Source organism: Aquarana catesbeiana, linkage group LG08 (assembly GCF_042186555.1).
Source record: "Aquarana catesbeiana isolate 2022-GZ linkage group LG08, ASM4218655v1, whole genome shotgun sequence".
NCBI classification, from domain to species: Eukaryota; Metazoa; Chordata; class Amphibia; order Anura; family Ranidae; genus Aquarana; species Aquarana catesbeiana.
This window is the reverse complement of record NC_133331.1, coordinates 268,892,136-269,036,314: the sequence shown is the minus strand read 5'-3', so window position 1 is coordinate 269,036,314 and position 144,179 is coordinate 268,892,136. Positions and strand designations below refer to the sequence as shown.

The 144,179-nt window shown below is 44.3% G+C and overlaps 1 protein-coding gene across 1 annotated transcript; it reads left to right on the top strand.

Moving 5' to 3' along the window:
* The first annotated feature begins 64,967 nt into the window (after positions 1–64,967).
* On the top strand, positions 64,968–118,399 carry LOC141106434 (pulmonary surfactant-associated protein D-like). Its single transcript, XM_073597214.1, has 5 exons — positions 64,968–65,110; positions 70,360–70,534; positions 70,828–70,890; positions 113,935–113,997; positions 117,017–118,399. Exons 2-5 carry the CDS (start codon positions 70,378–70,380, stop codon positions 117,412–117,414), a joined length of 681 nt encoding a protein of 226 aa, XP_073453315.1. The 5' UTR covers positions 64,968–65,110; positions 70,360–70,377; the 3' UTR covers positions 117,415–118,399.
* The last annotated feature ends 25,780 nt before the right edge of the window (positions 118,400–144,179 follow it).

Genomic DNA, 144,179 nt, shown 5'->3' with positions numbered 1-144,179 from the left:
GGTGTTTCGTTTTAAGTCACCAATGATCAGTGAGCTGAGGATTTCCTATATGAATCCAAACTGAGAGCGCTACCTGATTGTGGAACCTTTTGTTTAAGAACATTGGTGGTGTGGACTTTCCTACAGGATTTTTAGCCTCCATTAATATTTTGTGATTCATATCTTTTATCAAATTTTATCATTCGGATTTAACAACTGCACTTTTTATGTTCACATTTTGAAGCAATGTTATTCAGTATTTATCATTAGTAGATGCGGAGCAATTACATCTTCCGTTTGACACTGATATTTAGTATATGTTGATATATGTCACTTTATGTATTGTTTCACACAGCGCAGCTTATTTTTTTAGATTTGATTTATTGTGTGTATCTCACATTTAAGTTGCAGCAGTACCTAATACACACCATACTACATTTTAGTAGAATGGCTTACTAGACAGTGCAGTAATTTCACTTTTTGACATTTAGTTATAAATGGCTGGAACTGCAGGTGACAGCAGAGGCAGGAGCAGGTCAGCGACCTGATGAGCTGATAGGTGCAGAATCAGCAGCAAGCTGGAGCTGGGTGAGACAAGCCGGGTCAACACAGGAAATACACAGAGCAAGGCAGCAGGCAGTAGCAGGGTCAGACAGGCCAAGTCAGAATAGGCAATCAGGCAGGTTGATGCAGAAGGCTGAAGCAGAGTCAGGTAAACAGGCAGAGGTCAGCAGCAGGTAAACAAGCAGGAGGTATGAGCAGGGTCAGACAACCCAAGGTCGGGATTGGAGATAGCGGGTAGGTCAACAGAGCTGGGTCGGTACAAATGATCAGCTGGCAGGATATAGGTTACAAGGCACAGAGCTGCAGATCAAACAGCACTGCACAAGTGCAGCTGCTGTTCTTTAGAAAGCCTGTTGGTGCCAAGAAGCGCTTAGCGTGCACGCACGCGCACCTGAGGCGCATGCCGGCGCACATGCGCATTCAGGCGCCGCTGTCCAGTCTGACCAGGAACGCGTGTGCACATGTGCACACGCACATACTCCTGTTCCATCCTGGCAGTTCCCTGACATTGCCCCCTCCCAAAGGGCAGCCTCCGGATGCCTAACCGGTCTCTCTTTTCAGGATGGGCAAGGAAAAAAGGCAGGGATTAACCTCTTAGCATGGATGTTTCTGTTGGGTTCCCAGGAGTTGTCCTCTGGACTGTACCCCTTTCATTTGATTAGAAATCGTATTTGCCCTCACTGTTTCCTTCAATCGAGAATGGCCTCCACCTTGTATTCTTCACTTCCGTCAACTAAAACAGGTTCTGGTGGTCTGGCTTCTCTGTCAGGAAAGGGATCAGGTACTGCAGGTTTCAACAATGAGACATGAAAAACTGGGTGAATCTTTAGAGAGTCGGGTAAGGATAACTCGTAAGATACGTCATTAATTTTTCTTCTTACTGGAAAAGGTCCCATGAACTTGGGTGCAAATTTTCTTGAAGGGCAAGCCAACCTGAGATTATTTGTAGAAAGCCATACCTGATCGCCTAGCTGGAGGTCCAATTCCGCTTCTCTCTTCCGGTCGAAGGCTCTTTTGCTGTCCGCCTGGGCCTTGGACACTGCCTCCTGCAACATCCAGTTATTGCGACTGAGGAAATCCACTGTCCTCTGTACTGCCAGAACTGGAGACTCTGGAAAAAAGTCAAGCCTAAATCAGCTCGGCCGCTGTAGAGGGAAACAGTTAATAACTAGTAGAATGAAACAATGAACATAAGGCTGTGAGGGAGGATTTATGATGTGAGTTTGGGCCATTTTAGATCCGGAGTTATTCTGTGGCTGGTAACTATTGGTCCCCTGGTTGCAGTGGGATTGTGGAGGTTTCCATTGTGGTAAAGGTGGGTAACTTCTTTGGGGGGTTCCAAAATGATCCCCCATTCATGTAGGAGTCGCATGCCTTTCTGAAGGTAGCCAATGGTGACGAGCAGAGTCACTGGATATCGCCACTTGTACAGAATTTTATGATTGTGGGGGCCTTTGGTGACAGGGTTCAGGTTTCTCTCTTAGCATGGATGTTTCTGTTGGGTTCCCAGGAGTTGTCCTCTGGACTGTACCCCTTCCATTTGATTAGAAATCGTATTTGCCCTCACTGTTTCCTTCAATCAAGAATGGCCTCCACCTTGTATTCTTCACTTCCGTCAACTAAAACAGGTTCTGGTGGTCTGGCTTCTCTGTCAGGAAAGGGATCAGGTACTGCAGGTTTCAACAATGAGACATGAAAAACTGGGTGAATCTTTAGAGAGTCGGGTAAGGTAAGATACGTCATTAATTTTTCTTCTTACTGAAAAAGGTCCCATGAACTTGGGTGCAAATTTTCTTGAAGGGCAAGCCAACCTGAGATTATTTGTAGAAAGCCATACCTGATCGCCTAGCTGGAGGTCCAATTCCGCTTCTCTCTTCCGGTTGAAGGCTCTTTTGCTGTCCGCCTGGGCCTTGGACACTGCCTCCTGCAACATCCAGTTATTGCGACTGAGAAAATCCACTGTCCTCTGTACTGCCAGAACTGGAGACTCTGGAAAAAAGTCAGGTAAGAATGATAAGTGAAAGCCATAATTAGCAAAAAAGGGGGATTGCCTTGTGGCCGAATGGCTGGCATTATTGTAGGCGAATTCTGCTAGAGGCACCTAGTCATCTTGTACAAAGGGCATGAAACATCTGATATACTGTTCTAGAGTCTGGTTAGTCCTTTCTGTTTGCCCATTAGTTTGGGGGTGATAGGCTGATAGGCTGAGGACAAGGCTAGTTCGATCTTCAAAATCTCACACAAGGCACTCCAAAAACGTGAAGTAAACTGCACCCCCCTATCTGATACGATGTTTGCAGGAACTCCATGTAATCTAACAATTTCTTTGATAAGTACACGGGCAGTTTCCATAGCAGATGGGGTGCCTTTTAGAGGCAAAAAATGGGCCATCTTAGACAGTCGGTCTACGACCACGAAGATTGCTGTACACCCGTCGGAACATGGAAGCTCTACTATAAAGTCCATGGCGATCTTCCGTGGTCTATCAGGTACAGGTAAGGGTTTTAGTAGTCCCCAGGCCCGATTTCTTGTTGTCTTGTATTGGGTGCAGGCAGGGCATGAACTCAAATATTTTTTGCAGAACTCCTCCAGACCAGGCCACCAGAATGTGCGCCACACCAGCTCAAGAGTAGGGATGAGCTTCGAGTTCGAGTCGAACTCATGTTCGACTCGAACATTGGCTGTTCGCAAGTTCACCGAACAGCGAACAATTTGGGGTGTTCGCGGCAAATTCGAATGCCGCGGAACACCCTTTAAAAGTCTATGGGAGAAATCAAAAGTGCTAATTTTAAAGGCTAATATGCAAGTTATTGTCATAAAAAGTGTTTGGGGACCTGGGTCCTGCCCCAGGGGACATGGATCAATGCAAAAAAAAAGTTTTAAAACGGCCGTTTTTTCAGGAGCAGTGATTTTAATAATGCTTAAAGTCAATCAATAAAAGTGTAATATCCCTTTAAATTTCGTACCTGGGGGGTGTCTATAGTGTGTCTGTAAAGGGGCGCATGTTTCCTGTGTTTAGAACAGTCTGACAGCAAAATGACATTTTGAAGGAAAAAACTCATTTAAAATTACCCGCGGCTATTGCATTGCCGACAATACACATAGAAGTTCATTGATAAAAACGGCATGGGAATTCCCCAAAGGGGAACCCCGAACCAAAATTTAAAAAAAAAAATGACGTGGGAGTCCCTCTAAATTCCATACCAGGCCCTTCAGGTCTGGTATGGATATTAAGGGGAACCCCGGCCAAAATTAAAAAAAAAAAATGACGTGGGGTTCCCCCTAAATTCCATACCAGACCCTTCAGGTCTGGTATGGATTTTAAGGGGAACACCGCGCCAAAAAAAAAAAAAAAAAAAACGGCGTGGGGTCCCCCCAAAAGTCCATACCAGACCCTTATCCGAGCACGCAACCTGGCAGGCCGCAGGAAAAGAGGGGGGGACGAGAGTGCGGCCCCCCCTCCCTCCTGAACCGTACCAGGCCACATGCCCTCAACATTGGGAGGGTGCTTTGGGGTAGCCCCCCAAAACACCTTGTCCCCATGTTGATGAGGACAAGGGCCTCATCCCCACAACCCTGGCCGGTGGTTGTGGGGGTCTGCGGGCGGGGGGCTTATCGGAATCTGGAAGCCCCCTTTAACAAGGTGACCCCCAGATCCCGGCCCCCCCGTGTGAAATGGTAAGGGGGTACATAAGTACCCCTACCATTTCACGAAAAAAGTGTCAAAAATGTTAAAAATGACAAGAGACAGTTTTTGACAATTCCTTTATTTAAATGCTTCTTCTTTCTTCTATCTTCCTTCATCTTCTGGTTCTTCTGGTTCTTCTGGCTCTTCTGGTTCTTCCTCCGGCGTTCTCGTCCAGCATCTCCTCCGCGGCGTCTTCTATCTTCTTCTCCTCGGGCCGCTCCGCACCCATGGCATAGGGGGGAGGCTCCCGCTCTTCTCTTCTTCTTTTCTTCTCTTCTGTTCTTCTTCATTTTCTTCTCCGGGCCGCTCCGCAATCCATGCTGGCATGGAGGGAGGCTCCCGCTGTGTGACGGCGCTCCTCGTCTGACAGTTCTTAAATAACGGGGGGCGGGGCCACCCGGTGACCCCGCCCCCCTCTGACGCACGGTGACTTGACGGGACTTCCCTGTGGCATTCCCCGTGACGTCACAGGGAAGTCCCGTCAAGTCACCGTGCGTCAGAGGGGGGCGGGGTTCACCGGGTGGCCCCGCCCACCCGGTTATTTAAGAACTGTCAGACGAGGAGCGCCGTCACACAGCGGGAGCCTCCCTCCATGCCAGCATGGATTGCGGAGCGGCCCGGAGAAGAAAATGAAGAAGAACAGAAGAGAAGAAAAGAAGAAGAGAAGAGCGGGAGCCTCCCCCCTATGCCATGGGTGCGGAGCGGCCCGAGGAGAAGAAGATAGAAGACGCCGCGGAGGAGATGCTGGACGAGAACGCCGGAGGAAGAACCAGAAGAGCCAGAAGAACCAGAAGATGAAGGAAGATAGAAGAAAGAAGAAGCATTTAAATAAAGGAATTGTCAAAAACTGTCTCTTGTCATTTTTAACATTTTTGACACTTTTTTCGTGAAATGGTAGCTTACCATTTCACACAGGGGGGGGGGCCGGGATCTGGGGGTCACCTTGTTAAAGGGGGCTTCCAGATTCCGATAAGCCCCCCGCCCGCAGACCCCCACAACCACCGGCCAGGGTTGTGGGGATGAGGCCCTTGTCCTCATCAACATGGGGACAAGGTGTTTTGGGGGGCTACCCCAAAGCACCCTCCCAATGTTGAGGGCATGTGGCCTGGTACGGTTCAGGAGGGAGGGGGGGCCGCACTCTCGTCCCCCCTCTTTTCCTGCGGCCTGCCAGGTTGCGTGCTCGGATAAGGGTCTGGTATGGATTTTTGGGGGGACCCCACGCCGTTTTTTTTTTTTTTTTTGGCGCGGGGTTCCCCTTAAAATCCATACCAGACCTGAAGGGTCTGGTATGGAATTTAGGGGGAACCCCACGTCATTTTTTTTTTTAAATTTTGGCCGGGGTTCCCCTTAATATCCATACCAGACCTGAAGGGCCTGGTATGGAATTTAGGAGGACTCCCACGTCATATTTTTTTTTTAATTTTGGTTCGGGGTTCCCCTTTGGGGAATTCCCATGCCGTTTTTATCAATGAACTTCTATGTGTATTGTCGGCAATGCAATAGCCGCGGGTAGTTTTAAATGAGTTTTTTCCTTCAAAATGTCATTTTGCTGTCAGACTGTTCTAAACACAGGAAACATGCGCCCCTTTACAGGCATACTATAGACACCCACCAGGTACGAAATTTAAAGGGATATTACACTTTTATTGTTTGACTTTAAGCATTATTAAAATCACTGCTCCTGAAAAAACGGCCGTTTTTAAAACTTTTTTTTGCATTGATCCATGTCCCCTGGGGCAGGACCCAGGTCCCCAAACACTTTTTATGACAATAACTTGCATATTAGCCTTTAAAATTAGCACTTTTGATTATTCATGTTCGTGTCCCATAGACTTTAACGGTGTTCGCATGTTCGAACGAACTTTTTTCCTGTTCGCATGTTCTGGTGCGAACCGAACAGGGGGGTGTTCGGCTCATCCCTACTCAAGAGTCTTGCGGACCTGCCAGCGGATGATCATGAAGTAGTTTTAATACTCTGACTCGGATGTTTCCTGGAACAAAGATTTGGCTCCCCCTCCATAATAGACCCTCTCTGGATGTCAATGTGATTCCAGGGGGTTTAGAAGAGTCCGTGGATGCTTCCTTAATCTGGGAGAGGAGGTCTGTCTGTAGGAGCAGAAAGTTGCCTGCGGGCAAGATGGTGTCAGGAACAGATAGGTCCTTGGGGTTATCGTACATGCGCGATAACACATCTGGTTTAATGCTTTTTGATCCGGGCCAATAAGTGATGTGGAAGCAGAAGCATGAGAAAAATAGAGCCCAATGAGCTTGCCGAGGTTTCAGCTGCCAAGCAGATCTTAGATATTCTAAGTTTTTGTGATCGGTGTATATCAATACTGGATGGACAGCACCCTCCAATAAGTATCCACCTTCTTCCAAGGCTACTTTAATGGCGAGCAACTCTCGATCACCAACATCATAATTTCTCTCCGCAGGGGAGAGCTTCCGAGAGAAATTCCCCACAGGGTGCATCAGGTCTTTACTACCTTGATGCTGGGAAATGACTGCCCCTACTGCTACTTCAGATGCATCCACTTCGAGGATGTAAAGGCAGTGATGGATCAGGATGGCTGAGGATTGGGGCTGAGGTAAAGAGTCTCTTGAGTGTCTCGAAGGCATCTTGGGCCTCTGGGTTCCAATGAAAACGTAAGTTTTGCTTGGTCAGCTGCGTGATGGGTGTGATTATTGCAAAGAATCCCTTAATGAATTTTCTGTAGAAGTTTGCGAAACCCACAACACGTTGCACTCCCTTCTTATCCAAGGGTACAGGCCAGTCTACTATGGCAGACACCTTTTGGGGGTCCATTTTGATTCCTGTTGGAGAGATCACCAACCCCAGAAACGGGATGCTCTACTGCTCAAACTCGCATTTTTCTGCCTTTGCATACAGTCCGTGTTGGCAAAGACGGCACAAGACCCTGCAGACATGTTCCCGATGTCAAGTGATCCAGAGAAGATTAGGCTATCATCCAAATAAACAATTACAAAGATGTCTAAAAAGTCTTTAAATACATCATTGATGAAATGCTGAAAGGTAGCAGGGGCATTGCAGAGCCCAATATTTGTAGTGACCGATTCGGGTGCGGAAGGTCATCTTCCATTCATCCCCGGCCTGAATGCGGACCAGGATGTATGCCCCCCTCAAATCCAACTTGGTGAAGATAACGGCAGATCTTAATTTCTGAAAGAGCTCAGGTATCAGGGGCAAAGGATAGCGTTTTTTTTTTTTTTCCATAAAGTTTTTATTGATTGAACAGAAAATCAAAAACAATGTAACCGTGTCATAGTCCTGTAGATACAGTAGTAGTACAATGATGATATCTTACAATTTACATAAGAACATTACTCTTGATATGGCAACAGTATGTTGTCAAGTATAACAGAAATCGGGGGGCGTGGCCGACCGGAGAAGAAGATGGACGCTTAAGCCTGCAGCTCGTCAGCCAGGGGACACAATCCGCCACAACAGGCCGCCATCACGACCCACATCCGCATCATCCTTGCTCCATCCACCCACCAGAGCAAGATGCAAGCCTCCAGAAAGAGAATTACGGAGCATATACCTCAAAAACTCACAGAGTTTGCCTACAAGCCGGCGCACACCGGATCGCAAGATGGCGCCGACCAGGCCGCGCCGCGAGTCTCCTATACCGACCTCCCGGATGCCACCGCAGACGAACAACCACCTCCAGGTACCGCTGCTGAGCCCCACTATACCCCTGAGGGTGACCCTCTTCCTCCCAGCCCAGCCAAAGCTAAAATGCGGTTGGACGCGCCGCAGCACTGGACGCAGTGTCCACAAATTGAGGCCCAGGCTCTTACTCCTCTCTCCATGGATCAGGCCTTGCACTCATCCATGGCTGCATTCCCCACCTCAGGGCAGCCAGTTATGGACACAACATTAAAAGATATGCTCCTCTCTCTGCAATCATCCCTAATGACAGACCTCTCATCCATGTTTCACAAAATCACCTCTGACATCCGCACACTGGACGACAGGGTGACTAACACTGAACAGGGCCTACATGCCTGTACCACTACAGTGAATGTCATCATTGATACCTATGATGAAGTCAAAGAAGAGCAAGCATGGATGCGCGCCAAGCTGGCCGATTTAGAAGATAGGTCTCGCAGGAACAATGTTAAACTGAGAGGAATTCCTGAGAGTGTACCACCCGCAGACCTCCCGCGTTATGCAAAAGAATTGATGCACATTGTCACCCCCGAAGCATCTCCACGAGATGTGATTATCGATAGAATACACAGAATCGCTAAACCGTCTCACCTTGCAGCCTCAGTCCCCAGAGACGTGCTGATGAGGATCCACTTTTACCACATAAAGGAAAAACTCCTCATGGGAGTAAAAGCTAAAACACCTTTACCAGCTCCCTACACTGAAATTCAATTCTTCCCAGATCTGTCTAAGTACACTCTCCAAATGAGAAGACAGATGAACCCGATCACCAAATGTCTACAAAATCACAAAATACCATATAAATGGCGATACCCAGCCACCATACTCTTAGTGCGCAATGGTCAAAACCATACCATCGGAAATCTTGACAAAGGCCTAAAACTCCTCCACTCCTGGGGAATAATTCCAGAACTGCCAAAAGAAACCCCTCCAGACAGAGGCCCCAATGCACCCCGTAGGCATCTGGAGCACACTTTCCACTGAAGGATGATCCTTTCAATGCTACCCACGGCCACCGATCGTCATTACAACTCCCCTGAGCGCTGACAGCTTGTTACCCCTGATCTCTTCTTCCCGTGTCATTAACTTTGTGCACCCCATTTAGAGGAAATCACGGTGTTCAACACCCCCTCTTAGTCACCATTTGCTATACCCATAGCGAAAAGATACACCGAATCACTCACCAGCAGAGTATCCCACTGATACTGTTTCCTGTTGTTATTTTATCTCTGGTTATTCTATTTCTTTTTTTTTTTCTTCTCTCTATTTTTGAACCTGATGTTCTCCTATTGAATTCTACTACTGTGCTCCTTAACATATTGCTCTATTCGCAGTCTTACAGTCCACCCTCCATACAGCTAACCAGGCAACCACAGGCCTGCAACTAAATCTCGCCTTCAAACCACTGCAGGGCCACGTCGCATCACCCTTCTACTAGCCTAAACGACTTCCGAATCTAGGACCCCAGCTCATCTTCACCTGACTTCCGCCTCCAGATCTCCTTTGAACCTCAAGACCATCTAACCGTAAGTGCCATCTGCATCGCTCAACACCCATACCACCACAAGATGCCGCTCACTATTCTATCATTAAACACCAATGGGTTAAACCACCCCGCCAAACGTCACTCACTTTGGAAAACTGCCGCAGAACTCCATTGTGACATTCTGTGTGTCCAGGAAACACACCTGATACCACACCATTCTTCCCTCTGTAAAAACCATCCATATTTTTCACGCATCACACTCCCTGAAAACCAGAGGAGTCATGATCGCAATTAAGAACACTGTTGACTTCCACCTATTAGATGTACTCACTGATCCTGAGGGTCGCTATATCATTCTAATATGCATCATTAACAAAGTGACTTACTCTATCATAAATGTCTATGCCCCAAACTTTCGCCAAATGAAATTTCTCCGTAAAGTTCTTAAAGCAGCCAGACCTATCCAAAAGGGTCACATGATTCTATGTGGAGACTTCAATCAAGTCCCAGATGCAACCATGGACTCCACGTCAGCAACAAAAAGAAGGGAATCACCTCTGAAAGCATTTTTACCCTCCCACGACCTATATGATGTTTGGCGATGCCATCATGGCTCAGAACGGGACTTCACTTTTTTTTCTCCCAGACACAATTCGTATTCGAGAATTGACCTTTTTCTCACTGATAAATGTATTCTACAAAAAATATCCAGCTCTGTGATCCACACCACGACATGGTCGGACCATGCCCCTATCTCAATTACAATCCAAGACTCCAACCTACAACACAACACTTTTTTATGGCGAGTAAACAACTTTATTATTCAACATGACAAATATGCCCCAGAAATATCTGAACAAATCACTGATTTTTTTACACTAAACAAGGGCTCAGTGCCCGACCCTGCCGTGGTGTGGAGCACGCATAAGGCGTATATGAGGGGGATGCTAATTAAACTGAGCTCCCATCATAAGAGGAAGAGGACGCAGCGCATAGACGAACTAACAGCTCAAATAACAGCCCTAGAATCAAGACATAAAAAAACCCCTGCACTCATATGAATTCCTTTTAAGGAAAGTTAAAGCATCTACCTATTCCACCTCAAATAAAGCAGGAAAGAAATTAGCACAACGCATCAAAGGTAGACGCACAAAATCTAAAATTGATCAATTGATCCACCCACACACGAAAATCTCCCTAAGTAATCCCCAAGATATAGCTGATGCCTTTAGCACATATTATGGAGATTTATATAACCTAAAAAGAGACCCTCATACCCCACAACCCACACTAACTGAAATAGACGCATTCCTCGACAAAATAAATCTACCCAGACTGACTATGGACCAACTATCCGCCCTTAACGCACCCTTCACTGAACATGAAATTAAAAATGCCATAACCTCGCTACCCAGTGGAAAAGCACCAGGACCAGACGGATTGAGCGGGGAATACTATAAACAATTCGCCCCACAGTTAACACCTCACCTAACCGACCTTTTCAACAACGCTGCCTCCTCTTCCAATTTCTCCAATGAATATTTAAAAGCTTTGATTATAACGCTACCGAAACCAGGGAAGCAGCCGAACACCCCACAAAATTTCCGCCCAATCTCATTGTTAAACCTAGACCTAAAAATTTACGCTAAAACAATTGCAACAAGACTAATTGCAATCATGCCCACCCTTATCTACCGAGACCAAACCGGGTTCACGAAAGGCAGACAGACTTCTGATGCCACTAGACGGATGATTAACCTCATCCACCATATAGAATGCACTGGAACGCCTTCTCTGCTTCTATCTCTAGATGCAGAGAAGGCGTTCGATAGAGTCCATTGGTCCTACTTGAGGGCGGTTCTACAGAAGTTTGGGTTCCAGGGCACTATTCTGAGCGCCATCATGGCACTCTACTCCACACCTGAGGCCCAGGTATATGTAGAGGGCATGCTTTCACGCCCATTCTCCATTACTAATGGTACCCGACAGGGGTGCCCCCTGTCCCCCCTCATATTCAATATGCTAATGGAACCACTTGCGGAACATGTCCGCTCCCACCCACAAATCTCAGGCCTAAAAATTGGCGGCTCCCACCATAAAATCAGTCTCTTCGCCGACTATGTGATTTTCATCCTTTCCAACCCGACTGCTTCCCTGGGTGAAGTGCAAAAACTGCTAGAATGGTTCAGCTCGGTATCGTACTATAAAGTGAATACGACTAAGTCCTTTATACTAGACATTAATATTGACGCTACCACGAAAAACCTTTTACAGCTACAATACCCATTTGCGTGGGCCGACACTGACATTACCTACTTAGGCATCCAACTACCACGGAAAACCAAACACATATACCAATACAACTTCTTACCCCTTCTCCAAAACATTCAAGCGACATCACAACAAATATCAAAACACGAAATTTCATGGACAGGTAGACTTGCAGCGTTCAAGATGATATGCCTCCCCCAAATCTTGTACCACTTCAGAGCTCTACCCATCCCTCTACCTGTCTCCTTCTTTAGAACTCTTCGTACAATCTTTAACAAATATCTATGGAAAGACAAAAACCCACGGTGTGCCCACTCCACTCTGACTAAACACAAACTAGCGGGAGGTACGGGTTCCATAGATTTTGAGGATTATCACTTGGCAACCATCCTAGCCCAACTTCCCTCCTGGTTTCAAACCCATCCGTCAACACAATGGGGACAAATAGAGAAGGCTTCACTCACCCACTCTAACCTAACAACATGGATACTTAGCATACTGCTAGGCACCACAATCCCAACTGCTATATCACCAACTATGAAGGCCACAGGTCAAGCGTGGAAGAAACTGTCAACCCTCTCGCCATCTACCCCCACAATGATGCAATCCCATATTCCCTTAAGCGCCTTGCTACACCTAATGCCTGAACTCTCATTATCAACATGGAACCTCAATGGCATCCATTATCTACACGAATTATTACATGACAACCACATCAAACCATTCCCCCAACTACAATCAGAATACGATCTGCCTTCGATTGAATACTATACCTACCTCCGCATACGCCACTGTTTGAAAACTATCCCCATCCCTCTATATTGTATCCAATCTAAAACCTGGGACTACCTCACCAACCCTACCACGAAAACGACAGGAATCTCTTACTTTTACAACATCCTACACCAAAAATGCATCTTCTCAAAACTGAAACCACATCACAGGTGGGACATTGATCTTGCGTACACCTACTCAAGTGATCAATGGCAACATGCCCTCAAGTCCATATATACAGCCACCAAATGCGCGGCCCTCTGGGAACTGACCCAGAAGATATCCCTGCGCTGGTACATGACACCAGCTAAAATAACATCCTTTAACCCAAAAATTCCCAACACTTGTTGGAGATGCAAATCCTCCTCAGGTGACCTATTTCATGTATTCTGGGCATGTTCTGCCCTTAAGAAATACTGGGAAAATATTTTCCATCTAATATCACAAGTAACCCACACCAGGATCCATCCACAACCGGTGCTTGCAATCTTAAACTTAAATATAGAAGAAATACACCCTACATCCAGACTAATAATCACACATATTCTACTGGCGGCCAGACTCAATATTGCTAGACAATGGAAGTCTGACAATCCCCCGACATTAACCCAAGTTGTAGACACCGTGGCCCTGCACTGCAGCTATGAAATAACAACTGCAGAATACACAGGCCATGCAGCACGAGCACACAAAAACTGGCAACCATGGACTGATTGGACTAAAACTGCACACCCCACATAGTAGCACAACACCTTAGATCTCACTTTCTTGACCGAGCAATATGTGCAACCCTACTGGGAGACATTTCTATTCAAATCACAAAGTTCATAATAGACAAATATGGTGAACATGTTTAGATGTGCGGAAAGACCTCTCCGCTTCAGGGGCACTAAAGATCCCACATGGGGTGCCCCTCCAGCGGAATGGCCTAAATGTACTCAATAACACTCTCACCAATACATGTTTACTACTGGTTACATTTAAACACTGTTTGTGGACTTATGTTTATATGCTTATATCACATATGTTTAATCAAACGTCGTTGCACGACGTACAATCTCGAAATTGTACTCTGTATTTCCTTTATAAAATCAATAAAAAATGATAAACGAAAAAAAAATAATGAAGAAATAGGCCCAAACACCATTCCTGGTAATTGCCCATTTACGATCTTGTATAAACCTATAAACCTACTCTCTATCTTTTAAGGTCCATTAGTTCCAACTACTGACCAGTTTTTTTTTCTTTCAGTTCTGTAGTCTCTTATATGTTCAAGGTCTAACAATTTCTAGCCTTAATATATACAATATAAGGGTTCACACTTCAAAAAAAAAAAAAAAAAAAAAAAATATAACAGAAATCGACGGATTATGTATCTATTTTGCATAGATATAGACATTCAATTTTCAATGTGTTAGATGTAAGAGAAAGAATAATGTGTGTGTGGGGGGGGGAGAAATATATGTACCATGAAGTATAAACTATTGAAACCTTTTTGTAAACTTACGTGTAATTATTTCAATTTGTTGTATAATTACTGCTTTATAGGCTGGGGAGTTTTTGAATTCAAGCCAGTTGTACCATATCGATCTGAATTTGGTTATTTTTTCCTGTGATATGCTAATGAGTTCTTCTATTTTTTCAATGTTGTTTATTCTACGAAACCAATCTTTTTTTGTTGGAGTGACATTTGACCGCCAGTGGTAGGAATTGCAATGTCTTGCAGCATTTATCATGAACATTGCTAGTGACTTTAGATATTGATTTTTAGGTATCGAATTGTGGTGTAGTAAGTACTGTGCTGGATCGAGCCTAAGGTTTACTGAGGTTATTGAGATAGTGGTATCATGTACCATTATCCAGAAAGTCTGGATGAATGGGCAGGACCACCATATATGTAACATCGAGCCTTCCTCTTGTTTGCATCTCCAACATCTATTGGATATTTGAGGTGAAAATTTATGAAGCAGGGTGGGAGTTCTGTACCATCTTGTAATGATTTTGAAGCCACATTCTTGGGTGGCTACATTCAGAGAACCTTTGTGAGCAAGCATATAGATTGTCTCCCAGTCTGTTTGTGTTAAGTTTATGTTAAGATCCTGTTCCCATGCTTGACATGCCGTATTGGAGAAGTCTGATTTACCCTCAAATAGAGAGTTGTATAGGGTGGAGATGATATATGTCTTTGTGGGGTTATTTTTGAGCATAACTCCTCTTGGGTTGTAGGTGTCCTTGTCCAGGATTGTGCAGATTCTCTTCTGGTCAAGAAATGTTTAATTTGCATGTAGTTCCATTTTGTGATTGTATGTGGGTTGATTTCTTTGTTTAGTTCATCTCTAGATAGAAGTGATCCTCTTTTAAAGAAATGTTTGGTCAAGATATCTTTGTGGGGCCAGATAGTAGCAAGGAAATTTTGTTCTGTTTCTGGGGGGAAATCTGGATTGTTTCTTAGAGGGGTGAGTGGACCAAGCCATGGAGAGGGGTTGTTCGCTTTAAAGGTATTTCGAAAGATCTCTAGATTGGGACCAATGAGAGGGTGAGATTTGGCAGCTATTGGGTGATGTTTTGGGTGTATCCATGGGAGAGATCTAACAAGGTGGGAAAGTTGTATGTGTTCTAGGGATACCCAGTCTTTAACTGCATAATGAATGTTCCAGTCCACTATTCTTGCTAATAAGGCTGCCTGATGATATTAGCATAGGTCAGGGAGCGCAACTCCTCCTTTATTTTTGGTAGAATTAGTCTGGTAGATTTAATTCTGGGGGGTTCACTTCTCCAAATGAAAGTTGAGCATGCTTGATGAAAAGATGTAAAGAAAGATGAAGGTAGTCGAATGGGTATTGTTTGCATGACATAGAGAAAGCGGGGTAGGATTGTCATCTTGATTAATGAGGCTCTACCAAACCATGACACGTTTAAGGAGTTCCACCTCTTTTAGATCATCCTTTGATTCTTTTAGGATTGGTGTGTAATTAAGTTTAAAGTTATCATTCAGATTAGTAGGGATTTCTATTCCTAGGTATGTTATGGACTGGTTGGCCCATGAGAAGAGGAAGTTTTTTTTGCATAGTTCTACTGAACATGGGGGTAGTGTGATGTTAAGGGCATTGGATTTCGAATGGTTAATTTTTAAGTTTGATATTAATTGGAATTGTTCTAGGTCTTGAATAAGGTTTGGTATGGAAATATAAGGTTCTGAAAGAAAGAGAAGCATGTCGTCCGCAAAAGCTGCGACTTTATATGTTTGGTGATGGATCTGTATTCCCTTGATGTCTGGATTAGTTCTGATTCTGTTTAATAGCGGTTCCAGTGTAAGGATGAACAAGAGAGGGGATAGGGGGCAACCCTGTCTTGTGCCATTGCGCAAGTTGAAGGTGTTCGACAGGTGACCATTGACACAAACTTTTGCTGTTGGGTTAGAGTATAGAGCTCTGATATATGCTCTCATTAGAGGTGGGATGCCAATATGGTTTAAAACAGCGTCAATATAGTCTCAGGCCACTCTGTCGAACGCCTTCTCAGCGTCAAGGGAGAGAAAAAAAGCCTTGTTTTTTTTTTTAGATGAAAGTCAGTGGTTTATGATTATTGCTTTGATCGTATTGTCGTGACCTTCTCTGCCTGGGATAAATCCCACTTGATCAAGGGATATAAGGGAAGTTAACAGAGGGAGAAGTCTATTTGCTAATATCTTGGCGTATATCTTTACATCAACATTGATCAGGGAGATTGGTCTATAATTTGAAACCTGATAGGGAACCTTACCTTTTCTGGGAATTACAGAAATGTGTGCTTCTAATAATTGTTTTGGTGGATGTTGTTCAGATTGGAGTGAATGAAAGGATTTCAGGAATCTAGGCTTAAGTATATTGGTGAAAGTTTTGTAATATTGTAGGGGTAATCCATCTGGATCTGGGGCTTTACCTATTTTCATGTCCTTGATAGCTTTATCAAATTCTGGGCCCGAAATGGGGGATTCGAGTTCTTGGGCCGTGTTTGCTGCTATTTGGGGTGGGCTATATTTCTGTAGGAATTCTTGTATGAACTTTGTTCTTTTTTCTGTGTTATGAGGGCATTTAGGGTTGTATGGAATATTGTAGAGGGTCTGGTAATAAATAAATAATAAACTGTTTTGCTATCTCTTCATTAGATGAGTGTAATGTGCCTTGATTATCTCTTATTTGATGTATTGTGGATGCAACTTTTTTGTTCTGAACTGCTTTCGCTAAAATTTTTCCGCTTTTATTACCCTGTTCATAATATATCTTATGTCGTAGAATGTACTGTCTTTTCATTTTCATGCTTAGTTCTTCTGATAGAGTTGCTCTAGCATTTGTTATGTTGTCTAGTGTCTCAAGCGCGACAGTACGTTTGTGTGCTATTTCCAGTCGGTGGATTTGATCAAAGATTTTATTCTTGATTGATGTTATTTTTTCTGTCAGGCTAGTTTGCCAATGAATTCTCCCCTTATGACACATTTGTGTGCTTCCCACTGTGCAAGTAGTGATGTTTTGTCATTTTCGTTTTGTGCGAAATAATCTTTTAGTGTGTCATTGAAGTGTTGAACGTTTATGGGGTCTTTCAGGATGGATGTGTTGAGTCTCCATGATTTAGTCTTAGTAATCTTTTCTGGGAAAGTCAGTGTCATAGAAAATGGGTGGTGATCAGATAAGGTCATGACTTCAATTGTTGAGTTTTTCAGTAGTTTGAGGTCAGACTGGGAATGGATATGAAGAAGTAGTCGATTCTAGAATATTTTTGATGGACAGAAGAGAAAAATGCTACTTGTTTTGTGTTAGGGGCGTATAATGTTTGCTATGGTTATGGGATGTGATCCTATCTTTCCTTTGAGGAATATGTATCTCCCTCCAGGATCTAGCATAGAGTCTATTACCTTGAATGACGTCTGTTTAGATATTAGTATTGAAACTCCTTTTGTTTTCTCTTCTGGATTGGTTGCGTGGTATGCTAGTGGAAATCTTTTATCTTGGAGTTTTGGAACCTTATCAGCTTTAAAATGAGTTTTCTGAATGCAAATGACGTTAGCTTCTTGTTTATGGAATTCATTAAGAAATGTAGTTATTTTTCAGGAATGTTAAGGCCTTTTGCATTTATTGAAAATAATTTTATTGATAATGGAGTGGAAAGATGATTGTGGTTGGGCATGTTAGTTATTGTTTTTTTCTCTCTTTTTTTTTCTCCTTCTTTTCTCCCTTCCCTCCCTTCTCCTTCAAAGCTGGGTGTTAATTAATGAACTTTTAAACCAACAGTTTCCAAGGTGGTGTGTTTATTGCATTTGTTTTTTAGAAACTTGGTGTATTTTATTTGTTCGATTCCAAAAAAAAAATAGTAGAAGTGAGGGTGGGGGTGGGGGTGGGGGGGTTTGAAGTAATCCGGTTGGTTCAAAGGGTGAGAAAAAATTCCACCCTTTGTGTGGGTTCGAGGTCTAAATAATTCCAGATGGAATCCTATTGTATTTATATTGATCACTCCTTCTCTCTATGTCTCTAAAAATAAAGACAAAGAAAGATAAAGAACATTTTTTTTCTTCTTCTTTTTTGTATCTACCAGCACAACAGAGCAGCTAGCTTACTTTATTTTCAAAAGGTTAAGGATTCAGGTGAATGAAATGAGATTAGGGAGAGATAACATAATAGTTGGCCAATAAGTGTTTTATTATATGATATAGGGTATAGAAAATATGAGATTCTATACTCAAATGTGTATGTGTATTAAGCCATGCCATAGAGGGATAAATCCTGTTTTCTGGACAATGTAAATCTATTCTATATAATAGAAATTGGTAGTTATGTAAATCGGTCACTAGAGGGAGCTATTGTATAAGAAGATTTAAACTTCATGTAAGATAGGAGATCTTAATGCATAGCTATTAGTAAATTTAAATTCAGGTAAACAGTACCATAGTCTTAGTACAACTATTTAAACTTATGACGAACATACAAATTAATTATAAATCCTTACAATGATATTTTCTCCAGCAGTAGCTGGTGTATATGTAAGGCATCATGGCTTTTCTAGTATAATTATGCGTCACCCAATTGGAGTGTATGTAGGGAGAATTGTAAAGATTTGTACTGTATTACTTTATATGTTGGTTATTAAACTGTAATTATTATGATCCACCAGTATGCCTTTCACTTATGGCTGTTTTAGGTAAAATATGTATTAACGGTATAAAACAACAACTGATATTCTTTTGTCTTTGGTTATAACTGAGCGTTACAAATATGTCCACATCTTGGAATTGTGAACTTTTCTAATGAACAGTAAAAGTTTTTGCTCTTTTGGCTATAGTAAGAAGTTTGTGTAGTATACCTCAAGTCCTACTCTGTTGTAAGTCTGCTTATCTGAAAAGAAGTCTTAAGTACCCCTTGTTCTGCATCCAGATATCTGGTATATATGTCATAAAGAATATGTGAGTACTGAAGGTATTATAGTTTGTGGTGCCAAGGGCATAGTTAGTTCTGAGTAAGTATGATTATGAGATTTATGCTCATATCATCTTAGTTCACTGCGTGTTTGAAAGTGCAGTTCAAGTGTGGTACTTACAGGCGTTCTACCTTAGTTCCAGGGGTATTTATCATACTATTGCGATGGTGATGGTTTCCAGATATCCTGTCGATAGTCAGGATTCAGGAATACTTGGGAGTGATAGAGTTGCCTTGCTTGGTGTAAGCAACATAGCTGTAAATAGAGAAAGAGTAAAAACAGGAAGAAGGGTAAAAACAAACAGTTAACCTTGAAAACAGAACTTTTAGCTCAGTGGTTGGATAAGAGCCTGTTAGATATCTTGTTAATGTCTCAACTGATGTTTTTAAGAATGAATGCTGTATATCAGTTGGTTATGAGAGAAGGTTTACCGAATGGCAACCGTTGAAAGAGAATCTGTGAGATTTCAGGTGTCCATTTGATCAGGGCGATCCATGCAGTCTCTGCATCTAGGTGGTGAGATTCTGGGGCTTCCTTGAAGAACTCCTCTTCTGTTGTGTTGAACTGATGGTGATCTGCAACGTCGATCTCTGTTTCTTTGAGCTCTTGGTGTATAGTTGTTGGTTACTTTGATCCATGTGTCATTTAACATGAATAAGTTATACCATTCTGGGACTTCAATTGTAGGGTTGTTCAATGTTTTGCAAAGAGATTGAAGATCATCAGGCGTACGTAGCAATGCTGTGTGGCCTCTCCATGTGGCTGAGAGACAGAATGGAAACTTCCATCTGTATGGAATGCCTCTGGTACGCAATTGATCTAGAATTGGGCGTAAGGCCAGGGCCGGTACAAGGCAGGGGCGGAAGGGGCGGACACCCTGGGCGGTACGATTTTCTATAGGTGGGGGGAAACGCAGGTGAAGTGCCGGAAATGTGCTTCACACCTGTGTCATTATACACACTAGCCAGTGCCGCTGTACCCGAAAAATTGTCTGTCAGTGTGTCGAGTGCGCTCCTGCATCCGGCACAACAAGCCCTGGCTTCACCTCCCTTCCCTGTCAGCTTCACTGTTCACTCCCCCTATGGAGCAGCCTCATAGTCCCGGCCGGCGGTGTGAGGTCACTCGCGGCCGGAGGCAGGGTGGGAGGACTCAGAGGAGCGCAGACAGCTGTGGCGGCGCTGCAACCTAGAGGAGCCTGGCTCTAGCTGGAAGCTGGAAGTGGAATGCAGTGTGGGTGGGAGGCAGGCATCTCCGAGCCGGGATCCCGGTCCCCTTCAGCAGCGGTATCTCTCCCGCTAGCTGCCGCACAGGCAAGTTTAGAAATTGGCTCCTCCTCAGCTCTGACAGGACAACATGAGGAGGAACTTCAGAAGATGGGCATCACAGAGCGATGTGCTGCACTGTATCTGAGGTCTGTGTGTGTGTGAGGAAAGCTGCTGCCAAGCTGAGGAAAGGGAGAGCTGCACTGAGGACAGAAGGGGAGGAATGAGACTGAATGATTACTTCTAGGTGGGATTGATATGAGGGGATGTATTTGTGCTGTTGTGCCAGGAAGGGAATTCTGGGGGGGTTCTTCTGGGATGGGGAATTTGAGGGGTGCCAGGATAAGATTTTTTTTCTAGTAGGGGTATTTGAGGCGGAGGGGGTTGTGCTGGAAGAGGTGATTGGGGGATTTGTGCTAGGATAGGAAATATTGAGGCTGCTAGAAATGGGGATGGGGGGGGGGATTTATGCTAGAAGGGATGATTATTATTTAAGGTACTTATACAGCGCCGTCAATTTACGCAGCACTTTACATATACATTGTACATTGACATCAGTCCCTACCCTCAAGGAGCTTACAATCTAAGGTCCCTAACTCACATTCATATACTAGGGCCAATTTAGACAGAAGCCAATTAACCTACCAGCATGTCTTTGGAGTGTGGGAGGAAACCAGAGTACTTAGAGGAAACCCACACGGGCAGAACATGCAAACTCCAGGCAGGTAGTGTCATGGTTGGGATTTGAACCAGTGACCCTTTTTACTGCTAGGCAAGAGTGGAACCCACTACACCACTGTGCCGGGGGTATTTGTGCTAGAGGGGACATTTGGAGGGGAGGATTTGTGCTAGGAGGGGGATTTTGGGGGGTGACAGGGGTAAGATCTGTGCTGGGAGGATGAGGATTTGTGCTAGGTGGGGGGATATGTGCTGGAAGGATGAGGATTTTTGCCGGGGGGGGGGTTTGTTCTGTGGGGGTGGGGTGGGGGAAAGAGAATTTGTGTCAGGAGAGAGGATTTGTGCTGTGGTGATGGCGGAAGAGGATTTGTGCTAGGAGGGGGATTGGGGGGGGGGATTTGTGCTAGGATAGGAAATATTGGAACCGTTAGAAATGGGGATGGGGGGGGGAGAGAATTTATGCTAGTAAGGATGATGGGGGGTATTATTTGTGCTTAGGGCTAAGTGTGCCGATTAGTACTTTAGCCGGGTGCTTTACAGGCCCAGAACTGCAGGATCCCCCTATTCGTAGGGGGCCCCAGTCTCTGACGGTTTTTTCAAACGGAGCCCACCATGAGAGGTGAAGATTGGGTCTGTGTAAACTGAACCCTGCGGCTGGATAAGGTAAGAGGAGATTCCACAGAATTTTCTAATTCTAGTAGGTTTCTCCTTTAAGGTAAATGCATGCTATGCCTATTGTGACCACCGGGGGCTGCCAAGAGCACAAACCTTCACATGCTGACGTCTGTCTCAAAGTGTTCATGCTGCACAAGTTTCACAGCGTCTCCGGCCGGCTCACGGTAGGATGGGGGGATTTCTCATGATTGAATGTTCCCCCCAGGCTAGAGGGAGGCCACAGGGGTCTAGAAAGCAGTTATACCGCTCTGACACCGCTGCCTCAGCCGCCATTACTGCCATTGCCATTTTTTAGGCAGGCTCTTCACTACCAGCCTCTCTCCCTCCTCCCCCTCCCCCAGCCTTCCTCCATAGTATTTCAGGAGAGTCGGCCAGTGCGGGAAGCGCTCGTTTTTTCGAAATTCGAGGGGGGGGGCGGTAGAGGGGGGAGCGGGACATCAGCACAGGTGCTTAGACTCCCGCTCAGGCCAGCTGCAGGCTATTAAAGGCACTCTGTACAGGTGCACACAGCCTTTGGAGGGACACAGAGCTGACAGTCGCATGTAAGGTGGGACACAGGCATTCTCCTAGGCAGCATTTACTGAAGTAACACAAGACTGAGCAGTGGGTAGCAAGGCTTTTAGCCAGACTACATCGCTCAGCAGTCAGTGTTCATTTTGAATACCTCACACCTTGTTGCTTTGCACTATGGGTAGAAGAGGTTCAAGCACCCCAAGAACCAGAGACACTAGGGGATCTCGTTCAGGTTCTGAGGGCCCCCTGTCAGCAGCATCCTCCCCCCCTGAAGGGCCAGGGATGGCTAACCAGGGAGAGCCGTCGGGGTCAGGGGCTACACCTGCTTCTGGCACTTGAGCCCCTGTATATATTACACAAGAGGTTTTTTTCCTCAACCATTAATGGTTTAGAGGAAAGATTATTGGCCGTGATTACAGCTTCACTCAGTGGAAGAAAACGTACTAGGCCTTCCTCTGTTCCCCAAGACCCTCAGGAAGAGGAGCTCTGGGATAAAGGAGATGAATCCCTTTCAGAGGATCGGGATGGGATGAATTATTCCTCTTCGGAGGCATCAGGTGGAGAGGGACCCTCTGCGACTTCCCAAGAGGAGAAAGTCTTAGTGCAGATCCTTACTGGGTTGGTCCGCTCCACATTTAAGTTGCCCGTACCTGAAACTGTTAAAGAATCCTCTTCTGCTTTGGGGTCACTGAAACCTTTCCAAGCAGCACAGGCTTTTCCTGTTCATAATTTACTTGAAAAGCTAATTTATTCTGAGTGGGATCACCCAGACAAACGTTTTTTTCCGCCGAGAAAGTTTTCAACACTTTATCCGATGGAAGAAAAGTTTATTAAAATGTGGGGAATACCGGCCATTGATGCCGCCATTTCCTCCGTAAATAATAGTCTGACTTGTCCTGTAGACAATGCTCAGATGCTCAGGGATCCTGTAGATAAAAAGATGGAATCCCTATTGAAGGATGTTTTTTCCTTAGCAGGTTCAGTGGCTCAACCTGTAGTAGCAGCGATTGGAGTCTGTCAATACTTAAGAGACCATGTTAAGCAGGTCATCAAAGTATTACCTGAACAGCAGGCCCAGGGGTTTGCTAACCTTCCAGCGGCCTTATGCTTTGTGGTTGACACCATTAGAGATTCTGACGCCATTAGAGATTCTATCGTGCAAACCTCCCGTCTTTCACTGGGGTTGGTGCACATACGTAGAATCCTATGGTTGAAAAATTGGTCAGCCGAAGCACCATGTAAGAAGCTCCTGGCGGGGTTTCCATTTCGTGGTGAAAGGTTGTTTGGAGAGGACTTGGATAACTATATCAAGAGAATCTCTTGTGGCAAAAGCACTCTCTTACCTGTTAAGAAGAAGAGTAAGCGTCCCTCTTTCAAACGGACTCTTTCCCCAGCGCTGGGGGCTTCAGTCTCCAGGCAGTCTCGACGGCCGCCTCCATCTGGGTCCAGAGACAAGAGTCAACCCCAGGGACAAAAGAAGTCCTGGGGGAAGAAGCCTACTAGGCAAAACACTAAGACCTCTGCATGAGGGGGCGCCCCCGCTCACTCGAGTGGGGGGAAGACTGCGACAGTTCTCAGGGCGCTGGCAGGAGGATTTCCAGGACAGATGGGTAATCTCCACGGTAACCTTAGGGTACAAGCTGAAGTTTCAGGAATTTCCCTCTCCTTGGTTCCTCAGATCAAGTGTCTCCAGAGATCCAGAGAAGAAGCAGTCGCTCCTTCAAGCGTTAGAGCAACTTTTGTCGCAGGAGGTCATTATGATGGTTCCCGCAAAGGACCAGGGATTGGGCTTCTATTCCAACCTTTTTACGGTCCAAAAACCAAATGGGGATGTCAGACCCATTCTGGATTTAAGGGATCTGAACCGATTCCTAAGGATTCAGTCCTTCCGCATGGAATCAGTCCGGACAGTAGTCTCTACCCTGCAGGGAGGAGAATTTCTGGCATCGATAGACATCAGAGATGCATATCTGCATGTGCCCATTTTTCCTGCTCATCAGAAGTTTCTGCGCTTCGAGGTAGGAGGGCGCCATTTCCAGTTTGTGGCTCTGCCTTTTGGGATAGCCACTGCACCTCAGGTGTTCACAAAGGTCTTGGCCCCTCCTCTGGCCAGACTAAGAGCTCAGGATATAGCTGTCATAGCATACCTAGACGACCTGCTATTGATAGACCGGTCGGTAGCCTCCTTGAACGGGAACTTGAGATCCACAGTCAAGTATCTGGAACACCTAGGTTGGATACTCAACCTAGAAAAATCTTTCCTAAAACCAGTAAGAAGACTGGAGTATTTAGGTCTGATTATAGATACAAGCCAGGAGAAGGTATTTCTACCTCAGGCAAAGATCACTGCTTTAAGGGAGCTGATTCTGGCAGTCAGGACCAAGAAGGGTCCTTCTGTCCGCCTTTGTATTAGGCTGCTAGGGAAGATGGTGTCTTTATTCGAAGCAGTTCCCTATGCTCAGTTTCATTCAAGAATGCTGCAACACAGTATTCTGTCAACCTGGAACAAGAAGGTTCAGGCATTAGACTTTCCGATGCACCTGTCTCATGCGGTGCGTCAGAGCCTCAATTGGTGGCTCATACCCGAAAACCTGCAGAAGGGGAAATCCTTTCTATCGGTTACCTGGACAGTGGTAACAACAGATGCCAGTCTGTCAGGTTGGGGAGCAGTTCTGGAACAGTCTGCGGTTCAGGGGATATGGTCCAAGACAGAGAGGACCTTACCCATCAACATTCTGGAGATCCGGGCGATATATATCTAGCCCTAAAAGCCTGGACTCTCAGGTTACAGGGGTGCCCGGTCAGGATCCAGTCCGACAATGCCACAGCAGTGGCTTATGTCAATCATCAGGGAGGCACCCGGAGCCGAGCTGCTCAAAAGGAGGTGAACCAGATCTTAGTCTGGGCAGAAATGCATGTGCCATGCATATCGGCAGTTTTTATTCCAGGGATAGAGAACTGGCAGGCGGACTATCTAAGTAGCCAGCAGTTACTCCCAGGGGAATGGTCTCTACACCCCGACGTCTTTTGGGCCATATGCCAAAGATGGGGGGTCCCAGATGTAGATCTCTTTGCATCCCGATTCAACAAAAAAGATAGACAGATTTGTGGCAAGGACGAGAGATCCTCTTGCATGCGGGACGGATGCGTTGGTGATTCCGTGGCATTAGTTCTCACTGATTTATACATTCACGCCTATTCTGCTACTGCCGCGACTCCTTCGCAGGATCAGGCAGGAAAGGAAGTCGGTAATTCTGGTGGCCCCCGCTTGGCCCAGAAGGACTTGGTATGCAGAAATAGTAAGGATGACGGTGGGTTCCCCGTGGACCCAGACCTGTTATCTCAAGGTCCAGTGTTCCATCCTGCCTTACAAACGCTAAATTTGACGGTTTGGCTAATGAGACCCACGTTCTGAAGAGTCGTGGGCTTTCAGGTCCTGTCATATCTACCTTGATTAATGCTAGGAAGCCAGCTTCCAGGATGATTTATCATAGAGTCTGGAAAGCTTATGTATCCTGGTGTGAATCCAGAGGTTGGCATCCCAGGAAATATGTCCTAGGTAGAATTCTTGATTTTCTACAATTAGGATTAGAGATGAAGCTGGCCTTGAGTACCATCAAGGGCCAGGTCTCGGCCTTATCAGTATTATTTCAACGGCCACTTGCTTCGCATTCTTTGGTCCGAAACTTTATGCAGGGTGATGCGTCTTAATCCTCTGGTTAAAGCGCCCCTAAACCCCTGGGACTTGAACTTGGTTCTGGCTGTGTTACAGAAACAGCCTTTTGAACCAATAAGTCAGATTCCTTTGGTCTTGTTGACAAGGAAGTTAATTTTTCTGGTGGCCATCTCTTCTGCTAGAAGAGTTTCAGAATTAGCAGCCCTTTCCTGTAAGGAGCCTTATTTGATTATACACAAAGATAGAGTGGTACTGCGCCCTCATCCTAGTTTTTTACCGAAGGTGGTTTCTGATTTTCATTTAAACCAAGACATTGTTCTGCCTTCCTTTTTTCCAGATCCCTGTTCTCCGGAAGAGAGATCTCTACATTCGTTAGATGTAGTAAGAGCAGTTAAGGCCTATCTCAGGACATCAGGGCAAGTGCTCAGATCCGCAAGACGGATGTTTTGTTTGTGCTGCCAGAGGGTCCCAATAGAGGACAGGCAGCGTCAAAATCTACCATTTCTAAATGGATTCGACAATTGATCATTCAAGCTTACGGTTTGAAACAGAGATGAATGAGGGATGGAGAGGGAGAGAGGGGGAGAGGGAGAGAGGGGGAGAGGGATTAGAGGGGGAGAGGGATTAGAGGGGGAGAGGGGGAGAGGGATTAGAGGGGGAGAGGGATTAGAGGGATTAGAGGGATTAGAGGGATTAGAGGGGGAGAGGGGGAGAGGAAAATGATGGGACAGCAGCCCCAGATCCTACGCAATAAAAATATGTGTATTCTAGAAAGTTTAACAATCAGCAGATAAAGATACTCCAAACACCTGGTGTTAGCACTTCAATAATTCCGGCACCATGGTTGTTATGGTGTCAGGATGATTGAAGTGCATTATTTCTATTATTACATTGTAATATAAAATGAAATCATTCAACTCACCATAATGCAGAATCAGTGGGATCCCTGAGTGTGTCACTAGCCACTTCGCCTGCCACCAGCCGTCCGTCCTTGCGTCAGATGTCCCAGCAGAGTCCGTCCTTGCATCAGGTTCCCCCAGCAGAGCCCCCCTTACATCAGATGTCCCCAGTGGAGTCCCCCCTCACACCAGGAGTCCCCAGCGGAGCCCCCCTCACACCAGGCGTCCCTGGCGGAGCTCCCCCTCACATCAGGTGTCCCCGGCGGAGCTCCCCCTCACATCAGGTGTCCCCGGCGGAGCTCCCCCTCACATCAGGTGTCCCCGGCGGAGCCCCCCTCACATCAGGTGTCCCCGGCGGAGCCCCCCCTCACATCAGGTGTCCCCGGCGGAGCCCCCCCTCACATCAGGTGTCCCAGGCGGAGCTCCCCCTCACATCAGGTGTCCCCGGCGGAGCTCCCCCTCACATCAGGTGTCCCCAGCAGAGCCCCCCTCACATCAGGTGTCCCCAGCGGAGCTCCCCCTCACATCAGGTGTCCCCGGCAGAGCCCCTCCTCACATCAGGTGTCCCCAGTAGAGCCCCCCCTCACATCAGGTGTCCCCGGCAGAGCCCCCCCTCACATTAGGTGTCCCCGGCAGAGCCCCCCTCACATTAGGTGTCCCCAGTGGAGCCCCCCCTCACATCAGGTGTCCCCAGTGGAGCCCCCCTTGCATCAGGTGTGTGTCCCCAAAGGAGCCCCCCCTCACATCAGGAGTCCCACAGCGGTGCGCCCCCCCGAGGTGTCCTAGTAGTCACGTGTCCGCAGCATGGCTAGTATCAGACAGGAAGACGGCTGGGGGGGGCTAGACGGAGCTCCTACATCGCTGCCCACCCTCCGCCCCGCTCCGCCTCACCCCGCCTACCCCCCCGCCCCACTGCCAGTTTGATATGGAAAGGGGCGGGGGGTAGGCGGGGTGAGGCGGAGCGGGGCGGCGACGCAGGAGCTCCGTCTAGCCACCCCCCAGCCGTCTTCCTGAACTTCATCAAAGTCGCGGACCTCTAGCGGATTTCTCTGGACATTTCCCTGGACACCAGAAATTCGGGAATTGGGCCCAAGTCCCGGGAATGTCCTGGGAAATCCGGGACAGTTGGCAAGTATGCTTTGGGCGTAGTGTGCTGCAGGCAGCGGTACAGGGTCCTCAGGTCTGATTGCACCCTACTTGGTCGTGGTCCCCCCCTCAGGTAGCATTGCTCTGGGACATCCCATCAGTAATTACTGTGGCTCGTGATGTTCGAGAAAGAAAACAGGATTTTTTAAAACAGCTTACCTGTAAAATCCTTTTCTTTCGAAGGACATCACGGGACACAGAGGTCCCGCCCCTCTTCTAATACACTATATTGCTTGGCTACAAAACAAAAAACTGAGGTATTCCTGCAAGGGGAGGGATTATATAGGGGGTTGAACTTCCTGATAGGGTGTGCCAGTGTCCAATCACCAGTGATACCCTATATAACCCATCAGTAATTACTGTGGCTCTGTGTCCCGTGATGTCCTTCGAAAGAAAAGGATTTTGCAGGTAAGCTGTTTTAAAAAATCCTATTATTTTGGTGGTATTTGATCACCTCTGCAGTTTTTATTTATTGCGCTATAAACAAAAGAAGATTCTTCTACATATTTTCGGTAAAAAAAAAAACTCAATAAGCGTGTATTGAGTGGTTTGCGCAAAAGTTATAGCATTTACAAAATAGGGGATAGATTTATAGCATTTTTATTATTTTTTTTTTTTACTAGTCATGGCGGCGATCTGCGAATTTTATTGTGACTGCGATATTGAGGCGGACATATCGAACACTTTTGAAACATTTTTGGGACCATTCACATTTATACAGCGATCCGTGCTATAAAAATGCATTGATTACTGTGCAAATGTGACTGGCAGGGAAGGGGTTAACACTAGGGGTGATCGAGGGGTTAAATGTGTGTCCTAGGGAGGTGATTCTAACTGTGGGGGGAGGGGACTGACTGACGGAGGTGACCGATCAGTGTCCCTATGTACAAGGGACACACCATCGGTCTCCTCTCCTCTGACAGGACGTGGATCTGTATGTTTACATACATAGAGCCACGGTCCTGCTCAGTTACTGGGCACTCGCATCGGGTCCCCAGTGACGCAGCGGGTGCGCGCGTCCCCTAGTGGCTCGGGAAGGTGATCACGTCATATGACGTCCACCCAAAATGAGAGCTGCATCGTCCCACCGTCATATGACAGTGGGCGGTCGTCTAGTGGTTAAACAGGGCTGATAGGTTAGTCATCAGGGAAGTCTGTAGGGACATGAGCATGTCCTTCAAAGTAGTGTCCATGGCTGGCTGGCCTGTAGTGGGGAAGGATGCCATGGAATTGTGTAAGGCCTGGTTCGATTGCAGTGAGTTGAAGGCCTGGGCCTCAACTAATGCCTGGGGTGACCGTAATGGCGGCGCATCCATCCACATCCAGCCTTGGCGGGGCTGCTCGCGAGGGGATCCGCACCTGGTTCTTGTGTAGAGGACCGGGGCAGTTCAGCTGTGCCCATTTCTCTCTGGGAACCGTCTGGGAGGTCAGTGTAAGCCACCATCTTGGAAATGACTGACCTTCTCCTCCGGGGAAAACAGAAGCATGGTGAGCTTCTTAGGCTTGTGCTCTCCCATCCACTTGCGGGACATCGTTGGCTGAGGTGTCCTGTAACTGCTGGGTGAATATCTCTGCCTCTGACGGGCTCTGGTCGTTCCGCTCTCCTCCCTCACATTGGAGCACTGAGCTTAAGCGTCCATCTTCCATGCCATCTAGCCACTCCCCCCAAGACATAACTTTAATGACAGGCCTTGCTCACTAAAATTGTAACTTCAATTGACAAAAATGTATGGCCACCAGCCTATATTCTCAGATTATTGCATAGCATACGCTTATAGCAGTCTAATGTGGAAAATACACCCATGTTTTAGGTGGGCCCAGAAAACAAAATCTCATAAGGGCTCAAGTTCTCTGACCTATAAGTAGGGGTAGTCCTGATGCTGTAAAGAGCCAGATGCAATAGTTCTGGACATTGTTTCTATACTGACCCATCTTACCTTTTCCTACATTAATTTAGCTAGCTTGTCTTTAATGATTCCACTATATTTTTCTACCTTCCCTGAACTCTGAGGATGATAGGGGCATGGAAGGCTTGCTCAGTTGCCAAGTCCTTGCATATAATTTGCATGATCGGTCCAGTAAAATGTGTTCCTCTGTCATTCTCTATGGTTTTAGGGACTCCAAAGCGGCATATTACTTTGGAAAGGAGCTTCTTTGCTGTTGTCTTGGCATTTGCTTTAGCCACCGATCAGGCTTCTATTCAGCTTGAAAACATGTCTATGCACAACAAAACATATTGATATCGGCCTGATTTGGGCAATTGGATGTAACCAATCTGAAGTTTTTGGAAAGGGAATAGTGGCTTGGCCAAATGTCTTTGTGTTACTCTGGTCGGTTTTCCTGGGTTGTTTTTAGCACAGATTATACATCCCTCAACAAAGTCTTGACATGCATTTCTGTAGTATCACATAAACCATCCAGCCTTGCTTATGTTTCTCTCCGTTGCTTTAGGGCCTACATGACTCGGGTCATGGGCTAGTTGCATGATCATCTTCTCCGTTTGAGGTGGGACACATATTTAATTTTCCTTGCACAAGAGTCCATCTTGGTCCTTCTTTGCTCTGTCCCTTTCTATGATTACATTACAATCATAAGGTGCAGATTCTTGCAATTTCTTAATCAGTTCCTTTGCTTTCTGTATTTGTTCTCTTCCTTTTCTTCAATCCGTCACGGGCTTCTTCTTATTCCTTTGCGAAATCAGTGATTAGGGTCACGATTGCTTCCATTGGTGTTTCAGCAGTCTTCCTGGCAGGAGGATCAGCCAACTGTTTTCCTTTTTCTTCCATGGGTTGTCCTCCAGTATGTACCTTGACCTTCAGGGTGGCTACTTCCTTTGGGAGGGTGACTGCTTCAAAAAGTTCTTGAACATATTTCCAGTTTTGAATTGGTTCTCCTGCAGCAGTTGTGAATCTTCTGTTCTTCCTTATGGGTCCATAATCATGGACCCATAATCACGCAATCACGCTGATCGGCATCCATTCTTGGACGCCGTTCTTTCCCATTTCCATCGGGTGACGTGCTGGGGGTGGCGTCACGTGCCGCCGTACTTGGAGGGCGATTGCCCAATGGCATTGTCCCTTTCTCCTTTCCTCCCTCTAGACCAGTGTTTCTCAACTCCAGTCCTCAAGGCGCCCCAACAGGTCATGTTTTCAGGATTTCCCTCAGATGAATCGGCTGTGGTAATTACTAAGGAAGTGAAACTGATCAAATCACCTGTGCAAGATAATGGAAATCCTGAAAACATGACCTGTTGGGGCGCCTTGAGGACTGGAGTTGAGAAACACTGCTCTAGACAACTCGGCCTATCATAGGGCTGAGAAGTGGATGACACACAATTAAAAGCAGGTGTCTTGCACTCACTCACTCCTGCTTGCAGCATTCCAAGGATATCCCGGGAGCTATATGCAGCCTGGTAAGCTACCTCTTTACTTCCTGCTATTATCTTTTTATTTCTATATGGGCTAAATATTGGATCTGGGAATCAACACTATGTGTTTTCTCTGTGTTTGATTTTCTTCATATTCAAAAACCTGACCTGATACATCGTTAGGAGGTTTAACTAAGAGCCAGGATTTTGGGTAGGTTTTATTCCCACCTATGGAGAGTGTCTCCACTTTTTGGATTTATGTATTCTTAAAAAACATATTTATAGAGGCTACTAGACCAAGCTTAGACATGTTTTTCTTCATTCAAATTAATTTTTGTTTTTCTAGTGACCCTGAGCAGAGATTTACCATTTCTTTTGATCTGGTTTTGTCTCACTCCTCTAAGGAGTGGGGACCTGCACAAGTGAGCACGCCCTTTGTGGAGCTGCTGCGACTGCTGGGGACCCCTGTCCACATTGGTGGTATCCTGTCCATTCCTGGGGGCCTCCCCTTTGCTGTCCCGGTTCTTCCCCCCTTCCCTCTTCCTTGCTTCCCTTCCCATTTTCCTTTTGCCCCCCCCCCCCCTTCTGGCCTTTGTGGAGCTGCAGCTGACTGGTCTCCAATTGGATGCTATGGATGTCTTGAAAACCCCAATACACATGGTCAGTATCTATACTTCATTGTATAATTTGATTACTATATATATGGTAAAAAAGTCTGCTATGTTTAAAATGCAATAATCTGTTGGTTAATGTGTATATGTTTACAATTTTGTCCTTATTTCTCTTTTAACCATAGACGTAAATTTCGTCGTGACTTAAACCATTACCCCTGAAGAAGAGGTTTTACCTTCATAGACCACTAAACGTTGAGTTCTTCTATTGTTTGTTATCAATTTTCAATAGAGTTGGTTAAATGTATTGTACTCAATGTAATCACTGCATCCACCAATGTACATCCTTTTAAATGTTTATTTTTGCATTTGTCATAGTTATCCATTTTTAATCTTGTTCCAAATAAATATACTCTTTTAATCACTATCCTTTTGATTTATAATATTCGTACCTAGTTTGTCAGTGACCCAATTCAAAGTCCCATTAGAGGAAACACACTCTTCTGAGTGACCTAGTCCATAATCATGAACTACATTGAGAGCTTACTTGCTATCAGTGTAGATGTTGGCTGTTTGATCCTTTGCGGTCTCACAGGCTCTTGTGAGTACTATCACTTTGGCAACCTGCGCTGAAAGTGATGAAGGGAGTAGTTGGGGCTCAATCACTTCCTCCAATGTTGTCACTGCATATGCCATTCTTGGGACTCCATCTTTGTAGAGGCGTGAACCCTCTGCAAATAGGATCAGATCAGAATTTTCAAGAGAAGTGTCCTTTACTGGGGAGATTTGCTGCATTTCTTCTTCCATAAGTTTTAAGCAAATGTGGTCAGCCTCCTCTTCGAGGTCTTCTTCTCTCTCTAGAAAAAGCTGTCAGAATTGATTGTAGTACATCTTTTCACTTCTATTTGTCCTAATTCAAGCAGTATTTCTTCATACTTGCTCAGCCTTGCTGATGACAAATGTTTTGTCCTTGCTCTTTTCATCTGTTCATAACATCCGTTCTAAAGTATATAATGGTGCAAGTACAAAGAAGGGCAACTAAGCTAATAAAGGGTCTGGAGGATATTAGTTATGAAGAAAGGTTGCAAGCACTGAACGTATTCTCTCTGGAGAAGAGATGCTTGAGAGGGGATATGATTTCAATTTATAAATACCATACTGGTGACCCCACAATAGGGATAAAACTTTTTTGCAGAAGGGAGTTTAACAAGACACGTGGCCACTCATTAAAATTAGAAGAAAAGAGGTTTAACCTTAAACTACGTAGAGGGTTCTTTACTGTAAGAGCGGCAAAGATGTGGAATTCCCTTCCACAGGCGGTGTTCTCAGCGGGGAGCATTGATAGTTTCAAAAATCTATTAAATAAGCACCTGAACGATGGCAGCATACAGGGATATACAATGTAATACTGACATATGATCACACACATAGGTTGGACTTGATGAACTTGTGTCTTTTTTCAACCTCACCAATATGTAACTATATCTTCCCTTTTGTACAGCACCACTGGCACAGATTGCAGCTGAAGTTTTCTTTGTGTGTTCTTGCTACAACATGGATCTTGGTGCATCCACCAACCAGATCTATTTTATACATGGTTTGAAAGGGTTTGCGGTTAATAGGGCAGGATGAGGAGGTTTCACACCATTTAAGGATGCAGGATATACAGAAAACATGACAACAATCTTCTGGAAAGCCAACCTCCAGGAATAGACTGTTCAGAGAAATTGGACACTCTCAGTTGAACTTAATGCTACAGTATTGGCACCAGTCCCATCTTTGCCTTCGTCACCATCTTGTTCACAATGTTCTTTGATATCTTTGATATTTTCGCTTCTTGGCAAGATACTCAATTTTATTATAATTTAAACATTTCCTGGTTTCTCTTTGAAAAACACATTATCTTCTCGAACCTCATCTTAGGCTATACAAGCATTAAGTCTGTTGTCTTCTCTCTCCTCTCTCTGGGCTTCAATGCTACTATACACTTCTCTTAGCAAAGCCCATTCAAATCCTTGTTTCCTTATTATGGCAGTAAAGTTACTACTCAGTCACATCCACATTTACTGTCTCTGCCATGGACTGGACACATTTAAAGTAATCAAAGACATCCTCAGCCTTTTCGTGTCAGTCTTCCAGCAATCCTCATTAATAAATTCTACAACATTCTGTCCACTTTGTAGTGCAATTCACTTTCATGCTTCCTATTAGGCATGGGCTGACTGTTCTAACATCGGCTGTTCGATCGTTCGATGAAGATCGAACATTATGGGCTGTTCGTGCCGAATTTGAGCAGCGCGTCACGGCCCACAATGCACTGCGTCATCACAGTGCTTTGCTGGCTGATGATTGGCCAAGCATGCACTGTGATCTGCATGCTTTGGCCAATCACAGCGCCGTAAGCAAACAGAGCCACAATTGGCCAAAGGCAGGGTGCCTTTGGCCAATTATGGCTCAGGGGGTTAAGTACACGCCCCCCACTATATAAGGCCGCCTGCACATCGGCCCTGTGTAGTGTGTTGCTGGTGTTATAGAGATAGAGAGAGAGAGAGAGAGTTTGTCATTTCATTTACTTTGAGCAGGCAGTTTATTCAGTTAGCTAGATCTCACTGCAGACCGTTCCTGCTGTACTATTTCTAATCTACTTCAGGTAGGCAGTTGATCCAGTTTAGCTAGATCTCACTGCAGACCATTCCTGCTCTACTATTTCTAAACTACTTCAGACAGGCAGTTGATTCAGTTAGCTGCAGTGTATTTCATATATATACAGTCAGACTGCTATATATACAGTGGGGCAAAAAAGTATTTAGTCAGCCTCCAATTGTGCAAGTTCTCCCACTTAAAAAATGAGAGAGGCCTGTAATTGTCATCATAGGTATACCTCAACTATGAGAGACAAAATGTGGAAACAAATCCAGACAATCACATTGTCTGATTTTTGAAAGAATTTATTTGCAAATTATGGTGGAAAATAAGTATTTGGTCAATATCAAAAGTTTATCTCATTACTTTGTTATATATCCTTTGTTGGCAATGACAGAGGTCAAACGTTTTCTGTAAGTCTTCACAAGGTTGTCACACACTGTTGCTGGTTAGGGATGAGCTTCAAGTTCGAGTCGAACTCATGTTCGACTCGAACATCAGCTGTTCGCCAGTTCGCCGAACAGCGAACAATTTGGGTTGTTCGCGGCAAATTCGAAAGCCGCGGAACACCCTTTAAAAGTCTATGGGAGAAATCAAAAGTGCTAATTTTAAAGGCTTATATGCATGGTATTGTCATAAAAAGTGTTTGGGGACCTGGGTCCTGCCCCAGGGGACATGGATCAATGCAAAAAAAAGTTTTAAAAACGGCCATTTTTTCGGGAGCAGTGATTTTAATAATGCTTAAAGTGAAACAATAAAAGTGTAATATTCCTTTAAATTTCGTACCTGGGGGGTGTCTATAGTATGCCTGTAAAGGGGCGCATGTTTCCCGTGTTTAGAACAGTCTGACAGCAAAATGACATTTCAAAGAAAAAAAAGTCATTTAAAACTACTCGCGGCTATTAATGAATAGCTGGTCCGACAATACGCATAAGAGTTCATTGATAAAAACAGTATGGGAATTCCCCACAGGGGAACCCCCGAACCAAAATTTAAAGGTTTGGTATGGATATTAAGGGGAACCCCGGCCAAAATTAAAAAAAAAATGGTGTGGGGTCCCCCTCAAAATCTATACCAGATCCTCCAGGTCTGGTATGGATTTTAAGGGGAACCCGCTCCAAATTTTTCAAAAAAAATGGCGTGGGGTCCCCCCAAAAATCCATACCAGACCCTTATCTGAGCACGCAACCTGGCAGGCCGCAGGAAAAGAGGGGGGGATGAGAGAGCGCCCCCCCCTGAACCGTACCAGGCCACATGCCCTCAACATTGGGAGGGTGCTTTGGGGTAGCCCCCAAAACACCTTGTCCCCATGTTGATGGGGACAAGAGCCTCATCCCCACAACCCTTGCCCGGTGGTTGTGGGGGTCTGCGGGCAGGGGGCTTATCTGAATCTGGAAGCCCCCTTTAACAAGGGGACCCCAGATCCCAGCCCTCCCCCCTTCTATCTTCTATCTTCCTTTGGTTTCTTCCTCCATCTTCCTCTTGTTCTGGTTCTTTTGGTTCCTCCTCCGGTATTCTCGTCCGGCATCTTATTCCGCGGCGCCGGCGTCTTCTTCCCTTCTTCTCCTCGGGCCGCTCCGCATACATGATGGCATGATGGGAGGCCCCCGCTGTGTGACGCTTCTCCTCTTCTGACGGTTCTTAAATAACGGGTGGTGGGGCCACCCGGTGACCTCGCCCCCCTCTGACGCAAGAGGACTTGACGGGGACTTCCCTGTGGCATTCCCCGTGACGTCAGAGGGGGCGGGGTCACCCATTATGTAACCCCGCCCCTTTCTGACATCACGGGGAATGCCACAGGGAAGTCCCCATCAAGTCCCCATGCGTCAGAGGGGGGCAGGGTCACCAGGTGGCCCCACCCCCTGTTATTTAAGAACCGTCAGAAGAGGAGAATCATCACACAGCGGGGGGCCTCCCATCATGCCATCATGTATGCGGAGCGGCCCGAGGAGAAGAAGGGCAGAAGAAGAGCGGAGGAAGATGCCAGACGAGAACACCGGAGGAAGAACCAGAAGAACCAGAACAAGAAGAAGATGGAGGAAGAAACCAAAGGAAGATAGAAGATAGAAGAAAGAAGATAGAAGATAGAAGAAAGAAGAAGCATTTAAATAAAGGAATTGGCAAAAACTGTCTCTTGTCATTTTTAACATTTTTGACAGTTTTTTGTGAAATGGTAGGGGTACTTTTGTACCCCCTTACCATTTCACACAGGGGGGAGGGCCGGGATCTGGGGGTCCCCTTGTTAAAGGGGGCTTCCAGATTCCAATAAGCCCCCCGCTCGCAGACCCCCACAGCCACCGGGCAAGGGTTGTGGGGATGAGGCCCTTGTCCCCATCAACATGGGGACAAGGTGTTTTGGGGGGCTACCCCGAGGCACCCTCCCAATGTTGAGGGCATGTGGCCTGGTACGGTTAAGGAGGGGGGGCGCTCTCTTGTCTCCCCCTCTTTTCCTGCGGCCTGCCAGGTTGCGTGCTCGGATAAGGGTCTGGTATGGATTTTTGGGGGGACCCTAGGCCATTGTTTTAAAACATTTTGGCGCGGGGTTCCCCTTAAAATCCATACCAGACCTGAAGGGTCTGGTATAGATTTTGAGGGGGACCCCACACCAGTTTTTTTTTTTAAATTTGGCCGGGGTTCCCTTAATATCCATACCAGACCTGAAGGGCCTGGTATGGAATTTAGGGGGACCCCCATGTTATTTTTTTTTTAAATTTTGGTTCGGGGTTCCCCTGTGGGGAATTCCCATGCCGTTTTTATCAATGAACTTTTATGTGTATTGTCGGACCGGCAATTCATTAATAGCCGCGAGTAATTTTAAATGACTTTTTTTCCTTTGAAATGTCATTTTGCTATCAGACTGTTCTAAACACGGGAAACATGCGCCCCTAAAGGCTCGATTCACACCTATGCATGTTGCTTTTGAGCGTTTTTGGAGGTTTTTTTTTCATGCTTGGCACGTTTTTGAGCAGCGTTTTTGTAGCGTTTTTGGTGCGTTTTTGCCGCGTTTTTGCCACGATTTGCGTTTTTTTTTTTTTTTTCATTTTTTTTACAGTCTTAAAAAAAAAATTACAAAAAAAAAAAAAAAAAAACGGCAAAAACGCACCAAAAACGCACCAAAAACGCACCAAAAACGCTGCAAAAACGGGGCACTTGCGTTTTTGATGCTTGTCCATTGAAATCCATTACATGCAAAACGCTGCTTTTTGCATGAAAAAAAGTCCCCGACCCTTTCCAAAAACGCAGAGATACAAAAAAGCATTGATGTGAACATGTTCCATAGGAACCCATGTTAAAAAATTCCCATGCATTTCTGCAAAATGCAAAATGCATCAAAAAACGCGCTAGTGTGAATGGAGCCTTACAGATATACTATAGACACCACCCAAGTACGAAATTTAAAGGAATATTACACTTTTATTGTTTCACTTTAAGCATTATTAAAATCACTACTCCTGAAAAAACGGCCAGTTTTTAAAACTTTTTTTTGCATTGATCCATGTCCACTGGGGCAGGAGCCAGGTCCCCAAACACTTTTTATGACAATAACTTGCATATAAGCCTTTAAAATTAGCACTTTTGATTATTCATGTTCATGTCCCATAGACTTTAACGGTGTTCGTGTGTTCGAACAAATTTTTTGCCTGTTCGCAAGTTCTGGTGCGAACCGAACAGGGGGGTGTTCGGCTCATCCCTATTGCTAGTATGTTGGCCCATTCCTCCATGCAGATCTCCTCTAGAGCAGTGATGTTTTGGGGCTGTCGCTGGGCAACACGGACTTTCAACTTCCTCCAAAGGTTTTCTATGAGATCTGGAGACTGGCTAGGCCACTCCAGGACCTTTAAAAGGTTCTTGCGAAGCCACGCCTTCGTTGCCTGGTCGGTGTGTTTGGGATCATCGTCATGCTGAAAGACCCAGCCATGTTTTATCTTCAATGCCCTTGGTGATGGGAGGAGATTTGCACTCAAAATCTCACGATACATGGCCCCATTCATCCTTTCATGTACATGGATCAGTCGTCCTGTTCCCTTTGCAGAGAAACAGCCCCAAAGCATGATGTTGCCACCCCCATGCTTCACAGTAGTTATGGTGTTCTTTGGTTCCAACTCAGCATTCTCTCTCCTCCAAACACGACGAGTTGTGTTTCTACCAAACAGTTCTACTTTGGTTTCATCTGACTATATGACATTCTCCCAATCCTCTTCTGGATCATCCAAATGCTCTCTAGCAAACCTCAGACGGGCCTGGACATGTACTGGCTTAAGCAGCGGGACACGTCAGGCACTGCAGGATCTGAGTCCCTGGCTGTTTTACTGATGGTAGCCTTTGTTACATTGGTCCCAGCCCTCTGCAGGTCATTCACTAGGTCCCCCCGTGTGGTTCTGGGATTTTTGCTCACCGTTCTTGTGATCATTTTGACCCCACGGGGTGAGATCTTGTGTGGAGCCCCAGATCGAGGGAGATTATCAGTGGTCTTGTATGTCTTCCATTTTCTAATTATTGCTCCCACAATTGATTTCTTCACACCAAGCTGCAGATTCAGTCTTCCCAGCCTGGTGCAGGTCTACAATTTTGCTTCTGGTGTCCTTCGACAGCTCTTTGGTCTTCACCATAGTGGAGTTTGGAGTGTGACTGTTTGAGGTTGTGGACAGGTGTCTTTTATACTGATAACAAGTTCAAACAGGTGCCATTAATACAGGTAATGAGTGGAGGACAGAGGAGCCTCTTAAAGAAGAAGATGCAGGTCTGTGAGAGCCAGAAATCTTGCTTGTTTGTAGGTGATCAAATACTTATTTTCCACCATAATTTGCAAATAAATTCTTTCAAAAATCAGACAATGTGATTGTCTGGATTTGTTTCCACATTTTGTCTCTCATAGTTGAGGTATACCTATGATGACAATTACGGGCCTTTCTCATCTTTTTTAAGTGGGAGAACTTGCACAGTTGGCGGCTGACTAAATACTTTTTTGCCCCACTGTATATATATCCACTGTATCCAGTATAGCTAGATCTCACTGCAGACTGTTCCTGCTGTACTGTTTCTAATATACTTCAGGCAGTCAGTTGATTCAATTATATATATATATATATATATATATATACAGTGGGGACGGAAAGTATTCAGACCCCCTTAAATGTTTCACTCTTTGTTATATTGCAGCCATTTGCTAAAATCAAGTTCATTTTTTTCCTCATTAATGTACACACAACACCCCATATTGACAGAAAGACACAGAATTGTTGACATTTTTGCAGATTTATTAAAAAAGAAAAACTGAAATATCACATGGTCCTAAGTATTCAGACCCTTTGCTCAGTATTTAGTAGAAGCACCCTTTTGATCTAATACAGTCATGAGTCTTTTTGGGAAAGATGCAACAAGTTTTTTTACACCTGGATTTGGGGATCCTCTGCCATTCCTCCTTGCAGATCCTCTCCAGTTCTGTCAGGTTGGATGGTAAAAGTTGATGGACAGCCATTTTTAGGTCTCTCCAGAGATGCTCAATTGGGTTTAAGTCAGGGCTCTGGCTGGGCCATTCAAGAACAGTCACGGAGTGGTTGTAAAGCCACTCCTTTATTTTAGCTGTGTGCTTAGGGTCATTGTCTTGTTGGAAGGTAAACCTTCGGCCCAGTCTGAGGTCCTGAGCACTCTGGAGAAGATTTTCGTCCAGGATATCCCTGTACTTGGCCGCATTCATCTTTCCCTCGATTTCAACCAGTCATCCTGTCCCTGCAGCTAAAAAACACCCCCACGGAATGGTGCTGCCACCACCATGCTTCACTGTTGGGACTGTATTGAGCAGTGCCTGGTTTTCTCCACACATACCGCTTAGAATTAAGGCCAAAAAGTTCTATCTTGGTTTCATCAGACCAGAGAATCTTATTTCTCACCATCTTGGAGTCCTTCAGGTGTTTTTTTTTAGCAAACTTCATGCGGGCTTTCACGTGTCTTGTACTGAGGAGAGGCTTCCGTCGGGCCACTCCGCCATAAAGCCCCGACTGGTGGAGGGATGCAATGATGGTTGACTTTCTACAACTTTCTCCCATCTCCCGACTGCATCTCTGGAGCTCAGCCACAGTGATCTTTGGGTTCTTCTTTACCTCTCTCACCAAGGCTCTTCTCCCCCGATAGCTCAGTTTGGCCGGACGGCCAGCTCTAGGAAGAGTTCTGGTCCTCCCAAACATCTTCCATTTAAGGATTATGGAGGCCACTGTGCTCTTAGGAACCTTAAGTGCAGCAGAATTTTTTTTGTAACCTTGGCCAGATCTGTGCCTTGCCACAATTCTGTCTCTGAGCTCTTCAGGCAGTTCCTTTGACCTCATGATTCTCATTTGCTCTGAAATGCACTGAGAGCTGTAAGGTCTTATATAGACAGGTGTGTGGCTTTCCTAATCAAGTCCAGTCAGTATAATCAAACACAGCTGGACTCAAATGAAGGTATAGAACCATCTCAAGGATTATCAGAAGAAATGGACAGCACCTGAGTTAAATATATGAGTGTTACAGCAAAGGGTCTGAATACTTAGGACCATGTGATATTTCAGTTTTTCTTTTTTAATAAATCTGCAAAAGTGTCAACAATTCTGTGATTTTCTGTCAATATGGGGTGCTGTGTATACATTAATCAGGAAAAAAAATGAACTTAAATGATTTTAGTAAATGGCTACAATATAACAAAGAGTGAAAAATGTAAGGGGGTCTGAATACTTTCCGTCCCCACTGTATATATATATATATATATATCTACTGTATCCAGTTTACCTAGATCTCACTGCAGACCGTTCCTGCTGTACTGTTTCTAATATACTTCAGGCAGTCAGTTGATTCAGTTAGCTGCAGTGTATTTCATATATATATACAGGCTTGTATATATATATATATATAGTCTAACCAAGCCTATACCTGACTGTAGGCCGTTCCTGGAGTACGTGCTCAAAGACACTTTCAGGCAAGTGACTCAGTGAGGTGAAGTTCATAAAATATATACCCACTGCATTGTAGTCCAGCCAAGCCTATACCTGACTGTAGGCCATTCCTGGAGTACGTGTTAAAAGACACTTTCAGGCAGGTGACTCAGTGAGCTTCAGTTCATTCAATATATAAATATGTACAGGCTTGTATATATATATATATGTAGGAAGGCCAGTATGGTGGCCTGAATTTATGGGAGGAGCCCGGGGGGTATTTAAGCAGCCCGCTCACCTGTGGTGCTTGTCGGTTTCCTGTGCGCGATATACGTCACTAGGCTGACTATTCATATACCAGCGTCCGCAGTTCTTATCGTGCAAGTTCCCGCACTCGCAATTTCTCTGCTCGAGAGTTTCGAAACCCGCGTTTACCGAGTCGTACGTTCGGACCACGCGTCTGGCTTGGCTGTCGCAGGTAGGGTCCCGTCGGACTTTTGTTTTTACGCATTATAGATATCATGTCACTAAACCGTGATATCAAACTTACGAATCACTCGGAAATTTCACGAACGTACCGCAATGTATATCACTCGTACTATCGTTATGTTACCATTTCGCGTTATCAGAGAAACCACCGCGACGCAGGCGTCGCTTCATTTCAGGCATGTCTAAGTTGTTAAACATGTGTCAGTAGACAGCCATAGCGATTCGCAATCCTTATCGAACCACGTCAGTTCGATACCAATCATTTCTCATTTTTGAACATTTCTAAATACATTTCTAACATTTCAAACCATTTCTTATCATTTCTTTCATTTCAGTCACGTACCGCGCTCCGATTCGAATCTAGTCGCATCTAAAGATGCACCGATCCGCTCCGGTGTGCCCCAGTAGTTACGGCCTCATTTCAGTACATGCTCCAGAGTCACGTCATTATCAGTCGCTTTTGACTCACCGATTCGTACCTCTGTCATGGTTATCATGCCACGTATCACGCTCCGTTACGAATTCAGTCGCATGGAAATGCACCGATTCGTCTCGGCGTGCCCCAGGTATTGGCCACATTTCAGTACATGCTCCAGAGTCCGATTCGCAGTCAGTCGCTATAGCGGCATGATCGATTCGCGCCTCTGTCATGGCAACAAATGTTATACCTGCACTTACCGCGCTCCGGTTCGAATCCAGTCGCATCTTCGATGCACCGATTCGTTACGGCGTGCCCCAGGGCCCGGTCTCATTTCTGGACATGCTCCAGAGTCCGGTTCATTGTCAGTCGTAGTTTGCGGCTCAACGATTCGTGCCTCTGTCATGGGAATCATTTCAACTGTCACGAATCACGCTTCCATTCGAATCCAGTCACATCCATGATGCAACGATTCATCCCGGCGTGCCCCAGGTATTTTCGGCCACATTTCAGTACATGCTCCGGAGTCCGGTCGTTGTCAGTTGCAATCGCGACATGATCGACTCGTGCCTCTGTCATGGCACGTGCCTCTACCATGACAAATCATTTCATTCATTTCATCATTTCACTGATCTCACTGTCACGTACCGCGCCCCGATTCGAATCCAGTAGCATCCGAGATGCACCGATTCGTCCCGGCGTGCCCCAGTTGTCTTGGCCTCATTTCATTCATACTCCATAGTCCGACTCGTCATTTGTCGCAGTCGAAAAAAAAAAAAAAAAAAAAAATATATATATATATATATATATATATACAAAAAAAAAAAAAAAACCATATATGTATATATATATATATATATATAAATAAAGTAGTATAAATAAAACGCTTGGACCTACAACACCTGCATCAGAACTTGGTTAGCTATCAGTTGCGGCATAACCAATTCGTGCCTTTGCCAGGGCAAACATTTCACGGTTACATACCACACTCCAATTCAAATCCAGTCGCATCCGCGATGCACCAATGTAATCAGGCATGCACCAGCGTTTCTTTTGCCTCATTTCAGTACATGCTCCAGAGTCCGGGTCGCTGTCAGTTGCAGCTGCGGTACGACCGATTCGTGCCTCTGTCATGGCGAAACGTTTTTCATTCATTTCACTCTAAGGCAAACATTTCATTTATTTAGTTGTCGCATGCCGCGCCCCGATTCAAGTTCAGGGCATCCGTCAGACATCGATTCATCCTGGCAAGCCCCAGTTGGTGCGGCCTCATTGGCGCAGTCATGGCACACCAATTCGTGCCTCTGTCATGGCACAAACAGTTCACTCATTTATTTAATGCCATGCACCTGTCGCTTAAACATGTTACAATTTACCTTTCAAACCAGGTAGTCAAACCCTCCACCGGTTCTCATCTGTCATTTCCTCTAGGTCAGTCAAAAAAAAAAAAAGGGGGGCCACACCCCGTCTTCCTTCGAAGCTCAGTCATGGTCCAGATTCATTCGTCGAAACCTTCGCCTCGCTACTATACCCCCTCATAGTCACAGCACATCCAAGTATAACTTTTTGCAATCGTCGCAAATACGCATCCAAACACAACTTCTTGCATTTCATTGCAAGAACACATCGAAACATAACTTCTTGCTATTGTTGCAAGCACACATCCCATCATGACTTCTTGCAATCGGTGCAAGTACGCATCCAAACAGAACGTCTTGCAATCGTTGCAAGCACACATCCAAGCACAAATTCTCGCAATCATTTCAAACACGCATCCAATCATAAAACTTCTTGCAAACGTTGCAGGCATGCATTCAAGCATAACTTCTTGCAGTCGTTGCGAGTACGCATCCAAGCTTAAACTCTTGCAGTCTTGCAAGCACATGCAGCAATACGAACTTTTCACAGTCACTACAAACACATCTCCACCGACAGAAACCCCCTTGCAGTCGTTGCAAGCACACATTCAAGCACAAATCTTACAATTATTACAAGACACGCATCTTAGCACAACTTCTTGCAAACGTTGCAAGCATGCATCCAAGCATAACTTCTTGCAATCATTGCAAGCACGCATCCAGTCACAACTTCTTGCAAAATGTTGCAGGGACACACCCAAGCATAATTTCTTGCAATCATGGCAAGCATGCATCCAAACACAACTTTATAATCGTTGCAGACACGCATCCAAGTATAACTCCTTGCAGCCCGTGCAAGCACATGCAGTAATACGGACTTCCCGCAGTCACGGCAAACACATCACCATTGACACAAACTCCCTGGCAATTGTTGCAAACACGTATTTAAGCACAACTCTTGCAATCATTGCAGGGCTCGCATCTTAGCATGACTTCTTGCAATCAGTACACATTTCCAGTGGCACACAATCAGTCACACATCATTCTTCTGTGGCACTTAATCGGCCACTTATCTCCAGTGGCATTTCATACGAGCCACTCATCAATTTCTGTGTCATTTCTCGCTTAGGTCAGTTGAGTTCAGGTTCCATCCCCGCACCAGGTATCGTATTGCCACACACAGCTGGCTCCTCATAACATCATCAGGCTATACCTAGCCAACATCCAGCATTTCTTGCCCTCACAGGACCCAAGAGAGTCATCCGTGTTTACGGCTCATACAGTAGGATCCTTTCTACGTGGCGTCCAGAAGCATCAGCCCATAGCTAAACGGCAAACGCTTGCCCATCACAACTGCCATCTTCAGGGACATGTCAAAACCTCAGACATTCCCCAGTATAGCCATACAAGCAGCCATCTACCTGGCCCTCTGTGGTTTTCTACGGCCTAACAAATTCACTTCACTGGCACAGGCAGCGAGATACTACGCAGACACAACTTGACTCGCTGGTAATACCATTATGTCCTTCAGCTTGTAGTCTCAAGAAACTCAATAATCCGGAACCGAGCTCTACAATAACCTCCTCCGAGTTAACGAATACCACGCAGGCCAGCCTCCCCCTTGACAAACTGACCCGTATTAGGTTAGTTCCCCAAGACTTCACCCATACACGGGTGTGTACTAACAAGTAGCTGCAGTCTTTCCTAAGAATGTGGACCTATCAATGTCGGAAGGTCCCGTACTACGTGGATCGGTGTATCAACGATTATACCTTAACTCTAGGGTCTTATCATCTACGTCGCCCTTGTCACCCCAGGTAGCGACAGATGCCACAGCCACCACAGGCATCGCGGCAATTTTTGGCCATCATCGGTTACAAGTACATGGCCCCCAGAGACACTCCTAAAACCCCGGGTTTACCCGGACTTCCTCCCTCTTCAAGTTACACCCGGTCATGGCAACCGCTTAACTCCAGGGTCTTAACTGGACAGGACAGGCCGTGGCTTTGCCACCGACATCCGGTCCGAGGCGAGCCTCTTAATGAAGCCAGGTCCGCATCGCTCTGTTATGTCCTTCCTGCGCACGCTGGTGTAATTATCTTGGCTACACCAGTTTAATGTCCACGGCATGTTCGTTTCAGGCTGCCATCTTCTGGGACATGTCTACTATATTAACCAGTACGCTATTGGGCCTTCTCCCCAGTTTGGCCATACAAGCAGCCATTTACTTGGCCTATCACGGGTTCTGGCGGCCCAGCGAGTTCACCCGCAGCAATCCCGCAGGCCAAGTTCTGTGTAGTTGGCTCACTGCCAATACCATTTCATCCTCCACCCTGCAGTGTCCAAAACCTAGCAATCAAGCTCCAGGATAGACATCCATGTCCATAAAGTAAACAACGTCCGGTGGCCAGTAACCATACTCGACCGCCTACTGTCACTCCTACCGGAACACTCAAACTCTAGTCCCCTATTACCTTTCGGCCAACCCTCGAGTGCCTGCCAGTTCATCAAACACCTGGGGTTCTTCTACGATGCACAAACCTCGACCCCAGTCAGCACTCCAGTCACTCTTTAGTATTGGGGCAGCCTTGGCAGCATGTCGGCATGGGTCCCAGACCACGTCATCAAGAGACCTAGCAGGTGAAACTCTGCCTACCTCGCCCGGTACGTCCCCACTCGTTAGGTGGAAACGGCACAAGCATTCACCAAACTTGCTCAAATAAATAAAGCCAGAACTCATAAAACCACACCCCTACCTGAATGTTTTTGCCCCCTTATTCTGGCATACCGACCAGCAGACCAAGGCACACTTTCAGGTCCATTTCATATGGTAAGTCCACACTTCCAGGTCTATTTCCGATGGTAAGTTTTATGTTAACTACAAATGTTATCTATGTCCATATCGGACATAGGGCTCCACCCATAAGTAGGAAGGCCAGTATGGTGGCCTGAATTTATGGGAGGAGCCCGGGGGGTATTTAAGCAGCCCGCTCACCTGTGGTGCTTGTCGGTTTCCTGTGCGCGATATCCACCCTCCCATCCCCATTTCAAGGCATTCATTTCATTCATTCATTTCATTCATTTCTCTCTACACAATAATCATTTCTTAAACTAGGGTATGCCCCCTTATTCTGGCATACCGACCAGCAGACCAAGGCACACTTTCAGGTCCATTTCATATGGTAAGTCCACACTTCCAGGTCTATTTCCGATGGTAAGTTTTATGTTAACTACAAATGTTATCTATGTCCATATCGGACATAGGGCTCCACCCATAAATATATATATATATATATATATATATATATATATATATATATATATATATATATATATATATATAGTCTAGCCAAGCCTATACCTGACAGTAGGCCATTCCTTGAGTGCGTGTTCAAAGACATTTTCAGGCAGGTGACTCAGTGAGGTGTAGTTCATAGAATATATATCCACTGCATTGTAGTCTAGCCAAGCCAATACCTGACTGTAGGCTATTCCTGGAGTACGTGTTCAAAGACACTTTCAGGCAGGTGACTCAGTGAGCTGCAGTTCATAAAATATATATCCACTGCATTGTAGTCCAGCCAAGCCTATACCTGACAGTAACAGTAGGCCATTCCTGGAGTACGTGTTCAAAGACACTTTTAGGCAGGTGACTCAGTGAGCTGCAGTTCATTTAATATATATAAGAGTATCTGTGAGGGGTTGCAGTGTTGTGGCACCGCCACCACTGCCTAAGGTCCAGTTTTTCTGCCCCTGTTTAACAGGGGCACGTAATTACAATTTTTGATCAAATATTTAACAGCAGGGCTCGTTCCTGTGCTCAACAAGAGTATCTGTGAGGGGTTGCAGTGTTGTGGCAACGCCACCACCTCTGCCTAAGGCCCAATTTTTCTGCCCCTGTTTAACAGGGGCATGTAATTACAATTTTTGGTCTAATATTTCACAGCAGCACCTGTTCCTGCTCTCAACAAAAGTATCTGTGAGGCTTTACAGTGTTGTGCCACCACCACCACCGCCTAAGGCCCAATTTTTCTGCCCCTGTGTAATAGGGGCATGTAATTACAATTCTTGATATAATATTTCACAGCAGGGACCACTGCAGTGCCCAGCAAGAGTAACTGTGAGGGCTTAGAGTGTTCTAGTACCACCAACTCCTAAGGCCGTATATAGGGCAGGCCGTATAGTATATACAGGCGGCCCCCTATTTTCAAAAATTTGATTTACAAATGGAGGGAGACAACAGGAAGTGAGAGGAAATCTACCCCTAGGAAGGGAAATTCTCCCCTGTAAGAGTTAATATGGGAAAAAGGTGTCTCCTCCACGGATTTATCATCAATCCTTGTTTCCCTTAAAAACCTCAAATTTTCAAAATCCAATTGTCATTGGGACAGAAAGTGAGGTGAAACAGGGGCACAGACAGCAAAACAAATGTTACAGGGGTGATAACCCTTCCCTATGTTTCCAAAAAGCTTTAAAATAGATTTTTTGGCTGGAGCTACACTTACAAAATGTACCTGTTCCAAATTACAAACAGATTCTACATAAGAACAAACCTACAGTCCCTGTCTTTTTGGACCGCCTGTATACTGCTGTTCAGAGTATATAGGGCCTGGGGGCCCCACGCCTTTTCTTTTTTTAATTTGGGTGCGGGGTTCCCCTTAATATCCATACAAGACCCAAAGGGCCTGGTAATGGGCTGGGGGATTATTTTCTCAATAATTTTCATCCATATTGCCAGGACCCGACATTACATTACAGCCGCAAGCAGTTTTGAATTACTTTTATTCCTTTAGAAATGTCATTTTGTGCAGGGACTGTTCTAAAAACGGGAAACATGGGCTACTTTACAGGCATACTATAGACACCCCCCAGGTATATTTCACTTTTGTTTTTTCACTTTAAGCATCATTAAAATCACTGCTCCCGAAAAAACGTCTGTTTTTAAAACTTTCTTTTCCATTGATACGTGTCCCCTGGGGCAGGACCCGGGCCCCCAAATCCTTTTTAGGACAATAACTTGCATATTAGCCTTTAAAATTCGCACTTTTCATTTCTCACGTTCGAGTCCCATAGACTTTAACGGTGTTTGAATGTTCGCGCAAACTTTCGGTCCGTTTGCATGTTCTGGATGCGAACCGGGGGGTGTTCGGCCCATCCCTACTTCCTATCTACTTCTTTAAACCATCAATACCCTTCCGATTTCTCTCTTCTGGCATGTTCTTCCTTGTCTAACTACTGCTTCTTAACTTGCATAGTTCTTTTAATATTCTGGCATGCTAAAATACTAAATAAACTCGGTCTTATCAGTGTGTGGAACCTTTTCCCTTTTCACGCTCAGTAGGCTGGAATGGAGAACTAAATATTTAAATAATTATAATAATCATGGCTACCTTTTAGGAATTTAAATCAGCCTTTTCTTTCGTTGTTTAAAATGAATCCTAGAGTTACATAACAAAAACTAACAATTTCAACTAGGATTCCACTTCTGCAACATAGGTAAACATTTCCCTTTGTCATGTATATCACTCACATTTGAACATCACATGTTATACTAGTAATTTCATAGCTGGTCAAGAGTTAACATTTTACAGACACAGTCTCTCACACAGGATGTGTCCATCGAAGAAGGAGAATTAAGGGGGGTCAAAGGGGGGAGCTGAATGCCCGTCTCACTTCTCTCCTCTTCTACAAATGATTTCTCATTTAAACTTACAAAGACTTTCTTACAAAGGCTTCCCATCTTTCTCATATACAGTACCATTTCCTCAGATTCAGTACCTACAATTTAACTCTTCTGTAAAGGTGGGAAGGGGGTAAGGAAACTGTAAAGACGAGCAGGCTCTAATCTTCCCAAATGATTCCTTACACTTTTATTATTATTATTATTATACAGGATTTATATAGCGCCGACAATTTACGCAGCGCTTTACAACATTAGGGCAGACAGTACAAGTACAATACAATTCAATACAAGAGGAATCAGAGGGCCCTGCTCATTAGAGCTTACAATCTAGGAGGGAGGGTCAAGTTATACAAAAGGGTAATAGCTGTGGGGGATGAGCTAATGGAGAAAATAGTGCAGTTGTTAGATGGAGGCAGGATAGGCTTCTCTGAAGAGGAAAGTTTTCAGGGATCGCCTAAAAGTGGATAAATTTGGAGACAGTCTGACAGATTGGGGTAGGGAATTCCAGAGGATGGGCGAGGCTCGGGAGAAGTCCTGGAGGTGGATATGGGAGGAGGTGATGAGGGAGCTAGAGAGCAGGAGATCTTGGGAGGAACGGAGATGGCGATTAGGTTGGTATTTTGAGACTAGGTTAGTGATGTAGCTGGGGGCACAGTTGTGGATGGCTTTGTAACTTATTGTTAGTATTTTGAATTTAATTTGTTGGGCGAGTGGTGGCCAATGGAGGGATTGGCAGAGAGGGGTAGCAGACAGTGAGCGGTTTGTAAGGTGGATGAGTCTGGCAGCCGCATTCATGATGGACTGAAGGGGGGATAGTCTATTTAAAGGTAAGCCAATGAGGAGTGAGTTGCAGTAGTCAAGGCGAGAGATAACCAGGGAGTGAATCAGGAGCTTTGTGGTTTCACTGGTTAGAAAGGGACATAGTTTAGAGATGTTGCGGAGGTTGAGGCGGGGAAGCTTTGGAAAGTTATTGGATGTGGGGCTGAAAGGAGAGTTCAGAATCTAGAATAACACCTAGCACCCTGACATGTGGGGACGGGTGGATGGTTGCTCTTCACAGAGAAGACAGGGGAAGAGGCACGTGGGGGAGGAAATATTATAAGCTCGGTTTTGGACAAGTTGAGTTTGAGGAAGTGTTGTGACATCCATACAGATATGTCGGTTAGTAAGTTAGTGATGCGTGAAGAGACTGATGGAGTGAGTTGAGGGGTGGAGAGATAGATTTATGTGTCATCAGCATAGAAATGATATTGAAAGCCGTGAGAGGCTATCAGCTGACCCAGGGAAGAGGTGTAGATTGAAAATAAAAGAGGTCCAAGAACAGAACCTTGGGGGACCCTGACAGAGAAGGGAAGAGGAGTGGAGGAAGTAGAATTGTAAGTGACACTGAAGGTGCATTGGGATAGGTAGGTTGAGAGCCACTGAAGAGCACAGTCAGGGAGACCGAGGGAGTAAAGTTTTTTTTTGAGGAGAGGGTGGTCAACCGTGTCAAAGGCAGCTGAAAGATCCAGAAGAAGGAGTACAGAATAGTGTCCGTTGGTTTTTGCAGTTAGTAGGTCATTTGTGAGTTTTAAAAGAGCAGTTTCTGTGGAGTGTTGAGGGCGAAATCCAGATTGAAGGGGATCAAGAAGGTTGTTTTTAATGAGGTGGTCACTCAGTTGGTTGTAAACCAGGCGTTCAAAGAGTTTAGAGGAAAAGGGGAGCAAGGAGATAGGGCGTAGGTTGTTAAGATTGGTAGGGTCCAAGGATGGCTTTTTGAGTATGGGAGTGACCAGTGCATGTTTTAGAGCATCAGGGAAGATGCCAGAGGTGAGGGAGAGATTGAAGATGTGGGTTAGAGAGTGTAGGATGGGGTCAGAGGGTGACCGTAGCATCTGAGAGGGAATAGGGTCCAGGGGACAGGTGGTTAGGTGGGCGATAGAAAGGAGTTTAGCAACTTAATCTGGAGTAACAGATTTGAATAGGGGGAGTGTCAGTTGTACCTGTTGACATGGGGTCTTAGCTGGGGGAGATACCTGTAGAGTGGAGATTTCATCACGATTGTATCAATCTTGTTTTTGAAGTGATTAGCGATTTCCTGGGCAGTGAGTAAGTCAGTGGGGGGGAGGCGGTGGAGGACAAAGTAGAGAGTTGAAGGTAGAGAAGAGTTTACGGGGATTGGATGAGAAGGTGTTGATAAGAGTTGTAAAATAGGTTTGCTTGGCAGTGTGGAGGAAAGAATAGTATTTTTGGAGGGCAGATTTGTATTGGTTGAAGTCTTTGAGAGACTTAGTCTTGTGCCACAGACGCTCAAGAGCGCAACTACGTTTTTTGAGAATTTTAGTGTCATCTGTTTGCCAGGGTTGTAGGGGTCGAGGCCTGATTCTGCGTGTAGTGAGGGGAGCGAGCTTGTCCAGGGTGGAGGACAGAGATTTATTGTAGATGGACATGGCTTGGTTGGGGCAGGACAGGGGAGAGATTTTGTCATAGAGGTGGTCAGTAGCAGAATAGAGGAGAGAGGAGTTGAAGTTGCAAAAGTTTCTACGGGTGATGGTTAGGCGATTGGAGGAAAAGGTGGTGGAAGACAGGGGGAGAGAGAAATTAATAAGGTGGTGGTCGGAGAGAGATAAAGGATTGTTTGAGAAGTTGCATGGAGTGCATAGGTAAGAGAATACAAGGTCAAGGGTGTTGCCATCAGAGTGAGTAGAAGCCTGTACCCATTGCTTCAGGTCAAATGAAGAGGTTAGACTAAGAAGTTTAGAAGTAGCAGGAGTGTTTGTATTAGCAGGGATGTTGAAATCACCGAGAAGGATTGTGGGAATATCCGAAGAGAGAAATTAGGGTAGCCAGGCAGAAAACTCATCAAGGAAAGTCGATAATGGTCCAGGGGGCCGGTAGATCACAGCTATTCTTAGGGAAGTAGGAGAGAATAGACGTATACAGTGGGCTTCGAATGATGAGAGTGAAAAAGAGGGAGGAGGGTGAATAACCTGGAAGGCGCTCTGGGGGGATAGGAGGAATCCCACTCCACCTCCCTTGTGTCCATTAGGCCTGGGGGAGTGAGTCCAGTGAAGGCCACCCTGGGAGAGGGAAGCAGAAGAAGGGGTGTCATATTCGTGGAGCCAGGTTTCTGTGAGAGCAAGTAGATTAAAGGAGTTAGTGACAAAGAGGTCATGAACAGCAGTGAGTTTGTTGCAGACAGAGCGGGCGTTCCAGAGGGCACAGGAGAGAGGGAGGCTGGTGTTGGCAAGAAGAGGAATGGAGACTAAATTGTGTAGATTGCGACTACTGCCAGAGGGTGTAGGGTGATGGGTGTGTTGGGCACAGTTAAATAAGGGGGGCCCAGGGTTTGGGGAAATATCTCCAGCGATTAGGAGAAGCAGAAGAGTGAGGGAGGTAATATGAGAATATGATTTGTATGAGGGGACATGCTTCAGTATCCTGGGGGGTATGTTAGCAAGTGGGCTTAGGGTTAGAAAGAGGTGATGAGTGCAGTAATAGGGGGAGGGGAGAAGTGAGGGTGATATGTACAGATTGTGGGGTGGAGCAGAGGGATGTAGAAAAGAGAGTTTGAGGAGAGAGGCAGCAATTGTGAAAAGGAGGAGAGGTAAAGAGTACATGTTTCAGAGAGGAAGATGATAACATTTGGAAATGGGGTCACCTGCAGTCTTTTATAGTTATCTTTGTGCAAATCGCTGAAGTGCAAGAGCAGAAATGCCACTTATTTAAAGAACCCCACTTCTTTGGAAGAACCCCCTGTATGTGCAGCCCCCTGTATGTGTTCCCCCGTAAGGAAGGCCTTGTTTTTAGACTGTGTGTTGGGTGTGGGTTGAATCTGGCAATTAATCAATTAGGAGGGCATATTAGGAACACAGCTAGCAGGGCATAACTTTCACACCACAATCAAACTGCAAGGGGACTAAAAGGCCAAAATTGTAAAGATAAGGGAACCCATAATTTAGGTAAGATTTAATGGCTAAATAAACATTGAAATAATGTGAGCATGGCTACAGATGGAGTTGAAACAGTGGTGACAAACAGATTTACTAAGCATTTGTGCAGTCAGGCAATATTCAGTTTTAAGGTATGTGGAGGTATAAACGCAGGTTTACCTGTGAAGAGACAAGAAGATGTTCAGATGGATGGTGCAAGAGCAGAATTTATTTTTCAACTCATCTCAAACATTTATTGAACATTTAGATAACACTTGCATTGCCTGGTCTAATTCTCTTTTGCTAGACCCATCAGCGATATGCATTAGAAAAACTTTGACAGGCTCATAACTAAAGTTTCATCACGTTTTATACTTTCAAAAATCCAATATTGTACACATTTAATCCCCTTATCCAACTCTGTCAACCTGCCATAAAAATTAACATGCACCCAAGTTGATCATAACTCCTTCTGCTGGCATTGAATCTGGTCTGTTTTGGTCCAACCTATAATAGTCTTGGTGTCATTTCTTAACCACTGTCCATATCTGTCTGTCATGTCTGTAATTCACTTGTGCCACTTTTACCTCTCCTGGCTTCGAGGTGTCCATGGGAGAGCTGTGCTCCCAATCTATAGTCCTCTCTCTCAAGTCTCTACTTACAAAATTTGTGGGTCGTCACCCAAAATTTCTCCTGGGCTACACATAGTAGCCTTCAAATGGCACTTTATTACACTTGGCCACACAGGCCTGTACACTTGCCACATAGGCATTACTCGCCACCAGTGGCATTGCTAAGTGGAAAAAGACCAGGGGCTTATGCCCGAAGTCCAAGACCGGCACGGGGGGGCTCTAGTGGCGCTGAGTTTTTTGGTTAGGCGGAGGGGTTGTGTGGTTGTGTGGCAGGGGGTAAGCTCACTTGCTGGTTGCTGCCTGGCTTACCAGTGCCCATCAATGCTGACCACTAAACTGACCTACCTACCTGACACACACTGAGCTACACTGACCTACATACACTGACCTTCCTGACACACACTGACCTACATACACTGACCTACCTGACACACACTGACCTACCTGACAGACATACTGTTAGAATATTACTCCAAATTTATAATTCGACACTTTTAGGTGTTATATTATATTCACGGCAAGCTTGCAAAACATATTTGGTTTTATGATTAGTCATAATAAATAGAGTATGTGTGAATGACCTTGATCAATTGATTTGACATGATTCTTCATCTAAAGCTGAGCATTGCTGCATTTATCTGGTGTAGCCAATTTGAGTATGACATATAGGGTATCTTAGTATAGAATGTCATGAGAAGACAAAAATAGACATGTGTCTACATAGCTAAAGGAATAATACATTAGTTTGTAATCTCAGTCATATTAATACGTATTAGTATATAGTTACTTAATGTAAAGTTGGGTATATGTGTTAATATTATATAGACGTTTGGTTATATGACATTACATGATCAGCACATTACTTCAAGTATGGAGTGTTACATGTGGGCTTGTCAATTGAATGCCATATATGACTCTGAGTTAGAACCTCCTTTTGTATAGCATATTGCTGAAGTTAGCAGAAATGAATGTGTGCCATACAAGGTTCTAAGTTTTTGAGAGGTTATGACGTTCACATGTAACATATAAAGCCAACGTTTCTATACTGAAGGGCGAACACAGACAGACAGACACACACACACACCCTCTAGGATAGATGACACTGACATGTTCACAAGACACTTTGATAAGTTGGGACAGCTGAATTCTGCCAGAAGACTAATGCCGCGTACACACGGTCGGACTTTTCGGCTACAAAAGTCCGACAGCCCATTAGACAGACTTTCGACGGACTTTTGGCGGACTTGCGGCGGACTTACGGCAGACTTTCTAACGAACGGACTTGCCTACATACGATCACACAAAAGTCCGACGGATTCGTAAGTGATGACGTACACCAGACTAAAATAAGGAAGTTGATAGCCAGTAGCCAATAGCTGCCCTAGCGTGGGTTTTTGTCTGTCGGACTAGCATACAGAGGAGCGGATTTCTGGGTCCGGCGGAGTTACGACGTAAAGATTTGAAGCATGTTCCAAATCTAAAGTGCGTCAGATTTGTGGCTGAAAAAGTCAGTCGAAAGTCCTGGGAAGCCCACACACGATCGGATTGTCAGCCGGCTTTGGTCCGTCGACGTCCATCGGACTTTTGTAGACGAAAAGTCCAATCGTGTGAGAGCGGCATAAGAACGTCATTTCCTACTTGTCTCTTCAGACTTTCTATCAGTGTGGTTTACATCTCACAGCAGCGGCTATGCATTGGGTGACACTTCATGTGGAAGAGGAACCCTCACTATTGGGGAAGCATTGAACTGCATCGCGAGTGGCGGAGCGATCCATCAGCTGACACCACAGCAGCTCCACCATATTGACGCCGGACTTCCCCCTTTCTGTATCAGTGTCTCAGCTGGTCTGACGTCACTGACCCATGTGAGACGGAGCTCCGTTCCATCTTCCCCGCTGCATGTGGCTGTGTCATCCACCGCTCCACACGCTGGATCGCTTCCCGTTGCTGGTGAGTTATCTCCCCAGGGATCATACTCCACACCTAGCGGGATCTCAGTTGGTTGTCGGCTGTTGATCCATCCAAGTCCTTCTCCCTCCTGTCCTCTGTTTTGAGAGAGAGATGTTGGTTGAGACTCTGCTTTAGCCCCTTGTTGCTCAATGGATGGCTAGTGACCACCCTAACTTGTTTTACCTTTTTATCGTCACTGTGAGTGCACGGGACTGTTTTATATTTACTGCCATTTGGAATTAAATTGTTCATTACTTAACACAATTTTTTCAAATGCTGCGGTTTGATTTCTTTAACCCTTGGAGCGCTGGACCTTTTGTTCTTTTGTGTTTTGTTTGCCATATCCGTTTCTACCAGTTACGGTTTTTTATCCAGCTGCACCGGGCATAGAAGCCTCCCCATTGACTAATTTTCTTATTTTTTGCTCCTTAGGTCTCTACATATCAGCGCTGGTACTTTGTTGTTTTTAATACCAAGTATTGATTACATTTTGATGGCATAGCATATTTTTATTCTTATTTAGAAATTCTTACATGTCCCATCTAGGTGACACCAAAAAGGTGTTTAGATTGGGTGTGGGTGTCACCCACATCCACTTGTATCAATATGCTACTAGCAGACGTCTTGGGTGAGTCTCCTTTCCCAGCTAAAGCCTATTAGGGGGAAACTAGTCGGGTGGAGACCATTATGAGATGTGTAACCGTTTGAGCTGGCTGGTGCAAACCACCGCTCTGTTTTTTTTCTGCGTTTATTTTTGCTGATGTTTGGCTGCCTTAATGTAAGTTTTTAGTGTGCTGTTTTAATAAACCCTTTTGTTGAAACATATTGCACTACATGGCTATCCTTTTCTTCTCTTATGCTCTGGGATTTATCCTTGAGCTGCCAGATTGGATATCGGCTCTTCCAAAGATACCATGATTCCTATGTCCATGAAAAAACCGGGTCCACTTTTACAGCTTAAGGTGCTGGAGCCTGATGGGATCATTGTCCAGTGTCTGATACCGCTGCTATCTGGAATTTGGTTCGTCTTTACAGCCCAGTCCGTTGGACCATGGTGGGAATATTATCCAATGCTTGAAACTACTGCTATCTGGTAAGAAGTGAATTTACTGTATGTGGTGATGGCATAGTAAAGTCGTTGTGTTTTGAAGAGCACTGAAGTTCCCTTATATTTGGTTCACCCAATTTCCTTGAAAAGCACTGAAGTTTTCACATACTTGGTTCACTTAGTTCCCTTTTGTGTAAGGGTTTGCCATAGGGTTGCCACCTCATCCCTTTAAACCTGAACACATATGAACACAGAAAGAAGGTCACTTCCTGAGGCTAATTAAATGCAGATAAGGCAACAAGTGAGTTTAATTACCACCTTAATCAGCCACAGAACCTGTGTGATTAATATGTGTTCAGGTTTAAAGGGATGAGGTGGCAACTCTGGTTTGCCGGTTGGACATTTTTCAAGCACATTTTTTTTTTTTTTTTTTTATGCACCTCTTATGAGCTGAATTGTTTACTTTTCAATTTATAATTTTTTTTTTATTTTTTTTATTTTTATTTATTTTATACACTTGTTTTTGTAGGAGTGGACTTGATGCCCTTACATTTTTGTCATGTGTATTGTTTGCACTGTGAATGTTCTTATAGATTAGCGCACCTGTCTTTTTTAATTATCTATGTTTATGGTGAGTGGGGCGTGGCCAACGACCGGGATTTGAGGACGTGCAAAGCCTGAGCTCCGTCCGTCTCACTCAGATCCTTCAGCCATCCTGTTAGCCCGGCCGCCATCCACAACCATCCTCAAGCTCACTAACCTCCCAGGACTCCAGAGCACCTCTGACCATGGTGAAATACGGTCCGGCCATGGAGGAAACCTCGGGATTCGGTCAGCCATCGCAGCCATGCCCGCCGCAGCAAAATGGCGCCGGCCGGCTCCACGCTCAGAAGCAAGGTCAGCCATCCACCTCCCTGACAATCCAGCAGCATCGAGGGAAGGGTGAGTCACAACATATCCCTGGCAGCAGCCCTGAAGACCCCCTTCTATCCTCCTCCCCAGATGACATAGACTCAGTGTCTGATCCTAATGCTGAGGCGGCTGCAGGCCCTGCAGAGCCCTCTCTCTCACAAATCATGGAGGCCATACAGCACAGCCATGCTTCCCTTACCACACAGATGGACTCAATTAAAACTGATCTATCATTCCTGAAGCATGATGTACAAAACCTGAGACATAGAGTGCAAAATGCGGAACAGCGCATAGGAGATTTAGAGGATGACACGCGCCCTTTGCAGGGATCTGTAAGGGAGTTGCGCCAGGCCCAAGATTATATGGCTGATAAGCTTACAGATATGGAAGACCGTCTCAGACGCAATAATCTCCGTTTCCTAGGCTTTCCAGAAGGGGCAGAGGGCAAGGCCCCAGAAAAGTTTATGGAGCAATGGCTGATGTCAGTATTTGGCGCCAATGTTTTTTCCACCATGTTTGCCATCGAGAGAGCCCATAGGGTTCCACTACGCCCCTTACCCCCTGGGGCTCCCCCACGTGCTATGCTCATTAAGATGCTGCATTTCAGGGATAGAGAAGCCATCATCAGAGTGGCCAGGGAGAAGGGGAATATACTCTTCAGCGGTAACGGCATTACCATCTTCCCTGACTTCTCGGTAGCCACACAGAAACAGCGTGCCACTTTCCTAGCGGTCAAGAGGCGTTTGCATGATCTACAACTACCATACAGCATGCTGTATCCTGCACGCCTTCGGGTCATTCATCAGGGTAAAGCCCATTTCTTCACTGATCCGAAAGAAGCGGCTCACTGGGCAGACGCGCTGGGACCTTTAGAACAAAGGAACCTGCCACGGAGATCAACCCCCCGATGACCAATACATCTCCTTATTGTCCACTAACAGCAAAGCTCTCTGTTCATCGACATCCTTGAGCTACTGATCTTTAATATATTCACAACGAAGATTGCAAATAAGCCCCAGGACATTGACATTCCTATACTAGCACTTATCCAACTGAAGGAAAACAGATGTCCAATGCTGTACGTCCCATGATGGAACTGTTAGTATCCTTCTACGAGCTGACCAATCTGGTTACAGCTAGGCGGGCCGGAACTGAAACTTTTCTATCATCATCCAGAAGAATATTTTGTTAAGGCCGGGCTGATGAATATTCTGCCTGGGAAAGATACACGGGTGGTAGCTTGTGTTCACAATCTCCCCCTGATTAGTGCTATCTCAGGAGGTTGACCACGAGACTGTTCTAAACACCCCCTGCTACGCAGTTTCAATTTAGGGTACAAAGCTCTCATGAGTTGGGGTATGGGAGCCGGGAGGGTTAGGGTGGGATGGGAGAGTTGGAAAACCTTTTGGGTGTTGGCATCGTTTATGCCATGGTTACATGCTTATTACTACTCTATGACACATGTTTGCAGGTTCATGGATCAGACAAATTATCAAGGTGCTCAGGTATACGTGCTAGATAACATACGAATTTTCCAGACAAGCATTCGGAGTTGCGCCCCCGCCTCTCGAGGAGCCTGGAGTCCCACGCGATGGTTGGCTCTGAGGTGCCTCGGAGGGTGGTCGTGCAACCCTATGTATTACACTCAGAAATGAATACTTTACGTCTGATATCATGGAATGTTCGGGGGCTTAATTCTAAGATAAAGCGCTCAGTGATGTTTGATTACTTAGCACGCCACAAGCCGCATGTGATCCTTCTCCAGGAGACCCATCTCCAGGGCTCCAGAGTTATGGCCCTTAAAAGAGCTAAAATAGCTTATGCTCTACATTCCACCTATTCTTCCTTTGCCAGGGGGACGTCTATTCTCATTGCCAAATCAGCACCAATCTCCATTAAACACATTAAAATTTACCCAAATGGCTGTTTTGTCATCTTGGTAATGGAACTTTTAGGTAAACCGTATACGGTGATAAACGTCTATATCCCACCACCCTTTACAAGGAAATTTTTTGAGAAGGTGATGGGAACAATACTCGAAATTGCTGAAGGCCCATTAATCATAGCGGGGGATTATAATACGGTGCTAGATAACTCTATGGACAGATTCCGATGTTCTACAATGCCCCCAACTCCCTTAGGATCTTATCTGGCTCAATTTGACCTGGTGGAGGCCTGGAGGTGGAGACATGCTGGCGTGAGGGAGTATTCGTGTCAATCTGACTCCCATAATACCCTATCACGAATTGATCTCTGTTTGGTTTCTTCTAATATACTTCATTTAATAACAGGAATTAAGTACCTACCTAGGGCACTGTCGGACCATTCACCTCTGATGGTGGACCTGGCCTTTGACGCGCCCTCCTCGTACAGAGTGTGGAGGCTGAGCCCGCTCTGGTTGGAGAATCAGGCCGTGGTGGACCAGAGTTCAGCTGATATGAAAATTTACTGGATAAATAACAAACATAGTGCGGACACCCTGGTGGTCTGGGATGCCTTTAAGGCCACCACTCGTGGTTCCTTTGCAGCTGCGATTGGGCAGGCCCGCAAGGCATCACAGTCCAGACTAATGGACGCAGAGGGTGGGCTCAGGGATGCGGAGATTGCGTACTCTGATAACCCTACCTCTGCAACACATGCCACTTGGCGACACAGGGCAAGAGAGCTGGACTTGGTACTAGTGGAGCGTACACAAAAAAAACTCCTATATCAGAGCCAACGTATATTTGAATTCGGAGATAAAAATAGTCGGTTATTAGCATACCTAGCCAGACCAGAATACCAACCATGCAATATTCCCAGAATTAAAAATTCAGCGGGCATAGTGGTGGAACAGAGCGAAGATATTATGGAAGCGTTTGTCGAGTTCTATTCCACCCTATACACAACCAGAGCTCACTATACAATAGTGGAACTAGACGATTACCTCTCGGAAATTTCACTCCCCAAATTAACAGAGCTTCAGACAGTCACACTTGACGCCCCAGTGACGGTAGATGAAATAGAAGACGCAATACAATCCTTTGCTAGACACAAAACTCCAGGCCTTGATGGATTTCCTATTGAGTGGTACATGCACTTTAGGGACCTACTAATACCTCATTTGTTAAGGATGTATAACTTTGCCATTAAAACAGGTCGGTTGCCACCCTCCATGTCAGAAGCACTGATAGTGTTAATCCCCAAGCCTCATAAAGACCACCTCTTATGCGAGTCATACCGACCAATCTCACTTATTAACACTGACGTAAAGATTTTAGCTAAAGTACTTGCTAAACGATTGAATGCGGTGATTACGACCATTGTGGGGGCGGATCAAACAGGATTCATACCTGGAAGGTCAACCTCTATCAATTTACGTAGACTGTATACTAATATGCAGGCAATCCACGATAAAACTGGTACCCGAGCTGTCCTGGCTTTAGATGCTCACAAGGCCTTTGATTCAGTCGAATGGCCATATCTTTTTGAAGTTCTAGCCAAATTTGGGTTTGGCTCTACTTTTATACAGTGGGTACGCCTCCTTTACTCCGAGCCTATTGCTAGACTGAGAGTAAATGCATCCGTATCAAAAGCTTTTCAGATAAAGAGAGGTACAAGACAAGGGTGTCCATTGTCACCACTCCTGTTCGCAATAGCAATAGAACCCCTGGCAGCATTGGTGAGATCCAGTGGGGAAGTTAAGGGACTGACGACTGGGGGCCTAGAAGAAAAAGTATCCTTGTACGCGGACGACATATATTTGGAGGACCCCCAGTCGTCACTCCCAACCCTGCTGGAAATCATCCGGTGGTTTGGCCATTTCTCAGGCTTTCAGGTCAACTGGGATAAATCTTTATTGTTCCAGATTGACCGAGAGACTCAAATAAGACTACCTCAAGATTGCCCAATACAAATAGTCCATAGCTTTAGATACTTGGGGGTCTTGATTGAACAACCTATTTCTTCCTATGCCAAGATTAATTTAGACCCCCTCATTAGTAGATTAAAGAACACATTAAAAACCTGGAATAACCTCCCACTGACGCTCCTAGGAAGAATAAATATCTTTAAAATGATTTACCTCCCGAGATTCCTTTACGTTGTGGGCAACTCACCAATCTATATAACAAAAGCCAAATTTAAGGAAATAGACTCTATAATCACCCAATTTATATGGAAGGGCGGTGTGGTGAGGATTGCCAAACATACCCTACAATTGCCCACCTTAGAGGGGGGACTGGCGCTACCATGTCTCCAAACTTATTATATTGCATCACAACTGGCACATGCCCATTGGTGGTTCTTCCCAGAGGCCAACAATGCAGCTACTGCTCTTGAGGCAGCCATCCTCACCTCATACGAATCCCTCCAAAATCTAATACATCGCATGTCACTAAGGGGGAGAGGGGGAGTAAAGGTTCTAGCCATGACACTACAGATCTTTAAAATATCTAAACTACTACCCCCTAGCTCTAGAGCTGTCTTGTCTCCTAATGCTCCACTATGGGGAAATCCAAGCTTACCAGAATTTACCCAGAGAACTGACGGGGGATATTGGGCAAAGAAAGGGGTTAAAACTATAGCACACCTGTTTTTAGACAATACATTCCGATCTTTTATGGAATTTCAGAGGGATTTTGGGCTCCCACACACGGCATATTTCCAGTATTTACAGATCAGACATACTGCAGCGGCACAATTTGGGCTTCGTAACACAGAGATGCAACCCTCCCAACTTGAGCTTCTACTGACCGACCCTTCTCATGACAAACTTATATCGTCCTATTATAAGACTTTGCTACACTCTACTACTACTAGGCTCACTGCTATTCAACATAAATGGAAATTGGACATACCCGAGCTGACGGAGGAGATTTGGGGGGAAATTTTACCCGTACAGGTCCCCTCTGTCATCTCTTCTAGAGATAAGGTGATCCAGACCAAGTTATTATACAGAGCATACTTCACACCACGATTATTATTTAAACTAAAGAGAGCACCCGATTCCTTATGTCCTCGATGTGGGACGGCTGAGGGCACGTTCTTCCATTTAATATGGGAGTGCGCGCCGATACGGCAATTTTGGTCAGAGGTTACGGCCTTTATCAGCAATATAGCCAGTATACCAAATATCTGTAATCCTCTTAGATGTCTGTTGGGATATATTGATGATGAAGAGTTATCCAAAAACGTTCAATCATTCATACGTATAGTGATGTTTTATGCTAAAAAAACAATAACCATGCATTGGAAATCTAATGTGGTCCCGACCGTGAAACTCTGGCTCACTATTGTCAACCAAGCTATACCATTATATAAGCTGACATATGAGGCAAGGGGATGCCCCAAAAAATTCACTAAAATCTGGAACTCATGGGTGAGTTCAGAGAGTACCATACCCCCTGCTTAATGAGAGAACACAACACTGGTTGTGATATTGTAACTCCCAGCATCTAACATCTGATACCGACAATGTAATGTATTGTGAGATGTGTTGTATGTACTACTGCATAATGTCAATCTGTATACCTGTCCACTGTATTGAACCTTGAATAATGCAATATTTGCTGTGCTCTGTAAACCTGCATAACAATTATTGGTACTGTTTATAAAAACAATAAAAGTTACCTTTAAAAATCTATGTTTATAGTAGGGGTTCGTATCTTTTTAGTTTGCAGCTTTCGTTTATCTATATATATATTTTTATTTATTTATCTATGTGTTTTGATTTCTCTATTTCAATAGTCACATTTCCCTTCACCAGGAGGGTAGGATAAGCACAGGATTTTAACACTTTTTTGACTTTGTTAATTATAAGACTTTGTTAAGGGGGACCTTGCAAGGTCAGTGACAAGGTCCATTTATTCAAGGTGCCCCTCTCCCCTTTCCTAAAACGCAGGAAGAAAGTGCAAAAATAAAACCCATTGGGGAGTTAGATAATATACAGTTTCTTTTTTTTTTTTAAATTTTACACAATGTAACACCTTTCTGCCGATGTAACACATATAGGCAGCCTCACGGAAGTGACCTTCTTTCTGTGAGGCCGCATAAATGCTTATCTTTTTGCTGGGAGCATGCCACACAGCGCCCACACAGCACAGAGACCGGGGTCTCACACCATACTAACGTTCGTAACTGGGATCCCCCAACTCCGAGTCAACTGAGCACTGTGGTAGCCCCTGGCTACCACAGTGGTCAGTGAGTGCGAAACCCGCCCCTGTGTTTTTTTTCTCTTTCTGTGAATAGAGAGGAAAGATACAATGTATGTTTTTCTAGCCTTGCAGAGAGGAAAGAAAATCATTTTTGTAAAAAGATAAAGAAAAAAAAAAAAAACTAGATCAAGGTTTGATCTAGGTCAATGCCAGGGTCAGGGTCAAAGGTTAAGGTCAGGGTCAGTATATTTTGGGCAGGATTTTTTATTTTTTTTTAATTAGCATCAGTATCAGTAAGTTTTAGGAAGGACAAAAAAAAAAAAAAAGCAAAATGCGTACTATTGCTTCTGGGCTGTACTACAGGTACAAGCAACAACTGACATACACATATGTGGTAACATTGCGATCGTCAGGAGCAGGAGAATTTATTTTGGGTTGTTCTTTGGTGATAGGTTATGGTTGGAACAAGAAATCCAAGGTACATTTAACAACCCTCCTTTTTTTTCTTTTTAATCATTTGTATTATTATATATTATATCATTTTATTTATTTATTTATTTATTTATTTATTTATTTATTTATTTTTTTGGGGCCAGTTTTCCTTTTGATAATAGATAAATAAAAAAAAAAAACAGTAGATTTCCATAACCATTTACTAACAAATGAAAGCCCAATTTGACCTGAAAAAACAAGGTATAAACCACCTGGATGCTCAAAGTAGTTAAGTGAGAAGTACGGTTTTACTAACACATGTCAAAATTGAAAAATTGTGCATTGTACTTAGGCATTTATATTTGTTTTATCCTTAGGCGTGAAGGGGTTAAGGATGGAGGGTGGCTCATTGCATAAGCAGACCTCCCCTGAAGTACAAGGTCCATTTTAACTAAAATGTGTTTTATTTGTGCAATACTGTTAAGTACATTAGTATTGTGCCAAGTTTCTAGAAGTCCATTTCTCATTTATTCTCCTCACCTTATAAAAAAGGGTCAGGTACACAGAAGTTTAATCATTGTAGATCTACTGTAGATTTCATGGTAAACCAAATAATGTCTCTGCAAGCATTCAGCTTTTTCTTACCGCAATCTTTAATTTCTTTGAAAAAGATGCGGGGGTCAATGTTTGCATTTGCTGATTTTGCAGGTAGAAATATGTAAGGTTTGCTGAAGTGGTAAAAAAAGAAAAAAAAAAAAAAAAAGAAATATGTACATAGTCTGATAACCTATCAGTATACTGTGTATATAAATGACCAGCTTGGGTCTTCTGCTTCATCTGCTCCAGGTCCCTTGTGTCTACCTTGGTGAGTGCCATTTTAATAAGCACCTTACTTATATTTCTCAATAAATGTATTTCTATGTCTTGGTAGATCCAGTTGCCAAACTACGCTACATTTTAACTTTTTTTTTTAATTGGTTACCTGTTTAGAGTTACAGACTTATGCATGCGTTTGCATTAGTACATGAGCACAAAGAGATGGGGCGCTTTAAAAAAAAAAAAAAAATTAAATTCGTATTTATTTTTTTTTTACACTGTCCCTTATATATATAATCTGATCACTTTTATTGCTGTCACAAACCCCTCCTTTGCACTTGAAAGTATTCAAAACGCCAAGATCAACATTTTTGAATACTGAAATTTTTTAAAAACTGTAGCCGTTGGTTGCTGAGTAAACCCAGAAGTGACGTAGTGACGATGCTTCTGGGTTTCTACAATGGAGATCCAGTCAAAGCCGAACCAAGCTTTGTTCGGGTCTCCAGCCAGCCGGCAGACGTGCCGGCTGGCGGGTTGAGTCTCCTGGTGGGACGGTAGACCAGGGTGGAGTGGCGGAAGGGGGGGGGGACACGACATCCCCTCCCGTTGCTTGTAATAACAGTCGAGTGGCTGCTTAGCTACATCAGTTGTTATTACAAGAAAAAACACAGTAGTGGGGTGATGCCTGCAGCTGCATATCACCCCGGTACAATCAATTGAGCAAAATCACGTACATGTACGTGATTTTGCGGCAAGTGATTATCCACTTGCCGACCGCCCTATAGCAATTTTACTGAGGTCTTTTTGACCCCAGATCTCTGAATAAAGAGGACCTGTCATGCTTATTTCTATTACAAGGAATATTTTACATTTCTTGTAATAGGAATAAAAGTGATAACAAAATTAAAAAAAATAAAGGGGCAGTGTAAAATAAATAATAATAAAAAAAAATGTAAGCGCCCATCCCTCTGGGCTCATGCGCAGAACCAAACGCATACGTAAGTCGTGTACACATATGTAAACGGTGTTCATGTGAGCTATCGCCACGATCGCTGTTAGAGCAAGAGTAATAATTCTAGAACTAGACCTCCTCTGTAACTCTAAACAGGTAACCTGTAAACATTTTTAAAGCGTCTACTATGGAGATTTTTAAGTACCGTAGTTTGTCGCCATTCCACGAGCGTGCACAATTTTAACTACTTCAGCCCCAGAAAGGATTTGCCTCCTTAATGACCAGGCCATTTTTTGCAATACGGCACTGTGGTATTTTTTGCTGACAATTGCGTGGTCGTGCGACTCTGTACCCAAATAAAATTGAAATTCTATTTTTTCCCCACAAATAAAGCTTTCTTTTGGTGGTACTTGATCACCGTTGCGGTTTTTATTTTTTGCGCTATAAACAAAAAAAAGATTGACAATTTTGAAAAAAAAACATATTTTTTTATTTTCTGCTATAAAACACACCCAATACATTTAAAAAAAAAAATCTAATTTCTTCATCAATTTAGGCCAATTGTTATTCTGCTACATATTTTTTGTAAAAAAAATCCCAAACAGCGTATATTGATTGGTTTGCGCAAACGCTATAGCGCCGACAAAATAGGGGATAGGTTTATGGCATTTTTATTTATTTTATTTTTTTACCAGTAATGGCGGTGATCAACGATTTTTAGCAAGACTGTGACACTGCGGCGGATCGATCACCTAACTGACATTTTTGACACTTTTTTGGGAACCAGTGACATTATTACAGTGATCGGTGCTAAAAATATGCACTGACATTGTACTAATGACACTGGCAGGGAAGGGGTTAACATCAGGGGCGATCAAGGGGTTAACTGTGTTCCTTCAGTGTGTTTCTAACTGTGTGGGGGAAAGGGCTGCCTGGGACAACACACAGATCCATCTTCCTGCATAGCATAGTTTAACTGCGGCGGCCGGTCGGCAAGTGGTTAAAGCATGACATGTTAGGTATCTATTTACTCGGCATAACATCATCTTTTACATTATACCAAAAAATTGGGCTAACTTTTTAGCAGAGACCCTAGAAAATAAAATGTGAGGAGAGGAGAGCCGATCAGCGGCATTACATTAAAGAAATATAGTGTCAAAATACAGTGCTCACCAATGCCAGCATATAGTGCCCACCAGTGGCAGCAATCAGTGCCCACCACGGCCCAGCTATGCCAGTCAGTGCTGGCAATCAGTGCCATCTACCACTGCTGTCTATCAATGCCCATCACTGCTGTCCATCAATGCTCATCAGTGCCACCCATCAATGCCCATATGTACCGCCAATCCGTGCCCGCCAATGCTGCCTATTAGTGCCCATCAGTGCCACCTATTAGGGCCCATAAGTGCAGCATATTAATGCCTCCTCCTCAGTGCCACCTCATCGGTGCCCATAAGTGCCACCTTATCAATGCCCACCAGTTCAGCCTATCAGTGCCCATCATTGCCGCCTCATCAGCGCACATCAGTGAAGGTGAAAAATTATTTAGTTACAAAATTTACTGACAGAAAAAAAGTAAAAAACATTTATTTTAAAAAAATTTTGATCTTTTTTTTGTAAAAAATAAAAAACCCAGCAGTGATTAAATACCACCAAAAGAAAGCTCTATTTGTGTGGAGAAAATGATAACAAATCTGTTTGGGTACAGTGTTGTATGACCGCGCAATTGTCATTCAAAGTGCGACAGCGCTGAAAGCTGAAAAATGGCTTGGGCATGAAGGGGGTGTTAGTGCCTGGTAGGCAAGTGGTTACAGTGACTTTGTGCTATTGGGTGAATGTTTTGAGGCACTGTGCTATATGTATTTCCTTTTAGCTGACTATTATGTCAGGTTCACACCAATGCGTTTTCTGTGACTCACATTTGTGTGGGCACAGCAGCCTATTCATTTAACCACTTGACGTCCGCACTATAGCCAAAAGACGGCTACAGCTCGGACTTAATTTGCCGGGAGGGCGTCCCTGGAAGTCCTCCTGTGCTCGAGTGGCCTGCGCGCCCCCTGCAGGGTGCGCTCTGTGATCAGTGAGTCTATGAGACTCGCCTGATCACAGATCGGAGTAAGGGGTCGATCCTGACCCCCTTACCACGTGATCAGCTGTCAGCCAATGACAGCTGATCATGTGATTTAAGCAGAGCCGGTAATCGGCTATTTTTCCTCATCCACGCTGATGGAGTGAGGAGGAAAAAAAAGCCAATCACCGGCGGCTGCGAGAGGGACATCGGTCCCAATCGTGGAGGTGTCACCTACCAGTGCCCACCAGCGCCACCTACAAGTGCCCACAGTACCACCCACCAGTGCCCTCAGTGCCACCTATCAGTGCCCACAGTGCCACCAATAAATCACCAATCAGTGCGTCATTACCAGTGCCACCCACCAGTGCTACCCCTCAGTGCCGTCTTATCTGTGCCCATCAGTGCAGCCCATCAGTGCCCATTAGTGCAGCCTCATCAGCAAATATCAATGAAGGAGAAAAATTACCCGTTTGCAAAATTTTATAATAAACTATGAAACTTGTTTTTTTTCTTTTTTTCAAAAATTTTTTTTTTGTTTGTTTAGCAAAAAATAAAAACCCAAATGGTGATTAAATACCACCAAAAGAAAGCTCCATTTGTGTGAAAAAAATGATAAAAATGTCATTTGGGTACAGTGTAGCACGACCGTGCAATTGTCATTCAAAGTGCGACAGCGCTGAAAGCTAAAAATTGGTCTGGGCTTCTGTACCTGCAGGAAGTTCAGGAAAAAGGTCCCTGCACCTCCATGAAAATGCAGCCGAAGGGAAATCGCAATTTTTACACCATGCAATTTCCCACATCTGAAAATGTGCTGCATCTTCAGATACGCAAAGGTGCCAATAACAATGAATGACAGCCTTGTGTGTCTGTAAAAAAAAAAAAAAGGGATTTCACATACAGGTGGTTGTGTGTGTGTGTGTGTGTTTGTGTGTGTGTGTACACGCTGTCCCACACATGCAACCACCCGCAACATTGTGAACCTAGCCTTGGGCTCGCAGTTTGGGGGCAATAAAACATGCTGCTGAGCCTTAATTTACCACTCTCTATCACTCCCCCCATTTAAGTCGAAGAGGCAGCAGCTGGAGGTATACAGATGCCAGTTCTGCAATATTTTGATTTGCAGTTGCGGCAGGAATTATACCCCCCACCCTCATCACTTTCAGCACACACTACCGTGTGAATGGGGCCACATTGCAACCTCCCCGCAACGACATGCAATGCACACAGTTGTAGTGCAGCTTGGGGGGGTTTAAAACCGGTGGTGAGGAGGCAACATATTGCCAACATGTACCTACTGTGGTCAGAAGAAAGAGGACGCCTGCTGAAAACACACCTCAGTGTCAGCACAGTGCCACTGGGGAGTGAGGGCAGACTGCCTTCTCCTTGTCATGTGACATATATCATATTCTCATAGAGAAACAGCTTTCATTCCCAGCAGGTGCTACACTGAGACCAAGATGTGAACTATGAGTACACTGGGGGGGGGGGGGGGGGGCAGTTTGCCATCTTTGCCCAGGGCGCTGGATGACCTTGTCCCGGCACTGCCGTAAGAGATCTGTTCTGGGGATAGAGCCAGTGCGGGAACTAAGTGGGGAGTATCCTTGAATTCAGTAATTATTCCTGCTGGCTGCGGCTTCCTCTGCTGTGCACTCTCTCCCTCTGCCTTTACCCCTGCAAGGTGCCTGCCACCCCCCCCCCCTTTTCACCAGCCAGTGAATGCTTTGCAGTCATTGGTTGCTAGGACTGCCGGTGTCCTAGCAACCAATAACATGTGTGCATGCACATGTGGGATTTTCTTAGAGCCGCTCCACCTCCCAGGCAGCTCCAAACCAAACACACTTGGCCGGTTCCCTTCCTAACTCCAGCCGGTTCCCCCTCACACAGGTCTCCAGTGACTGTCCCTCCTGCCAGTAAGGCATAGACAATACAACAGAATGGAAAGCTAGAATGGGGGGGTCTCTCTCTCTAAAAGAGGTCTCTATGGGGGAGGGGGCACTGATATAAGGGAACTCTATAAGGGAGCTAGGGAGGGTCTCTAATGGGGGGTGCTGACAGCTGCTCTAAAAAAAAAAAAATGCTGCATGCCATTATAGTGTTTGGGTTTGGCTTGAAGAAAAGGTGGCAATCCTAGAGGTAACGCAGTGCCGTATTGCAAAAAATGGCCTGTTCATGAAAGGAGGTTAATCTTCCTGGAGCTGAAGTGGTTAATAATGGGGTGGGGGCATCAGCATAACTTTGGCAAAAGACTCATATTTTTTTTTTTCTTCCTCTGTAGATCAGCTGTGTTTAAAATATGAAAGCTCTGCGGGTTTTCGGTGTTCTTCTTCTCCATGTGGCTTTAGTGATGTCAAGCACACAGATATGCCAAGATGTGGAAAAGAGCGGCTGTTCCATCATTACGTGTGGAGCTCCTGGAAAAGATGGAGAGAAAGGAGAGAAAGGAGAGCGAGGTATAAATCTTAAAGTGACTTTGGAATAGTTTGGGGTAATTTTAAATTTTTACACCAATATGTTTTATTTTTTAAAATCGTTCTTATATGTTTATGTATATGCTCTTTACATAAAATAGCAAAGAGGAACTGTGATGTATTGAACCTGGACAGGTTTTATAAATGAATGGGGAGCTCCAAAATGGGGTGGAGGATACTGGGGGGTTAGTAAGTCGGAAGTTGGGCTTAAAAAAAAAAGATGCCCGGGGTCACCTCACTTTCACTGTGCTAAATTGTATACTATGATTAAACAGGAATAATTGGACTCCCTGGATTTCCAGGACACCCCGGGCCACCAGGAGACTGCAAGGATTCAGGTAGGATGGAGCATTGTGCTCAAGAGTTTTTGCTTTAAATTTTCTATTTAAATTCAGATCTATAACTGGAAGATATGATTTTTATTAAGCGCTGAACAAATTATTATTTTTTTTTAGCTTTGAAGTACAGGGGAAAGGTTAGAACCTCTGTTAGACACTACAAGCCTATGTCCCCTTTAACCACTTAAGGACCAGGCCTATTTTTCAAACTTGTTGTTTACAAGTTAAAATCATTTTTTTTTGCTAGAAATTTACTTAGAACCCCCAAACATTATATTATACACAAATACATACATACATACATACATACATACATTTTTTTTCCGACACCCTAGAGAATAAAATGGCAGTCATTGCAATACTTTATGTCACACCGTATTTGCGCAGCAGTCTTACAAATGCAATTTTTTGGGGAAAAATACACTTTTTGAAATTTAAAAAAATAAGAAAACAGTAAAGTTAGCCCCATTTTTTTAAATATATATATTTTTTTTTTTATTCCATAAAAGTTTTATTGTGAACAAAGTGTTGTTACACAGTTTTACAAACAATATGTGAATAGACAACATAAACCTTATTGACATGACTTATCTCACTGAAGTATAGCGAGTCAGATATATGTTTAACAGTAAATCAAACAGAAGTATAAAGGCGTAAAACAGCCTCGAACTCGAGGTTTACCTCATCATCTGAGATCAGGAACCATCTTATACAGGAGTGTCACTTTGATTATGGTTTCAAAATTAGGGTCTAATTGGAGAAGTGGCAGTGTGTAGTTAGATATAAGTCCGTTTGTTTATTCCTGAGCACGTGTGGGAGTATCGGGCTTGTAAGGTGGGGTATGTCTGTATGGGGAGTTAGTCTCGTCAGTTTTTAAGATGTGAGGATTAAATGGCAAATTATACACATAAGTTAGGGTAGTCATGGGGATAGGTAGATGGTTAACGTCGTCTGTTCGGTTGGGGTAGGGATGTAGAAAGGGGAATAGACATAGAAGTGAGTGGGATTGAGGGATAAAGTGAAAGACAGACATGGGGAAGGGAAAGAGGGAGCTGGGGCATCCCCTCCCCAGTCTCCACCGAGCTTCAAGATCATGCAAGATTTCGTGGGAAGATCCCTGTCTGAAGGGGGATTCCCCCCGGGATCCGCATTAGGGCGGGAATGAGCGAATCAGCAAGTTTTGATGAGAAAGTGCGTATCTCAAAGGAGTTATTTGGCTTATTTCAGTCAGTCAATGTGGGAAGATTCGGGACGGTTTGGCCTCATGATGGAGGTATATCTCTCTGTGGTGCGGAAGTGGGTCCAACAAGCCCACGTTCGGGAGTATTTTGATGGCGAGTCTTTTTTTAATTTTATATTGTGAAAGATAATGTTACGCTGAGTAAATTGATATACAACATGTCATGCTTCAAAATTATTCGTGGAATGGCGACAAACTTTGACCCTTAAAAATCTCCATAGGTGACGTTTAAAAATTTCTACAGGTTACCAGTTTTGAGTTACAGAGGAAGTCTTTTGCTAGAACTATTGCTCTCACTCTAACGATCGCGGTAATACCTCAAATGTGTGGTTTGAACACCATTTAAATATGCGGGCGCGACCTACATATGCGTTCGCTTCTGCGCGTGAGCATGGAGGGACAGGGCGTTTAAGTAAGAAAAAAAATTCTTATTTATTTTACTTTTATTTTTTTTTACACTGTCTTTTTAAAAAAAAAAAATAATTAATTTGGATCACTTTTATTCCTATTACAAGGAATGTAAACATCCCTTGTAATAGAAAAAAAACTAAAATGTCGCCACAGTACAAACACCCCCCAAATGACCCCTTTTTAGAACGTAGATAACCCAAGTTATTTTTTGAGAGCATGTTGAGTCCATGGAAAATGTTATTTTTTGCCACAAGTTTTTTGAAAATGAGAAAAAAAAATGTTTTTTTTTTTACTTGAGATATTTCTCATACTTGCCATGGGTATATGTGGAATTACACCCCAAAACACATTCTGCTACTTCTCCTGAGTATGGGGATACCATGTGTTGAAGAATTGTTGGCAGCCTAGCCACGTACAGGGGCCCAAAATCCAATGACCACCCTCAGCCTTTCAAGGGGTGTTAAATACGCATTGGATTTCCTATTTATCACATTTTTGGAGGCCCTAAAATACCGAAAGAGTATAAACATCCCCCAAATGACCCCCTTTTGGAAAGTAGACACCCCAAGAAATTTGCTGCTGAGAAGCATGTTGAGTCTTTGGAAGATCTTATTTTTTGCCACATGTTTTTGAAAAAATTAAAGATGAAAAGATTTTTTACAGAGTTGTCACTTTGCTGAGATATTTCTCTCTTTCAAATATTGTATTGTGTTTTACAAGGTACAATAAATTTATAAATAATAAGAGCATATTTTTAATACAATATAAAGTCAAAACATACAACAAAGCTTCTCAAATGAAAACAGATAGGTCAGGTGAAATCATTCAAGATTGTATACTGATAGACTACATATCAAGTGATGCTTCTTTTCAATATTTGTTTTACAATATTGGTAATAATAAGCATTAAATAAAGAATAAATCACTACACAAAGCTGTAATACAAAATCAATAAACAAATATAGATATGAATATGAGTTGGGGACAATGATGAGAAAGGGATGATAGGTCAAGATATTGTGGGATAGTAGGGGATAGATTATTCTGACCAGGGTCAAGGTCCGACTCCATGGCTTGGCGGTTCCTGGTAAAAAGAATTAAGAATACCAACCATCCCAAGTGTCAACATTTGTTATAGGACCTAGGGGGAAGTTGGGCATAGGGGTGAGAAAAGGGATGGAGGGGTTTCCAGAGAGTATTGTTAAATTGAAGAGTGTGAATCAGAAAGATAAAGTAGGAGTTATATACCTTTTAGGTTTATAATAACAAACTAACTATCTAAACCCGGAGGAGGGTGATGTTCGATCCATGGTTTCCATAAAGATTCAAATTGGGGTATTTTGTCAAGAAAGATTACTTCAATTTTTGCATGGATCATAGCTTGAGTCACTCTTTGTTTAACAGATTGTATGCAAAGGGAGTTGTTTTTCATGCTTTTGCTATGGTATGTTTAGCCGCTGTGGTTACAAAGAGTAAGGGATTAAAGAAGAAGAAGTTGTATGTGAAAGTAATTGGGCATACAAATCTGAAATAAGTCCACGTCTGTGTGGGTCTGATTTGCAGCTTTGTTCAAAAACAGAGAATTTAGGGAGTGTGGCATCAAAAGGTTTGTAATGGAGCAAAGAAATTTTGATTTGAAGGTATTGGAAGGTTTCCATATGTGGAAGATCATGTTGTTCACATAAGGTTGGGAAGGGTATTATACTAGAGGATTGAAAGAACTGGTGGATTGGTGTCAAACCTGCTTCAGACCATGCTGAAAAGGATTTTGGGGATGACCAAGCCGGGTAGAAGGAGGGGTTATGGAGGAAGGAATGAAGAGGGTTTTGTCGAGATTGGAATCCAAAGCGAGTTTTCAATCTATTCCAGATGGAAAGGCTATGCTTGGTTTAGGGATTGGTGATAGTTCTTCGCTGAGTGGGGGTAAGCCACAAGTGATATGCGGTGGAGAGGGAGATCATTTCTTTGGTGGTATGGTATTTGGTCAATTGAGCCAATTGGGCTGCATAATAATATTTTGTAAAATCAGGTAAGCCAAGACCTCCTCTGATTTTTGGGTATGTTTTGGTAATCAAGCTCTAAATTTGTTCCAAATGTATTGAATAGTTTTATGTTGGAGAATGCGTAGAAAGTGTGAAGGGACCGTTATAGGAAGTACTCTAAAAAGATAAAGGATCTTGGGTGGCAATCCATCTCAGGAAGTGTACACTGAATCCCATCCCCATCGAAGAAGGATTGAGTTTAAATGGGGCCAAGATAATGAATCAAATGCCTTTCTTATGTCCATTGACAGGAAGCAGGTAGGGATGCAGTGGGCTCGTGTTGTATGAGCTAAAAGTGTAACTCGACGTATATTATCTCCTACTTGTCTAGAAGGGATAAACCCAGTTTGGTCTCGACGAATTAGGGTACCTATAATAGGGTTGAGTCTGTTAGAGAGGATTTTAGCCAATAGTTTAATATCTATATTGAGTATTGATATTGGCCTGTAATTAGACCAAGATATATTGTCTGTGTTCGGTTTTGGAATCATAGAAATGGAGGCAATGAGGGATTCTGAACGGAAGGAGTAACTTGTGAGAAGGGAATTGAAGGCTTCAACCATGAGTGGAGACAATATTGTAGTAAATTGTTCATAATAGGTGGCTGAAAAGCTATCTATGCCTAGGCGTTTACGTGGTTTTAGTGATTTTATTGCTGTCTGTATTTCTATTTTGGTGATTGGCTTGTCTAGGGTTTCTTGTTGGGAAATGGAGAGGGAGGAGAGGTGAATTGAGGACAGGAGGGTGTTTCATCGAGATTGGTCAAATTCATGGAAATCTCTATAAAGTTCATAGTTTTCTGTGAAATTCATGTAGGATTTTTAGTGGGTTGCTGATATAAATATCTTTGGTCAGTTTTAATCTAATGGGTTTCGGGTTATGTTTTCTTCGCAATGCAAGGGCTAAGAAGGTGTCAGATGTATTAGCTTTCATATAGAAAGTGTGTTTAGATTTTCAGAGAATCTTTTCCGCCGATTCTATCAAGAATAGATCAAGTTCCAAACGTGCTTTGTCATATTGTAGTTTTGTTGACAGAGAGGGAGCAGTTTGGAAATTCTCCGAAGTTTCATAGAATGCATTTTCTAACCTGTCGCTTCTGTTTATGAAAGTGAGATTCTTGACTTGTACAAACCCCTCTGATACATGGTTTAAGAGCTTCCCAGCGAGTCAGGGAGTTTGTATCATTAGTATTGTTAAAGATAATCTTTTATAGCTTTCTCAATTATCTGTCTATATGAGGAATTTGCCAATAAAAGATCATTTATGTACCAGGTTCTGTGGTTCGGTCGTGGGATTAGTGAGGAAAGAGATGTCGTGACCATATTATGATCAGACCACGTACATGGTAAAATGAGTGAATCCAGAATATATGCTGCCATGTTAATATTAACAAAGAGTTGGTCTATGCGGGAGAATTGTTTATGGGGATGGGAATAATGGGTATATTGTCATCTAGCTGGGTTTTGTTCTCTCCATGTGTCAAGAAGGGAATATTGATTAAGAAGTTGATATGAGCGATGGTGAGCATTAGTCAGAGTTGGGGCTTTGTCTAGAAATGGGTATATTGTTTGATTTGAATCTCCACCTAGTATGAGAGTGCCTCATTTATGATTTTCCACCACAGAAAACAAATGGAAGAGAAATGAAAATGGATTTTTGTTGGGAGCATAAAAAGAGACTATTGTGACTTCAGTATCTTGTAGGAGACCAGATAATAATATAAATATATATACCTTCAGGGTCTTTGAGTTCTGTTTGGAGCATAAATGGTGTTGTATGATAAGCAATGAATACACCTCTTTGTTTGGTGTCAGTTGAAGAGGTGTAAACCTGAGGGTATTTACGACTAAAGAATTTTGGATATGATTGAGATGAAAAGTGTGTCTCCTTGAAGGTAGACTACAAGTGCATTTATTTTTGAAAAGGATCGAAAAACTTTAGTGCATTTTGGGGGTGAGTTAAGACCCTGTACATTAAGCGTTATCATATTTAGAGGGGCCATCATTTAATTTGAAAAGAGTCAAGTGTTTTGTAAATAGTTTGTGTGACTATCTCTCTGGAAAAATAGGGGGACAATGGGGGGTGAAAGGTTTGGAAAAAGTAAGGATTGAGAAGGGGATTAGTCAGTATACTGTCAATTTGTATTTATTCAATGAAATAAGAAGCTTTTATTTCAAAAGAGGAGAAGGTGGCTCCTAAATGGAGCTACTTGTAGTATCCAAGGGGTGGTGAAAAAACACCAACTAGTGGGTACGATTTGTCCAAAGAGTGTCCAAATCAAACCGTAGGGCACTCAAGGAAGTAATGGAGGTGCAGTGGCTATCTCCGGGACTGCCATCAAACAGGTGATTTAAGAAGCACACTTTATAACAATCAAGTCTCAAATATAATAAAGGCTTGAGGTCACAATTATGAATCCAGTCAATATAGTAATCTAGATAATTTACATTAGAATTGTATTATGGTTAATCTACAAGTGAATCAAAATGAATGTTCTAGAAAGGGATGATCCATGTCTAAGAGCCGGGTTTACACTATAGAGAATATAAGGGGGTGGACCACCACATTCCCTATATGAGGATGAAATTCTGGCCTTGTATGGGTTAGTAGGTAATTTTAAAAACTAAACTATTATATGCTATCCGGACAGGGATAAAAGTTATTTAATTTTATGGGCTTAAAGCGGTGTTCCGCTTAGAAAAAAATAATTAAAAGTCAGCAGCTACAAATGCTGCAGCTGCTGACTTTTAATAATCGGACACTTATCTGACCCAGGGTCCAGCGATGCGGGGGATCGAAGCCCCACTCATCTCCCCCTCTACTCGGCGGCGCCGGCATTGTAACTGTGGGTGCTCAGCTGTGGTTTCACAGTCGGCACCCACTGCGCATGCACAAGCGGCGCCGCACGCCGTGATTGGCTGTGCAATCATCTGGGACCTGTAATGTGTCCCAGATGATTGACAAGAAGGAGGGGCAGGGCTGATCTCCCTTCCTGCGCCGAGGGAAGTGACGTCAGGAGCCCAGGCGCTGAAGGAGGCAGACTATGAGGGACCCCCTAGCAAAAGGCATTTAGAGATGAGTAAAAAAAAAATTTTTCTCCAAATGTTTTGTTTTCATTTTTTTTTAAGCACATTAATTATTTTTTTTTTTTTTTTTGGGGTGGAACTCCACTTTAATGAAAGACAGAGGTATTCAATCTCGGAAGATCAAAAGGATAGACAAATTATTTGGGTATGCCTAGGTTTTATTTTAAATTATGTATAGACAAACAGATCAGAAATCAGAGCAAAGGCTTTATCTCTGGTCAGTTCGCTCATGGGGTATGGTTTAGTATGATATTAATTAGGCATATACTTATAAGAAAAGATATCACCCATTAAGGATATATATATATATATATATATATATATATATATATATATATATATATATATATATATATATATATATATATATATATATATTTCAGATATATTTCAGATCATTGGTTCAACTTCTGGAGTAGGTGAAGCAAAGCAACTCCTCTTATGGATGCTGGAGGATGCCAGTTGTTCAGGAGTGTCCTTTTGATGTTGCGGGGAGAACCAGATTTCGCCCGATGTTTGGAGCCTTCTGTAGTCGTTTCTGGTGTTGACAGGCAAAGATCTAGGATTGTGGCGAGCAAATCATCAGCGGTTTTGCAGGTATAGGTGGTTCCTTTGTAGGTAAAGCGAATGGCAAAGGGAAAATTCCAGCAATATGAGATACAATGATATTGGAGCACTTGTAAGTGAGGTTTCATCGCTTTTCGTTTAATGAGTGTTTGTTGAGAGAGGTCTTAATAAATTTGGTATCGATGACCCTGGAATATTAAGGAATCTTTGTTGCAGGCAGCTTCTAATAACTTATTTTGTGCCGAAGTAGTGAAATTTAATAATGATGTCTCTGGGGGGACCATCTTCTTTACGGGGTGTTAGAGATCTGTGTATTCTGTCCATTTCTAATCATTCGATGGGGATAGAAGGGGTGAGCTCTTGGGAAAGTGCTGTGGCAGTTGATTGAAGATCCTCAATCAAAATCAATTACTTCTGGAATTCCCGAAATATGGAGGTTAGATCTCCTGTTTCTATTTTCAAAATCCTCAAGGGGGGTTTGGAGGGAAGAATATTCTCCTCTGAGGTATTCTAGTTCTTCAGCATGATTTGAGGTAGTGACATCGAATTCATCAACCCTGTGTTCCAAGATACCTACCTCACAGATCGCTCTTGTCAATTTATCTGTAATGGCATCAGAGGTGTTCTGAAGGGCTTTATGGAGGACCCTTTCAAAGTAAGTCAGAGAGTTGGGAATAATCCCAAAATCATATTCTGACTCACTTTGCTGTGTGGAAGCTGGAGACCGCAGCTTTTTCTGTGAGTGAGTCTGTGTGGAGTAAGAGGATGGCGGCACCATCATTTTAGACGTGGATCTAGTCAGCGATTCTTGGGCTTTTCCTGCTTTTTAGTTTGACTTTCCTCCCGCTGTACATCATATCAAAATGTACTTGGGAGTAACAGTATGGTGCCGGTTACCGAGTAGGGTCTGTATATGGATGAGACTCGAGTAATGAGTCTGTCGTGTCCCGGTCAGGACTTGCAACCAGGTGACAGAGTACAGCTGAGATACGTGGGTGTCCCTGGAATGCAAAAGTTGGTTGACCGCTGGAAGTCGCAGCCTTATGTCATTTGCAAACAGCTGCCAGGACTCCCAGTGTATAAAATCCGGCCAGAAGGGAGCACAGGCCCGCTGAAGACTTGGCACTGCAACCATCTGTTGCCTCTGTTGGAAGCAGTTCGTGTACCACCACAGCCAGATTCACAGTCCACATCCATGGCCTCTCAGAGATCACGACCAGTGACTAGGTCTCAGCTTGGGCCTCTAGATGAAGAGGATGAGGACAGTGAGGATGAAGAGATGGAAATGGATTGGTTATGGCCATCCCAAATCAAGGCCTGTCACCCCCCTTCTTCGTATCCCAAGGCGACTGACACTGGGATGCTTAGGCCAGAAGCTCCTGAGTTTGTGCCTCGGAGTCCACCTCTTGAAGAGTTGGAAGACCCCGAATCTTCTCTGCTGACAGTATATCCCGGAGACTTCCCATCCTTTACTGATGAGGAACCTGAATCTGATTTGCAGGAAGAAGATAAAGTTGTTGATGAGGAAGAGACCAGTGTGCTTGCAAACCCAGAGCCTAAAGAACAGCGAGAACAAAGGGTTATTCACCCACCAAAAAGACTAACATACGCCATTCTGGGTGAAAACTCTGAGGAGGTTATCCTCACCTCTCAAGACTCTTTAGACGCCTGGTTCTTCCACCACAGATTTGGTGGAGGACAACCTCAACTCACCCGCTGGCACATCTATGCGGGTCACCCCAGTATCGGTGGCTTTTGTACTGAATAACCTCCCTTCCACTGACAATTGGTGGGAGGTTCTTCTGTCGAATTTATGTCAAGACATGAGCTGTTTGAGTTTGAGCTCTTCTTATACAAATGAAAACTGTTTGATTTCTTGTTTGACTCAACCTACTTTCTCTGTGTGTAACTGTAAAGCCTGTACCAGGTACAAGACTGTCATTTCCTTTGGAGGACCAAAGGTTTTCTGGTGGGGGGAGTGTGAATAGTTAAAATCTCCTTGTATAGATGGAACAACTGGAAGGCTTGCTTCCCGCTGTGACAATACCTTTTGAAAGCGGTTGATGGGCTGGCTTGGTGAAGCAATGCTGCAATGGCAAAACCTTCATGCGTTCCTGAAAACTCCACTTAGAAGGAGGAAACCAGCATGTGCAGAGCCAAATGGACAGTATAGAGCCTCAATCAGAGCCTTGGGGTTGAAAAGCAGCCGAAACAACCGCTGACAGGTACCAGCAGATGGAAACACTTGATCGTGACATCATACGCTCAGGGAGCACAGGTCCAGACCGAAGCTTGAAACACAGGATGATGGAGCGCAAGCCAAGGAGAGTGGAGCGGGAGAATAGCTGTTGTCTTGAGAATGCGTTTTGGGGCGTGGCCCTTCAAGACTGTCCCGATGAGCGCTTCTAATTGTGGTTACCTTTGAATGTCTACTCTGCCCTTTCCCCTACCTCTTCATTGGCAAAGACAGCCACTCAAAGGAAGACTGTAGGCGAGAAAAGAAGTGTGAGATGAAGTTCCAGCACAAAGCAGCCTGACTGACTTTTAAGGTGACAGGACCGCAAATCACAGGCTGCACTGCAGAGAGTCAAGAGAATTGTAGGAGAAAAGTACAGGGCAGACTAGGCCCAGGGCTCTTTGTTTCCTGGATCCCCTTATGTGGACACCATCCCATCACTGTAAAATGGGGATTGCGGCCTATCACGCAGTGTATCACGTTCCAACCCAGATGAGAGGGGCCTGGCTCTGCTTGCTGTTCATCTGCCATCCATCCAGCACCACTCTGGTTTCCTGTCATATAACAAGTATTCGGCGCAACAATGGACAGCGAAATCCAATAATACAATGATGCACATAGAAGGTATATAATGGATGAAAGGGTTAACAATTCATAGTAGCAATGAGTGGAGGGTGAGTCCGTAATAAGAGCTGCAGGTGGAAAAGGCAGGGGTAATGTGTAGAGTCCACATTCAGGGCAGCCTTCCGGAGGGAGTGAAAGCCATTATCCCAATGCACTGTAAGACAAGGAAAAGGAGGCGCCTCTGGGTGCAGACTGTTAAAACAATTTATTAAAACGAAACAGCAACAGCTGGTAATACACTCACATTTGAGTAGAAGGTATCGTGCATTTAAAATTGTCCCAGGGCAATCCAGGGGATCCGTGGAGTCATCTCTCGGCTGGTGGATGTTAAATAGCTCTGGGCAGTCTAAGAACGCTGGATGTGGACGGCCGAGATACACATCCGGAGACAGGCACCAAAGGGAGGCTTGGTAAGTAGCCGATCCAGACACGGGATGATGACGTCACACGATATGCGACGCGTTTCCTGAGCCGGCACGCCGTGAGTGGTGTGACGGCGGCGCTCCTTTGTCAAGCTGATTGGCTGGGAGCTGAAGAGGATTTATATATAAATTATAGGATTACTATTATTATTAGAGGATTTATATATAAATCCTCTTCAGCTCCCAGCCAATCAGCTTGACAAAGGAGCGCCGCCGTCACACCACTCACGGCGTGCCGGCTCAGGAAACGCGTCGCATATCGTGTGACGTCATTATCCCGTGTCTGGATCGGCTACTTACCAAGCCTCCCTTTGGTGCCTGTCTCTGGATGTGTATCTCGGCCATCCACATCCAGCGTTCTTAGACTGCCCAGAGCTATTTAACATCCACCAGCCGAGAGATGACTCCACGGATCCCCTGGATTGCCCTGGGACAATTTTAAATGCACGATACCTTCTACTCAAATGTGAGTGTATTACCAGCTGTTGCTCTTTCGTTTTAATAAATTGTTTTAACAGTCTGCACCCAGAGGTGCTTCCTTTTCCTGGTTTCCTGTCAACCTGTGTACTGAGCTTCACATCAGCAGATCGATAGGACAGATCCGCTGCATGAATGTCGCTACATGAGCTACTGTCCGGAAGGCATCGAGTCGGCCTGGTCATTGGTAAGAGGGCAGTCGCCCACCTTTACAAATCCTTTCTCACGGTTTCACTGGGACACTTTGCACAGACATCTCGACCTTAGGAATACTTTGCTAAACCTATTTTGAACACCGTGCAGAGACACCTTTAGCTTTCCTCATTTCAAGAAACCTATCGCTTGCTACTACACCTTATTGGATAAAAGTTAATGAGCTCCTCCATGCCGGTGAAGACCATCAGAACTGCAACGGGGACATTACTGTCATTGCTGCTATAAGGGCCCTTATACCATTACCTTTAAGTCAGACCTCTGATTAGAGTTAACAGTGAATAGTTTGACCTGGGGTTCCCCCTTAGTATTGGTAATATCTACAAGTATTCAATAGTTTGAAGAAGGTATTTACGGATTATCAGTTACTGACTGTATTGATGTCTATTTGCATATTTGTTTGAGCACTATAAAAATCACTTCAACCAAATCCTGGTCGTTTGTCTGGGATCTGGCTGACCAATACCATTTTGAGTTCTTGCTGCCTAAGTAAATAGAAAACGTTAATACTTGAACTGTGTCAGTGTGTCATTACTGTGGTATTCTATTAATCACATGCCACACCACAATGCCATTGATTTTGGGCCCTCGTACGTGGCTAGGTTCCCAAAAGGTCTCACACTTATGGTATACCCATACTCAGAAGGAGTAGCAGAATGTGTTTTGGGGTGTAAAGAAAAAAAAATGTGCATGGCCAGTATTAGGAGTTTCTGCCACACATTCATGAAAGTCCACATTCCAGTAGAATGTGGATTTTAGCTGCGGCAAATGAACGGAATGCTTTAGTGCGTTTTTGTGGCTTTGTGCGTTTATGCTGAAAGGTAAACCTCTGCCCCAGTCTTAAAGTATTTTGCAAACTTTAATGCCGCGTACACACGAGCGGAATGTCCGATAGAAAAAGTCAGACTGAGTCTTTTCATCGTATAATACGGTCGTGTGTAGGCCTCATCGGACCTTCTTTTTCGAAAATTCTGATGGACCTAGAAATAGAACATGTCTTAAATCTTTCTGACGGAACTCATTCCTATCGGGAAAACCGCTCGTCTGTATGCTGTCTGTATGCTGTTCCGACGGACCAAAAACGATGCATGCTCTGAAGCAAGTACGAGACGTAAGCTATTGGCTACTGGCTATTGAACGTCCTTCTTCTAGTCCCGTCAGATGTGTTGGACGTCACCACGTTCTGGACGGTCGGACTTTGGTCGGACTTTGGCCTTGGTTTGGTTTGACTGTGTGTAGGCAAAAACGCTTGAATGGAATTCCACCGGAGTTCCTTCGGAGAAACCTTCGGAGTTTAGTCCGCCGGCAAAACCAAAGTCGTGTGTACGCGGCATTACAGGTTTTCTTTTAAGATTGCTCTGTATTTGGCTCCATCCATCTTTCCATCAACTCTGACTGGCTTCCCTGTTCATGTACATGTTCCTTACATGTACGTAATATTAAAAAGAGCTATGACAAACACAGTTTATCTAAGCATTACGCAGAGTACCACAACAGTGACCCTTCATCATTAAGAGTATGTGGAATTGAAAAATACAAACCCCACTGGAGGGGCGATAACAAAATTATTAGAATTAGCCAGGCAGAGTCCAGATGGATCCAGGAATTACGAACTTTATCGCCGTCAGGACACAACGTGGAATTTGATTTAAACTGCTTTATTTCTAATTTTTAAAAACATAATTTTTAATTGTATTTTATATTTAAATATTTGAACATACATTTTCACATCACTTCTTATCCCTTATAAATTGCAATTCCCCTGTTTGTTATTAAGAAGTTGATTGGGCCATTTGGTCTATACCCCCCTTATGGCACCTATGTTAGGCAGTAGTGTGGCTTGATGGCATAAGTTGTATTATGAGAAGTATATTCCTATCTTATTTAGCGGTGATAATGTCTCCGCTGTTTTTGAAATACTCTGTTTAACAATGTGGTTTCTAACTCTTAATGGACCTCAGTCTGAGTACTTGAGCTTATATATTAGTGTCGCTGGATCCTATGAGGGGGACCAGTGATATTTTAGTATGAATTTCCCCTGCTGCTTCCATATTTTTGTGCTTCTGGCCCGTCCTTTTTTTCCCTAGCTATTTTGCATGGCGTTGGTGGTGGATTAATTGCAGGAAACTTAGACGGCAATGAGATAAGAATATTTTATTTGAGTTTGTCCTGTTATGCCTATTGATTATAATTTAGATTCACTGATCATGTATTATTAATTTTCATTAATGTATTGCGTTGTACTTAGCGTTTTTAACCTGTACGGAGAACTGCTTCGAATGTTTGTATATGCCGTTGTCATGACAGCGGCGCCTATTTTAACTGGCTAGCAGGCACCGGACTCCTCATCCCTTTGAGAAAGTCACGTGGTGTGACGCAGCGCGTCAGGGTAGGAGGAGCCAGGTGCCGACGCTTCACGGGGACGGCCGAACCTGGAAGCTACAACACTGTTTTTTACTGCTCGTTTTCATTTTCTCTGTAAGTTACTACATTTTTTTAATAAATATTATCTTAAACTACTACACTATGGGAGTTTCTCCTTTCGTTTTAACTACCGATGTGGGAGTGCTGTGAGAGGCGAGAGGTGAGACAGATAGACAGATCCACGGACATCTCCCAGGAAAGGACTACCACTGCAGGAACCCCTCCACCAGAGCATTATCCATCTGCCTTATTCGGCCCATTTGGGGGCCGCTACTAGAGCTGAGAGGCTGGGGGGAACAATTGGTGTGTGCACCAGAAGAATTTAAGAAGAACAGCACTAAGCACTGCTATCTGCACTTTATACATTGACTTTCCTTTTTGTGTCAACACCAGAAATCACAGTTTGCATGACAATAGCATTGGTGCGGACTGTTATTGCACTATTGTCACTTTTTTGGACTTTTATATATTTATTATTCATTATTGTTGCACTCTTGTCACTTTTTTATTATCATATATGTGTTGCTGCGGAAAGTTATTTTCCACATTTTCCACATCTCCAGTTGCAGTATATCACTCATGACACTTCTTTGCACCTTTATGTTTATCGCTGGGTTTGAGGTGCTGTGGTCACTTTTTTTTTAATGATTTTTTAATGATTTTTACACGTATATTGTTCATACACTCAGTACTGTATTTTATTTAGTTAGTGGTGTGAGCTGTATTGACAGCCATTTCCTGATGTCATTTATTTGGAAATTTTCTTTGTGACACATGCCATTTCTCTGATTAATGCCCTCTTTGCCTGGCCTGTCAGTTTAGGTGGACGGCCATATCTTGGTAGGCTTTCAGTTGTGCCATACTCTTTCCATTTTCAGATGATGGATTGAACAGTGCTCCGTCAGATGTTCACAGCTTAGGATATTTTTTTTATAACCTAACCCTGCTTTAAACTTCTCCACAACTTTAACCCTGACCTGTCTGGTGTGTTCCTTGGCCTTCACAATGCTGTTTGTTCACTAAGGTTCGCTAACAAACCTCTGAGGGCTTCACAGAACAGCTGTATTTATACTGAGATAAAATTACACACAGATGGACTCTATTTACTAATTACGTAACTTCTGAAGGCAATTGTTTCCACTAGATTTTAGTTAAGGGTGTCAGAGTACAGGGGGCTGAATACAAACGCACGCCACACTTTTCAGATATTTATTTGTAAAAAATGTTGAAAATCATTTATCATTTTCCTTCCATGTCACAATTATGTGCCACTTTGTGTTGGTCTATCACATAAAATCCCAATTAAATACATTTACGTTTTCAGTTGTAACATGACAAAATGTGGAGAATTTCAAGGGGTGTGAATATTTTTTCAAGGCACTGTAGTGGCTTGCAAATCGGTGAGAGGTTCAGGTATTCCACATATACGGATATTGTAACGCCGGGCCCTATTTTTGTAATCTTTTTAAACAAGATTGAAGGACTGAGTTTTCCTCTTTGAGTTTTTCAAATTCAACTAAATAAGCCCGGGTGTTATTTTCAAGTTCATCAACCACTGCAAGTTCAAGATTTGCAGTGCGTTGGCCCAGTTCTCTGATTTCCCTAGTCAGACTGTCTGCAATATGATCTGAGGTCTGTTTAAGGGCTCTGTGACTCATTTTTTCAAATTACCTCAGGACAGAAGAATGAGCAGGGTCTGTAAAAGCTGTCATTTGTGAAGTTTGTATAGATGAATCTGAGTCAAAATCCCCCTGTGTTGCCACAGATACTTTAGAGTGCTGACAGGATTTCACTGAGTGTGAGGTACCAGGGGGAGGGGATGCAGCTAGTGCCATTCTGACTGAAGCCTGAGGCAGCACTTCTTTGTTGTTGTTTGGCTTTGTTTTCAGACCAGAACTCCCAAGAACCATTACATTAAGTGGCAGGGGTTATTAGCAGACCGAGTAACAATATTTACCAGGTGAAGCTTAACCGGGACACAATATAATAAGGCAGAAACATCCCTTCAGGAGCAGAGCCCTAAGCTGGCATGTCTGCTCAATCAATCTCCGCCCATGCGACTCCATAATGTTCTTTTTTTCATTCAGCCTGTGGGCTGAATGAAAAAAAATATATATATTTCTACATTTACATCAATCAGTGTGGATGAAGAAATCTCTGCGATAAAGTGTATGCCGACATTAGAAGCTTCCGCCACACATCCACCCACTCTTCTAATGTTGAGCATACATATAGGGGTTGATTTACTAAAGGCAAATAGACTGTGCACTTTGCAAGGTGTAGATGCTCCAGAGCTTAATAAATGAGGTAAAGCTTAATTTGGCACAGAATATCCAATCATGTGCAAGGAAAATAAAAAAAAATGCATTTTTGCTTGCATGTGATTGGATGATGGAAGTCAGCAGAGCTTCTGCTCATTTACTAAGCTCTGGAGGTGCACCGCCTACTTGCCTTTAGTAAATCAACCCCATAATATTCTTTTTTTGTTCAGCCTGTTCACATGGATCAATGTGGTTAAAAAAATCTCTGCCAGAAAAAAAGGGAAATAAGTATATGCCGAGCATAGGAGCAACCTCCCCCTGACCTCACCACACTCCTAATGTATACATACACGTTCTTTTTTTTACAACTGTGGATAGTGAAAATTTCCCCCTGCTCATTGCAGGCACTGATGTATATATTCTGACAGCAGCACAGTGCTGCAGCTGACTGGTGTTACTGCAAGTAAGTAAAAACAAAGGAGCTCTGACCAGAAGTAGTAAACAAAAAAGGTATGCCACATCCCTTAATAGCAAAAAAAAGGGACAATTGGTTCCCCTGGGGTGGGATTTTAGAGGAATTACCACAGAAAGGATATTAATAGTAAGAAAAATTTTTTATTACAAAATACAAAAATATAACACACAATGTATCAGAATAAAACATTAGCACACATGAAAAATACATATGTATAATTGCATCGAGAATGACATGCAGGTAACAAAAAATGTATATATGTCACACAAGACAATAAATGAAAACAGACCAATGATAAAAGATGGAGTGGGTCTCACTAAACCGACGCGTTTCGTAAAGTCCTTCGTCAAGGTTTGACAAGTGAGAGTTAACATCCAATGCAGGTGTAAAACAAACATTCAAAGCATATAGTCAGCTCCGCTGTGGTGTCCCAGGCCGCGTGCATGTGTCAAAAATCCAAAATTGGGTAGGCAGAATGCTATAAAGGATTCGTATGAAGAGTACTGTCCCCCTAGATGCTGAAGAGACGCCGCGTCCAAATATAGGCGCAGCGCCTGTGCGCAGGCTGGGGTCCAACTAGATCTTCGGACCTGGAAGTTAGAGCTGAAGGAGACACCTACAAGGTGTAACGTAGGCGGGGGGAGGGGAGGCTCATATATCACCGTGCCGGCTATCGGGCTGACAATAAAGTGGGAGCCTATGGCAGCCAGGAGCGCAGCACAAGTGCACCATCCACCTCCGATCGGTAACGAGCACCATCCACCTCCGATTGAGTAACGAGCAAACAGGAGTAAGGGGGATATGTGCAAAACCCCTAGCAACTATCTGCAGATAATCAGAGGGAGGCCTAAGAAGTCAACACACAGCAAGTGGGATATGTCGAGTTAACTTTCACTGACACTGTCCCCATTGCATTGGTGTCAGTGGCAGTAAATGTGAACCCCTCACCCCCCCACTTTGCATTAATCCTCCTTTGGCAGTGAAATTTTACCCCACCACCCCTTTAGCATTTGTGGTAATATCAGCATACCTCCCAACTTTCTGAGATGGGAACGAGGGCCACCTATTGGCAAACATATGTAGGCATAGGACACCCCCCGCCACACCCCCTGAAATGAGAATTATGCAAGAAAAGATTAGTTAAACCCACAAGTCTGTTTTTTTTTTTTTTTTTTTTTTTTTTTACCACTACTATTCCTTTTTATATTGGCTTTTGAAATTTACAAATGCAGCAATTTAGATACTGGATGAAAGGTTTAGGAAAACACTTTTTGAAAGATAAAAAGTGCATTTTATATACAGCTATATAGATCAGACCAAAATGAGGGGGGAAGAGGGACTTTGTTCCAAATCAGGTACAGTCCCACGAAATCAGGGACAGTTGGAAGCTATGATGTCAGTGAAAGTTAATCCCCTCCTCCCACATTGGTAGTAATGGGAGGGGTTATATTTAAATTCCACTGACAACCAATGTTGGGGAGGCGGTTAATAATGCTGACATCTTTGCTGGAAGTTATTATTGTGCCAATTGGCATCAATGCTGGGAATTATTTTGTACAGTGACATCGTTCCTGGGAGTTATTAATGCATCCTCTGACTGTCAGGATATATTTGCCAGTACAAACAATACCTGCTGACATTCTGCCTGTGTGTATGTCAGTCTGTCGAACGTGCCTGCTGGAAAACCAGCAACCTACCAACTCCCTATCAGTGCTAAGAAATAAAAAGAGAGAGGGGCGCACCGGCCATGTGCATTATCTTTTGTAAAACATTTATTGAATAAAATGATAAAAGAAATTACTCACAAGCAGTAGTAAAATCTGGTGTCATAAAACTCGAGCAACAACAAGCAGCTTGGTGGTGATGATGAGCGAAGCCTTCCAAAGGTCTTAGAGGAACATGTAAGCTTCACTACTAGCTGACGCGTTTCGAAGGGCACGTCCCTTCTTCATCAGAGCTCAGCAGTGTCACTGCTGAGCTCTGATGAAGAAGGGACGTGCCCTTCGAAACGCGTCAGCTAGTAGTGAAGCTTACATGTTCCTCTAAGACCTTTGGAAGGCTTCGCTCATCATCACCACCAAGCTGCTTGTTGTTGCTCGAGTTTTATGACACCAGATTTTACTACTGCTTGTGAGTAATTTCTTTTATCATTTTATTCAATAAATGTTTTACAAAAGATAATGCACATGGCCGGTGCGCCCCTCTCTCTTTTTATTTCTTTGTTTGTTAGGATTCCCCATCCTTGAGGGCAGCAAGGCCTGTGTCGTCCTTCCATCCATCTGGTTGACCACTTGTGCGCAGGAGTCTATTTCTTCTTTTTTTCCCTATCAGTGCTCTCAGCCTATCAATGGCTCAATAACTCCCATCAATGCTGGGAGTTATTGCATCCACTGACACCTGTGCTGGGGGTTATTAATACAGCCACTGACTTCAATCCTGGGTGTTATTGCATCCACTGACACCAATTCTGGGATTTATTGCGTACACTGACACCTGTGCTGGGGGGTTATTATAGCGTCCACCGACACCAATTCTGGGAGTCACACTGTGCAACGACACTTGTGCTGGGGGTTATTATTGTGTCCACTGAAATCAATGCTAGAAGTTATTGCATCCACTGACACCTGTGCTGGGGGGTTAGTTTTGCGTCGGGGGGGGGGTGCAATTTAGCCTTTTTGCCCTGCCCCAGACTAATAGTCCACTACAGTGTGGTAGCGGCAAAAGCAGTCCTTGAGGCAGCGGCCAGGTTGAGCAGGACAGGAGGGACAAAAAAACTCTGCATTTACCATAGATGCATATTTTTTGGGGTGACTATTGTGTTAGGGTAGATTGCAGGACATCTGGAAAATGCCTCTTATGTAGCCAGCTATCTGCATCTGGATTTTGGCTTCGGCCTTTTTGATACAAAAGGGCTGAGGTGATTACTTTCTGAACTTTTGGGAAGGATCCAGTTCTTACAGGAGCTTTGTAAAAACAAAAGCATTGTATAGAGCCAATTGAAATAAATATGTAGGGCAGGCGGGTGACACTTCCTCCATGTTCCTCATTAACTCGTTGGGTGCCAAGTGTTGGTCACTTTGGAGGTCTACCCTGGGGTGGGTTCTTTGGGCTACACCAGGCGATGAACAGGCTCTCTCATCCTAGCACAGGGGTAACACCTTACCCGAAGGTGTGCTAAGCAATGCCTAGAACCAGGTAATTGCCATGGTCATGTAAAAGTAAAACATTAAGGCAGGCCCCCAATTCAGAGATTAGCAACTTGTATGTAGTGTTGTATGTGGAATTCCTCTGGGAGATATTGTCCCTTGTTCTACACACTTGTAGAGTCGTATGTGTTGTATTAGAGTCCTTTATTCAAACCCCCCAAAAAATAAATGTGCCCCCCAAGTAGATCCAATGTCAATCACGATGAACACTGTCCACCGACCCACACGAAAAAAAAATCCCGCCCATACACAACGGGTCCTGTTGCAACCTATCTGCATGAGGCCAGGACCTAATGGGAACACTAATTCGATTTGGTGTCTTTCTCCCATACCATCTACTATGACAAGGTCCATTTACCAGCAGGCCTATATATGAAGGGTTCCATCCATAGGCCTCAGTGGGTCTAAATTTCCCATATATATGGAAGTCTTCTGAAACTCTCCGGATCTATCTGTAGTATACTTTTTTGTTACCCATATCCACAATTGGATCTACTAGGAGACCTGATGGGGATGGAGTGAAAAGCTACTCTGTAGCAGTGAATGTTGTTTTTAATTCACATGGAGTGTTTGCAGACACACAACTGAAATGACTAGATTTGATATCTTCTAAACCCCTGAGGAAGGAGATGTTTACAGACTCTGAAACGCATCGGGTAAAGGATATCTTTTTATGTCATTACCATGCTACAGTCAGTGTATCAGTTGTTTGTGGTCTTGTACACTCCGTGTAACCTTTTTTACCATGTGTAATAAATTATTTTTCTACTTCAAATATGATTGTTTTATGAATCTAAGTGCCTTTAAAGTCCATATCCAAGCTGAACAAACCTTTCTTTGATGGGTCCTGTTAAGAAATTCTCACTGAATGACAGCTGTTTCTCCCTCACCAAAAGGCAAACATGGATGCAGCTAGGTGACCACGAGCCCTATGACATCAAGCTTGGGGGTCCCCAAGTGACGTCATGAGGGTGTGATCAGTTGGTGACCTCACCAGGTAATTTGGGGATCCAGCGGGGTGGGGATCTGGGGTTCCTCTTGTAGAAGGGGGCTTCCAGATTCTAAGCTACCCCCCACACCCCCACAACCACTAGGTCAGGGTTGTGGGGAAGAGTCCCTTCTCCTCATCAACATGTGGACAAGGTGCTTTGGGAAGGCCCCCTCCCTCAAAGCACCCCCCCATATTGAGGGTATGTGGCCTGGTATGGTTTGGGGCTCTCGCTTGTCCTCCCCACTTTCCTGGCCTGCTGGGCTGCATGATCATATAAGGGTCTGATATGCTTTTTTGGGGGGACCAGACGCCATTTTGTTTGGCGTGGAGTTCCCCTTAAAATCCACACCAGAGCTAAGAACCTGGTATGAATTTTGGGGGGACCCCATGCATATTTTTTGTTTTTGCTGTGTGTTTTTTTTTTTTTTTTTTACATTTTCTAATGTCGGCTCTTCTTGTGTTTACAGCAGATGAGTCATAGTTGTTAATGATGCAGTGACAGTGGCATTGCCCACTCCTTAAAGCGGAAGTAAAGCCCACTTTGTTATTTTTACCTACAGGTAAGCCCATAATAAGGCTTACCTGTAGGTAAACTGAATATCTCCTAAACGTCCACCATTTTGGAAATATTCACCCTGCATGCAGCCAGTGACATCACTGGCACATACGCTCTGAAAGTCCGTCATACCTTGCTGGAACCTCAGAGGTTCGTGCCCGAACCAAGTCATCATGGCTCCAGCTGTGACATTGCAGCTGCCCTCTGTTGAAGTCACGATGATGATATTTTTGGTAAATAAATCCAAATAAGCGTATATTGATTGGTTTGTGCAAAAGTTATAGCGTCTACAAACTATGGAATATATTTATGGAATTTTTATTTATTTATTTTTACTAGTAATGGCAGCGATCAGCGACTTATAGCGGGACTGCGACATTGCGGCAGACAAATCAGACACTAAGGGGGTGATTTACTAAGAAGGCACGGCACCAGTTCATACATTAATTGAACGTGCGAAACGGCACACATTGAAGCGCAAATAATGATAATAAATTCCCCGCATATGTAAACTGCAACTGGCGCTAGGATAACTGCGGTTTTCTCATTGATAATAGCGCACGCCCAATACAATTGGTTAATTTCATCTCATTGGATGTGTCTTGTTAGGCAATTAGTAGGTGTTCTCAGTGAATTAACCCTTTTGATGCTAATCTCATTCCTATCACTTCTAATATATCTTTGAAATGTTTTTTTTTTTTTTTTCTTTTTTTTACCCAAAACTTTCAATACATTACAAAGAACAGAGAAGTGTTTCTAAACCCAATAAATTAATATTTTTAGATCTAGATCTTTAAAGGTGACCATACACTGCAATCAGTTAGATCTTAAATAATTGTGATTCAGTGCAAGAGCCTGTTTGATTTCCTAAATTTTGAATTCATTGTTCAAGCGCGTCTTCCTATTATCTATTTTGACTAAATATCGAGTTGTACAGAGATTGGCCTATCAGATTGCATAGTGCATGTCTATCTTATGTGCCAAATTTGGAATGTAGATGTGTCAATGAATGTGCCATGACCCACTTGTATTTTTGTAACGATATTTCTTGGGCATTATATAAGGCACGTGGAAAAACACCTTTTTTCAAGACATGCTAGAGTGATCAGGAATCTTTAAACTACGGCTCTCCAGCTGTTGCGGAACTACACATATCATGAGGCATTGTAAAACTCTGACATTCACAGACATGACGGGAATTGTAGTTCCTGAACAACTGGAGGGCCATAGTTTGAAAACTCCTGTGCTAGACCATTATTATGCATCCAGAATTGGGAGTGTGGCATCTACCAAACTTCTCTCTGCTGGTGGACACAAGAACCTACATCTATATATATGAGGATAATCTCTTCCTCAGAGAACAGTGAGCGGGGCATGGTGGTGGGAAGAAATAAGCAGCAGTACAAGCAACTTCCTGGGAGGGGCGTGATGTTATTCCTGTGAGCTGGCCACCACTTCCAAGAACCAGATATGCACCACGGGTACATACCTCAGCGCACACAGCAATTGCGCATCTCACATACACAGCGGTCGCACATTTAGCTGCAGGATCCCAATTATAGACATTAATAGTAAAGCAGATGCAGATTTCCAGGACTGGACTAACAAATGTTTCTAGTGAAAGGCAACTAGTGTTTTCTATTAAATAAGGTCTAAATGGGCCATTGACATGCATCACATTTGAACTTAGGAATGTGTCTTTGCAAAGTTAAACTAAATGAAATCCTTTCTTATTTTTGTTAGGGGATAGAGTGCAGAGGGATTAGAAGTCTTGTCAGTTTTTAGGGATGTCTGCACCCCTGATTGGCAAAATTTGGGAGGCGTCTTCACCCTGTTTCCTTCAAATTTATTCACTTCCTGTCACATAGCCAAACAGGAAGTGAGGGTAAAACCCTGCCAACGTCTTTTCTTGGGGACACACAGGTCAATCTAAATAGTTTCCCCATTAGGAAAATTGAGCTCTAGCATTTTGCTGTGTAGACCCCAAATTATTAGGTATCTTGAACTTTGGGGTTATTTACTAAAGGCAAATCCACTTTGCACTACAAGTGCACTTGGAAGTGCAGTTGCTGGAGATGCGAGGGGGACATGCAAGGAAAATAAAAAAACAGAATCTTTGCTTCTACATGATTGGCTGATAAAATCACCAGTGCTTCCCCTCAGATTTACAGTGAGTACACTTGTATTGCAGAGTGGACTTGCCTTTAATAAACCCCAAAATACCTAATATTTGGGGTGTACACAACAAAGTGCTAGAGTGCAATTTTCCTAATGGGGACACTAGCTAGATTGACCTGTGTGTCCCCAAGGAAAGACATTGGTAGGGTTTTACCCTCACTTCCTGTTTGGCTATGTGACAGGAAGTGAAGCCAATTTTAAGAAAAGGGACACAAAGCCCAACCTAAAAAAGACAAGCAGGGGTTCTAATACTCATTTGGTTTCCCTCAAATGCCCACAATTTTGTGCAGCTAGCACAAAATAAGCCCCTCCCCCATCCAAAATGAAGCATTTCATCCAGCATGCTACAAAATTACAGATGGGCCAAACACCCCCCAGTCCAGGGGGTGCAAACAAAGAGCCTAACATGGGCAAAAGTTATACAACAAATACCATTGCAGTCTATGGGAACTGACCTGTTAATTTTGTGAGTCCCCACTTGGCTGGCTTATCTTCTAGTTATTGGCCTTAAAATGGGTATTGGGGCCCAGGTCCCACCCTAAGGGACATATATCAATATCACCAATTTGGACAACCCCAAAAACAAAACAAGGAGGAGTGCCTTTAAAAATGCAAAATTGCCTAAAAGCTAGTAACTTGTGGGGGGGGGCTTACTCTGCCTATAAAGTGGTTCATCTGTAGCATGTATCCAAAATGCTGCTTCAAAGATGTACGGCTTTAGAGAAAACTTGCAAATCTACATGGCAGCTGCAAGATTTTCACCCAAAGCAAAAAATAGCCTGCCCCCCCAATACATACAAGGCCATTTGGGTCTGTTAAGGCTTAAAATGAGAACCCCCCCACGTGAAAAATACCACCCCAAACTAAAAAAAACTGTGTCCCTCCCACACACTAACAAACCCCTAGCCAAACACACAGCAAGCCAACCCATGAAAGGAGGGTGGATGCTTGGGGGCAGGAGGGGCTCGGGCACCCCAAAAGTCAACCACCTTGTTCCCATATTCAGGGGGACAAGGGCCTCTTCCACACAACCCTAGGCTGGGGCTGCGGGGGGCTGGAGACAGGGGGCTTTATGGAATGTGAAAAGCCCTCATAAACTAGTGGGTACAAGGTGCTTTGTGGTTGGTATTGGGATGAGCCCAACATGCCACAAAGGCAGCCAGCTATGTTGAGTGCATGTGGCCTTGTATTGTTCAGGAGGGGGTTGGGGCGATCGCTCTTCTCACTCCTTTCCTAGCTGGCCCTGTTGTTTGCTCTGAAAAAGGATGTAGTTTGGATTGGTGAAGGCAGCTCAGAGCCTTTTGAGAATAGAGTGGAGTTCCCCTTTTAAAAGCAAAAGTTAGCCCATGGAAATCCAAACGGTTAGAGGTGGGGGACATGAGCATTGGAGAATGGAGTGTGGAGTTCCCCTTTAAAAGCAAAAGCTAGCCCAAGGAAATCATATGCATTAGAGGTGGAAGGTTAAATGCCCTCTTAGGAGGAGCTAGAGAAGTGAGAGTCTTTTTACATAATTTTAACAAGGTTGGCAACGTGACACGCTAACATGACCTGTGTGCAAACATCCTTAACCACTTCAGCCCCGGAAGATTTGGCTGCTCAATGACCGGGCCAATTTTTGCGGCTCGGCGCTGCGTCACTTTAACTGACAATTGCACGGTCGTGCAACGCTGTACCCAAACAAAATAGAGCTTTCTTTTGGTGGTATTTGTTCACCTCTGCGGGTTTTATTTTTTGCGCTATAAACAAAAGAAGAGTGCCAATTTCGAAAAAAACTCTATCTTTTACTTTTTGCTTTAATAAATATCCCTTAGGCTTAGGCCGATATATATTCTTCTACATATTTTTGGTAAAAAAAAAAAAAAAAAAAAAAAAGCGCAATAAGCATATATTGATTGGTTTGCGCAAAAGTTATAGCGTCTACAAAATAGCGGATAGGTTTATGGCATTTTTATTTATTTTTTACTAGTAATGACGGCGATCTGCGATTTTTATCGGGACCGCGACATTATGGCGGACACATCGGACACTTTTGACACATTTTTGAAACCATTGACAATTATACACCGATCAGTGCTATAAAAATGCACTGATTACTGTGTAAATGTCACTGGCAGGGAAGGGGTTAACCTTAGAGGCGATCGAGGGGTTAACTGTGTTCCCTATGTGTGTTTCTAACTGTAGGGGGGATGGGACTGTCTGGGAGGAGAGAGAGATCGGTGTTCATACATAGTATACACCAGGGATATGCAATTAGCGGACCTCCAGCTGATGCAAGACTACAAGTCCCATCATGCCTCTGCCTCTGGGTGTCATGCTTGTGGCTGTCAGTCTTGCTATGCCTCATGGGACTTGTAGTTCTGCAATGGCTGGAGGTCCGCTAATTGCATATCCCCTGGTATACACGATCATACACCATCTGTCTCCTCTCCCCTGAAAGAACCGGGATCTGTGTGTTTACACACACAGATCCCGGTTCTCGCTCTGTCACGAGTGATCGCAGAAGCACGGCAGTCATTGGCTCCAGGCACATGCTGCGGGCACACACGCCGCTAGTAACCAAAAGGAAAAGCAATGTAAGGTAATGTAGATTTGCCCAGCCGAGCCAACCTGCCGCAGTAAAACTGCGGCGGCTGGTCGGCAAGCGGTTAAAAAAATACATAAAGGTGAACCAGCGTAAAAAAAAAAAAATTGTCAAGTTTAGAGCTTTTTCTCCCTTTATAAAGTTTAGAGGTGCGCCCGTTCAACCCATGCAATTGCATGTACCTTGCTTAACATTTTGGCCGCTCAGTGAACAAACGCATGTGAACGAGCGCAACAGCCGCTTGCGCATGCGCACTGCTTACATTGATCTCACACAGTTCTAAACGTACTTGCAGGCACAGCAGGCTTTCTCTAAAAAAGTTACTTTCTCATTCTATTTTGGGCATATTTGTTACTTGGGCAGTTGTTACTATACTTCCTCACATCACCCCATAATATGGGCACCTCCATCTTCTGTCAATATTGATTTGGAGATGCCGTGCCCCATGTCCATAGTGGCGCACAGATTGCATTCTTTGGTGTGCCAAGATTGCTTTAGTAATTGGGGGATTCAAGCTTTGTTACCGGCACACCATTTTATAAGTATGGAAATGTGCATTGCGCCTACTAATGGCCCACGGCTTTCATAAATCACCCCCTAAGTAACACTTTTGACACTTTTTTTGGGGGGACCAGTGACACTAATACAGTGATCACTGCTAAAAATATGCACTGTCACTGTATAATTGACACTGACTGGGTAGGGGTTAACATTAGGGGTGATCAAAGAGTTAAATATGTTCCTAGGGAGTGCTTGCTAACTATGGGGGAGGTGCTTGTACTGTGGGAAAGCAGAGATCCATGTTCCTGCTTAGCAGAAACACAAAAGCCGTCTCTACTAACAGAATGACGTTCTGCCTTGTTTACATAGGCAGACTTCTGTTCTGCTTTTCTCTGGAACGATCGGCAGATGCCTGCGGACTCGATGACCTGCTGATAGGCTCCTGCTGTGTCCAATCGCAGCGGGAGTGGGTCCCTGGTGGCGCGCGTGCGCGCCCCAGACCCAAAAGTTCAAAATCACGTACAGGTAGGTGATTTTGCACAGGAGATCTGCCTTGCCGCCGTGTATGTACTGTATACAGTCGGCAAGCAGTTAAACTTTAGGATTAGCAGCTTGCCTCACCATCCTGGCAATACCTACCTGCCCTTCACTCCCCAACTACAGCATTTGTTCCTATAGAATAAGCAAAACCCTGTTTAAAGTTTGTCTAGCCAGCACTTAGAGGTAAAAACCCAACAGGGGTTCCAACCCTTATCAGGGGCTTTGTTAGAGAGATTTATCTTCAGTTCCTGTCCTGCTGACATTTTACCCAACAGGAAGGGAGGGGAACTCTTCCACAGCAATACAGACACAAATAGAAACAATACATTTTAACAAATCTATGAAATATTTTTTTTTTTTAGTAGAGTAGGAGCAGGATAAAATTCCTGTGAGTTTTTTTTTTTTTTTCTTGCTGTCCGTGTTCCTGGTGCCCATAATCTATGCCTTACTATTGGGTAAAAACATTGTCGTCAGGACAAGAAATGTGGGAAAGCTTCACTAACAGAGCCGTAGATAATAAATAGTAATACATTAACAATAAAAAAAAGTTCCACTCTCTCTAAAATCAAGCAAAAATGTCTTTTGCTTATTGATTTAAGGTAAAGTTTAAAAGGAAATTCCGCTTAAAGCGGAGTTCCACCCAAAAGTGAAAATTCTGCTCGTCTTTCACAGGTATCCTGTTCCCACTTCTGGGCGCCTCAGCCTTGGGTATTGACGTCAACGCCCGGACTCCCTCCTCCTTCCCCGGCTGCCGGGCTAGTAGGAGAGAGGAGCGGAGCCTTGCCGGGTTCCCTTGCCGGGTTCCCTTACTCGCAATGGAGGCGGCATGCACCCGACCAGCTGATGGAAACATCAGCTACGGTGCCGACATTGCTAGAATCCAGGACCGGTAAGTGTCCGATTATTAAAAGTCAGCAGCTGCAGTATGTGTAGCTGCTGGATTGCAATTTTTGCAACGGTGGGCGGACCTCCGCTTTAACGTGACTTGTAAAGTCGTAAGCGCTTTCATCTTAATGCATTCTATGCATTAACCTCCCTGGCGGTATGATTATTTCGGATTTTTGATGCTGAAAGCGGTACAATTATTTTGCATGGAAATTTGGCGTTTTATATTGTAGGCCTGTATTTAGGAATAACTCAATTAAATCTGTCCAAACAAGAGTCTAATAGACATCCCGGGTATGATAAAGTTTGAAAAACGAAATAAATTATAATATAATAAATAACTATAAATAATTATAACAAATAATAATATAATAATAAAATTATTCAATAATGTAATCAAATCAAAAACACAGAAATTTGCTCAGTTGCAGAATTGGTGCTGTCATTAATTTCAGTGTTTGATGACGGATCTCCCCACCAATCACTATCTGCAAGTGATTCTAATTTATTATCGCTGTTTTCTAGCTGGTCTAAAACCACTTTTGATGTAAAGGGACGGTTTTGGTTGCTATGGACAATCTCCAGTTTCCAGGCAGAAAGAACCGTTTTTATAATATAAAACTGCATGCAGGGCACTGGAGAAACCACTAGGGACAAAAGGGAGGTGAAATAATTTCATACAGTAATGTAATCTGTAAGATTACAGTATACTGTATGTATAGTGTGTGTTTCACTTTTTGAATTTGGCGCCGTTTTCCGTCCCCGTGCGTCGCAACGCTCGCAGGGAACGGAGCCCGGCTCCTTGATGAATCAAGCGGAGAGACATCGTAGGATCCAGGGGACAAGGTAAGTAAGCTCTTCTTGGATCCTGCAATGCGATCCCAAGTCTGGCTCGGGGTTACCGCTTTTGGTTCTGAAATTCCAACCCCAGCCAGACTCGGGAATACCGCCAGGGAGGTTAAGATAAAAAACCTTCTGTGTGCAGCAGCCCACCTAGAACTTACCTGAGGTCCATCTTGATCCAGCGAAGTTGCACGAGAGTCTCGGCTGTCTGGGACTCTCCCTCCTCATTGCCTGTGACAGCAGCGGGGTGCCATCAAAGTCAGTGAGCCAATGAGGAGAGAGAGGAGGCGGGGCCGAGCCTTGGCTCCATGTCTGTATGGACACATAGAGCAGCGGCTTGGCTCGGCTGCCCACATAGCAAGCTGCGTGCTGTGGGGACACTCAACAGGAGGGAGGGGCCAGGAATGCCGAAGAGGGACCCAAGAAGAGGAGGATCCGGGCTGCTCTGTGCAAAACCACTGCAACAGAGCAGGTAATTATAACCTGTTTGTTATTTTTAAACAAACAAAAAAAAAAAAACTAGATTTTAATATCACTTTACGTTTTAAAAAATTAATATAGAACATTAAACTGCTACACAAGCCATTTTGTAATTGAATATTATTAAAAATGACCTTTCCTTTTTCAATCTTCAGCCTCTGTAATGTTCTAAAACTGTCAAAAAAATGCCTGGAGGCGTTTTGTATACTGTTTTTGTATGGAATACCCCCAGAAGTGTAATTCCCTACTTCTGTGATTGTTTCACTAAAATACAAGTAAAATTTTTGGCATCCGCTGACATGGGAGTATCTCACCAAATATGAAATTCCTAAGGCTTGTCTACTAAAAGGACGCAGGAATTTGTAGGCAGGTACCTACTGTACAAGAGGGTTAATGTGTTTTTCTTCGTATGTTACTGTTTTTTCTTTTTGTGCTCATGCCCTCGTGTTAATTGAACCAGCCAGATGTAAATTGTGTCTTGAGTTTAGGTAACTGGGCAGGGAGAGTAAACATCTTTCCCACACTTTTCTGCCAGGTTACCGGCCCTTACAGGTCAAACCATAGAAAAGGGGCTCACTATATGCCCCGAGAGAAAACCTCCTGGAACACTGCCAGAAGATCATCCCCTTGGGGGGGGGGGGGGTGATGGGATCCCAGTCAGAGTTTCTGGCGGGGGTCTTGAGACTTGAGACCCTCATGGACTTAAAACTGCCATTCATGGATTTATTGCCTTTGTGGATTACTGCCAATCATGGACTCCAAAGACTTGCACCACCTCTTCAGGATTTATTGCCTAAATTGGCTTTGTCTTCTGCCTAAGATATGCACACTTTATTGGGCACTTAGAAGAACTCTTTGCAGAGATACATAGAAATGGTCCTAAGATCTGTACTGTTATCTGCAACTACCTCAGTAAAGGATCTCATTTGTTCACTTGGTTTGCCTGATCTGAATTTCCTTAAATAGGGTGCATGTACAATATATCACGAGAAAGGGCTTACACACACACACACACACACAACAAAGGTGATTAGGTTACGGTACATAGAGTCCAGTATGTAGGATGCTGTCAAGTGTAGGCTATATTGCTGTTGCCAGGGGAAATTGTGTTTGTTTGAGTCATTTGCTTAAAGCAACCAACCAGCCAGGGAGAGGGTGACAGACAAGGGTGATGGCTACTCTGGTAGGAAAAGGGTGTTATGCTTGTCCCCTTCACTAGCAACCAACTCCCCACATACCTGAACTGTCCTTGCAGCACTGTATGCGCAGGGACTCAGCTAGGACTCAGGGGTGAGAGAGGTAGAGGAGCCCCTGGGAAAAGAACAAGCATGTAGTCATAGTGAAGTGCATTTTCCCTGTATCCAGTTGCAACAGTTGGACATGTTTCTGGGAGTCAGGTGACAGAATTTGCTGTGTTGGTGGAGACTGGTACAGGCTCTACGGTACCGTTCCCTAAATGCTGCACAACTGGGGATTGATGTTCTCTAACAAGTAGCTGTGTCCACACAGAGCTTACTGCTCACAGTGTAATAAGTTTGGCCATGGATTACATAAGAGTTAGCTGTGCAAGTTGCTTGAGTTGTACCTTAATGCTGTTTTAAGATGACATACTCCTGTCTAGTGTTTAGGCATTAGTGAGTGCAGTTTCTTATGCCCCGTACACACAATCAGATTTTCCGACAACAAATGTTGGATGTGAGCTTGTTGTCGGAAAGTCCGACCGTGTGTATGCTCCATCGAACATTTGCCGTCGGAATTTCCGCCCACAAATATTTGAGAGCTGGTTCTCAAATTTTCTGACAACAAAACTTGTTGTCGGAATTTCCGATCGTGCATACACAAGTCCATCGGACAAAAGTTTACGCATGCTCGGAATCAAGCAGAAGGAGCCAAACTGGCTATTGAACTTCCTTTTTCTTGGCTCGTCGTATGTCTTGTATGTCACCGCGTTCTCACGTTCGGAATTTTGGGCCAACATTTGTGTCCTTCAGAAAAAAATCCACGGTTTTGTTGTTGGAAAATCCGATCATGTGTACGGGGCTTTAGTGTCCCCACTAGGGTGCCTTAAGCCCCACCCACACACAGAGGCTTTCCTCATTAGGACACAGAGTGGGAATGATGAAACAAGACCCCCCCATTTGGAAATCAGTCTGGAAACACATAGCTATTTCTTCAGAGCCCATATCCATTTTTATCTGGGTTTGCAGTCTATTTCTTCAGAAGCTGCAGCCAAGTTTGTTACAACCCTTACAATGTGCATTGATCACCCAGAGGGGAATGTTTTTCCCTCAACAAAGGTGCAGTTCTCAGTTGGTTTGGTTGCACGATGCTAAGGACCCATTCCCCAAAATAACATCTCCAGGATCTTGGATAAGACCACGCGGGCAACCAGCGTTGCATCTTGGAAGTCACATGCTTTCTTATTTATATTCAGAATGTATAATGCGCTAATATTAACCTCCCAATATAACACGGTGTAACTTCCTAATGGTTAATCAGTAAATCATGTGCAAAATAAGCAAATGGAGCCTATTATAAATTACATAACATCCTTCACCATACCAAAATCCTATAATTAAATATCAATGTGATGATAAATTAATGAACACAATGAAAAAAAAAAAAAAAAAAAGAAAGATGAGATATATTAATGTGATGAACCACAGTATATTCAGCTGCTCATTAGCATGGACTGGCTTCTGGCTTTCAAAGAACTTCCGCAATATGTAACAACAAAGAAAGAGAGCATTGCGCAGATAGTATATTAAATATTCCCTATAGACTAAGGGTAAACTTCACTCACACTTTCCAGCAGATTGAATCTCATATAATAAGGTCAGTTGCATCAGTGGCGTAGCGTGGGTTGTCAGCGCCCAGGTCAAGGCAAGTAATTTGCGCCCCCTAACCTGTAGGCTTTTAGCACTCCCTGAATCCCTTCCCTTCCTACAATAGTACAGACCACCTTGATTCCTACACTGACCACTACAGTAACCTACCTGATTCCAACACTAACCTACCTGACCACTACAGTAACCTACCTGCTTCCTATACTGGCCACTACACTGACCTACCTGTCCACTACCCTGACCACTACACTAACCAATTCCTACACAGCCCATTACACTACACTACACTGACCACTGCTCTGTCCACTATACTGTCCACTGCTCTGTCCACTACAAAATACTCACCACCACTACACTGACCACTGCTCTGTCCACTACACTGCTCTGACCACTACACTGCTCTGACCACTACACTGACCACTACACTGACCACTGCTCTGTCCACTACACAACACTGACCACCACTACACTGACCGCTACACTACACTGACCACTGCTCTGTCCACTACACAACGCTGACCACCACTACACTGACCACTGCACTGTCCACTACACTGCTCTGTTCACTACACTGCTCTGTCCACTACACTACACTGACCACTGCTCTGTCCACTTCACAACACTGACCACCACTATACTGACCGCTGCTCTGCCCACTACACAACACTGACCACCACTACACTGACCGCTGCTCTGTCCACTACACAACACTGACCACCACTACACTGACCGCTGCTCTGTCCACAACACTGACCACCACTACACTGACCATTACACTACACTTACCACTGCTCTGTCCACTACACTGCTCTGTCCACTGCTCTGTCCACTACACTACACTGACCACTGCTCTGTCCACTACACAACACTGACCACCACTACATTGACCGCTGCTCTGTCCACTACACAACGCTGACCACCACTACATTGACTGCTGCTCTGTCCTCTACACAACGCTGACCACCACTACACTGACCACTGCTCTGACCACTACACTACACTTACCACTGCTCTGACCACTACACTGCTCTGTCCACTATACTACACTGACCACGACACTGATCACTACACTACTGTATTCCTATACTGACTCTATCTGCTTGTCTAATCTCCCTCTGGCTGCTCCCTCTCCACAACCCCCGGGGGCCAGCAACACTACTTGACTCTTACGACCTCACCTGCAGCTTGTGTCTTCAGTCTGGAGGAGGTAAAGACAGTACATCTGTCCGGATGATTGGGGGAGCCTAGAGGAGGTAAAGACAGCGAGCACATCAGTCCGGATGAGAGGGGGAGCCTGGAGAAGGTAAAGACATTACATCGCTCCGGAGGCGGGACTCCAGGAGCAACCGTGATCGCGGATAGGGCAGCACCGCCGCACACATGACATCATTCACCGAATCACAGGGTGCCCACAGGGACACAGGAAGTAAACATTAGGGGGACGGAGCCGTCAGTGACACCCACTATTTGGCACGGGATTTCGCCCCCCTAAATTTTGCGCCCGGGGCCACGGCCCCCTCCGCACCCCCCATGCTACGCCACTGAGTTGCATACAGCTAACAGCTGGGATCTCCTCACACGCCAACAGTGCACACACAGCACTGCTCGTCACTGGCTCCTCCCGACTGGTTTCATCAATAGACACGGGACTTTTTCAAGGGTGACCATGTGACGACCTTGCTTAGCATTTATAGTGTGCATGCCGGTTGCCATAGTGACCAGGGAGTGTAATGCATCATCATGCCGCTATATGCATTCTGCACTACATTCAAAAAACATAATATGCATACAAAGTAATTTAATGCATATAGATACATAATCTTTACAATAAAACATATATTTAAAAACATAATTGCAACTCCAACCTAAAACCCATTTAAAATACATGAAGTAAACATATATAACCTAGGAACTCCCTCCAGTGGTGAACCAATGGAATTACATCTCTACATAATCATCCTCTAATGAACTAAGAATAAATGGATGTGTATGAGGTAGAAAGATGCTAGAAAAAAGATGCTAGAAAAAAAAAAAAAAAAAAGCTAAAATAATTTTTTGACAAAAGATATTAAAAAAAATCTAAGATATTAGAACTTGTTTTGGAAGGGCAGATGTCAAGAGATAAGTTAAAAATCTGAAATAAAACTATTTATATCAAAATCTATATTTAAGCTCAAGGGTGCGAAAAAAATCCAGTTTGATTTGTTTTTACTTAATTCTCTCACTTTATTGCTACCCCGCCAGTGCCGTTTATATTTTTCAATGGCCCAAAATTTCAACAATGTAGGGTTATTATCATGATATAGAGCAAAATGGCGTGACACGCTGTGTTTTGGAAAACCTTTTTTAATATTCTGTATGTGCTCCAGAATGCGTTTCCACATAGGGCGTTTCGTTCTTCCCACATACTGTAGTGAGCATGGACATTGTAATACATACACCACCCCCTCAGTTCTACATGACACAAAATCTTTGATTTTATAATCTTTGTTTTTACTGGTAGATGTGAAATTGATGCATTATTGACCATTTTGCTTTGTATTTCTACAAGCATAGCATCTTTTACATGGAAAGAAACCCTTTCCTTGAAAAATTGTGAAATGAGATTTTTGGAGGGTCCAAAACATTTTTCGCTATTAAATCCCTTAAAGTTGGTGCCTTTCTATAAACAAATTTTGGTTTCTCTGGTAAAATACTATGTAATTGGTGATCCGCTAAAAGAAGTGACCAATGTTTTTTAAATATATGCTCGATTTATACTTGGATGTACACAGTAAATCACTTAGCTCTGTCAAGTGACTGGAGCAGATTTAGAAGGAGTATAAGCAAAGGGGTGGAGAGCTAACTGAACCTGTTACTTTGCTTGTTTGGTTATAACACAGGTTCTCTTCCGGCTAATATAAAATGGTAATTTTTACAGCCCTCATTTAAAACCAGCAACCTTCTGTAGGCATAATGCAATGCTGTGCCATAGTGCATGGGCACTCCAGTGAATGAGGTGATTGGTGGAACACCAAAAGCGGGTACCCAGAATTTTGGAAAATGGCAAATTCCTACATTAAATTAATGTAGCACTACCCCCGCAGGGGTTGCAGATAACTGGGTTTCCCACTCCTGCACAGCCAGGCAACAAGTATTTTCCACGCTTTCTCCAGACACAAGGAACGGTCTTTGAGCTTGTTTTTTTGTTGTTCATTAGGGGTAATAACTTTATTAGGAAATAGGAATTATGGGATGCCCTACTTGATAGCGACAAAACTAGGGATAACTTCTTCCCTGTGTACAACTCCAGATTTTATTTATTTAGTCTTTGGTAGAAAAGATATAAAAAGCCCCTTGAGGACTAGGAACTACTGTATCAGTCCCTTAGGAAGCAGCACACAGTGTTGTAGACTGCATTACGGACTACCTTCAACTCCCCTGTAGACACTAGTCCCAGTTCTACTAACCGCAGGAAATTCCAGCCCACCCGACTGCCTCTTCACTAGTCTGCCCAACTGCCTCTTCACCAGTCTACCTAGCTGCCTCTTCACCAGTCTACCCGGCTGCCTCTTCACCAGTCTACCCGGCTGCCTCTTCACCAGTCTACCCGGCTGCCTCTTCACCAGTCTACCCGGCTGCCTCTTCACCAGCCTGCCTGACTGCTCCGGAGATCTCCCGAGGCAAGATTATTGCACAATGCTTGACCAGTGTAGATCAGATGTTACCAACCTTCTATGTCTGCCCGACTACCGTATTCAGCTTACCCCTTAATATTAAATTCCAATTAATAAGACCACACCTGTAATGGAGTACAAATGGCCATAGCATCCTTCTTTATTAACCAAACACTTATTAAAATTGACATTATTTTCACATACACATCTGAAACAAACATAGCAATTGTCAGCCTGATTGGTCTTTTGACGTACCCAGAAATCCAATACTATTCCATTTCTGCACTGCAGGCCCTTTTACCATAATAGGCCTCCAGCCGTGAACACCATCTCAGAGACAACTGCCACTACCCGCAGTACAACCATTACCATATTCCAGTTAACCTATTTAACTGGAATACCACTATGAGTCCCCCATCTCTAAAGTATTTTCTTACACCGTCAAAAGACCAACCACCGCCACCGCCCAAAAGGGTGACACCTTACCCTTGCAGGCCCCTCCACACCCACAATGCCCTTTGAATTCCATCCTGCAACCCCAGGGACCATAAATCTATTCCCACTGTAGATAAATGGAGACCACCCCATCTCAGGTACAGACTAGTGTCAGATTCTAATTCGAAATGGCAGATAACCATGCCACCATTCTGAATAAAGAAACGCCCCACCACTTTATTAACCTTTTATGCAAGTCTTGTTGATTCGGACAACCGACCTTGCCATGCGCTAAGTCGTCTGAGCCACCATGTCGGACCACAAAACCACCATATTGAGGAAGGCTGTATGGAGCCTAAGGAAATCGATTTTAATGTCCAAAATGAGCTCCCTACTGGAACGAACCCCCCGGTCGTTCCCACCAACATAAAGCACTAGTATGCCTGTCAAGGCCTGCAAAATTATATACCTCAGGCCCGACTCTGCTCCACGTCATCCCTGGTACCCCCAACCATCGAACACATGCCTCCTTCCTGGAAATCCCCAGCTGCCTCACATCAGGTCTAACATCCGCCCACCTGGCCCCCCAAAAAACATAGGAGTGGCCCAAGATCCAGAAGAGGTGTGGTTGCACTCCATCTGAAAGAAAAGAACAAACCACCGGATAAAATCAATCTCCCCAGTAATACTCACCCCACATGACAAGAACCACACTGTAAAACAGCCGTCCACAGGAAACCAGCCCCCTGATCAAATGCTCAATCCACTAACAAATGTGGGCGAATGTAGGAACAAAACCTCTTGGAGTCCCATCTGCCAATCCGCCTAACAGCCACCTCGTTCAACCCGCACCGAGCGGCCTCTGTGGCTGCCCCGATGCCTAAGGAGTGTGAAGCGTACTCTTTTTCTTCCAAGCCCGCTGCCCGAATCCCCTGCCTGAATATGGCTATGAACTGAAACCTGGACTGCAGGGACTCATCCCCATGTATTAGAAACGGACCCTGAACGACCGGCGCCTATCCATAAACTCCCGCACCACCTGTACCGGACAGACTGGGGAACCTGACAGTGTAAACAGTTCGACCCTCACACCCTTGCCTGCCTGGTCTGTCTTCAACCTGGCAAGCAAAACTTGCAACTGTTCCCCGCTAAAGAGTACATCTTGCACCAATATTCCCCCAGGGACCCTATGAGATGGGCTGACCAGCTCACTGAACACCCCAAAAAATGCCAGGGAAAAGGCCGCTTTGAATAATGCAATCTCGTATACGGAGGAACATAGTGAGCCCAATGCCTCAAAAATGGCCTGTAAATTACTAAATGACACGGGCCGCCTTGAGTCCTTGCGCTTATGTGACTTACGATACCCTTTTACCGCCTGCCGAACCCGAAAATCCTTAGTAAAATCCACCCCACCCTGTAACTTAAAGAAAAATGCCAAACCTGCCAGTTTCCACTCCAGAATAGACACCTACACTCCTTGCTCCATGTTCCTAGAAACAAAATACAGAACCACCAACCGTACTTCCGAATCTCCCTGCTCCAGCTAAGCATAACACCTCACTCCATTCCCGCCATACCTTGGAGTAGGCCATCCATGTAGCCTCACTCACAAACCTTCTGATCCATACCCCAACGACTCCAAGCCAATTCTCCACAGCCACCCGGGACAAGGGACCCCCGACTTTGCTGCCGCCGGTGCAAGTTCCCCAAACCTGTCCCACTGAAACCAAAACAAGGCGTCAGCTATCATTTTCTACCCCAGGGAGGTGCACAGCATACAAATATATGTTCAACTGAAGGCATCGTAACATCATGTACCACAACATCCTGATGATGGGTAGAGATGACTCTGAGATGTGGTTAACAACTTGAACCACTCCCATGTTGTCGCAATTCAAACGGATTTTAGAGTTTTGGAACGACTCTCCCCATATTTCCAAGGCCAGCACTACCGGAAAAAGCTCCAGGAGTACCATGTTACCAATCAAATCCGCGGCTATCCAGGAACGCGGCCAAGGTTCCGCGCTCCAATGCCCCTGGTAAAAAGCCCCATAGCCTGAAGACCCAGCCGCGTCCCTAAACAGTTCCAGGTCAAAATTACTCACCGGCCCTGACATCCACACTGAATATCCATTATAGTGTTCCAGAGACGAGTGCCATACCCTCAAATCCTCCCGATGCTCCCGCTTGAGCCGGATAAAGTGGGTAGGGGATGTAACCCCCGCCTATAGGGATAATGCGCCATGCGAAACTTAGCTTACCTAAAAGGGACTGTAGCATCCGCAGCTGGATCTTGCGCAGACCCAAAATCCCATGTAACTTCATCTTGAGGGCCACCAGTTTATCCTCTGGCAGATGACACTCCATGGCGTTCGAGTCTAGGACTATGCTCAAGAACCTAAGCATGGTAGTCAGCCCTCCATCTTGTCCTCAGCCAATGGAATCCCGAACCTGTCCGCAAAGTGCACAAGAGTATAGCACACATCTTCGACGAGGGAGGCCCCGCGCAAAGGAAATCATCCAAATAATGGATGACGGCATTCACCCCCGATACATCACAGACCACCATTCCACACAAAAAACTGAACTGTTTGAACAGAGCACAGGAAACCGAGCATCCCACGGGCAAGCAGCGATCTATGTAGAAGCTGTCTTGCCAACAGCACCCCAGAAGTCAGAAACTGCCCAGGTGAACAGGGAGCAAACGAAAACGGATTCTATGTCCACTTTTTCCATCAGAGCCCCCTTCCCATACTGGCGAACCCAGCCGACAGCCGCATCAAAAGAAGTGTACAAAACCGTACACTCCTCCGGATCTATGGCATCATTGACCGAACGCCCCTTTGGGAAAGACAGGTGGTGTATGAGGCGAAATTTGTTCGGTTCCTTCTTAGGCATCACCCCCAACGGTGAAATCACTAAATTTGGCAGTGGCTTGACAGTAAACGGCCCCCCATGCGACCTAAAGCCACTACTTAAGTCAGCTTCTTAGACACTACCCCCGAATGTTGTAACGCAGAGTGCAAGTTCCATGCCATAGGAGGCACTGAACCCAACCAACATGGGATCCTAAAGCCCTCTAAAAAACCCTCTCTCAGCAGCTGCGCGGCCTCCCTGTCTGGATATCTATTTAGGAAAGGTTGCATCCTTTCCCCCCTCACTGGCGTCCTCCCCTTTTTATTTGCAGACTCTCCGGACCGACCCTTACCTTTCTTAATACAACGGGACCCTGGATGGGCACCTCTGCACCCGGAGCACTCATGCTTATAATGTCAGGAACCCCCAAACTTACAAAATCCCTCGTTATACTGCCAAAAGAGACCCCACTTCTTACCGGCCGGTTGTCCCGCGGAAGCGGAACCACTGGCCCTTCCTGAAAATGACTGATTCAGGGCCCGTGCTGAAGACATGAGCCGCATCCAGAGACTTATGTCCTTGTGATCCCACTGTAGGGACGGACGTACCACCCTGCGCTGCCGAAACTGTTCATCATATAGTAGCCATGCAGACCCACCGTAGACCCTATGAGCCTCCCCCACCGCATCCATATAGCAAAAGAGCGCCAAACAGTGTTCAGGGTTCTTTTCCCCATGACGCTTGCCATAATGGCAAACGCCTATAGCCAATTGGCGAAAGTTTGTACCGCCGCCTTTCTTCTTTCTTTTTTGTGTCATCCGGCTTAGCCCTATCCAGGTTAAACTTTTCCAGCGGCAGCAGGGAAAAGATCTACACATACTCACCTTTTGCAATTTTTATCCCTGACGTCCTGTTTCAATTGGGCCCCTAATGGCCCCTCAAAACACACATAGACCTTGCATTTTGCAGGGTCGGCTATTCGCACCACAGCCACCTTTTCCATGGCCTCCTGCGACGAGCCAGCCTTGGCCCCTGACTCCACAACTGCAGTTACTTATGCTGCTGGGGATACCACTGACCCCGTTGTAGTAGGGGAACCCACCGTAACTACCGGGAGGGGGTTTGGGTGAGGTGGTACCAACCCAGGCCCTGTACCTGAAACTCCCGCCTGAGCTCCACTACCCGACTGGACCCATGGTGACACTTGTGGGGCCGTCCCCATGTTCCCCCCAGCGAAGCGCTGCACTAGGTCCCACAGCTCCCCCAACAAATCCCTCATTTGGGCTTCCGTACTGGACATGGCGGGTGTAAAATCCATCACCTGTGGGCCGGATGCGGGGCCTGCTGCTACCTGCCTGTTTTCACTCGCCACTAAAATGGTCCCACCTGCAATCCCCAGCAATTTCCCCAAAATATTGTCAGCATTCATCAGTAAGTTAGCAGACTTACCGTGCTGACCTGGGTGGTCCCGACAGTCGCAGCTCCAGAATCCCTCGGTGCTGGCTGACTCTGCGCCTCCTCCTCCTCCGAATAAGACAGCTCACCCTCCAACCGGACATCTGGTGTTTGCAGGTCTTCCTCCTGCAGCAGCCCAGGCGATGTAGGCCTGGCTGGCGTGGAATTGTGTTGTGTTTTGCTCCGCCTCCCAGCGCCAGCTCCACCCCCCAAATTGGTGTTGTGGCCGGCCCCATGCCTCGCTCCCTGTGTCCTGGTCTCATCTCTCCTGCTGCACTTCCCCACTTTATCCTTCCTAGCGGGTGTCCCCAAGTTCTCCTCGGAGCTCCTGGACTCGTGAGGTGACGGCCCGGCAGCTGTGGTGTTGCCTGTCCCTCGCCGAGACTCCCCCCGCCCCGGAGCGTCTGAAAGGGAGGAATCCATGTGCTCCGGCCGGGCAGATGAGGCATGCGCACTGTACCTGCCTCCCCATTCGCCGAGCTCCACTACCCCTGAGGATTTAGTTCTGGCCCTCCACTCGTGGAAGCCCGTGTATGAGCCCTGGGTGTGCCTTGATGGGTCCCCTAACATGATGCAAAGCTCGAGGGCGGTCTGGGCGAGTAACACGCCGCGCACGTGGGATGTCCCGCCCCACCCCCCCATGGCTGATCTGGATGCCTGGTCCTCCAACAAAGCTGTGACCTGGCTTTGCAGCCACTCGGGCCCCTTGGATGCTGCTGCTGCCGCCCGTAGCTGGGCCAGGAGCCAGTCAAAGTCTGCCATGCTCTCTGGTAGGTGACAAGCAGCAGCAGTGTGGAAACTGCCTGCCTTGTCACCTGGCCCTCCACCGATGCCTGGGAGACCCCACCTCCCTCTTAAATAAACTACCCCTGCCCCTCCCCATCCTGTTACTCCTGACCAATACCCAATTTTTTCCTTTTTCACTTACACTTCTTTAACCCTATAGTTGCCAAGCCTTATCATCCTGTCATGCCATCCCTTCACTATCCTTTTCATTTCATTATACTCGCTCCGGGCCTTACTATCTGCCAGAGAGACCTACTACAGGATTGCAATCTCTCCCCTTGTAAGTCCTTGATGGTGCTGATGTACTAACACTGTCCTCCTTGCTCCCGCTGCCACTTAGGAAATATTCCCTTCAAACTGCTCTCCTGTCAGGATCCTGCCAAGTCAGCCCAAGCTCCAGCCCGACGTTCTTCTGAAGGATCACTGACCAGGGCCGCTGATAGAAATCACGGGGCCCCGTACAGCCTAGCTGACAGGGCCCCCTTCAGCTCCACCCCTGGTCCCACCCCTGGTCCCTTCTTCAGCCCCACCCCGCCCCTGGCCCCTCCATAATGTCATTGTCAGCATAGGTGGCACTATCTGCAGCACATTATGGCATTGGCGGCACGGGTGGCATTGTCTGCAGCACATAATGGCATTGGCAGCATGGGTGGGTGGCACTGTCTGCAGCACATTACGGCATTGGCGGCACAGGTGGCACTGTCGCTGCAGGCAGCACATGCGTTATGGGCCATAACGCATGTGCTACCTGCAGACAGTGCCACCCATGCCGCCAATGCTGTAATGTATAGATGCTTCTGCAGTAGTAGTAGTAGATCTTGAAGCCCCTCCCCCCAAGCAAGCATACACCTGTGTCATTGTTAGCTGGGGCCAAGGAGTCACTTCTTCCCTGATCCTGCTGCTGCCTGGACCGGAGTGTCCACAAACTATTCCAGTCAGATGGGATGCCGATGTAAGCTGCTTCTTTTTTGTCTTCTGCCGCCGCTGCTCACCTGAGTCGCCACCTCACTGCTTCTTCTCTCACGCAGAGAGAGGAACCACTCCGCGGCGCCAGGGGGATGGCACTAGCTAGCTGAGCCAGCATGAGGAGATGAGGAGCGGGCGCGGTAGAAGCATTCTTCCGCGCCCAAAATAGAAAAAATAGTCCCTTCCCTGCCACCACAAGTAAATGGCGGGGATGGGGGGGGGGGTGTGGGCTGGGGGTTGGCGGTATTTAGGAGGATTTTTTTTTTTTTTACATTAATTACTTATCTGTTCAGGTTGCCCGGGTCCCCTTGCTGGCCAGGCCCGGTACAACAGGGCCAATTGTACTGGCCTATCAGTGGCCCTGTCACCGACAGTCTCCTCAGCACTCCATCTCCATCTTCCACCTGACTCCCCGGCCAGCATGACTCATCCATATTTAAGGGCTTGCTCAGACCCAATGCCAGGCCGTCTGCCTGGGGATTGGCTGAGCTCCCCTAAGTATGCAGATCAACCCTCCTGGCTTCTGCCCTCCAGTTTTTAGAAGTTTCTCCAAACTCCCAGAACCAGGGGGAGGCATCAGAGAGCTGTCTGCATGAGTCATCCTGTCCTAACCTGCACTAAACGTTTGACCCAGATCAAGACTCACAGGTTAAACATGAGCCAAAATATAGATTTGTCTGCAGTCACACTAGAAGCACGCTAGAGGGAGAAAAACAATGAATGCATTTTTTCAGTAGGCATATAAAAGACTTCATTGCCCTAACTATCAATCCTTATACAGTATCAACTTCTCTTTCCTCAGTATGTGAAGATCTACAAAGTAAATTAAAAGCCTTGGAAGGACAACTAAAAGCACAACAAACAGGTAAGAAGAAATAACGAATAGTTGAAATAAACTTAGATGGACACTAGGGATGAGCCAAACACCCCCTGGTTCGGTTCGCATCCAGAACATGCGAGCAGGCAAAAAATTTGTTAGAACACCGTTAAAGTCTATGGGACACGAACATGCATAACCAAAAGTGCTCATTTTAAAGACTTATATGCAAGTTATTGTCATAAAAAGTGTTTGGGGACCTGGGTTCTGCCCAAGGGGACATGTATCAATGCAAAAAGAAGTTTTAAAAACTGCCTTTTTTCGGGAGCAGTGATTTTAATAATGCTTAAAGTGAAACAATAAAAGTGTAATATTCCTTTAAATTTCGTACCTGGGGGGTGTCTATAGTATGCCTGTAAAGGGGCGCATGTTTCCCGTGTTTAGAACAGTCTGACAGCAAAATGACATTTCTAAAGGAAAAAAGTCATGTAAAACTACTATCGCTACTATCACTACTAACTACTGTAAAACTACTATCGCTAGCACCGGCTATAATGAATTGTCGGTCCGGCAATACACATAAAAGTTAATTGATTAAAAACGGCATGGGATTCCCCCACAGGGGAACCCCGAACCAAAATTAAAAAAAAAAAAAAAAATGCGTGGGGGTCCCCCTAAATTCCACACCAGGCCCTTCAGGTCTGGTATGGATATTAAGGGGAACCCTGCGCCAAAATTTTTAAAAAAATGGCGTGGGGGTCCCCCTCAAAATCCATACCAGACCCTTCAGATCTGGTATGGATTTTAAGAGGAACCCCGTGCCAAAATTAAAAAAAAAAAATGGCGTGGGGTCCCCCCAAAAATCCATACCAGACCCTTATCGGAGCACACAACCTGGCAGGCTTCAGGAAAAGAGGGGGGACTAGAGAGTGCCCCCCCTCCTGAACCATACCAGGCCACATGCCCTCAACATTGGGAGGGTGCTTTGGGGTAGCCTCCCAAACCACCTTGTCCCCATGTTGATGGGGAGAAGGGCCTCATCCCCACAACCCTTGCTCGGTGGTTGTGGAGGTCTGCGGATGGGTATCGGAATCTGGAAGCCCCCTTTAACAAGGGGAGCCCCAGATCCCGCCCCCCCGTGTGAATTGGTAATGGGTACAAATGTACCCTTACCATTTCACAAAAAAAGTGTCAAAAAGGTAAAAAAACACAAGAGACGGTTTTTGACAAGTCCTTTATTAATTTCTTCTTCTTCCATCTTCTGGTCCGTAAATGGGTGACTCCGCCTCCTCTGACAACATGGGGAAAGCCGCAGGGAAGTCCCCATGTGTCAGAGGAGGGCGGGGTCACCGGTTGGCCCTGCTCCCCGTTATATAAGAAGTATCAGTAGAACCGAAGCATCACATGGCGGAAGACTCCTACTGAGGCAGATCGTGCGGACGGAGTGGAGAAGAAGCTGGAGGAAGATGCAAGATGAGAAGAGCGGAGGAAGAAGAGAATGAAGAAGAAGAAGATGGAGGAAGAAGAAGAACACCGAAAGAAGACCAGAAGAAAGAAGATGGAAGAAGAGGAAATTAATAAAGGACTTGTCAAAAACCGTCTCTTGTGTTTAAAATTTGACACTTTTTTTTTTTAAATGGTAGGGGTACATTTGTATCCCATTACCAATTCACACAGGGGGGGCCGGGATCTGGGGGTCCCCTTGTTAAAGGGGGCTTCCAGATTCCGATAAGCCCCCCATCCGCAGACCCCCACAACCACCGGGCAAGGGTTGTGGGGATGAGGCCCTTCTCCCCATCAACATGGGGACAAGGTGCTTTGGGGGGCTACCACAAAGCACCCTCCCAAAGTTGGGGGCATGTGGCCTGGTATGGTTCAGGAGGGGGGGCACTCTCTCATCCCCCCTCTTTTCCTGCAGCCTGCCAGGTTGCATGCTCGGATAAGGGTCTGGTATGGATTTTGAGGGGGACCCCTACGCCATTTTTTAAAATATTTTGGCGCGGGGTTCCCCTTAATATCCATACGAGATCTGAAGGGCCTGGTATAGAATTTAGGGGGACCCCCACGCATTTTTTTTAATTGTGGTTCAGGGTTCCCCTGTGGGGGAATCCCATGCCGTTTTTATCAATGAACTCTTATGTGTATTGCCGGACCGACAATTCATTATAGCCAGTGCTAGCGATAGTAGTTTTACAGTAGTTAGTAGTGATAGTAGCGATAGTAGTTTTACATTACTTTTTTTCCTTTAGAAATGTCATTTTTCTGTCAGACTGTTCTAAACACGGGAAACATGTGCCCCTTTACAAGCATACTATAGACACCCCCCAGGTATGAAATTTAAAGGAATATTACACTTTTATTGTTTCACTTTAAGCATTAAAATCACTGGTCTCGAAAAACGGACGTTTTTAAAACTTTTTTTTGCATTGATACATGTCCCTGGGGCAGGACCCAGGTCCCCAAGCACTTTTTATGACAATATCATGCATATAAGCCTTTAAAATGAGTACTTTTGATTTCTCCCATAGACTTTGAAAGGGTGTTTCGCGGCTTTCAAATTTGCCGCGAACACCCCAAATTTTTCGCTGTTCAGCAAACAGCCAATGTTCGAGGCAAACTCATGTTCATGTTAAAGCCCATCCCTAATGGACACCTTTAGGGCCCAATGTACCAGACTGTTCTACTAAGAACTTACCCACTCCTTCAGAGACCCTCAGATTTGAGTCTGAGCCGAGAGACTAAATTTGAATTGGACATTGGAGACATATCTTGTTCTTAGGAAAATATTTTGATATGTTGGGTTCTTCATGTTTGAATGACTTTATGCTGTATACAACCATTATACATCTCAGGTGAATCCATGAGCTTATACATAGATAGGAACAGGCAACACTGGATAGATCATATTGTAGCATTTATTAGTAATGTGTTGGGCCATGGTTTGCCTAAAAGCAAGGCACAGCAGTGACAGCCTAACACCACCATTTTGCTTGCAGTGTAGATACTCGCATATTATAGTGATAGTATAGCTTGTGATCATATAATTTTGCTTTTCTTTCTATTGCAGAATCTTTTTTTTTCAAAGGAAGAGCTAGAAGCAGTGACAAAATCTTCCTTTCAGATGGCGACCAAGGCAATTTCAACGAAGCTAAAGCAAGGTGTACAAATGCGGGAGGTCAAATGGCTTCTCCAAGGAATTCTGATGAGAACAAAGCCATACTGTCCATCAACAAGCAATACGGTTTTGTTTCTTATCTCGGAATAAATGAACTTGAGACACCTGGGATTTACAGAGATCCATCCAATGAGGTGATCTCCTACACCAACTGGAAAGAAAATGAACCCAATAATTATCAAGGCATACAGGAGAATTGTGTAGAGCTGCAAAATACAGGAAAATGGAATGACATTGTTTGTGAAGCTAAACGTCTTATCATCTGTGAGTTTTTTATCTCCAGGGGTTAAAAAACGATGTCTTTCATCACTTTAAATTGTAGGGGTGTTTTGGCTTTTAAGCAAGGCCATTAATTAAAAAAGAGAATGAAGCATATTGTATCTACACCCAAGAATTACATGTAATCAGGTGAAAATAAAGAAGAAAAACTGAATATAATAAACAATATTAATAACAATTCAGCAGTTCACCAATCATCAAGCCCGGCTCGCAGTCTCCTCTCTGATTCATCCCTAAGGTGTTCTATCGGGTTGAGGTCAGGCCGGTCAAGTTCCCCCACCCCAAACTCACTCATCCATGTCTTTATGGACCATGCTTTATGCACTGGTCCAAATCAATTGGTGGTGGGAGGATTATGGTGTGGAGTTGTTTTTCAGGGGTTGGGCTTGACCCCCTAGTTCCAGTGAAGGGAACTCTTAAGGGGTCAGCATACCAAGACATTTTGGACAATTTCATGCTCCCAACTTTGTAGGAACATTTTGGGGATTGCCCCTTCCAGTTTCAAAATGACTGCGCACCAGTGCACAAAGGTCCAGAAAAGACATGAATAAGCTAGTGTGAGCTGGAGGAATATGACTGGCCTGCACAGAATCCTGACCTCAACCTGATAGAACACCTTTGGGATGAATTGGAGTGGAGACTGCGAGCCAGGCCTTCTCTACCACATCAGTGCCTGACCTCACAAATGCGCTTCTGGAAAAATGGTCAAACAATACCATAGACACACTCCTAAACCTTCTGGACAGCCTTCCCAAAAGAGTTGAAGCTGTTATAGCTGAAAAGGGTGGTTTAACTCAATATTGAAGCCTACGGACTAAGACTGGGATGCCATTAAAGTTCAGGTGTGTGTGTGTGTGTGTGTAATAGCAGGTGTACCAATACTTTTGCTAATATAGTGTAACTTCAGAAACGCCTTTTTTTTGTAAATTCTTTATTTTCAAGAGGAACAAAAATTGGTACTGAAATAAATTGTAAAATAAATATTATCTGAGAGTGGTTACGGATTCCCTCTATTTATTCCATATATGTATTAATCTGTCTATTCATATAGTTAGCTAGTCTATTAAAACTCTGATAGTTACTGTTGATAGCTAATATAAGGTTAGCTATGAAAACAAACACACTGCTTAATTAAACAATGTCTTATTTATTTTATAAGAAAATAGGAAAATGCCAACATGAAAATACTATAGAGCATATAACACAAGAACATCAAAGATACTTATTGCAAGGCTGCCCCCTAGACCTGGTCTCATCAGCTAGGCTCAAGATGGTAACAGAGAGAGCCACGAGGCTCAGTGAGCCATCAGGCAAGAGCCAATAACGGAAAAAGGGGCGATTTCCCTTCTGTGTGCACTTTTTACACATTCATTCAGACCCTCTAGCCTCCTGTCCAATGAGATAGTACCAAGAGGTAGTCCTTTTAATAATAGGATTTTTATAACAGCTTACCTGTAAAATCCTTTTCTTTGAAGTACTTAATGGGACACAGAGCCATAGTAATTACTATGTGGGTTATAGGCCACCTTCAGGTGATGGACACTGGCACACCCTAAACAGGAAGTTGCCTCCCTATATAACCCCTCCCACTACTGGGAGTACCTCAGTTTTTGTAGCAAAGCAATACACATGTATACCAGAAAGAGGGGAGGGACCTCGTTGTTCCGTGATGTACTTCAAAGAAAAGGATTTTACAGGTAAGCTGTTATACAAATCCTATTTTCATAATCGTACATCACGGGACACAGAGCCATAGTAATTACTATGTGGGATTCCCCAGAGCAATGCCAACTGAGGGGAGGGAGACACAACCAAAGTAGGGCAACATGAGATCAGAGGACTTATACTGCTGCCTGCAGCACGCTGCACCCAAAGGCGACATCCTCATGTCTTTTTACATCCACCTGATAGAATCTGGTAAATGTATAGACTGAGGACCAAGTTGCAGCCTTGTAGATTTGAGCCATGGAGGCTTGGTGATGCACTGCCCACCAAGCATTAACAGCCTTGGAGGAGTGCGCTTTGATTTGAGAGGGTGGAATCTACCTCTTTAAAGTGGAGTTCCACCCAAAAGTGGACCCCCCCCCGGTGTCACAATTGGCACCTTTCAGGGGGGAGGGGGTGCAGATACCTGTATAAACCCACAGAATCTGCGGGTATTTACGCCACTTCCCGTTCCCCCCCCCCCCGCTGTCTGCTGGGAAACACATGGGTCTCAGAGACAGCAGGGATCATCCGTATTGCGCTGCGCGACTCACGCATGCGCAGTAGGGAACTGGGAAGTGAAGCCGCAAGCCTTCACTTCCTGATTCCCTTACCGAAGATGGAGGTGGCAGCACCCGAGGACCGAAAGACGGTTTGGCCTCGGCTGCCGACATCGCGGGCGCCCTGGACAGGTAAGTGTCCATGTTTTAAATGTCAGCAGCTGCAGTATTTGTAGTTGCTGACTTTAAAAAAAAAAACCTTTTCGGCGGAGCTCCGCTTTAAACCATAAGCTAGAATGATTACTTGTCAAATCCATTTAGAAATAGATTTCGATGCTGTCTGTCCTCTTTTAGGACCTTCAGGCAACACAAACAAAACATCCATTTTTCGAATCTGAGCAGTCGCCTTTAAGATGTATCCCCTTCAGTTCTCCCACATTTGTACTTTGTCGCAGTAAGTGGGCTTAGCACTATATGACCATATAGTGTGACCAAACCCCCGTATTTTTTGAATATGTTCAGGTGTTTTTAACTAGCCCTGCAGGAAATGTCATTCTTGTATGTGTGCGCTGTAAAATATTTTGTACTGTTTGTAGGTCTTATAGCAGCACCATCTTGAATTTAAACGCATTGTATGGTGTGCCCCCAAATATGTTCTTGTATATTGTAATAGGCCCTGACCAGGTCTTTTGGGCTGGAGCACCCCTCCCCCTCCTCATTACCTCTTATTTAGTGGCCACCAGTGTATAGGATGTATCCCCTTCAGTTCTCCCACACAGTGGAGTTCAGCTCCCATGGTTGAGACAAAGGATCTTCCATTCTATTACTAGTGTAGGACCCACTAATTCGGGGTACTTTGTCGCAGTAAGTGGGCTTAGCACTATATGACCATATAGTGTGACCAAACCCCCGTATTTTTTGAATATGTTCAGTTGTTTTTAACTAGCCCTGCAGGAAATGTCATTCTTGTATGTGTGCGCTGTAAAATATTTTGTACTTTAAGTAGACCTTGACTGCTCTCACCACATCAAGAGAATGTAGTGATTTTTCTTCCATAGAACAGGGTTCTGGAAAATGAAGGTAGAACAATATCCTGTTTTAGATAAAAAAACCTGACACTACCTTCGGTAGAAAGTTAGGATGAGGACGCAATACTACCTCATCCTTGTGAATAATATGGCTCTTTACAAGAAAGAGCAGCCAACTCTGATACCCTTCTTGCAGAAGATATGGTTACCAGAAAAACTAGTTTCCTTGTCAAAAGGACCAAGAGAATATGCTGTATCGGCTCAAAAAGGCTGTTTTTGTAATGCCAACAGAACTGAATTCAAGTCCCAAGGGTAACCGGAGGATTAAGCTGTTTTCCCCCCTGAAAAAAAAACTTACGAACCAAAGAATGCGAAGCAAGTGGTCGTTGAAACAATACCGATAAGGCAGAGACCTGGCCTTTGAAAGTACTCAAGGCCAGCTTCATTTCTAACACTATCTGCAGAAAGTCAAGGATTCTACCTACGACATACTTCCTGGGGTGCCAATCCCTGGATTTATCCCAGGAGACATATGCCTTCCAGACTCTATAATATGTGATTCTGGAGGCCGGCTTCCTTACATTAACCAAGGTAGATTCCACTAAACTTGACAGCCCACGTTTCTTCAGAGTGTGGGTCTCAATAGCCAACCCATTAAATTTAGCCTTTGTAAGGTAGGATGGAATACCGAACCTTGCGAGAGAAGGTCTAGACAAGGTGGTAGGGTCCATGGGACCCCTTCCACCATCCTTATGATCAATGCATACCAAGATCTCCTGGGCCACAAGAATCACAGACTTGCCATGCTGCGAAAAAGTCATGGACGCAGGCAGAATAGGAGGGAATGCATAAATCAGTGAAAACTGATTCCACGGGAACACCAAGGCATCTGTTCCACATGCTAGCGCATCATTTGTTCTTGGCACAAAGTTGTCGATTTCTTTGTTGAACCTGGACACAAACAGATCTACCTCTGGAATCCCCCATCTTTGACAGGAAGATATCGGGGTGAAGGAACCATTCTCCCAGGAACAACTGCTGGCGTCTCAAGTAGTCTGCCTGCCAATTTTCTATTCCTAGAATAAAGACTGTGATAGGCAAAGTACATTGTTTTCTGCCTAAGATAGGATATGATTCACCTCTCTCTGGGCCGCACAACTTCTTGTGCCCCCTTGGTGATAGATATAGACCATTGCTGTGGCATTGTCGGATTGGATCCTGACAGGACAATTCCATAAACTGAACGTTCAGGCCCTCAGGGCCAAGTGCTCTTCCCAAATCTCTAGAATGTTAATGGGGAAGATCATTTCTGATCTGAACCACTTCTCTTGGACAGTTGCCTCTTCCGGGACTGCTCCCCAACCTAAAATAGGTTGGCATATGTTGTTACCACTTCCCAGGTAACTGTAGGAAGGATTTTCTCCTTTGCAGATTTTTGGTTATTAACCATAAACTGAGGCTCTGGCGCACTTTTGGAGTCAGACACATTGGGAAATCTAAAGCTTGGACCTTCTTGTTTCAAGCCGATAGGATACTGTTTTACAGCAGCCTCGAACAAAACTGAGCATAAGGAACGGCCTTGAATGAAGCCACTATCTTTCCCAACAACCTCATGCAAAGCTGAATAGAAGGATTTACTTTTCCTTGACCACCTGAATCAGTTCCTTTATGGCGCTGATCTTTGCCTGGGACAAGAATACCCTTTTCTGGGTGTATCTATGATCAGACCCAAGTATTCTTGCCTCTTTCATGGTTTTAAGGAAGATTTCTCTAGGTTGAGAATCCAACCTAGGTATTCCAGGTAGTTGAATATGGTGATCATACTTTGGTCTAAGCGGGCTACCGACTGATTTATCAAGAGCAGAGCTACAAACTGAAAATGAAGATTTTCTACCTTGAAAAGTAGATATTACTGGTGAGCAGGGAAAGGCACATGGAGGTATGCATCCTTGATGTCGATTGACACCAGAAGTTCTCCTCCTTGTAGGATGGAGACAACTTATTGGATTGACCCCATGCGAAAAAAGAGCGATATTCAGGTTTGAACAAAACCCCAACCCCTGCTCTTTCATGGGGACCACCATGATCACTTTTTTGCCAAAAGATGGTCCAATGCTTGAAAGAAAGATTTTTTTTTCTCTGGATCCTTAGGAACGTTTGTTCTGAAAAAACGAGGAGACGGGAACTCTTGGAACTCCAGTTTGTACCCTGGAGCTATTGAGGAAGTCCCCCATCTGTCTCGACACTTTTCCTGCCAGACCCTTGAGAACTGCAAAAGTATTCCCCCTACTCAAGCGAGCGGGGGCGCCTCCTTATAAAAGGAGGCTTTAGTATTTTGTAGATTTCCTTCCCCAAGACTTCTTTGTCCCTGGGGTTGACCCTGAGGATTACCTCTTGAACTTGACGGTGGAGGCCGTCGTGACTGCCTGGAGGCTGATGCCCCTGGCACTGGAGAAGGAGCTTGTTAAAATGAAATACGTTTACTCCTTTTCTTAAATGGCAAAGGGGTATTTTTCCACTATAAATTCTTTGGCTGTATTACCAAATCATCCCCAAACAGCTAATTCACTGCAAAAAGGAAGACTAGACAGGAGCTTCTTGCATGGCTCTTAGCAAAGGCTTGAGGCCTGAAGGATAGAATCTCTCATAGCGACTTTTGCAAACATAAAGCTGCTAATAGCTTGCCAGATCCTGGGCCTGCGGAACAGGATAACCTTGAGCACCTGTTTAACTGGTCTCCCAAGGATTGACCAATTACTGTCAGCGCAGGCTGAAACACTCAACCTGGCAGAGAAAAAAAAAGTGTTTTAATAGGAATTCCAACTTTTCATCTGTTGGATCCCTAAGCATTTGAGCATTGTCTGCCAGACAAGTCAAACTTTTATTCACAGAGGATATAGCAGCATCAATTGCTGGTATCCCCGCCTTTAGTGAAATTTTTCCCCCATAGGATAAAGTGTGAACAAACTTTTTAGGAGGGAAAAAATGCTTATCTGGGTGATCCCACTCAGATCAAAAAAGCTTTTCCATTCAGTAAGAAATTGCACCATCAATCTTACAGATTGTGAAGCTGATCCCCCGCATTTGACCCCTCAGAAGAGGAGTCATCAGCCTCACCATGGTCCCCTGAGGGAATTCATCTTCTCCCGCCCCCAGTTCCTCAGTTTGAGGGTCTTGGGTAATGGAAGGGAACCTGTCGCATTTTGTCCCACACTGGGATGCGATTAAAGCCGCTAACCTTTTTTCCAATCCTGTCATGGCTGAGGAAAAAAGACCTCTTTAGTAGTATAGACAGGGGCTGCAGTGTTGAAAACAGTTGCAAACATTTCATGGCCCTGATGCTCACTCTGACCAGCCACCTCCTCCCAGGGGAGGTTGCCATTTGTAGAAATGAGTAGGCTTTCCAGAGCTTGAGGGAGACCCTTTTAGCCCTTTTTTGGGGGTGTTTCAACCACCCCTTCTGACCATAGCCCGATGCAAAAATACAGAGGTACCACCAGAAGAAATCACATCCACTGCTTGAGCAATAATCCAGCAATAGCCGCTGCTATTAATGCTCAGCCTGATGCTTTTAGTAAATGTGGCAAGGGAATGCCTGTGTCACCAACCTCTTACATGCCCCTTTTTGCTCTTGTGACCCTCTGACATCTGCAGCCAGCAAAAATGGAGCTTTTAAATATACTACCGCACTGGATGTTGCTGCACGCCAATGCCGCGCTAAGCCCTGCCCCTTACGTCACATTGCGCCCCCCTCTCTTTTCAAAAGAGGGTTTTCCAGCACGAACGCCGGCCTCCGATCTGACGGGATCGGCGTGTGTGGGGGGGTATGGTGAGGATGAGACCTGTGACAAGCCGCTGTGCAGGGGTGGTGAAAAAAAGAGAGGCATCACCGATCGTTTTGGCTTCCCCCTATCCAGGGAGAGGGGGAGAGCTTTGTCCAAGTGGGGGGTTTTTAGTGGAAAAAAATCCCCCCCAGGTCTGAGCTGCTCGCCGAAGGGAAGCCTGCTGCTTCTACTGACACAGCGTGATCTTTCAGGAAAGCATGACAAGGTATGTGCTCTATACAGCCCCCAGTGGTGACTCTTAGGCATGACAACATTTACTTTTTATAAAGTAGACATTTCATTTAGAAAATTTAAAAATTCCTTAGTGTCACGGAACGTCCCACACTCCGCTTGAGTGCTTCCGTCATATACCACTTCCTCCCAGTCTGTATACAGATATCAGATATTCCAACCTCTCTGAGCACAAAACAAGGCGACACTTGCTTGTTGCTAACATGAACTCACTTTATTTAGAATCAAAATTACAAGACTTTATATGCCGTTGGAACCTCCTCTAACAATACAACTGTAACCTAATTAACCTAATTAACATGAGCTAATTAACTAATCCTTTATACAGCCTAGGTGATTGAGACATGACCTTTTGCCCAGACTGAGTTAATTATCACAGGACACCTTCTCACAATAGCAGCAGCTCCAATAGGAGTCGTCCCGTCTCCTACATTGTATAGAGGACAATGTGATCAGCTCATTCAATTAACATAAACACAGGTAGTTGGAGTGGATGACACCAGCATCTCCTCACAGGATGTGTCCCAACAGTATAATTCAGTCTTATCATTCTAATATGGCATATAAAGGGTTCCCAGAGTCTGTGTGTTTTGGGGGGACATGGAGCTGAATCCAAAGTAACACCAACCCCAGGGTCCCCAGGCATACAGCTCACAGAGAGCACCATTCCCCCAAATGCTAGGGCCCATAATCAAAAGGCTTGCATTCAGTCCTCTCCAACAGCTTCTCTCCCGGCTAGGTCTGTCACACTTAGAAACCTCCACTTACCTTTCCCACCACAGGGATTTGTGTGGTAAAACCAACAGACCCAATCTTCACCCCTCACGGTAGGCTCCGTTACAAAACCTTCAGGAACCAGGGACCCTCGGGGAACCCACACTCCTGGACACGTAAAGCACCCTACCACTAAATACTTTATGGCTGAAAACACCAAAGCACTGGATCCTGGGGTCGGTCCAGCTCTCTAAAAAGAGAAGTGTTTCGGGCTAAACCTCGTTTCTTCCATCACGAGGCCCGGGTACCATTTCATTCGGCCTGAAAAGACACTTTGGCCTCTAGGGGCAGCTCTTAGCTGGCCCTTTGATCTTCTGTAGCACGACATTCATCAATCATCTTGTCAGCCATGGTCCTTTTTGAAGTTTGCTTGCAGAGTGCTCTCACACCAGTCGATCAGGAGCCAAGCTTTTGTTCAGCCTTGATAGAAGCCTGGCTTCTTCTTTCAGATGAAGATTCTGATATGCTACAAAGGTTTGATGTGCAACTTGTTACATTCCAGACAGCCACCAAGAATGCAGAGGCTTGGTATAGCCATAGTTCATATTTCATATTTCAAACACCTCTTGTATTATGAAATAAAACATGTTGACTTCCAACATATGCCGCTTTATGCCTAAAGGGCTCTTCAGACACGGCTCCTATGGAACAGTCCATAACTGTCTTAACGCGTCGCACTTCCCAACATGTGTTTCAGGACCAGTTCCTATGGAACAGTCCGTAACGGTCTTAACGTGTTGTGCTTCCCAACGTGCTGCTTTGCCACTGAGTGACACACCACCATCACCACCATCATTCTTTAGTGACAGCTTCCATATCACCATTCTGTGTATTCTGCTTTCCAGTATCTTCACAATGGGGTGCACTACAGGCAAGGGGTGTCCATTCACTCACCATTCACCAGCACACACTCAGAGCAACATATTAACCAGCTTTCAGATACAGAGTCTCAAGGAGGGCCTTACTCACCCATATTACTAACCTAAAATACACATATGTCACACTATACCATATCATAAATCAACCCATTACCATAATATATGCATATATATGTGACCCATCAAATTACGCATCCCGCTCCCAACCTCCTTTAACCCTTTACTGTAAATACGGGTCGGGATTAGGCAGGCTTGCTCATAGTGGTCTTTCCTACAGCAACTTGGCATGTCCACGGTACTTCAGGACTCTGAATTGGAGGCAAAGCCTCTAACTTGTACGAATAGACCCTATGGTCAATTCGTCCCTCAACTTGCATAGATAAATGGGAGAGCTTCCTATATAAATTCTAACACATCTCTAACACATCCGTCTAACACATATAAACCTGAAACAATGACAAAACACAAAATTCCACCCCTGTGCCTGGATTTCAGAGACCATGCCCAGGGTACACCATGCACATCTACCTATTGTTAGGTTCAAAGAACACCCTAGTTCCATGACTAACATTACATCGGTATCCTTTAGGACAAAGAAACAGACTTGTCTATGTCCCAAATAATACCTAGGTGCTTCCTTCCCAGCAATGATCTCTCCATCAAGAACACAGAGTGAAACCTTCCCAACATTTTGTAAGGGCTTACCTAGGTTGGAGTCCATAGTACAGAGATGTATGCTCTCCCTTGCAAATACAGACAGCCCACGGTAACAAGGTAATAAGCTACCTGGGCTGTGAATCTGTGCACGGGGGCTTGACAGGAATTTGCCAAAGGATAGTCGAGGTAAAGCCGTAGTCAGGGATTCCAGAAGTCAGAATAAACAATAATCAGAGCCAGGGTCAGAAGCCGGAGTCAGTCTTGGAATGCTGTAACTATAACACAGGAACCTTTGGCAAAACAGGAAACAATGAACTGACAAAGCCCTCAGAGTGAGGCAGTGTTTTATACCCAGCTAATTGGATAAACTGCCTCAGCTGAACCAGAAGTGACAGGTACACATTGCAACAAGATCCAGAGTATGGCCCTAGTATTTCATGCAAAACTAGGCAAAGCTGGAAAGCAGGCTGAAAGGAACTGAGGTGTGGCTCAGAGGCAAAGTAACAGGAGCACTAAACAAGCAGTTATGGGTTCAATACCTCCTTGAGCCACTTGGGGCATGACCATGCCTGGCCGTCTGCATGGCACGGTAGGGACCGTGACACATTTCTTGTTCACCAACGTGTATTGACCTGGCACACAAAGGACATCATGGTCATGCTTCCGACAGAGGGAAATATCAACCTGCCTCCAGCTTCCATCCTCTCTGATCACATTTGGGTAATTTAGCCTCAGATGCAACAAGGTAGAATCCCCAGTCAGTAATGGGATCAATGAGACAGCATAACACCTTTCACAATCCAAACTAGCACAGCCCATCCAGGCATTCAACCACCACCTTGGATTAGTGTAAGCAATGTGTTTTGGCAAAATCTTACTGAGCTGTTATGCTAACCCATAAGGCTACTGCCCCTCACACAGAGACTGTACAATCAGCTTGAAGTTGGTTGATACCTCCACCTGCCCCTGCGTTCACGCCAGAGCCCATGACAGGTTTCTGTCCTGTACCATTACACACTCTGCCAACCTCTCAACATGGTGGACAAAATCCTAGGCCACTTTAACCTGGGTGTTTATGTGACTTTGAATGTTATTAATAGGGATGAGCCGAACACCCCCCTGTTCGGTTCGCACCAGAACATGCGAACAGGAAAAAAGTTCACTCGAACACGCGAACACCGTTAAAGTCTATGGGACACGAACATGAATAATCAAAAGTGCTAATTTTAAAGGCTTATATGCAAGTTATTGTCATAAAAAGTGTTTGGGGACCCGGGTCCTGCCCCAGGGGACATGGATCAATGCAAAAAAAAGTTTTAAAAACGGCCGTTTTTTCAGGAGCAGTGATTTTAATAATGCTTAAAGTCAAACAATAAAAGTGTAATATCCCTTTAAATTTCATACCTGGGGGGTGTCTATAGTATGCCTGTAAAGGGGCGCATGTTTCCCGTGTTTAGAACAGTCTGACAGCAAAATGACATTTCGAAGGAAAAAACCCATTTAAAACTACCCGCGGCTATTGCATTGCCGACAATACACATAGAAGTTCATTGATAAAAACGGCATGGGAATTCCCCACAGGGAAACCTCGAACCAAAATTTAAAAAAAAAATGACATGGGAGTCCCCCTAAATTCCATATCAGGCCCTTCAGGTCTGGTATGGATATTAACCACTTCAGCCCCGGAAGGATTTACCCCCTTCCTGACCAGAGCACTTTTTCCAATTTGGCACTGCGTCGCTTTAACTGCTAATTGCGCGGTCATGCAATGCTGTACCCAAACGAAATTTGCTTCCTTTTCTTCCCACAAATAGAGCTTTCTTTTGATGGTATTTGATCACCTCTGCCGTTTTTATTTTTTGCGCTATACACGGAAAAAGACCGAAAATTTTGAAAAAAAATGATATTTTCTACTTTTTGTTCTAAAAAAATCCAATAAACTCAATTTTAGTCATACATTTAGGCCAAAATGTATTTGGCCACATGTTTTTGGTAAAAAAAATGTCAATAAGTGTATATTTATTGGTTTGCGCAAAAGTTATAGCGCCTACAAACTAGGGTACATTTTCTGGAATTTACACAGCCTTTAATTTATGACTGCCTATGTCGTTTCTTGAGGTGCTAAAATGGCAGGGCAGTACAAAACCCCCCAAATGACCCCATTTTGGAAAGTAGACACCCCAAGGAAATTGCTGAGAGGCATGTTGAGCCCATTGAATATTCATTTTTTTTGTCCCAAGTGATTGAATAATGACAAAAAAAAAAAAAATTACAAAAAGTTGTCACTAAATGATATATTGCTCACACAGGCCATGGGCATATGTGGAATTGCACCCCAAAATACATTTAGCTGCTTCTCCTGAGTATGGGGATACCACATGTGTGGGACTTTTTGGGAGCCTAGCCGCATACGGGGCCCCGAAAACCAATCACTGCCTTCAGGATTTCTAAGGGCGTACATTTTTGATTTTACTCCTCTCTACCTATCACAGTTTTGAAGGCCATAAAATGGCCAGATGGCACAAACCCCCCCCAAATGACCCCATTTTGGAAAGTAGACACCCCAAGATATTTGCTGAGAGGCATGTTGAGTCCATGGAATATTTTATATTTTGACACAAGTTGCGGGAAAGTGACAATTTATTTATTTATTTTTTTTTTTTTGCACAAAGTTGTCACTAAATGATATATTGCTCACACAGGTCATGGGCATATGTGGAATTGCACCCCAAAATACATTCTGGTGCTTCTCTTGAGTACGGGGATACCACATGTGTGGGACTTTTTAGGAGCCTAGCCGCGTACGGGCCCCCGAAAACCAATCACCGCCTTCAGGATTTCTAAGGGTGTACATTTTTGATTTCACTCTTCACTGCCTATCACAGTTTCGGAGGTCATGGAACGCCCAGGTGGCACAAACCCCCCCCAAATGACCCCATTTTGGAAAGTAGATACCCCAAGCTATTTGCTGAGAGGCATGGTGAGTATTTTGCAGCTCTCATTTGTTTTTGAAAATGAAGAAAGACAAAAAAAAAAAACTTTTTTTTTCTTTTTTTAATTTTCAAAACTTTGTGACAAAAAGTGAGGTCTGCAAAATGCTCACTATACCGCTCAGCAAATAGCTTTGGGTGTCTACTTTCCAAAATGGGGTCATTTGGGAGGGTTTTGTGCCACCTGGGCATTCCATGGCCTCCGAGACTGTGATAGGCAGTGAAGAGTGAAATCAAAAATTTACGCCCTTAGAAAGCCTGTAGGCGGTGCTTGGTTTTCGGGGTCCCATACGCGGCTAGGCTCCCAAAAAGTCTCACACATGTGGTATCCCCGTACTCAGGAGAAGCAACAGAATGTATTTTGGGGTGTAATTTCACATATTCCCATGGCATGTTTGAGCAATATATCATTTAGTGACAACTTTGTGCAAAAAAAAAAAAAAATTTGTCTCTTTCCCGCAACTTGTGTCACAATATAAAATATTCCATGGACTCGACATGCCTGTCAGCAAATAGCTTGGGGTGTCTACTTTCCAAAATGGGGTCATTTGGGGGGGGTTTGAACTGTCCTGGCATTTTATGCACAACATTTAGAAGCTTATGTCACACATCACCCACTCTTCTAACCACTTGAAGACAAAGCCCTTTCTGACACTTTTTGATTACATGAAAAAATTATTTTTTTTTTGCAAGAAAATTACTTTGAACCCCCACACATTATATATTTTTTTAAAGCAAATGCCCTACAGATTAAAATGGTGGGTGTTTCATTTTTTTTTTTCACACAGTATTTGCGCAGCGATTTTTCAAACGCATTTTTTGGGGAAAAAACACACTTTTTTACATTTTAATGCACTAAAACACACTATATTGCCCAAATGTTTGATGAAATAAAAAAGATGATCTTAGGCCGAGTACATGGATACCAAACATGACATGCTTTACAATTGCGCACAAACGTGCAGTGGCAACAAAATAAATACATTTTTAAAAGCCTTTAAAAGCCTTTACAGGTTACCACTTTAGATTTACAGAGGAGGTCTACTGCTAAAATTACTGCCCTCGATCTGACCGTCGCGGTGATACCTCACATGCATGGTGCAATTGCTGTTTACATTTGACGCCAGACCGACGCTTGCGTTCGCCTTAGCGTGAGAGCAGGGGGGACAGGGGTGCTTTTTTTTCTTTTTTTTTTTTTTTTTTATTCTTTATTATTTTTTTGCTTTTTTATCTTATTTTAAAACTGTTCCTTTCATTTTTTTTTTTTTTAATCATTTTTATTGTTATCTCAGGGAATGTAAATATCCCCTATGATAGCAATAGGTAGTGACAGGTACTCTTTTTTGAAAAAATTGGGGTCTATTAGACCCTAGATTTCTCCTCTGCCCTCAAAGCATCTGATGACACCAAGATCGGTGTGATAAAATGCTTCCCCAATTTCCCAATGGCGCTATTTACATCCGGCGAAATCTAAGTCATAAAATGCTCGTAGCTTCCGGTTTCTTAGGCCATAGAGATGTTTGGAGCCACTCTGGTCTCTGATCAGCTCTATGGTCAGCTGGCTGAATCACCGGCTGCATTCTCAGGTTCCCTGTTGAGACAGGAGAGCCAGAGAAAAACACGGAAGAGGGTGGGGGGGGGGCATTCTCTCCCACTGCTTGTAAAAGCAGTCTAGAGGCTAATTAGCCGCTAGGATTGCTTTTACATGAAAGCCGACCGCTGGCTGAAAAGAATGATACCAAGATGATACCTAAACCTGCAAGCATCATTCTGGTATAACCACTCAAAGTCGTGAATGGTGTACCTGACGACAAAAAAATGGTTAAAAATAAAGCACAGTAAACGGTAAAGTATAAAAAATTGCATACCTGAAAAGCAAACATGATAAAACATAATAACAATAAAACATTGCAGAATAGAATACAGTAAAAAAGAGCAGAACAATAGAGAGAATAGAGAGAGAGAGAATAGAGAGAGAACAATAAAACGACAACTATTATTTTTTATTTTATATTTTTGTTTGTGTTTTTTTTTTTTTTTTACACTTTTTTTGTAACTGTAACTTTTATAACTGTAACCGGTTCCAGGTTCGGGTCTCTCAAAATGCGATGGCATCTTGGGAGACCCTGTGAAAGTGTGTCCTAGTCTGTGCAATGCTGTACCCTACGCTAATACTCAACTAGTGAATGGTAGCGTTCAAAACATTCACCAATGCAAAGACCAGGATTGACAGGAGGGACAATAATAGCGGGTGTCACGCCTATATCCGCGTTTGCTGCAGACATGACATCTTTTTTGGGGGGGTTCGTTGGGTAGGGGTACTCGGGAGGACATAAAAATGCCTCTCATGCAGCCGACTGCATTTGGTTGGGGATGTGAATGGGGGAAGTACGGGCGCTGCAGAAGTGGTGGGTTCCCAATTAGGATTGGCGAATGCAGCAGGAAGGGCATTATGGGCACGACGGGCCTGTGTTTGTCTTTTTGGTGGCAGCGGGACACTATTTGTGCTTGCCACCTCACCAGCTTGAACTGCACTTATGGGACTCGCCACGTCACCAAGTGTTACTGCAGTGCTGGTTTGACTACGACCGGGGTGTACTAGGCCGCTGGCGCTTGCCAGTTCACCAAAACGCTACCAAAAAAACTGTTAGCGATCGCAGGGATCAGGCCTGACTCTGCGAACGCTGCAGTTATGCGTTTAGTGTTTTGTAAGTGACAGTGATCGATCGATACTGCACTTGTGTGGGCTGGGCCGGGCGGAGGGGCAAAACGCAGGTGCTAGCAGGTATCTGGGCTGATCCCACTAACACTGCGTTTTTGGGAACCCTAAACTGCTGGGGACGCCAGTATAGATCTGATCGGATCAGATATTGATCAGTTCAGATACTATACCACTAAGGGAGGTGTACGGTGCGTGCGTGGGTGTTAGCGCGACCGGCGCTAACCTGACGCTGCCTGGGGCTGATGCTTGCCAGTTCACCAAAATGCTACCAAAAAAACTGTTAGCGATCGCAGGGATCAGGCCTGACTCTGCGAACGCTGCAGTTATGCGTTTAGTGTTTTGTAAGTGACAGTGATCGATCGATACTGCACTTGGGTGGGCTGGGCTGGGCCGGGCGGAGGGGCAAAACGCTGGTGCTAGCAGGTATCTGGGCTGATCCCGCTAACACTGCGTTTTTGGGAACCCTAAACTGCTGGGGACGCTAGTATAGATCTGAACGGATCAGATATTGATGCGATCAGATACTATACCACTAAGGGAGGCGTATGCTGCGTGCGTGGGTGTTAGCGGTACTGGCGCTAATCTGACGCTGCCTGGGGCGACGCATATCACCGCCGGGCGATCAGGGGGCTAAACCTTTATTCGGTAATAAACGGCGGGTGCCCTGACACTATAAAAAATAAACGAACTAACCAGCGTCACCCGTAACGGTGATACGGTGATCAGTGGTGAAAGGGTTAACTAGGGGGCAATCAAGGGGTTAAAACATTTATCAGATAGTATATGGGGGTCCATGTCGCTATAAAACGCTGACGGCGAACCTAAATATTTACGTCCCTAACTAGCGTCACCAGCGACACTAATACAGCGATCAGAAAAATGATCGCTTAGCGACACTGGTGACGGGGGGTGATCAAGGGGTTAAAACTTTATTAGGGGGGGTTAGGGGGGTATCCTAGACCTAAAGGGGGCCTAACACTCACTGCCCTAACACTGTAACTGTCACAAACTGACACCAATGCAGTAATCAGAAAAAAAAAAAAAAAAAACCTGCTTGGTGTCAGTTTGTGACGGGGGGGGGGTGATTGGGGGGGATCGGGGGGTGATCGGGGGGGATCGGGGTGTTTTGTGTGCCTGGCATGTTCTACTGTGTGTGTAGTGTGTTGGTGCACTCACATACCTGTCTTCTCTCCTCGGGCCGGAACGGAAATTACCGAGCCGAGGAGAGATGACATAATTTCCTCTGCCTCTGTGTACACTACAGAGGCAGGGAAATGATCCCATTGGCTGGGAGCGATCGCGAGGGGGGGGCCACGAATGGATGGCCTCCCCCTCACCACCGATCGCCGGGGGAGATTTGCCGACCGCCGCAGGCACCGGGGGGGGGGGTCCGATCGGACCCCCCACCCGCGGGCAGGCAAGGACGTACCTGTAAGTCCTTTTGCCTGCCCGTGCCGCTCTGTCGACGTACATCGTCGTGCGGCGGTCGGCAACTGGTTAAGGGGAACCCAGGCCAAAATTTTAAAAAAAAATGACGTGGGTTTCCCCCTGAATTCCATACCAGACCCTTCAGGTCTGGTATGGATTTTAAGGGGAACCCCGCACCAAAAAAAAAAAAAAAAAATGTTGTGGGGTCCCCCCAAAAATCCATACCAGACCCTTATCCGAGCACGCAACCTGGCAGGCCGCAGGAAAAGAGGGGGGGACGAGAGTGCGGCCCCCCCTCCTGAACCATACCAGGCCACATGCCCTCAACATTGGGAGGGTGCTTTGGGGTAGCCCCCCAAAACACCTTGTCCCCATGTTGATGAGGACAAGGGCCTCATCCCCACAACCCTGGCCGGCGGTTGTGGGGGTCTGCGGGCGGGGGGCTTATCGGAATCTAGAAGCCCCCTTTAACAAGGGGACCCCCAGATCCCGGCCCCCCCCCTGTGTGAAATGGTAAGGGGGTACTTACCCCTACCATTTCACTAAAAAACTGTCAAAAATGTTAAAAATGACAAGAGACAGTTTTTGACAATTCCTTTATTTAAATGCTTCTTCTTTCTTCTATCTACGGTTCTTAAATAATGGGGGGCGGGGCCACCCGGTGACCCCTCTGACGCACAGTGACTTGACAGGACTTCCCTGTGACGTCACAGGGAATGCCACAGGGAAGTCCCGTCATGTCCCGTGCGTCAGAGGGGGAGGGGTCACCGGGTGGCCCCGCCCCCTGTTATTTAAGAACCGTCAGACGAGGAAACGCCATCACACAGAGGGAGCCTCCCTCCATGCCAGCATGGATGCCGAGCGGCCCGGAGAAGAAAACGAAGAAGAGAAGAAGAGAAGAAGGAAGAAGAAAAGAGGATGAAGAAGAAGATGAAGAGAAGAGCGGGAGCCTCCCCCTATGCCATGGGTGCGGAGCGGCCTGAGGAGAAGAAGATAGAAGACACCGCGGAGGAGATGCTAGACGAGAACCCCGGATAAGAACCAGAAGAGCCAGAAGAACCAGAAGAAGAAGAAGATGAAGGAAGATAGAAGAAAGAAGAAGCATTTAAATAAAGGAATTGTCAAAAACTGTCTCTTGTAATTTTTAACATTTTTGACAGTTTTTTAGTGAAATGGTAGGGGTAAGTACCCCCTTACCATTTCACACAGGGGGGGGCCGGGATCTGGGGGTCCCCTTATTAAAGGGGGCTTCCAGATTCCGATAAGCCCCCCGCCCGCAGACCCCCACAACCGCCGGCCAGGGTTGTGGGGATGAGGCCCTTGTCCTCATCAACATGGGGACAAGGTGTTTTGGGGGACTACCCCAAAGCACCCTCCCACTTTTGAGGGCATGTGGCCTGGTACGGTTCAGGAGGGGGGGGCCGCACTCTCGTCCCCCCTCTTTTCCTGCGGTCTGCCAGGTTGCGTGCTCGGATAAGGGTCTGGTATGGATTTTTGGGGGAACCCCACAACGTTTTTTTTTTTTTTTTGGCGCGGGGTTCCCCTTAAAATCCTGAAGGGTCTGGTATGGAATTCAGGGGGAACCCCACGTCATTTTTTTTTTTTTTTATTTTGGCCGGGGTTCCCCTTAATATCCATACCAGACCTGAAGGGCCTGGTATGGAATTTAGGGGGACTCCCTCGTCATTTTTTTTTTAAATTTTGGTTCGAGGTTTCCCTGTGGGGAATTCCCATGCCGTTTTATTAATGAACTTCTATGTGTATTGTCGGCAATGCAATAGCCGCGGGTAGTTTTAAATGGGTTTTTTCCTTCGAAATGTCATTTTGCTATCAGAATGTTCTAAACACGGGAAACATGTGCCCCTTTACAGGCATACTATAGACACCCCCCAGGTACGAAATTTAAAGGGATATTACACTTTTATTGTTTGACTTTAAGCATTATTAAAATCACTGCTCCTGAAAAAAACGGCCGTTTTTAAAACTTTTTTTTGCATTGATCCATGTCCCCTGGGGCAGGACCCAGGTCCCCAAACACTTTTTATGACAATAACTTGCATATAAGCCTTTAAAATTAGCACTTTTGATTTCTCCCATAGACTTTTAAAGGGTGTTCTTCAGCATTCGAATTTGCCACGAACACCCCAAATTGTTCGCTGTTCGGCGAACTTGCGAACAGCCTATGTTCGAGTCGAACATGAGTTCTTCAGCATTCGAATTTGCCACGAACACCCCAAATTGTTCGCTGTTCAGCGAACTTGCGAACAGCCTATGTTCGAGTCGAACATGAGTTCGACTCGAATTCGAAGCTCATCCCTAGTTATTAAGGATGCCACCAATCTCTCTGAGTAACCAAGCCCTGCTTACTGCCTGAAGCTATGGCTGACAGTTTGTTCCTCAGGATACCGATGTCCATTAACAACACCCATGCCAGCCACAATTCCCCCCAATATAGTGCTGAATATATCCCTCCTCTTTTGGTTACTCCTCAGAAATAAGTGTCCTGAATGCCTTCTGTGTCCGCACATCTCTGGGAGTAAGCCACTGGTACAGTGACCGCACTTGATTCAGTGTATACTCAGCACATATGGGGTAATAGGTTTTTATCAACCATTGCGAGACGTTGAATTGCCATGTGGTGAAGGCATACTGTATCCTGGTAGCCAGCATTTGTTCCCTTTATCTAACGGAGCATGCTCTCGTGTGTAGTCACTGGCATTACCTGTGCAAGATTCCAACCTCTCAGGTGAAACATCAACCAGGCGTATCTCCCCCATATCCAGCTCTGGTGTCCCACATGTCCAGTACCCGAGAACCTCTCTGTAGGACTGCTAAGATTGAGACCCCACCCCTACAAGGGAATTTTCACCCCATTGATGTGTCACCTGGCACCCTCTAGTCTGGCCAACAGACACCTTATTATGCATAAGTGCCAGCCTCCTGGGTACCTGCACCATATTAATTCAGTTATGTCAATACATGTCCCACATTAAAAACATGGTTTCCTTCTTTCAATTCCTCCCTCCAACAAAAAAAACATATTTTACATTTCTTGTTCTGAAGGATTGGACAGGTTATATTCCTTCCCCAACCTCCAACCCATTGCACTTGTATTCACAGTACGTTTGCATTCCTAAATGACAGGAGAGACTCCGACAAAATGTTTCACCAGTCTTGTTGCTGGGCAAAGTCTGATGCAGCATTAGCACTAAATTGTCCATAAAAAAAACCTTATATTGCAAGTCTTAATCTGAATCTTTTTGTTTGTCCCTTCTCTCCTGAATGTTTATCAGAACAGATTTGCGATGTGGTGTGGCATAGACAAACTGCCAACCAGATGAACATCTTTCCTTGTCAAAAGAAGTTTATTGAGTATACAATGTTATAAAGATACATAAAGTAAGTTTACAAGGATCTATAAAGTAAGCTCATTGTTTTACAGTAGGGTTTATATAGGTAAATATCATGAAATTTCAAATATTAAACATTGGGTTCACGTAAACCTAAATTAAAGATATATATCATTTCCTTAGTTACTTTTGTAGGTATTTAAATGATTTATACCTACTATACATATTATTTACAAGTAGAGTGTATATAGGTCAAATAAATTCTGATAATGAGCTTTAATGGTAAGGTGGAGAAAAGGAAAGAGAAAGAAGAAAAAGGGTTGAAAGGTAGAGGTATGGTCCACAAGGTTGTCCCGCTCGTCAGTTTATTATTCTTTTTAGTTCTCTTTGAAGCCTTAGAATGGGTGTCTCTGTAAGTCATTTAATCTGTTACCATGGCAACAGGACAGAGTCATTGAAGTTTGACAGGAACTGTTGTTTTATCCAAGGATGCCAAAGTTTTTCAAATTTTGGAATTTGATTTTGATCGATGGCTACCATCTTAGCATGGGACATTGTATTATTCATTCTGTGAATTGTTTCTGCTAGTACCAATGTAGGAGATTTCCATGCCTTGGCCACTGTTTGTTTTGCAGCCGTTATTAGTTGGATCATAAGTTTGAATTGAGAGAGTGTTAACCATTCCGGTTTTAGATTAAGTAAAGTTAAATATGGATCTGGTTGTATTATTTTTTTAAATATTTTAGATGCAATCACGAAGACTTCCTTCCAGAAGGTTTGGATTACTGGGCACGTCCACCATATGTGTAAATATGTGCCTATTTCTGGGCATCCTCGAAAACAAAGAGCTGAGGTATTAGGTGAATATTTTGCCACTCTAGCGGGTACAAGGTACCAGCGAGTTAGGACTTTATAATTTGTCTCCAGTGCTAAGATGTTGGGTGAAGATGACTTAGATGTGAGCCATATGTTAGACCAGTCCGTGTCTTCTAAAGTTCGTCCCAGGTCCTCCTCCCACCTCTGAACATAAGAGGGTCTATTAAGATTTGGTACTCCATATAATTGATTATAAAGTGATGAAATTGTACCTTTAGCAAATGGATCTTTTGTACAGATTGATTCAAAAATGGATAACTGGGATAATGGTGTATCACCCTTTAGGAATGGTGTATAGAAATTTTTGATTTGGAGATATCTAAATATCTCAGAGTTTGGTAGATCATATTTTTCTCTAAGCGATGGGAATGAAAGGAATGATTTAGATGCTATGAAGTCATTTAGTGTCTGAATGCCTGATGTTGTCCAAGCTTTAAAAGAATTTGGGTAGATCCATGCCGGATAAAAGGCCGGATTTCTGATAAAAGAAAGGAGAGGATTGTGTGAAGATTGTAACTGATATTTCTTTTTTAGTTTATCCCAGAGAGATAAGAAGTGTTTAGTTATGGGATTATGAATTTTAAAGCGGTCTTTAGGATCAAGCCATAATAAATTTGATATTAATAGAGGGTCATTTTCTGAAGCCTCTATAAATACCCATAATGGGATTTCCTGTTTTGCATGGTATTTGGACAGACTGGCCAAATGTGCCGCTCTGTAGTAGTTAGTAAAATTAGGGTATCCCAGGCCTCCTTTATTTTTGGGAAGATGTAGTGTGTGTATAGGTATACGTGGTTTAGAAGAGCCCCATATAAACGAAGTTGCTCTTTTTTGTACTATTCTCAAAAAATAGGAAGGAATTGGAATAAGGAGGACTCTGAATAGATAAAGCAATTTGGGTAGAATAGTCATTTTGATTGCATTAATCTTCCCCATCCAGGATAAAGGAAGTTGCGACCATTGTTTTATTAGATTTGTGATCTGTCTTAATACAGGAGGATAATTGGTTGAGAATAAGTCAGAATGAGAGGCTGTTAAATGAATTCCAAGATATGGGATTGATTTTTCTGCCCATGTGAATGGGAGTGCAGCCCTAGCCGGGATCAATTCCATGTTTGTGAGTGAAATATTAAGCACTAGGCATTTTCTTAGGATTAATCATAAGGCCGGATAGGGCTGCAAATCCATCAAGAGCTGGTATTAAGTTAGGACCAGAGACCTGTGGTGATGATAGAAAAAGTAATATATCGTCTGCAAATATACATAATTTGTGTGTAATACCTCCTACTTCAATGCCAGTTATAGTTTGGTTTGTTCTGATATATTGGGCCATGGGTTCGAGTATAAGGGCAAATAATAAGGGAGATAATGGGCAACCCTGTCGGGTACCTCTTTCGATATTAAAGGCTTCAGATTTGTATCCAGCATATTTTATATAGGCTTTGGGTTTATTATATAATGCTTTGATCCATGTTAAAAAGTGGGGTCCAAAACCCCATTTTTGCAATGAATATTGCATATATTGCCAGGATACTGTGTCAAATGCCCTCTTAATATCGAGAGATAGAAAACATAAAGGGATTTTCCGTTTTTTAGCAATATGTGCCAATAACACTGCCCTGCGTATATTATCGCCTGCCTCTCTATTTGGCATGAAGCCTACTTGATCTCTATGTATTAATTTTCCTATAATGCTATTGAGGCGTTTTGCTATTATTTTTGCTAATAATTTAATATCGAGGTTTAACAGAGAGATAGGCCGATAATTCACACAGGAAGTATCATCAGAAAGGGGTTTTGGGATCATACAAACAATTGCCATTAGTGTTTCTTGCCGAAAAGAATGTCCATCTAGAAGTTTGTTAAAAGTTTCAGTGAGAATGGGAAAGAGTATTTCTGAGAATGTTTTATAGTATAAAGCCGAGTAGCCGTCTGGGCCTGGTCTTTTGTTAAGTTTTAGGTCTTTTATGGCGTTAGCAACTTCATCTATAGTTATAGGCTCATCCAAACTGCTTTTTTGATTCTGAGATAACTCAGGTAAGGTTATTTTTGAGAAGAAGGATTCAGCCTCTGTAGGATTAAATTCATTGTTTGTCTTGTATAAAGTTGCGAGTTGTGAGTGAAATTTATGGACTATTTTAACTGGATTACAAGTGTAAACATTTTTTGATAATTTCAAACGTATTGGTTTGAAAGATTTGTTAGTTGAATTTAATGCCCGCGCCAAATATGTACCTGATTTGTTTGTATTCATGTAGAAATTGTGTTTGGAGCGTTTGAGGGATTTATCAACTGACTCAGTGAGAAATAGATCGTATTCCAATCTAGATTTTTCCAGATGAGATTTTGTACTCTGAGATGGATTATCTTGAAATGATATGTAGGCTGCATTAAAATTGAGTTCTAGTTTTTTTGCTAGATTTTTGCGTTCCCGTTTAAATAGTGCCATTTGTCTTTGTATTGTACCACGCAAGACAGGCTTATGAGCTTCCCACAGTGTTATTGGGGAGATGTCTGTTGTATTATTAATTGATATGTATTCCTTTAAAGCTTGTTCAATGGCCATCTGATGTAGTGGGTGTTTGAGCATTATGTCCGGTAAGTACCACGTTGGGTCATGCGCTTTTGGTATGGCTGAGGCTATAGTAGTGTATACTGCATTATGGTCAGACCACGGAATCAGAATTATATCTGATGCAATAATTTCTGGTATCATTCCTATTGTTAGAAAAATATGATCTATTCTGGTGAAGGTTTGATGAGGGTGCGAGAAATAAGTGAATTTCTTTTTCATTGGGTTACTTTCTCTCCATGAATCTACCAGATTGTATTTGGAAAGAAGTTGAGAAAAAGGTAATCTAGAGGTTATTTTGGATGGTGTAAAAGGTGATTTATCTAGAAATGGGAGGAGGACCTGGTTCGAATCCCCACACATTATCACTGTTCCTATTTTGTGTGTATTAATCACTTGTAATATATGTGAGAGGAATGGTGTAGGTTGTTTGTTAGGAGCGTAGTAGGAAATCACCGTGATTGCTGTATCCATTATATAACCCATGAGTATCAGGTATCTACCTTCTGGGTCTTTAATTTCTGATGATAAGGTGAATGGTGTGGATCGGTGAAATGCAATTAGAGTTCCCCTTTGCTTGGTACAGGCAGAAGCCGTGTAAATTTGTTGATAAAAAGGAGAAATATATTTTGGAGTAGAATCTTTGGTGAAGTGTGTTTCTTGGAGGCATACTATGTGAGCCTTCTTGTTATGGAAAGTACGGAAGGCTTTGGTCCTTTTTTGAGGGACATTTATTCCCTGAACATTCAGGGAAAGTATATTCAGTGGTGCCATGGCAATAGATCAAATAGTTTTGACTTACTTTTTGTTATGCAGAGCTGACTGCGCAGATCAACCTGTGTGGACTGAAGAGATGAATAGATAGAAAAGAAACCAGTGAATTCTGGAGTAAAGAGTAAACAAAAAAACATATGAGATTAGATGATACATTGTATAAATTATTTTTTGCAAGTAATCACAATTTACCCGTGAAAGAGAATAAATATCTCTCTCAGGGGAATAAATGCCTTCGTCACACTCCCACATAATATGGTTGGGAGAATGAGGAGGGCTAATGGGGGTACACGGATCTTCCGCTTACAGGAGAGAAGTGCTATGTCAAAAGACATCAAAATGATGTTTCATTAGTTGGAGTGCAGAATATAGTTTTTGTTGAAATTATTTATTCCAGGGTGGTTGTATATGGTTAGTCTTGCCCTAGGCTAAATAATTCAGTTAGAAAGGTACTGTTAATAACTTTGGTATTGATGAAGATAGTTTGAATTATTTTGGGATTTTAACCCTTTTAGAGTAAACAATTACATATTTTATTCATACGTAACTGTTTAGATATGTTAACTCATAAAATTGAGGTTGTATTGCTTCAGATTAGAATAAACAAAAACATAATTCTAGGAACTAGTTAGGTAATAATATATTTGTTTTAAGAAAAGAAAGAAAAAAAAAAAAAAAAAAGCTTCCATTACTTCTGGATTATTGAACATATTTGTCCTAAAAAGTAATAAATCTATTGTTATTACCTGATCATATATAACTGAACAAGAATTTCCTTATTTCACTTATATATTCTAAGGCTATGTGAATCAGAAGTAATAAGAAATATAACTGGAATGTAACATGATCCCACACAGTGTGTGACTATCAGAATGCAGTTACATTCAGTTATAAATATAGGTTTTTTTATAGAGAACCATCTCTTAGTATAATAAATGAAGAGATATCAGGAATTAGGATGTCAGTCCATTGAATCTTCTTGGTCCATGGATGATGTGGCATAACGGCCTCTTTTGTGAGAATGATGATTCCCATTTTGTTCTGGAATTTTCTGGGTGCTGCCTGAAGGTGAAGATGATGCCATTCTTCTGCGTGTGGGAGTGTTGCTGCTTGTGGGTTCTGTCAGATTTAATTTTAAAAGGGTTTGTTGTAGTTCATCTGCTGATCTGCTTCTGTAAATTGTACCTTGGTAGTTAAATCTGACTGAAAAGGGGAAGCCCCATTGATACATAATGTTGTGGCGTTGCAGTTCCATTAGTTGGGGTTTCATGGATCGTCTTTTAGTAATAGTAAGTTGGGATAGGTCAGCAAAAATTTGATAATTGTGTCCTTGAAAATTAAGTTCCTTTTTTTCTCTTGCAGCAATTAGTATTTGTTCTTTCGTTCTGTAATAATGAAATTTTGTGATTATATCACGTGGGGGTCCATCTTTCTTTTTGGCTGTGAGGGCTCTGTGTACTCTGTCCAGTTCTAAATGTTCAATAGGGATATCTGGCTTTAGTTCTTGTAATAGAGCAGTAATAGTAGATTGCAGGTCTGTCACAGTTTCAGGTATTCCCCTTATGCGCAAGTTTGAACGTCTGGCTCTATTTTCGTAATCTTCGAGCTTAGTTTGAAGTATTAAATTCTCTTTTTTTAATTGTTCCAATTCTGTTATATTTTCTTGGGTTGTAATTTCAATTTCATCCATTTTTATTTCTAAGGCTGCGGTGCGGTTTCCCAGCTCTCTTATTTCTTTGGTTAGGCTGTTTGTTATTTGGTCTGAGGTTTGTTTTAAAGCCTTATGAAGCATCTTTTCAAATTGTAATAATATTACTGGGGATACTGAGGAGGCTTGTGGAGAAGTTTGTGAGAGGATTTGTTCTGTATCTGACTCAAATGGAGAGTCTTGCTGTGACATTTTCTGTCTATGAGAGTGCCCTGATGCTGTATTTTGTGAGGTGACTGGAGCTGCTTCAGCTGCAGTGAGTGCCTGTGAGCTCTTTGTGAGGTGATTTTTATTTCTGCCACGGTTTCCTCCCAGTACCATATTTCCTGCCCAAACTTTCACAGTTTGTTCCCTGTGGCAAAAAGGTTCAAATGGATACCTTTTGAGCCTGCAGGCTCCGCTTTGTCCTTCTCTTCTCTCCTCAGCGGTGTGGAGTTCTAACAATGCATGTCTGCTCCGCCTCCTGCCCCCCCAGATGAACATCTTTCATCTCTGTTCCAGAAATCTCTCCAATCTCGCTCCACCAGGACTCTGGAAGTGAAAAACAAGAGCAGAATCAAATTCTTATCCACAATATCTGCTCACTTGCTATGTTTACTTATAGTTCCCTCCTTGGAATCCAGGAACTTAGTATTCCTTACCAGTGTTAATTTTAGTCTTAGGACTAAAATGGCATTTTAGTTTTAGTCCCATTTTAGTCTTCTGCAATTGTTTTAGTTTTAGTTGTATTTTAGTCATC

What these genes read in the sequence shown, in the direction of transcription:
- LOC141106434 (XM_073597214.1), top strand. Translation starts at nt 70,378, where the DNA reads ATGAAAGCTCTGCGGGTTTTCGGTGTTCTTCTTCTCCATGTGGCTTTA. An exon ending in AGGAGACTGCAAGGATTCAG is followed by an intron (nt 70,891 to 113,934) that starts GTAGGATGGAGC and finishes CTCTTTCCTCAG; the next exon opens with TATGTGAAGATCTACAAAGT. An exon ending in ACTAAAAGCACAACAAACAG is followed by an intron (nt 113,998 to 117,016) that starts GTAAGAAGAAAT and finishes TTTCTATTGCAG; the next exon opens with AATCTTTTTTTTTCAAAGGA.